Source organism: Phalacrocorax carbo, chromosome 3 (genome assembly GCF_963921805.1).
Source record: "Phalacrocorax carbo chromosome 3, bPhaCar2.1, whole genome shotgun sequence".
Taxonomy (NCBI): domain Eukaryota; kingdom Metazoa; phylum Chordata; class Aves; order Suliformes; family Phalacrocoracidae; genus Phalacrocorax; species Phalacrocorax carbo.
The window spans coordinates 41,587,265-41,731,443 of record NC_087515.1 but is presented as its reverse complement, the minus strand read 5'-3'; the positions used below and the strand labels follow the sequence as shown (position 1 = coordinate 41,731,443).

At 43.1% G+C, this 144,179-nt stretch overlaps 4 protein-coding genes across 6 annotated transcripts in view; 2 read left to right on the top strand and 2 right to left on the bottom strand.

Annotated features, from left to right (window-relative positions):
* Positions 1-3,561, bottom strand: part of WDPCP (WD repeat containing planar cell polarity effector) — a 156,857-nt gene extending 153,296 nt beyond the window's left edge. For all 3 annotated transcript variants that reach the window (XR_010372112.1, XM_064446682.1, XM_064446683.1), the window contains exons 1-2: positions 3,366-3,561; positions 563-644 (exon numbers count right to left, since the gene is read on the bottom strand). The gene's annotated coding sequence lies outside the window, so the exon portion shown is untranslated. The remainder of the gene's footprint in view (positions 1-562; positions 645-3,365) is intronic.
* A 353-nt stretch (positions 3,562-3,914) lies between these two features.
* Positions 3,915-15,592, top strand: MDH1 (malate dehydrogenase 1). Its single transcript, XM_064446681.1, has 9 exons — positions 3,915-4,026; positions 9,115-9,213; positions 9,535-9,631; positions 10,613-10,788; positions 12,143-12,265; positions 12,398-12,574; positions 14,169-14,282; positions 14,498-14,587; positions 14,955-15,592. Exons 1-9 carry the CDS (start codon positions 4,024-4,026, stop codon positions 15,078-15,080), a joined length of 1,005 nt encoding a protein of 334 aa, XP_064302751.1. The 5' UTR covers positions 3,915-4,023; the 3' UTR covers positions 15,081-15,592.
* Positions 15,593-61,150: 45,558 nt separating this feature from the next.
* UGP2 (UDP-glucose pyrophosphorylase 2) lies at positions 61,151-87,102 on the top strand. The gene is made up of 10 exons (XM_064446680.1): positions 61,151-61,459; positions 67,023-67,150; positions 67,697-67,804; positions 80,087-80,272; positions 81,710-81,843; positions 82,472-82,769; positions 83,832-84,029; positions 84,216-84,458; positions 84,911-85,015; positions 85,995-87,102. The coding sequence occupies exons 1-10, from the start codon at positions 61,441-61,443 to the stop codon at positions 86,100-86,102; spliced, it is 1,527 nt and encodes a 508-aa protein (XP_064302750.1). The 5' UTR covers positions 61,151-61,440; the 3' UTR covers positions 86,103-87,102.
* Positions 87,103-87,772: 670 nt separating this feature from the next.
* On the bottom strand, positions 87,773-139,332 carry VPS54 (VPS54 subunit of GARP complex). The gene is made up of 24 exons (XM_064446679.1): positions 139,138-139,332; positions 138,570-138,681; positions 128,927-129,088; positions 127,826-128,067; positions 126,315-126,393; positions 123,312-123,346; positions 121,882-122,013; positions 118,841-119,226; positions 114,490-114,616; positions 113,297-113,404; positions 110,140-110,195; positions 108,251-108,347; positions 107,441-107,775; positions 105,435-105,564; positions 104,802-104,983; positions 103,885-103,997; positions 102,560-102,623; positions 100,346-100,451; positions 96,882-96,969; positions 95,099-95,220; positions 94,909-94,989; positions 91,445-91,552; positions 90,424-90,518; positions 87,773-88,380 (listed from the first exon to the last, which is right to left on the bottom strand). The coding sequence occupies exons 3-24, from the start codon at positions 129,060-129,062 to the stop codon at positions 88,275-88,277; spliced, it is 2,928 nt and encodes a 975-aa protein (XP_064302749.1). The 5' UTR covers positions 129,063-129,088; positions 138,570-138,681; positions 139,138-139,332; the 3' UTR covers positions 87,773-88,274.
* Positions 139,333-144,179: the final 4,847 nt, after the last annotated feature.

The window sequence follows — 144,179 nt, the reverse complement described above, 5'->3', positions numbered from 1 at the left end:
CTATGCAGTAGCACATAACTGTAGTTTAGAAATGAACAGTGAAAACTTAGTTTTGGACATTAACACTAGGAATACAAACAATAACTTATGTATTAAAAATGAATTCTTAATGAAAATATATCTTTTAATTTTCTAAACATTTTAATTGTTCTTGCTTATATCTATGTAGTTATAATTTTTAAACTCTTACAGATTTCTCACATACCTTTAAAAATAGCTTTTGATCCTGTCAATCCCATTTCATTTCCTTAATCCTTTATTTTATTTCTAAAAAATCCCTTATTATTATTCCCTTGGATCATAACCCAGAAGAGGCTTCCACAACTGCTTCAGTTCTACTGTTATTTCTAATATTGAAACCAGCCATTATATAGTTAATTTTTTTAACATGGTCTTAAACATTTTAAAGTTTAATTATATCACACAGACTTAGCTACAAGAGACATGTTTTTGTATTAAAAATTGAAAGTAAATGCATAAGATAAAAGAAAAACTGTATTATACATGGAGACGATAAAAAGATAGCTTCACAAATGATTGAAAAATAAGTGTGAAAACTTACCTAAAAAAATTCATCAATTTCTATAGATGGCAATGAAGAAAAAGAAAATCCCATCCAAAACACAGTTAAAGAACACAGCCAGCTGTTAACAGAGAATAATTCATTTTAAAATATATAAAAAATTGAGAGAATCCTGGCAGACTACCCCTCAAAACTGCTAGTTAACTTGAAAAATAATACTTTATCCTTGCAAATGAAGATTAAAACTTATTGAGTATTGTCTCATTTAATTACACAAATTTCCAAGTAATTCAGTATCTTTTGAGTGCAAAAACTGTAAAATCTATTTCAAGAATTAGCTGAGAGCCCAATTCACATGCACAGTAAATACACTAATGGGTATTTACTTCTTTTGCATGTAATACATTTCCATTTATGCAGCTCTTTGGCTTAAAGCACTACACAAAAGATACATACTAATAAAACATGGGGGAAACATTAAAGAATATGAAAAAAATCACACCAACACCTTATGATCTCAAAGACATAAAATTGGCAAGTAAATCATTAGACAAGTAACTAGATGAAATCCAAAGACTGTGACAAAGCTGACAGGAAGAACAGCACTGAATTTAGAATGAAAATATCCAAATTTTGAAAAGGTGGTAAGACTAATAAATAATCAAAAAAGAGTCAAATCCACCACACTTCCTGAAGATAAAAAGCACAAATTTGGAACACAGGGTTGCAGAAACTTGAAACCTGTATGTTGATAGATTCCTACAGCAACACAACGGTCTGACAACAGTGTCATGATTTAACAGCACAAGAAACACTACCAAGAACCAACACCAGAAAGGTGTTGTAGGAAGGTCCAGAAGCAAAGGATGTATTTTTTTTAAACGAATAAACACTAGGAGAAGGAGTTGTAAAAACCAGATGGGGAGACAAAAGCATCTCTAATTTAGTTTTGTACATTTACATTTTGCTTGGAAGATATTAAAGCTTAGCAAGTAGAAACAAAATCTAAGCTATGTAAGGAGGAAATAGTAGAATTGTTAAGTCTCACTAACTTCAAAAATTCCACCACAATCATAAAAGGCTAAACTTTAAGGTATCTTTAGTTAAATCAGCACAAAACAGTGCAGACAGTCTAAAACCAAATTAACTCTATCTCAGACTAATTATACTAGGAACAGATTTAAAATAAACTGATATACATGCCCCTGAGAAACAAAAGCATTTACACATGGCTTTGCACCATATTAATTACAAATCACTTTCACAACAAGACATGTTGTTGAAGATAACAACAAATAATACAAGCCAACATTGCTTTAGCTGAAAATTGGTAAGGAATCAATTTAAACTGAACCAATTATGCTAAGTGGAAATTACATTTTGCAGGTCCATATCAGGTTTTGTGTACATTTAAATCTTAAATAATCTTAAATAGTGTTAATTAAGTCTGTGCAACATCTCGGTGAGAAGGTTAGGGTCACTAGGACTCTAAGCATCTTAGGACACTTTGGAATAATCTGACCGGAAAACAAGCTCCCTTGTACTTACCAAGCTTCTCTACATTTCACAGCAAGCCAGACCTCAGCTTTGCTTACAGCTATTTGGCTTTCCAATGCATCCCCAGAAGGGAACTTAGGTACAATCTTCATTCATATTAAAAATGTATGGCTATTAACTGATATAAATCACTGTAGTTTGACATTTAAAATAAACTAAGTATGACTGTACCTTTTCAACTCTGACACTGCAGTTTTCTGTACTGCAGAAGCTGTCACAGGTTCAGCTAAAGACTTGTTCAAACCACAGGAAGTTTTGAGTTGTGGCATGAGCATGATTAGCAACAGGACTCGCTAAAATGAGAACACTTTGCATGACAAGCATAAATATTTACATTTTATACCCACTACCCTAAAGGAGTAACTTCTGATTTCTGTCTGAGGACTGAAGAAGAAATTGTGGACGTGTACATGCTGTTTAGATTGTTGAATAAAAAAATATTATTGACTATAGGGACTAGAGTAAGATTTAAAGCTAATCCTGCAGAAAAATATTCAGACAAATGAGACTTCACTAAAGGCTTAACTAAATTACAGAATCTGTCCAATAAGCAAACCCGTCAGGATCTGAGGGGAAAAATAATCAACTGTGCCATCCAAGAGTCTCTTTCATGGCATAACAACACGGTTTAAGAATCTGCTTTTTTTTGCTGATGCATTTATGCCAATATCAGTCTCACTTTAGGTACAGACCAAAGGAGTTTTCTTCCGTCAAAAACCCAAAATACAACTAAATGAGTAGTTTTATTTTTGTAAAGCAGTTTAGTCACGCTGTTTTAACAGCGGACTAGGAGACGTAAGCTCTCGGTTTTCCCCACTATAATAAAAGGAAACGGCCAAGCGCAAGATGACAGGATTTTGTGAGGTTTAAGTGTAGCCATGCACCTTCTCCCGAAGAGCCGCTAGAAGAGTGCCACGGGCAGAAGAGAGAGAGGAAGCGAGGAGAGAAACCCGGAGCTTGCGTGGCAGCGCCCGAGGGCCGGGGTTTGGGGTCCCGAGGCGAGCCCCTTTCCTGAGGAAAGGTGGGAAGAGGCTGCGCCACGGGAAGGCAAAGGGAAGGCTCTACCCGCCCTCACCGTGTCCATGCTTGGCGTGAGGAGACCAGCTCCCTGCCTGCACGCCCCCCCCCGCCCCGCCAGTCTCGCTGAGGCGACATGCGCCGCCCAAGGGCCACGCACTGCCGGTGGGGCGGGGACCTGTGGGGAGAGACCGGAACGGCCCGGCCCGGCCACGCCGAGATGCCCACCCCAGGGAAGGGCACGGCCAGGCCGCACACCCGAACCCACCGAGCGCTCCAAGGAGACGGGGCGGGTGGTTCGGAGCGGGGCGGGGAGCACCGCCAGCACCGGGCTCTCGCCCTCCCGCGCCGCTCCTCCGCCACCGTCACCTAGCAACCACGGAGGCACGGCCACCTGCGCACGCGTAGTAGCCACAGCCTCTCGCGCGCTCAACGTCCTCCGCCGGCGCCTCCTCCCGCGCGCATGCGCCTCCCCGCCCGCACATGACGACGCGCAACACCGACCCTCCGCACGGCGCCTGCGTCAACCGAGACGCCCGCGCTGCCGCAAACCCTTGGTCTTCACCTCCCACCGGCGCATGCGCAACCACGGGAGCCACCGGCTGCCCCCTAGCGGCTCTAGGTAGAGCTGCTCGTGGGCTGCCGTTCTGCGCTTCAATGAATGGGGCGGGGGGGGCGGGTAACCGCTGCCATGCTGCCAATCGCGTCTGGGGGCGAGGCGCGCGCACCCTGAGGCACGCTGGGAGCTGTAGTTCTCTCCGAGGCCTCCATCGCGCGGGGCGGCGGGAGCCGCGACTACAGACCCCAGGCGGCCGCGCGGCCGGGCGCGCCCCGCCCGCCGCCGTACCTTAGCGCAGCGCCGCGGTAGCCCCGGTCGCGCTGTAGAGGTGACCTCGAGGCTGCGGGACCCGCCGCTTCCCTCAGCCATGGTCAGTACTGCTTTCTGGGCCGGGGGGCGCTGCCTTTCGGCGGCGGGTGAGGCGGGGTGGCGGCGGGCTGCGTCCCCTGAGCCGGGGCGGTTGGGGCGGGGGGCTCCCGTCAGGCGGAGGTGGCCGCGAAATGGCGCCGGCTCTCCCTCGCCGCCACCGCCTCCTCGCCGGGCGGCCCCTGTTGCCGGGTACCCGGCTGGAAGCGGACCTGGCGGCGGCCCAGGACTCGCCTTGGCACCCGCGGCGGCCGCACCGCGGTGACCTTCTCCCAGCCCGGGGACGTGAGGGTCGGTGTCGGCCACCACGATGCCGGCCGAGCATCGCCTCTGCACCGGCGGTGTCACCGCGCCTTTCCCCGAGGCCGGCGTCTCGCCGAGCCCCTTGGTTGGCAGCAGTGCCTTCGGGAAGATGGGAATGCCTGCTCCTTAAGTCCGTGAGGCGTTAAAGGTTTTGGGTGTAATTCTGCGTTAGCTTAAGGGGAAATGCCTGTAAAATGTTTTCCTCGCTTTTTTCATCCCTGCTTGCTGTCAGAAGTCCAGATATTTATGTAGGTTCTCCAATGTGTCAAGGAGTCCTTCTAGTTCTTGTCCCAAGGTTGCATAGCTGACCTGGAGTGCTTTTATTTTCTCTCTCTATATATATGTGCACACACAAACTTGCATGGAGACCTTGCTTTCCTTTATAATTGTGAAAAATCTCCATGTTTTTCTAGGGTTTACCCTGTTATTCAAACTTTTCTTTTGGTACTTGGCTATAGATAAGATGTTTATGTGCTCTGAAATGTGGCATATTATTTTACCTATATGCTAAAAAATACTGACATCTGTAAATCTTATCAACCCTAATTCTCCCGTTACATCTAGTCAAAATATGAATTCTTAAGAGTGACCACAAGATAGCAAGTTTTGGTTTGTACTTGAATTTTCAAAACATTAGCTGCTCTGAATTTGCTGGTCTCCAGAACTGCTCTTTGAAACTTACTTTGATGCCAAGACTTCTTAGAATGTCACTGGTTTTTATCTTTCACTACTCTAATTTAGCATTTGGCATTGTGCAAACGCTTTAAACTTCTGAAACAAAATTATGTGTCTAATGGTGCAACTGCTATTAGCTAAATGAAATTGAAAAAGTTTTTAAGGGCATCTGTCTCAAGGTCATTTGTTAAGGAAAGAATTCCCTTGGAATTCAGTTTATTAATCACAGTGCTGCTGGGGTTGCTAAAGTGCATGACTGTCTTGCCGATACTTTCTGCCACACTTCCAAATGCATTTGTTGTCATTGCCACTCTGCTTTAGAGAGGGAAGTGCAAGGGGAAAGTTTGTTAGGCAGGCTTTAGACTTCTGAGGACATAGCATTTAATTTAATGCTTAAAGCATTCTTGCCAAGCAAGCTGGGATAGCTTAGTTGGCTTTCATATTCAGGAATAGCAATAGTTTGATTATATTTTACAGACAGTTAAGTTTATCAGTAATGATGTTTATAGAGGTCTTTTATAACTATAATTAATAGTGCAAAGTCCATCACTTGGATGTGTGATGTGTAGATAGGACATAGATTTTCATGTTCCTAGGTTTGATAGGTTGTGGGTTATTTCATATTAAGCTTTTATTTACCTTTGTAACCCTCTGAATCAGTTTTCCAGTGTACTGCTATTTTCATGTGTGGCACTAATATTTCAGGTCTGCTAGTGTCAGCAGTAATCACAGATAATTTAGGCACTAAATTCTTCAGCCAAAGTGTGTGTGGCAGGAGGGCATGAAGACCACAGCTTACTCATTTGATATTGGAAGCTTTACTTTTATCTGTGATAAGTTAGGCAGGAGGAATCCTACATGTTTGCGGAATTAGAGAAGGGTATCCGGAATGCAATGTTCGCTTTTTTTCTTCCTTTTCATCATTACCTTTACCACTCTTTCAGTTTCTTAAAACTTTTTAACTATACATCGGCTGTATGTGAAGTGGGGAGGGCTTTGAAACTAGATAGTTTGGGTAGATGTCATTTCATTTTTCCTCTAGCTCTTGTATGCCTGACAGTGAGTAAAGGTCACCTCTGTAGTTACCACAGCTTCTTGTCAAAGCTCAGTGCAGGAGCCAAGTCATAGATTAAAGTGCCTGAACATGAATGTGTGGAGCCTACAACTTCCATAGTGCAGCTACCCATTTCTCTAAACATCTATCCTCCAAAAGTAGCCTCAGATGCTTAACGATACTGATTTTTATATGTGATGTAAGTTTTCCAGGGAGAGTTAACTACATTTTGTAAGAAGCACAGCATTTTTAGCTTGTTAATCTAGCTCCTGGAATCAAGAGAGAGCATGAAAATTTCTTTGATACTAATTGCTCACAATTGGTGCAGGGCAAGGGACTTCAGGGAAAGCTTGTATGTGAATCCAGTGTACTGAAGGCTTGGAGAGAAAAAAAAAAACAAGTAGGCTGAACTCCTTACTTTATTTTAGCTTATGTTTCTTCTTCCCTCCTCCAGCCCAAAATGGGGAGAGAACAGGAAAGATGGTAGTAAGCAAACATAACTTTTTTGAGAGGGTGAAGCTGAGTCATGACTGAAGGACTTTTTTTTTTTTTTTTTTTTTTAGCAAGGCTAGATGTTAAATCTTAGTTAAAAAACAATAGTCCTACCTCTTGCCTTTTTATATTCCAGTCCTTCCCTCTCCTGTTGTTATGCTAAATACTCACCATAATGCTAGTGGATAGATTGACATTTTTTATGTTTAAATCAGGTTATTAGTATATAATGGAAAAAAATTCTTTTCACTTTCCCCGTTTTGTAACACTACTTTAGATTGCCTCACAGGTTGCAAAGGAGAAAGAGCCTAACTTCTGAAAATCTTTGTTCCATTCACTGGAAATCCAGAAATCAGTTCACAATTGATTTCAGATATGTAATTTAACGCAAATGTGTTCTGCCTTTATCTGTGTGAGTTCTGGAGTAGCATGCTTAGCACGGAATCATTTTTTTATATGCTGATGTATGATTTTGCCAGGCCAAGGTAATTTTCAAGTACTTATTTTCCGAACTAATTGAATAGCTGCCTTAAAGGAGTGTTCATTGTTGCCTTTATGTAAGTAAAATATAGGTTTTTCCTTAAAAACATGCTGAAATTTTGGCTTTAAAATCTGATATGTGTCTTAAATCTATGCTGCCCATCATCATCTGGACAGTATAACTTCTCTACTCAAGAATAGTGTATCAGAACTAGTTTTGAGATTTAAGCCAGCAGTAATTGCTAGCCTGTTCTCCTTCCCCTGATGGAGAGGTTTGAGGGATGAGACTCGCAGTAGGACAGGTTGAAAAAAAATAATGCAGTTGAACTAAGTTCTCATTTTATCTAGTGTGTGGTAAAATGGGGTAGGTAGCCTCATTTTTGTGGTTATCTAATGCTAGCTTGATGCAGCTGTGCTTGGCTGGTCACTTCTGCAGAGAGAATACACTCAAATCCCAAAATGGTTTTCCTATAAATATTAAAGCAGGGATTTTGGTTGGAAAGGATCTCTAGAGGTCTTCCAGTCTGACCTCTTTCTTGCTCTGAGCCTCGAGGTTGTCCAGTCCAGCCTGATAGCAAGGCTTTTGCTGCTGCTAAATCAGATTATATGGGGTTTTTTTATCTGGGTCTTGAAAACCACCAAGGATGAAGGGTGCACAGACTTTCTGGGTACTCTGTTCCAGTGCAGCAGTAGCACCGTAATCGAGAATTTTTCTCTCAATTTATAGCCATTGTCCCATGTGCCACTACTAGAGGTGTTTGGCAGTGTTATTTTTGTAACTTTTCTTGAAGTAGTAGTAGGCTGCTGTTAGATCACTCCTTGTCCTCTACCTTTCTTATGCCCAGCTGTCTCAGCTTCATTTTATAGGACATGAACTCTTGACTGCAACCATCTGAGAAATGCTTGCCTGGTCCCTCCTTAGTTCTTCCAAATCCCTCTAAAGCCCATGGTCCCAAAAATGGACTCAGTATTCTAGCTGCAACCACCAGCACTAAGTAAAAGGCCTGTCTTTGCTCTGCAAGCTACACTTTTCGTAATGTAGCCCAGTATGCAATTAAATCACTTCAGGCATAATTGAATGTGGAAGATATTTTGTCTGTAATTCAAATTATCATCTTTTAATTACTTGGAAAACTGGGCATGGGATTCCAGCAGGCTGTTTGGAGCCTGCTCATTCCTGTCCCAGCACGATCTGCCTCAGCCCTATTGCCTCTAGGGAGAAGGGGAGATACAAAAAACAGGCTTGCAAAATATTGGGTTATGAATGTCCTCTGGCATGTTTTCCCTTTTCAATATTAAATAACCTCTGGAGTTCCCCAAATCCTGGTTCTGCTTAACAAAATGGACTTTTGCTCTTTGTATGGATATATTAAAAATTACTTTGGTAAGCCATTTTTTTCCCTCTTTGCAGAATAGCAAGATGTTGGCAATCTTCTCCCAGTCTTCTGGAGTTTGGGGTCAGTTTGACAATGGAGAGCTGTATTATGGATTTCGGTGTCTGTATTTGCCCATAATGTAGCTTTTGTCTGTGGATTTGTTAAATTGCTGCATAACAGTTTAGGCAGTAGTTTTAAGTCCACTAGATTCCTTGGTTTCTGGCATTCAAAGTCTTTGGTTGCAAGTAAGTGTTCAAAATACTTAATGGAAACAGCCTTCCAAATTGAAAGAATCTGAAAACTGGTGAAGTTTGGCAGCTTGTAAAGCTTCTGTAGTAAGTATGAATGGGTAATCTAATGAGTGGGTACATATTGTAACACCTTATGCTAAAAAGGCAGCATTGTTAAAAGGAATACAAATTTTTTCAGATTGCCATTCCTTGCATTTTGGATGCTTTTCCAGGAACAATTCCTAGGGACACTTTTGCAAGCGTGGTCTGTTTGTGTAAAAGCAAATAGAGGAATTGCTGGTGGTTCTAGCAGAACAGAAGTATGATCCCAGGAGTTGTCCCTGATCCACATTTAGGCACATGCTTTGATCCAGGTTAAATAATCATAACGTTATTTCTGTAGTGACTTAATTTTTACTGCTCTCTGATGCCATGAGCCTGCACTGTGTAGCTGTAGGTAAGTCTCCATAACTTTCTTGCAGGGTGAACCTATCAGAGTCCTGGTGACCGGAGCTGCCGGGCAGATTGCTTACTCACTGCTCTACAGCATTGCCAAGGGGGATGTCTTTGGCAAAGAACAGGTAACTCTTACACTGAATTATTGCTTGTCTCTACTGCACAGTAATGAATATGATAATGTCAGAACTGCAGTTGCTAAGACTTGTTTTCTTCTAGACACTCAGAATGGTTTACCAATATGCAAGTAATTTATTCTTTGGGTGGTAAAAATGGAGTCCTGCTCTTGTCATGCAAGCTTTCAGTTGTTGGTTGTGCTGAAGTTTTTCAGTTTTCTGTAAATGGGTTTTAAGTCTTGCACAAGATAGTTTCTAGCAGATAGCAAGCAAATTCATTTGCAAAATGGAGTACATGCAACTTGCACTAAACCATTTCTTTCTTTACAGCCTCTTGTTCTTGTGCTGCTGGATATCACCCCCATGATGACTGTATTGGAAGGTGTAGTAATGGAGCTGCAGGACTGTGCTCTACCACTGCTGAGAGGTGCCCAAAAGAAATTTTTCTTATACCTACAAGATGTTCTAGTACAACTATTGAATTTATGAGTTCCTGTAGCTGGCAGGAAGTTAAGCAGAAAAAAATATTAATGATCCTTTCTTAGTTTTTATATTTTGTGAAAGATAAGTTAATTTAACTTAGGCTGTAAGCTAGGAAGAATGTCATCAAATGAGGTTTGTGTAAAGAGTTGACTATGCAGATTACCTGGGTTTTGGTTTCTATCATCTAATCCTGGGTTGTCAGCATGTGCAACAAATTCAGGTACTTGTGTATTTATTCATTGCATGCTGGTCTAGTGGTAAAATAACAATGAATCTTTAGATATGCTTACATGCCTGTACTAAGCAAAAAAAGTCTAGTCTTTAGACATATCTTCTGCATAAAGACACAAACTGAAAAATCACTCATCAAGTCATGTAAAAAAGTTCAGTTCTGATAAATCTAAACAGTCAGAAGAGAGACAGTAGATGCTATTGTAATTATTATGGTACTTTAAAAATGTGTAGCTACCAGCTCTTGTACTTGTACAAATCAAACTTTCTTCACTTTGAATTGTTAAAGGGAGAGGACAACTTCATTTGTGTTGATACTTGCCACTAAGATTTTTTTTTTGTAAAAGTAAAGAATATCGTCTCTGCATACATGTGTATAACGTGTATATGCCTATGTATATGTATTAGAGAGAGGTAAATGAAAGGTATCTGTTGACATAGATTTCTCCTGTGTTTTCAGAATTTACATCTAAAGCTTTTGATAAATATTTGTGTATAAATACTTGCCAGAAAACAGTTTCTAATCTGTGGAGTTAGGGCCAAATGACTATACTTGTATTTTTTGAAGCAGAAGGTGGTAATCTGTCAGATCAGATTATATACTATTTATGAACCAAAGAATATTCCTACTAACACTTTGCCATGAATATTTATCTTACTTAGACTTTTTTATTTTCCCATTTCCTGTTTTTAGAGGTCATTCCAACAGACAAGGAGGAAGTTGCATTCAAAGACCTTGACATAGCAATTCTGGTTGGCTCCATGCCAAGGAGAGAGGGCATGGAGAGGAAGGATTTACTCAAAGCAAATGTGAAAATTTTCAAGTCTCAGGGTGCAGCCTTGGACAAGTACGCCAAAAAGACTGTCAAGGTAAATATAGCAACTGAATTAAAAAAGTTAACTCTGAGTTATGTAGAGATCTAAATACATTGTAGAATGTTATTGCACAAACAGGAGCCTATTCAGCGCTGGCCTTCCTTAAGCCCTAGAAAATACACCACAGTTAAGGTTAGATGAGATATAGTATGTTAAATAGGTAGACGGTTTAATCCTTAATTCATTTTCTGAGAAAGGTAAGTCTTACATTGAATTGCTGTAGTCCATACATACTTTGAACTGGTTACCAGCAATCTGTGTTTAAAAAAAAAAAAAAAAAAAGGCAGTCTTCTGCTTGTTATCTCTCTTTCTGGGAGAACTGAATTACCTACATGCAGCTGCCTACTTCATATCCATCTGCGGCTTTAACATAATGATCCTTAACTTCAATATCAATGTGAAATTACAGTTGCACAAAGAATCAGCTTTATTTAGGTTGTTTGCTTCATCTTTGGAGCATTGGAAGCTTTTAATTGTTCTCTCTCGGATTCCTTCAGCACAGTTAATGGGATCATGTGGCCGCTCTCCTACTGCTTTTGATCTCAGACCCAGGCTCTGACTGTGCTTTGTAACTGACTTTTTAATGTCTACTTCCTCTGCTGATGAACTTCCTACTGCTTCTAAAGACTTGTTTGCTTCTTTGTACAGTGGAATAAAAACTACCAATATAACTATTGCAAAGTAATGGAAAATTTACTGGATTCAATTTCAAAAGGGGAAATACAAAGGGAAGTTTACAGATTAACATGTGTGATTAAGAGTATGTGGAGCTTGATGTTAATCATTTGAGGCACATTAGTAGATGAAGGATGAATAAAAATAAGTTTTCCATAGTAATACATTGATCTAAGTTCAGGCAATATTTTTCTTCTAACTGCCTGTGAACTTTGAGATAAGTAAGTGTTCTGGCTTTCTTTTATAATAAAGCAATTATATAAAGCAGTAGCAGCCAGTTTAGGGACTGTTTAAAAGGTGATAGTGAATTCACTGTGGGCCAGCCAGTGTGTCTGTATTGTGCTTTCCCTGTATCTATTAGTATGGGGGTTTGAAGCCAGGCTTTGTTTCAGTGTGCAGATCTCCCTAGAGGTCTTGTTCTTTTCCATGTTTGAATGTGAAATTATAGAGAAGATGGCCAGTTAGAAAATACTTTTCTGTACAGTTATAAAAGACTCTGTGACTATGAACAAAACATATACAAAATAATCTTGTTGAAGACAACCAAGAGATTTAGAAAGCTTAACTTTTTTATAGTTTCTTTGAAAGAAAAGTCACGTATTTCACTTGAGGGAGCTGTTCTGCAGAAATAACTTCATCGTTCCACATCCCCCTTCCCCTTTTTCATTTTTAGGTTGTGGTAGTTGGGAATCCAGCAAATACTAACTGCCTGATTGCATCAAAGTCAGCCCCATCAATACCAAAGGAGAACTTCAGCTGTTTAACTCGTTTGGATCACAACAGAGCTAAATCTCAGGTAAAAAGGGCCTGTTCAAGGTAGAATGCTTTCTGTTGTCTCTGCTAAATACAAATACGGCAATACTTTCAAAGAAGCCTGTGAATTGAGAGGCTGAAGTTAATACAATGGACATCTTTAATTTCCGGTTAGATTGCTCTGAAACTTGGAGTGACTGCTAATGATGTGAAGAATGTCATCATCTGGGGGAACCACTCATCCACTCAATATCCAGATGTTAACCATGCAAAGGTAAACGTGAAAGGAAAGGAAGTTGGAGTTTATGAAGCTATAAAAGATGACAGCTGGCTGAAGGGAGACTTTATCCTGGTAAGATCTTGGGGCTTTTTAAAAGGGTCATTCTCTGCTTCTGCTTTCTCCTAACCTCATATGAAATTATGAACTATGTAAATGACTGACTGAGTGAAGTAGCTCTTCCTACCACTAGAACAAGTCATCTTCAGATAGCTTGTCTCTATTAGTTATTTGCTTTTGAAAATTTAAGGCATTATTAAACTTGTGTAAATACTACTGGAAAAAAGCCATTTGGAGTGCTAAAATGAATCAACAAAAGTAATTTTGATCATAGCTTAGGTGCAACTCATCTAGCACACAGGCACCATTGACAGTGTGACCTTTGGTGACTTTTTTGGGCAGCTTTGTAGATGAAGTAGGATGATCTTCCATTTGCTGCTCCCCATGCACCAAAAAAAGCCCCCCAGCCCTCTCTCCCTGCACATGCATGCACATGCACACACACGCACACGCTTTCCAAATCTAAATCTGTGGCCTTGTCAGCAGCATTTCTGAAAAGGAATCTGAAAAATCTGGTAGACACCTGCAAATGCTTCATGTAGGGTAGTAATAAATAATCAGGTTGGGTAGTAAAACAAAATAATGGTATTAATTGATCAAGAGCACAGGCTACCTAAATGCAGTATAAAGTGAAAAAAGGATTACTAAAGCCCTTGATGAACGTGGCTCCAAGTAGCTGTACTTTGCTTGGTATTGCAATGTAGTACCTGGCTATTAGCATGCCAGTAATATCTTAGCAAAAGCACCTTCAGTTTGGGACTGAAGATGTGTTTTGTCATATGACCATGCTCTGTCCTATCTTGATTTTGATTCCAGTTCATCCTTGTTGCTACAGAATAAATGACTGCATGCTAGCACCTGAAGTTCATGAGCCAGAGTGTAAGAAAGAAACCTGTCCTTTTCCTTGATCCTGCTGTATCTTATGAGGTCAAGGCAGGATACTGGTTTGGTCTTCTAGGTGCATTGTAATGCTGGTCTAAGCTAGAACGCTTTGCCTAAGATAAGGAGATTTCATAATACCAGCTTTCTACTGGGGTCTGGTTGGCATACAGCCTTACCAAAAGTTATTAAAAGAAAAAAAATACAGTGTTAAGAAGCTATTCTAATTCCAAGAAGTGCAATTCTTAAGTACAAAATTTTTAAATACAAATTTGAGTATAGGTTCAGCTATCTTCAGGTGTTAAATTAATTTTATGCATTAAATATTGTAGGATTGAGACCAGCAAGTAGTTCATGTTGGTATTCAGCAAAGAAAATTTGAAAGAAAATCTGAGACATCTGTTACTGTTGGCGTACATCAAATCTCTTGGTGGTAAAAGCTTGAAACATCTGATTGGTATGAAAGAAGTTAGCGGGCTGCTAGCTGTAAAGCAGGTACTGAGAAATGAGCCAGCCTCTGAAATATTCCATTATGTTCTTGTCTTGGCAAAACTCTTCTAGACTCTGTTTCTGGATTGTATGCCATGTTTATTTAGTGACAGAACTGTATCTTGGCTGATGAAATTAAATGATGTTTGTAAGGGGTCTTTCCTTATGGTGTCTATTGACAGCGTTTAGACCAAGCCAAGATTTTGCTGCTTTACAGTTTAGGATTTTTTCTTAATTGCAGACTGTTCAGCAACGTGGAGCAGCAGTTATTAAGGCTAGGAAGCTGTCCAGTGCGATGTCAGCTGCCAAAGCTATCTGTGATCATGTGAGGGACATCTGGTTTGGCACTCCAGCGGTAAGATGTTGCTCTTGAGTAAGTGCTTGTTTGCCTTATGCTATGATTACATGCCAGTGTATTTGACCTAAGGTGTGTATGTGTGTTGATGGGGGGAAGAATCTGTCTTTTTCTGGAATAAAGTGTGTCACAGGAGATGCAGTATATTGGAAATTAAGATTGTGCTTGTTTCTAACAGTGAAAAATGTATTTGTCCCTTCCTCTGCTGTTTTCAGGGGGAATTTGTTTCCATGGGAGTAATTTCTGATGGCAATTCTTATGGTGTTCCTGAAGACTTGTTATATTCATTCCCTGTTGTGATCAAGGTAACTAGACTGTATTTAAATCTTAAGTATCTTCTCCAAGACCTGGTTGAACTATTGTATGAGCTAGTTGACAGCTGTGCTTTCACTATGGGACTGCAGTTGCTGGGACTCAGGGGTTTTAAGTGTCTTTCACAGACAGGATCATTATTTGCTGTTTTGTAGTAGTTGTCACATAAGTACTGACAGAAGAGTAGAATCTTGCATGACTAGCTGGTGCTGGTTGTATTCTTTATCTGAAAAAATTAACTTCTGCCTAATGTGTTTTTTAAGGCCATAAATTTTGTTTCTTATGCGGCAAAGTTTCTTTTCTGCAGACTGGATGAAGTCTGTTCTCATATGGAGGGGCTTTTTGTTTGTTTTCAAACAGGACAAGACCTGGAAGTTTGTTGAGGGTCTTCCTATCAATGATTTTTCTCGTGAGAAGATGGATCTGACTGCTAAGGAGTTAGCTGAAGAGAAGGAGACTGCTGTGGAATTCCTCTCCAGTGCATGACTAGGTGACAAGGAAATACAAAATAATTTAAGAGTGGAAGAATCCAAAAGTCGTCTCTAAGTCTGCTACCAAACACAATTACTGTATTAAAGTCAACTGTCTGTGGCAATTGTGCATTTTAAAGTTCATATGCTTTTACTGGTACTGTTGTGCCTATTGAGTTGTTAGCAAAAAGATTATTAAAGAAGTGAAACTAGTTTGTTGACCAAACTTTCTGTTCAATACTAGTTGCTTTCTGTGTATGATACAGAATAATCGTTTGCCTTGGCTTCTAACGCACAATCTGAGTTTTGATTAGAATTTGGCACTATTGGAACGCATCCTAGTCTGTGATCACTTCAGCATCCTGTGGTTCAACTGAAAATGAAATTAGAATCCCAATAGTTCTTGTTGAACCAGTAGTTCAGTGACTTAAGTCTATTGCTGGACAGACTCCCAAGTATATACTGTTCACTCTGGTTATGCTTACAGTGTTTGTCAACAGAAATATTAAAAGATGCTTAATCACATAATGGCTAAGAGTAGTCTGTTGCACTTTATTTGCATGTTTTAGTTTTGTATTATAAAATTCTGCTAGTTACATCATAAAAAAAAAAACCCTGAAGACCCGTTTTATAAAACCGAGGGAAACTAGTTTTCAGAAGCTTTATTGATGACTAGCAGTTCCATTTGTCTTTCACAGGCAAAAATTGCTTTATGCTAACAGCAGACACAAAAGCCTTAAGGCAGATTTGTACTCCATCACTCTAGTTCAAAAGCAGCATTGGTACTGTAGCTCAATACTAATTGTTTAAGACCAAGTGACATTAATACACTTGCTTGAGAATTTTTCTAGTGCAGCCTACAAACACTTTAACTTCAGGAAGGTTCAAATATATTGTACTGTAATTATTCTTTTGCAAACACACAGGTGAATGTTGCTGTAAATCTTCTCCTAGACTCCTGCTTTGCCCCTGCTCTAGTAACCCACCTTACGTAGACTTAAGGGATTTAGACTAGGTTTGTTTTTCTGGGGACTTCTTAGACGTACTACCTGTTCTGTTTGTTTTCTAAGCACCTTAAATACTTCCTGCCCTGGTTGCAGAGTGCAAGCTTGTGTACAGTGTCAGTTGTTGTCTGTCCTGTTCCAATGTAAGCATTTCTGTCTTCAACTAAAGTAAAACTTAGGTCTGTCATGTCTGGATTCATCACATTTCCCTTTTTTTGTTTGTTGTCTTTAAATGAGGATTCAAGAATTAGAACTGTTTTCATGAAGAAAAAAACCCCCAGCTTAAACTGAATTCTGCGCAAACTGAATGGGTTCTTTGAGGATTTATCAACTAGAATATAAAATAAATCAGCAAACATCAATAAGCTTATCCTTAAAATAAGTCTGCTTTCAGAACATTGCTGTAGCTATTAAGTACAGTGACAGTAATGCAGCAAAGACTTACTTATACATAAATGGCTGAAAGGGAAAACAAGCATTTCAGAAAATGGGAATGTCTGCTGCAGCACAGGCCAGCTGGAGACAGGGCATGGTAAGTGAATTCCTTGAATGTTTATGAAGCAGCTGTTGCAAGAACTTGTGCATTCTTGCAGTCTTAGGAATAGGCAAGAAGTATATATAGTGTATTGTCTCACTGTTTTTCTCGTTCCTCTAAACCCCTTGCAGTTTAGCTGTGGAGAAATGATAAGAAAATTTAATACGTCTGTCTTTTCGTGACAGTTTGGGAACTTCTGCAGAAATTAGGGAGGTAAGGAAAGCTGCCAGTGTGATGACTGCCTTCTGGTGTTCCATACAAAGTCAGTAAAATCTCTTTTCAGCATGAACCCAGGGACCAAAGGAATTTATTCCAGTAATTACCATGCTACAGCTTATTTTAAGACAATGTGTTTTACAGTGAATGTTAGAGGGGATAGCTACAATGCATGCTGTTGCTCAGTTTAAAAAGGCTACAGGCTAAGTAACGGGATGACTACACATCTGTGCCTGAAAACGATAAATAACATAATTCCTGCGGATGTGCAGTATGTTTGGTGCCATACCTACAGAAACATCACAATGTAGGTGAGAAGCTTTTTAAAAAAATCATAATCTGGAAGATCTGGCTCTTCAGGGTTTTTTTGATGTTTGTTTTAAAGTAGCTTTCTCCAGGAGACAACTCACTACTTGTGAAGTGATGCTTTTAACACTTGGTGTATCATAACAATTGTGCTTGGCAGGCAGTCTCATGATATATTTACCTCCAAGTTAACACTTGAATCTACATTTGGCTCCTCATGTTATGTGTTTTAAGCACAGTCTGTATTTCCTCCAGTGTGAAGCAATTCAACAGGAAATCTCTCATCTGCTCATTGACCACATTCTTTACTACCCCACTACTTACAAACTCCCAAACTAGCAAGGGGTGGATATTCTTTGTATTCATGTTTCTGAACTGTTTTGCCCTTTGTTCTACTTTCTCCAGGTTTTCTCTATATTTCGGGGAGATTCCCTCCTGCTGCTGTTAGCCATCTTTTACTGTGGCTTGTGTTACCTTGTACAGCCCACACTGGTTTTGCAGGGTGCTTTGCTCTTCTCTTAGCAGTTGGCATATGAAAATATGCACATGAAAGCAAAAAAAAGTGGCCATCCGCTTTTCCTTCCATCTTTGACTGTTATAATTTTCTAGTGCAAGAGGAAGCTTGCATTGTTATTCCAAACTTACAGTATTAAGTACTTTGCTCTTCATTGAAATGTTTCAATTCTGTGATTTTTTTTTTTTTTTTTTGAGTGTTAATGGGCTGGAGGACATTATGTACTAGATGAGGCTCAGGGAGCTGGGTTTCTTCATCCTGGAGCAGGAAGTGCTTAGAGGACATAATCTTGTCAATGCTTGGAGGACATAATCTTGTCCATCAAAGGCTCAGTGGCACATAGTGGAAGGTCAAGAAACAACGGACACAAGTTGGAACACCAGAAACTGATTTATCACATCTGAGTGATACTTGCTGAGTACATACTTGCTGTGCAGGAAGGAATTTTTCATCCACTTTTTACTTGCTGTTTACTTCCCCAAGAGAACAAAAGTTAGGATTTCCAACAGCAACTCCTGAATGACTACATACAAGCATTCTTTGAAAAATGAAGCAGGGGGAAAGTAAGATTTGCATTGTCAGACCCACTTCTGGAAGGTTTCTAGATGGAGCAGCTGAGAATATTAGGGCTCCTGGCTGAGTCTGTGTGTCACCAGAAAGGCTCCCAGGGAAGACTGGAAACTGTTCAGTGTGGCTAGCACACTTCGTTATGGGGTGCCTGGAAAACGTGGATCCCAAATCCTCCCTTTGTGCTAGTGAAAACTGTACAAGGCAGGCTGCTAAGCTGACCTCTGTGATTTCTTGACAGCTTTCCATTCCCAGCAAGAATTCTTACGAGGGGAGAGAAGAAACAAAGCTTTTCCCAAAATGAACAAAAAATTGATTTCAAGTTTGTCTTGCACTGTCCTACAGCAGCTGTTCCCACTATTTTTTACAGTGACTGCAGGTGAAGCTGGAAACTCTAGCTCTTACAAAAGACTCTAAATCAGCATTATCCTGATGTTCACTACAGACATTTGCACCCTGGGCATATCTATAAGGCATCATGTCATATCAAATCAACAGGATTTGAATCTCACTTTGAACAAAGCAAGACAAGATAACTTCTCTGGCAAGTAAAATGGATGTGGTGTGTTTTCAAAGCACCAGAATTCCAAAACAGAGGAAATTTGTCCAGGAAGAGTTTATTAGGATTGTGTCTTTTTTTTTTTTTCTTCTGTTTTTTTTCCCACCCATTCCCTGTGGTTTGGGAACTTTTTTTTTAAATTTATAGACACATTTGCATTCCAAATAGAAAATACTAGAAGATTACATACATCTTTCACTTCAACTGAGCTGTAGTTAATATAACTATTTGCATCTGAAAATGCTGATATTTTGTGTTCAAATACCAAGGGATTTTTTAAAAAGCATTCCAACAACTTCGTAAGTGGCAGTGTTGCAGAGGAGTGTGACAAATGCTATTGTATCAGAACAGAGGCTGAACAGTCAGCTGCTTAAAATACTGTAACTGCAGGTAAATAATTTTAGAGATGCAGCCTTCAGCTGAGCCAGAAATAAGCTTTGGTTTTACAAAATCTTTTATCATGCATATTAATTTATTACTAAAAATTTAATTGCACAGATGCTTTCTTTTTCCAGGTCTGCTCACCGCAATCATCAAAGGGCTAGCACAGAGGCCTTTGCCTGCTTTCTCTCAAAAAACATAGTTGTCGTACACCCAGGAGTGATTTATTGCTTAAATGCATTAAAAGCTCAGCTCAAGCCAACTCGTATTTGAGGCTTTGAGCATTTGTCAACTTCTGATGAAATACACTGCGTGAACAAGACTGTGGCCACTCGGGACTTAGTCATGTTGGCTTCACACCATAACCACTCCCTTTCTCCTTGTGGCCGAAAGTCCCAAATTCAGGCTATCCTGCTTCCACAGTACCTGCTCCCCCTCTTTACCTTCCATATCACAGCTGAAGAGCAAAGCCAGGACCGAGCAGCTTAACAGACGGAAGAGTTGGCCATTGCCTTCCTGGTAGATGGCACTAATACATTGTGTGCATCTGTATGCACACGTGCTCCCTATATCAGACCATGATGGAAAAACCTTTCTGGAGTTCAAAGGAGCCACCTGGCTGTCCTTACAAGCCTAGACCTTCATGGTTATCATTAAACCGCTCAGATCAACTGTGCAAGATTTTATTGTAGCAGGCAAGTAATAATACTTGGGATGAAAGTGAGCTTTCATTTGTTATCAGCAGTATTGGAGCCAGGACATACCTGAGCGGGTAATTCCAGCCCAGCAGCTCAGGTTGGCTTCACTGAGCTGCTACCCAGTGGCTGAGTTGTGCATCCTTTAGCATTGGGGTGCTCAGCAGCAGCAATGCACACACACACCTTGGCAAAGGCAAAATACCAAAGCTAAGTCAAAGGCTGAGAAAATACAAATTTCAGTTCGCTGATTTTTGGGCTCCATTTTTTAAACCAAATCAGCATTTGTAAAGCCACAGAGTTGTGCTTTCCAGAGATCCAGTGTACCCTTCTGTTGTGAAATTTTCTCTGATTACATACATACATTCAGTTTTGCTTTCTCATTTACAAGTGTTACTGAACAAACACAGGCAGCTTGAGTCATTTTAAAATGAGACCAGCAATACACCTTGCTGATGTGACCCTAATAATAATAATAAAAGAGTATTATATGATTATTTCCTAAGTTAGTGGGAACAGAATCCTTTCAAAGCTCAAGATGGAAGATTTAGGAAGCCACTAATTAACCAGCGTGGGAGTTATTCAGAAGCAGTTTGAACCCCTGCTGAAAGTCCACTGATGGAGACAACAGTCTGGCTGAAAACTGGTTTTATAAGAAACTGAATACAGTAGCAGAAGTGGATGGTTTTTGGGAAAAACAAAAAGCTGCAAGTTTTTAGTGCCACAGTAAACATTGCCTCACGTGGCAAACCCAGCAAGGTCTCTCCTGTAGACAGTGGTGTTTCTCCTCGTTGGGAAGGTGGCAACAGGAAGCTCTGCCCATACTTTTGCACTTGCACACTCCTAGGAGGGGAAAAAAGACAACATTTGGGCTTTCTGCTTGAAGGAAAGAGTAATAAGTATTTTTAGCTAAATCTCTCCTGCATGCTGAGCTAACAGATGTGCTTTTAATATGTGAGGATGGCTGACTGAGGAGAGCAGTGTGAGCCGCTTACACCAGCAGGCTTGAACCACAAGACCCAGAGGTAAGCTTGCTGTTCAGCAGGGTTTTAAACAGAGGAGGTGCTACTCCCTCAGCACCACGAGCATGGGCACATGGTGCTAATTCCCACTCACACCTCCAGTTCGGGGGAAAACCCCAGTTTCTTGAAGGCAGGTTCTTTGTAGAAGAGCTCCCTGAAGCTAAACTCAGATGGAGTCCAAAAAGGTGAAGAGCCAAGGAAGATAGGGAAGAATGAGATTTATTCCTCAGTGAAGAGGTCATAGGAGATAATTAACACCTCAAAGGATATCTCTGTTTTCTAAGGTAAAAAACCTCCAACTTCCTAAAAGGCAATGTTAACATTTCTTTCTGATATTAAGAGGTAGATAGACTCCAAAGTAAACATAAGCCATGATGGGCATGGCTGTGTTGTGCACATATCCCACAGGGACATGGGGATGTGTTTTAGCAATGCCCATCACTCCCAGCCAGATCAAGGATGGAGAAGGGCAGTACACATTAAACAAGTGAAAGTACAGAGGTCTGCTGGGGCTAAAGCACAGGGAATACAGCTCAGGTGGAAGCAATAGGTGAGTGTCTGCAAAGTTCTACTTCATTCATCAGAAGGTGCTCATGTCACAGATACACTCTTGTTCCAGTGATTCCTGTGGACTTGAGGTGAGGGTCCCAGGAAGGGAGCATGTCTTTGGGCTGATAACTTTCATATCAGCTGTACGAGGAAGTGGCAGCTCCAGCATGACCCAAGCAGCAACCAGCTTTGGCATCAAGCTGAAAGCCCAAGTCCCACGAGTAGGGGCAGGAGGTCAGCAGGGGATGGATTGCAGTTAGCTTTGGAACAAGGGTCAGGTAGCCACAGAGAGGTGCCACTCCTTGTTAAATGCCATAATTGTGACATTATAGCGAAAGATCACAGAAGCACAGAATCACAGGGGTTGGAAGGGACCTCTGGAGATCATCTTGTCCAACCCTGCTGCTTGAGCAGGCACACCTAGAGCAGAGGGCACAGGAACGCATCCAGGCAGGTTTTGAATGTCTCCAGGGAAGGAGACTCCACAGCCTCCCTGGGCAGCCTGTTCCACTGCTCTGTCACCCTACAGTAAAGAAATTTTTTCTCATATTGAGGTGTAACTTCCTGTGTTCCAACTTGAGCCCATTGCCCCTTGTCCTGTCATTGGCCACTATCAAAATGAGCTTAGTCCCATCATCTTGACACCCACCCTTTAGATATTTATCAGTATTTATGAAATCTCCCCTCAGTCTTCTCTCCTCCAGGCTAAACATACCCAAGTCTCTCAGCCTTTCCTCATATGGGAGATGCTCCAGTCCCCTGATCATCTTCATAGCCCTCCGCTGGACTCGCTCAAGGAGTTCCACATCCTTCTTAAACTGGGGGCCCCAAAACTGGGCAGAATACTCCAAATGTGGTCTCACCAGGGCAGAGCAGAGGGGGATAAGGAAGGCAGGTTTGGACAATTTCAAGATGGGATTTTGCCGCATCCAGTTTTTGGCATTGGTCCTTTCATGCATTTCATGACTGAAAAAGGGCAGACTGCTTCCTAAAATAGTTAAAACTAACAGGCATGTCACCACCCAGCTGTTTGCAGACTCAGAGTTCAAGAGCAGCAGCTTGATTTGACAAGAGCTTCCAGTATGGGCTTGTTATCAGTTAGAGGAGGAAAAAATAGACACTGCATGGACATCAGGCAAGATGACATCTGACTTTGAAGCACCCTGGGTACCTTAAATATCACTCTGTTGCTGCTCTAGCTGGGTAGTCACATCCAGCTTTTGGGATAATTATCTAATTAAAATTTGTTCTTCCTTATCAGGAAGTCTCTTCCTAATTCTCTCTTTGTACCCCTCTCCCTGGACCATCACCAACCAAGAGTCACGATGTATCTTAAGCCTGCAAATGATATTGCTAATGTCAAGGTAGTTTTACCTGGGATGTCTGTTAGTGGAGAAGCAATTGCAGCTTCCTGGGATGGCTGTCTCTCCAGCAGAGGCAGAGAGGGAGCAAAGAGTGGGAAGTACAACTCCAGGGGCTGCAGGTCATTGTGCACATAGTTCCCTAAGCAGGAAAACCTTGGAGGAAGGGAGACCTTGGAGAGGCTTCATGTCCTGCTCTCCTCTGGTCTGGCATGCCCCTTTCCTCCACACCTAGTTACTATTAGACTTGTGGAGCAAGCAGCTTTGGAGAGGCTTTTTTCACCTTGAGAACACCAGGATTGTCCTACGTAACTCCTCCTTTAGAAGAGGTCAGTGTATGTATCTCTGATGGGGCTTTTTTACGATAAGAATAATCTGAAATGCTGGTCTTTATCCCAGGATACTGTCAAGTGAAATACTTTTTACATGGATTCTTGAACTGAATGGTAAATAATGCTTCTGGGTCTGCTTAGCAGGTCAGACAGAAGCAGAGACAGCTTTCTGCACCCACAGGTGCCACTGCCTCGATGCTTTTTGGCATTAGTGTTTTTTCAATGCCAAGACAGCCTTAAATCCTAAATAAATAAATAAATAAAATTTTACTATGCAAGTTGTTTTGGAGCCTCCAGATGGAGCTAGTAGAGAAGGAGTCACACTGGGAGGGTTTTTTTTCCCCTCAACCTGTGAGTCTGGGGAATTTAAATACTTGACCAAGACAAAACAGACAAATCTTCTTCCAATTCTGCAGTTGCAAGGCTGGGGGCCCAGGAAACTCTTGGACACGAGAGGGAAGGTATTGGTTAGCCCTTGTCCCCACCGGGGTGGACACCTGCCTCCATCCAGTGGAGGACATTTCTACACAAAAGGTAGCTTCTCCTTGGCAAGGAGAATAAACTCCACGCACAGGTTGTGTTAGCCATTTGGCGCTACCCCTGCCTGTGACTCTCTCTTCCATTCCCAAGCAGGAATAGCACTTGAGATCAAGTTATAAATTCAGGAAACAAGTTCTGCTGCTGGCTCTGCAGGAGACATCCTGGCCAACATCAGCCAGATAACCTATCTTTGTGCCTCAGCTTCTTTTAGCTGATATTTGCAAAACGTGTTGAAAGCGCCATCTGGAGGATACTATTAAGGCCATGGTCAGAGTTTCCTTCCAAGCACTTTGGAGAAGACAGGGTGGCTGCACACCAGGAGACACTGGCATGAGAGGCAAGTGGAGCAGGAAAGCTCAGACACCTCTTAATCAACAAGTAAACCACAAAAAAAAGTAATCCTAACCTATCAACTTCTCCCCTCCTAGCCAGGGAAGTTAAATACAGGGGAGGATGGCTATGCTACTTTTGTGGGCTTTTAAGGTGAAAACGTAAAGATTAGCAATGCTCCTCATTGTGAAATACCTTATCAGGAGAAACCCAAATGCTGTTGATAACATTTCTTTAGTGTGGACCAGTGGTGCTGGTGTTGATCCCTGCAGAGCAGAGCACCCCGCTCCATGATAAACACCTGCCTGCCCTGAGACACAGCGAGAGCCTCCCTTGAAGCTCTGCCTTCCTGTGGGAGATGGAGAAGACAAGCTAGTGGAGGCTGGCCAGAGGCCACTTTTGCGGATTTTGGGGTTGTTGACATCGCCAAATGTAAATACCTGGAGGATGGGGGCAGCTGGCCAGAGGGTTACCAGCCGGTTCCATTTCTCTCTGCAAAGCCACAAAAGATGAGGTTGGCTTTTTTGGCAAGTGCAGGGTGATTCATCTGCATGTTGCACAAATAGAGAAATAATTAATACAGGCTCCATGTAAGCTATACTCCTATCTAGCTGCATTGCTGCAAAACTGGACGTGGGATAAATTAAGTTTCTCTTTAGTGCTCAGGCTGGTAACAGTAAAATCTGAGGAGGCATTTGGTCTGAGTTGCTACAAACCAACTCCCGTAACTGAATCCGACAGCACTTCCCTAGTACCATCCCAGCCTCCCCTGCGGGGCTGGACTGGTATAATGGGAATTAAATTAATTAAACCCCCCCTGGCCAGCAGGAGGGGACAGTGGCCAAATGCTGCTGTTTAAAGGCATGGTGGAGCACCTGAAAGTTTTGGCGTTTCTAACTCAGCCACTTAAAGTTTCTCTAGGAAGGGTTCCGTCATGTATACATCCTGTATTTCTTCTGATTTAACTCCCATATCTGATCATAGAATATCTCAGGTTGGAAGGGACCGATAGGCATCATTAAGTCCAACTCCCTGCTCCTCGCAGGACTAACTGTAACTAAACCATATGACTAAAACCAGAGACACTTTAGAGAGCTCTTCCTCCTGCACAGCCTCATGGCATTGGCTTTCATGTAAAACCTCTTCAAAGGTCCACTAACACTGCCTCTGCGAAGATTTTCTATCACTCAGAAAACATGGATCGCCTTGACTCAGGACTTGGAGTTAGCAGATGAGACTGTGGGCCATCTTCAAGGAACTGCATCTTTAAACAGGGATGAGTCTGATGCTGCTGTATCTGGGATAGGTATTCACCTTTGCATTTCCATGCAGGATACAGCTTTTATGGGACCTTGTGTGACACCACTGTTAACAGAAAAGGGTCACACATGCTCTTCTGGCCTTGCAATACCATCTTTTAAGTTGGCATAATAAAAATAGTTCAAGGGCTGAGAGCAAAAATGTAGCTGTGAATTAAGTATGCATTAGACCTGTGTGTGGTGTTGAGACTTGTCTATACCAAATGATCCCAGTCACTGTCTTTACATCTCCCAAGTGATGGCTGTGAGAAAACTGCTGACAGGGAACTGCTGACTCCTGACCTAAGCCCAGATATTGCCTGTGACAATGCTAGCCAGTCCCAGACAAAACCATGACAGTGACTGTTCTAGTAATGCTTAGTAAAGATAACTCAATTACATAGACCAAGAGTGTTTCTTGGGCCAGGTTCTGCAGGTATAGATGGAGCCAAAGGCTCTGAGCACTTCAATCCTATGATCTGGTGCCTGTATCCACAGCACTGACCTGGGCTCTTCCTCATTAAGCTCCAGATGTCTTCTGCTTTCCTGCTGACAACCACTCTCCCAGAGGAAAACTGGAAAATCACTGGAGGTAGATCAACCCCACAACAGAGAGCACGCTCAGGGTCTAATCACTGTGGTTAACTAACCATGCAAACAGCTCTTCCTGACAACACTGTTCAGTATTTCACCAGGTGCCAATGACACGGGGATATACGTGCAAGCTCTAGTTCTACCTGCCTCTGCAAAACTTGCAGAAGAGCAGATGGTGGTGATAGAGTTGACACTGTCACCCTCGCCATTGCTGAACATCTCCATCACCTGAACCACCACCCCCACACCTGCATGCTCCTCTGGGGCCATGGTTCTGGCTCATCCGTATTCCTGGAGAAGAATCATTGCTTTTGGAGGAATGTAAAACTGGCTGGTGGGATGTAGGAGGTGATAGTCTCATCCTCCTTGGTCCAGTAGGGGCCTGTTCAAGGGGAGGGCAGAAAACTGTCCAGTACCAGCAGCTCCAAAGCCCCTAGACACCACAGAACCACAGAATCACAGAATGGATTGGGTTGGAAGGGACCTCTGGAAGTCATCCTGTCCAACCCCCTGCTTGAGCAGGCACACCCAGAGCAGGGGGCACAGCACCGTGTCTAGGTGGGGTTTAAATATCTCCAGGGAAGGGACTCCACAGCCTCCCTGGGCAGCCTGTGCCACTGCTCTGGCACCTGCACAGCGAAGGAGTTTTTTTCACATATTGAGGTGGAATTTCCTGTGTTCCAACTTGTGCCTGTTGCCCCTTGTCCTGTCATTGGGCACTATTGAAAAGAATCTAGTTCCATTGTGCTGACACCCGCCCTTTAGATATTTATCGGTATTGATGAAATCTCCCCTCAGTCTTCCCATATTGCCTTTGGCAACACTACCAGCTAAACCTGGGTCACCTGCCAGAAGCCTTTGGTGGGATCCTGACCCTGTTACCTGGACCTATGACCCAAGGATGAAGAAAGGAGGGAAAACAGAGATCCTACATGGTCACTTTCCTCATTTTACTACTTGGGGCTTTTGAGGGCAGGGGGAGGCAGTTTTTGTGATATAGATGCATCATTGATTTATACAGTGGCATACAAACATTGTGTGACTATATTTTTTCCATTAAAGGGTTTTGAGATGTCTGTGCAGAATCCAGCTGAAATTTATGCACTCCCTACACCAAATCCATGTGAATACCTAAAAATAAAAATAATATTAGGATCTTATTCTGCTGGATTATCACAAGTTTCCTGAAGGGGAAAGAGCTTTGTAGCAAAATTTCCCAATTTTTGCATGAGCTTTCTATTACAAAAATACAAGACTTTGTAATCTTTGTCAGCAGCCAGTTGTTTGCTCAAATGCGTAATCATAGCATTTTGTTTCTATTTCTGTTTCTCCATCTCTGTCCAGCACATCATATGTGGATACCTTCCCAGCACTACTGCAGTTGTGTGCTGTGCTGTGAAGAGGATGTTGTCCTTTTGTAGAGCAGAACCAATGTCTGCCTCTGTCATCTTTCCACATACAGCGAGAAGTTTACAAAATGCCATCCCTTCCTCCCTTTTTTATATCCCCTTCTTCCATGGTGGAGCAAAAGAAGGAAGCCTAGTTCACCATCTCCCAGGCACACATGTCCTTCACTGAAGCCAAATCAGCTGAACTGCTCCAGTTTATGCCTGGCAGCAGAATTTAGGCAAGCCTATTGCCAGGACTGCAGGGACACCGATGCTTAAAGGTCTCCGAGGTTTTGATAGCTGATCTATGAGTAAATGGCCCACATCATACATCTCCTGGAGACCAGCATCATACTGGGCAGAAAGAGTGAGGGTTAAATGGAGGTATGAGGTCCAAAACATGGGATGGTGGGGCTGGATGGTACCTGAGGGTGTTTCGCTGCTGCTTCTGCTCTTGCCCTGCCAATCTGCCTGCTCAGAGCAGGGGAAGGCAACTGAGGTCCTTGGCAAAGCCCTGCTGTGACTAGTCCCATCTGACAGAGCAAAGCATGCCCTAGTAAAACATAAAATAATAAAAAATTAATATATTAAAAATATAAAATAATTTTAAAAGTTGCTAACAAAACATTAAAAACCAAAATGCTCTTCCTAGCCTGCTTAATGTGTTAGTTAACAAGCCTGAGATGGGCCAGATGTCCAATTAGGGTGACACCCAGTGGCTGCGCCTTGCCATTGTTGGGTTCTCACCCAACCCTAGGCTAGCGCCTAGGCCAGACTGGTGGACTAAGCTTTGCCAATTCAGATCTTATCCCTGCCTCTTTAATCTGTTTTCTGCTTGTGCTGGAGCTTCCCACTCCTGTTGTCCACTTGGCCAATTAAGGCAGGTTTGCACTAAAACGCAGACTGTGAACTGCAGTGGCTGACCTGTAAATGGAGCTGGCAGCTCTTGGAGGAGGTGGGGAGCAGACAGCGAAAGCCTCCAGAGCTGCCCAGGCTTAGCTGTCAGTGCTCAGAGAGTTTTGGCTGTACAGCGATTGCTGAATAATTAATTACCTGCTCGTTTCTTCCTCCCACTCATGCTCCTGGGGCTGCCTCCCAGCACACTGATGAGGTTGTGTAAGCACATAAGCAGACGGGTACATGTGTGTGTATGTGTATCTGCGTATCGAATGATTTTTGGCAGCATCCAAGCAAAATCATCATTGTAAGTCCTGTTTGATGGAGCTGGTTCGTGGTAGTCTGAATGAACATTAGACCTTCTTCTGCTGAGAAGAAATCCTCTTTAGTTTCAGGCCCTGGGGAAAGCAGCACATCAAGATGGCTTTTTCAAGGCTTTCTTCTTCTCCCCTCCCAGCCTCCCATCCCTTTGCTCTCAATCAGATTCCCAAGGTCTCACTCTCAGAACTTAGTTTTCTTCAATAGCAGGGTGCTGCTTGTTTGTTTGTCTTTCAGTCATCCCACACACTGCTGCCTCTGTTTCTATACTGCTTACTACATGCGTGGGTCTGGCACTCAGGTCTTCTGCATTACATGCCAGTGGAGTTATGTGAGTCAACAAGCACGAAGTTTTTCCCCCTAGATCCTTTCTGGCTGGATCACTTGGGTGGTGTCACTCCTTGCTCCCTGCTTTGGAATTATCCTGGGGGCTTTGCCACTTGAAAGGGGCATTGCTTTGGCTAATGTACCTGGATCTGGGCCCTTCCACATTTCTTCCACTTTATTAGGTGCCAAAGCAAGCCAGCAGCACTGGCAGGCACAAAAAGACTACCTGTGGGGAGGTGGGATCAGAAGAATAACCTGCAACCCTCATTTTGTTCTTCTCTCCCTCTTCAGTTTCCCTCCTTCCAGCTGGTGAGCAGTAGATCATAAGAAATCATGTCCTCTAGTAATCCCATGGAGGTTTTCTAGCTTGCTGGTAACTTGTGGCAACTTTTCAGGGCTGCAAGGGGCCCTAAAGGTCTGCAGGACATGGGAGGTGTAGGAGAAGTAGCTCGTGGTTTCCAGCTGCATGTCTGCACTGATGTGGTGCATGCATCTCTCCGTTCGAATGTGCATGGAAATAGTCATGCAAGCACCTTGATGATTTATTTAACTAATCTAGAAGTGCTCGAAGTTTATTTGAGTGGAGAGGACACTGTCAGATTGAATGTGATAGATAAAGCCTTGAAATCTATGAGCTTTAGCTGCATCATGCTGTTGACCTTGAGGTCCCCACACTGCCTGTACCTGTACTGCAAAAACATCGTGCTAATGGCAAAAGTTGAAAAGCCTGTTTGCTTAAAGAGTTTCTAGGCACAAAACAGAAGGAGAATGGGAAAGGTTGAGCCGCCAGTGCCTCCCACTCTGGTGTGTGTGGGGAGTGAGGAACCCCATGGTCCAGCCATGGTGAAACACCTGCCCTATCTGCAGTGGTGATACCCCAATGTGGGTGTGTTGCCACCTGGTCTTTGCACCGAACACAGTGCAGACCAGTCCTGCTGTCATGCCCGTGGTGAGAGAAAGTGAAAAAAACTAAGGGTAACATGGGAGGGTGGTGAGGGTCAAGGTGCAGACAAGCTTCTTGTCCTATTGCTTTCACTAGATATCTGTTGGATGTTGCCTTCATTGAGCAGAAAAGACACATGTTACTTTACAAGCATGGGAGGGAAGCTAGTCCTCATCGCACCCTGCTTTTGCCTTTTCTGAGCCTTTCTTTCCATGAGGCCACCTGGTCACCTTGGTGAGGAGATAATTTCTGGATGTTCTTGTACAAGCACTCAAATTATTTATGCATTACAAACATGTGTAAGAACCAAACTAAAGAATGACAAAAATAGTTGCTGTTTTTCTATTTGGATGTTGTGTGTCCAGGAAGTATCAGCCTGATACAGACTTAGAAGTCTGTAGGCAAAGCAAAATCCGCAGGGAGGGATAATGTCTTTTATTATACCCACTGATGCATTTGGGAAAATCAGACTCTGCTAGGCACACAGGTCTTTACATAAAGAAGAAATCCTTGGTTTTTTCCAAACAAATCACTTGGTTTAATTACAAGAAAAAAAAAAAAAAAGTAAATCTTTGAGGAAGAAACAACAAAAACAGAAGGAACTTGAGGCCATGCAGAGAGAGGGAAAGCAGTCTTCCCTGCAAAGGCTGGGTTTACACATATATCACCTGTCTGGGTCACCTCCCTGACTAGCACTGATGCTCTTGATGTGTAGAATATATCAACTGCAGATGTGTGGGAGGACTGCTCTGGTCCCCACCATCAGAAGGTTAGTTTATAAGCATGACAGTTCCTTAATTCCTTGGATGATCACAGAATGCACTTCTGGATGATTCAGGCCAAGGTCTGTCAGACAGCTGGGACCTGCCTTGGACCCGTCTGTCCTCTCTGAAGCCAGTAGGAAGCCTCACACTGCACCTAACTTGATCATGCAATGTTATGCCTATGAGAAAAATGCCTGTGGAGGCTTTGCAATTGAAGAGGTCTTGTGCAGGTAGCAGAGACATCTCATAAAAACAATGCATGATTCCAGATGATTAGTCTTTCTCATGCTAAAGGGAGCAGTGAGAAGAGTTCGGACAGATGGGCTTTCTACTAGGGGGCCAGCATGACAAATGCACCAGAAATTAATAGCATGTCACCTCTCTCCATATAAACAGGTTTCTTTTCCTGTACATCATCCCAACCATTTCTTCCTACTCAGCGTGACAACAGTGAGTCTTTCACAGGTCTTCATCCTGATTGTATCATACCCCTGCCCACAGCCAGCCAGTAACAAACACGCCATTGCTATTGGGTATTTTACAAAGACAGGACGTGACTGCAGAACATGGCTCCTGTTGCTGCTACCATCTTAGGAAAGCGTGAGTCTGCTGTTAGGAGCAAGACCTTTCTGTGTTAGAGGCCAGCCTTTATCACAAACACATGGCAGGTACAGCTCCAAGAGAGGAAAAATATCTATAGACATGCACACACATCAGTGGTGCCAGATGGGCTAGTGCCTCCTGTAAATCTCTGAAGAAAGGGAATGCATTTTGCAGCAAGAACACCGAGGGTTGTTCTTCCAGAGGGACAAAATGAGTACCGGGATAGATTCAAGCTGGGCAGGAGCCTTAAACAGATGCAGCAAGGGAAAAAGAAAGCAAAAATAACATCTTCCCCTCAGTGCATAATAGACAGGTATTGGAATAATTAAGTTCATTCTCAAGTTTCCATCAGTGAAGAGCCCATGTCCTGGTCTGGTTTTGATTCTCTCTGGCCTAATTGATTCTCTCTGGCCCATTTCTTAAAGCTGTGTGTTATAAAGCCTCAGAAATTTGAAAATAATTATTACTATCCTTATTACCCAGCTGTATTATCCAGCACTGGGCCCATTTGCCAAGTAGCTGTAGAATCAGCCATGTTAGAAGGGACCTCAGGAGTCCCTTGTCTAACCCCTGCTCAGAGCAAGGCTGCCAGCAAGATCAGACCAGGTTGCTCAGGGCTTTATCCTGTCAGGTCTTGAAACCAAGGATGGACACTGGACAGTTTTTCTGGGCAACATGCTCTGGTACTTCCTTAACCTCATTGTGATATATTTTCCTGTAATACCTAGTAAGAAAATTCCGTCTTTCAATTCATGTCTGTAATCTCTCATCTGCTGTGCACCAGTGTGAAGAGCCTGGCTCTGTCTTCTTAGCAACCTCCTTGTAGGTGTTGGAAGACCACATTCCGGTTCCCCTGAAGCCTCCTCTTTTCCAAGCTGAACAAACTTCAGTCACTCAGCCTCTCCTCATATACCATCTTTGTGGTTTTCTCTGAGCTCTCTCCAGTTTATTGACATCCCTGTCGTACTGGGGCCCCCAAAACTAGAGGCAGTATCTAGATGTGGGCTAATGAGTGCCTAGTACAGGAAACCCATCACTTCCTCAATCTCCTGGCTGTTGTTTTGATCTAAAAGTGATGAATATTCAGGGAGAGTAAATCTCCCATGCAACTTTTTGGGTTTTGTCTGAAATGAGCACTAGCTGCTAAAAAAATGATTAAGAGACGAGTGAGTATTTAGTAGAAATTACAGATTAGACTTGTCCCCTTTAGTTCCACCTCCAAATTTGACATCATGTTTCACCTCCCAGATGGCACACTGGCAGTTAAAATATTTTGCACAGATGGCAGTGCAATGAAGGGGTGCCATTTCCCTGAAGCCAACCACCAGCACCCAAACCAAAGGTACCACTTGAACCACGAGGTGTCCCCACAGGGCAGCTGCACGGGCTTGGCAAGGACTCAGAGGGAAGCCACTGAAGTCACAAACTTGTAGTGCTGGACATGAAGATCTGCCTTTTGTTATTTCATACTTCTTTTATTTTTTTTTTTTAAATGGTGAATGTTTATTTTTTGGCTTATGGTAGAAACAGTGCTTCCCTTTCATTTGGAGAGAAAAAGACCCAAACTTTCCCCGTCTCCCTTGGATTCCTTACTGGAGTAGGTGCAAGGTAGGTGCAGGAGAAAACAGAAGTGCCATTTACCTTGCCCTCCCCTATTCCCACTACCCTGTTGTCTCAGGGTGCCTGCCAGGTGGAGGCAGAGGAGTGATCTAAAGAAGTGATGCTTCTTGGCCAAAAAGTAACTTCACAAAAAGTGATCATTTTGGTGCACAAAGTTTCCGTCCTAGTTCCTGGTCTTTTGAGCCACAGTGACTTAAGTCTACTTAATTCTCCATGGAGATGCAAATGGGTCTTGAGGGTATCAGTTCCTGCTGCTTATTTCTACAAGGTGAGATTAGGAGCAGTTCCCTTTATGTCCCAAAATATGCAGGAGTCTGCATTTTCCTGAGCAGCTCAAATCCTCTCAGGCAAAGAGGTCAGCAGAAGCAATAGGTCTTTGTGAAGCTCTGAGCTACTTGATAGACACAACTGAAACCACGACTGTGATGTGAAACTAACCTTTCCTTTCTTTTCCTTTTTCACCTGAGCTTAGAAACAAAATCCTTCATTTTGGTTCACAGAGAAACCTTTGATGATTGAAGAAAATCCCAGAGATTTAATTTCTTTTTGGTGAGTGGGGGGAAAAAAGGTGGTTCGGAGTTTCTGCATTTACATTTCTACACTCCTATACTTTGCTATCAGGCTTTCCATCCTTACTGCTATTAATTGAACGTGGCTGTTGTTCTAAAATATAATGCAGGGTTTGGCTGATTTTGGTGCTCTTCATCACTGACTGTTTTCCCTTCCAGACTAAAGAAGTCAACAGAAAGAAAGACCTGACTGAAAAATATCTGCTGAAGGGTCTCTCCAAACCTGCAAGCTAGCTGCTTTGACACATGGCTCACAGTAACCTGCACTGAAAGTCCTTGGTCTTCCAACCAGGTCTTTTAACCTGTATAAAAACCTTGGTCATGTGATGAGTGGGGAGTAACCTCTTATCTTGGCTTTTGGCATGGAAATTGCTGGTTATGTGTTCAGTGAATGCAGGGAGCTGGACAGTGTACGCAGAGTAACTGCCTTCCCATGTTGGCCATAGGGAGGACAGAGGTACTCCACAGTTGAAGGGTCACTGCAGCTCCTCTTCCAGATCCCAGGCTGCCTTGTTACAAGCCACCAAAGATACATCCAAAACCCTGGGAGCTGACATTTGTCCCTTTTATGGCACCCAAACCATATGCTTCATTGACACATTCATCAACACAGATAATCTTGGAAAAACTGCTTGAATTCTGTGGGGGGAAAAAAAAGTCGGAAATATTGCTTACAAAGTTACCTTACCATGTATCTTCATCAAAAATACCAATCATAAAATCCCCAAATACTTAATCAGTGAGAGAAGGGCTGTCACATTGTGGAGCCTTATTGCAAATGCCACAGCCTTTCTTCATGTCATGAGCCATCTGGTTCCTGCTATGTCCACAAAGGAGGTGAAGAGGCCCACACCTACCCTGGGTAAAATTTCTTTTGGCAATGGGAGTGATACCTGAGCAAATAAATGGGCCTCTGACTCACAGTGCTTCCACGTGGTGCTCCTCCACCCGTGACGTGATGTGACGTGGGCAGCACTGCTGGGCTGCAGGGGCAGGAGGGAAAGGTCAGGGAAGTGACTGCAAAAGAGCCATCCATTTACGTATATCCTCAGGCACATGGTTAAACAAACAGAAGAGCAGTAAAAGAAGTAACAAATGATTGCTCAGAGTTTAAGTTGGCTTTTTTTTTTTTTTTTTTTTTTTTATTCCTCTAGAAATTTAGACATTGCGGTATCATGGCCCAAAGGGGCTCCTGGCTCCTGGATATTTTTTTAAGAAGATTGAACTGGAAAAGGTCAAGAAATGCAGTTTGAGTGATCTCAAACTGAAAATCAAAGCCACCGGGATGCAACCTGATCAAAGCTGTCTTGTGGTTTCCCAACCGCCTTTGCTATTGATTTTGACTGGGTTTTGGTTATGGACTTTGATAAAAGCAGGGCCAGGCACTTTAAAAGCAGTGCTGCTTCTCACCCTTATTTTCACTCCATTATATGCTATTGATAGCACCTGGTATTTTTCATCATGACAAGTTTTCATCTTCCCTTGGTTAGTTCACAAGCTCCATCTTAAGATCTCTTTTGCCTGTCCAGTAGATAGGCATTGTACTGTCAGACAACTTACCTGTAATGAGACCCCTCATTTTCAGTTTTACCACCCTTCCATTTCTTTTTGCATCATGTGCCATCATCTGCTGTTTACTCCAGATAAAAGGTCTGTTCTTTCTTTTTCCATTTTAGAATGTGTTGAGAACAAACTTTTTTGTGTGTGCTTAATAAGAAAAAGAGCTTTCCTGTTTTTTTCTCTCAACAGAAGTGTTTTTGACACTAGCACAGGTTAACTTACGTTTTGAAAGTGAAGTGAAGGAAGCTAGTCAGGAATGGTGGTTAACAGTATGAATTTCAAGACACAGGAGAAAACAAGCAGATGAGTCAAAGGAACCAGTAGCCTGAAGCTCACAAAATCAGTGGCTGAACCCCATAGAGAGGGGACACAAAAAGGAAACATGTGGCTGATGGAAAGACAACCTGGACAGGAGGAAGAGGATGTCATCTCAACCTAGGAGGAATGGATTAAGTGGAAATATGAGGAGCAGGAAGAGAGCCAGGCTGGTTAGGACTACCCCAGGAGGGACAGTTGCAAAAGCTGCTAAGTCTGGGAGAAGGGAAATACAGGCAGAAATAAAGAGAATTTAGGGCAATGGAGAAGGAAGGATGGATTAACTTTGTGGAAAGGAGAAAGCAGGTGAGGAGACAGGACAGAAGGTGCCCGTGGGAGGTGGAACCAGGATGGAGAAGAGGATGGCATGTGGAGATGTCAGATGGTATCCATTTTATGACCCGACCTGTGGCTCAGGCAGGTGTGAGACAAGCAGCAGCGCCATCCCACCTGGCACTTCTTTGGAAGTAGCTGGTGGGCCACCAACCTCCAGCAAAGGCTGCAAGACCATGTGGCAGGAGAGGTGTCTGTGCCACAAGGTGCCTCTGCTGTGTTTGCTTTGGTGTTGGCAAGGCAAATGAGATTAACTGGGAAAAAACAGAGTACAGATGGCAGCCCGCATGGCTGAGGGTGGGGGGAGTGTGGGGGTGTGGGGTGTGCAGTTAGCTGTCTTGCGCCACTGGAGTCACAGTGTGGGGGCAGATACAGAGGGAAAAATGTTGCTCAGGCAACTCTGTCACTGCCCTGAAGAAGTCTGGGCAAATGCCAGCAATTGAGGTTGCAGGAAAATCTTAGAAGGAAATCATGTGGGTCAAAAATCAAGAATGAGGCAGCGACAGTCGGCAAGCTTGTGCTTGGAAATGACCCTTGGTGCAGAGCTGGGACAGGGCTTATGAAATAGTCCAAAGATCCCATGAAAAACGATGTTCCTCTCATCACCACTGAGCCAAGTCTTCTGGTTCAGCATGCGAAGTCTCTAAGGCCCCTCTGTAGAGAGCAGGCTTTTGTCCCTGTCCCAACCACAACCACGCCACAGCAGGATCACTCTCTCAACCTAGCAGGAGTCCAGCACAGTTCAAGGTGAGGGCCTAGAGGGGCAGTAATTTCTTCCATTTCTGGGCATAATTTTAACAGTCACCCAGTTGTATTCCAATTTCAGCTGGATGTGCAGTGGCACTGAAGGCAAATGGCAGGCAGCCAGCTCCTTCTCTGAGGAAAGGATGCATGGTGTGTCCGCAGCAACCCCTGAAACTATGGCTTTCTTGGAAATTCAGTCTAACTGCCACCTGCAGCAAAAAGACAATGCAAGGAAAGGCAAGAAGCCAAGCTGGAGAAAACAGCATCGAGCCCACAGGAGCAGCATCCATGCTTCTCACACATTATTTTCTACCAGTGCTTTTCTAAGAGAGCTCATGCCCTTGAACACCAGAGTAACTTGGAGCAATCAGGACATGCTTTAGCTTTTCTTCTGAGTCATATCCTGCTGTGCAATTGGGTATGTGAAAGCAAAAGATTGCAATATTTTTCAAGGCACTGTCATTTAAACAGTTTCATCCGGGCCCATGAGCTGACCTGCCAGAAGTCTGGAAAGCAGGTGGCTCCCAGGGTACCACGTTTCCTGAAAACTCGTGCTCGTTATTTCAAATGGAGGCAGCACTTTGGTACTTAGAATTAAAGGATTTTCTTCCATTTATGCCGCTCTGACGGAATCAATATTATAAAGCTTAATTTTTGGCCAAACTACTGTTTACTTTCCAGACCCCCTGGGGTGAACACATTTGTGTTAGCTGTTGTACACGAGCATGTTTTTTCAGAGATTTATTACATTTATGTGTGTGTGGGGAAAGAAAGTCATTAATCCACACCATACCCACTTCTGCCTAGCTGTGCCACAGAAGATATGATGGATCTGGGAGGTGAGTTTGCACAGTCCTATTCTGTTTGTTCTCTCTCAATATCTATGGGTAGCTGTATAGCTACTTGTGTGGCTGTATAATCGCCACTAAATTTGAGGTCTTGAAGCAGTCAGCAATTTTCAACAGAGCAGAGAAATATAGAGAAGATAGAAAGGCCTTATCTATGATTGCATCCAATATCTGTCAGTGCTGAGTATTGTCAGAAAACCCCTCCCTTTTTAAGTGTTTTTTTTCTCCTCTGTTTTTTTATTACTTGATCCCAAATTTGCTTCATTTGAGAAGTGACTGTCAATTTCTCTCCCTGTATCACAGGAGATTCAAGATTTCTTTGCTACACATAAAAGTATGAGTGATGCTTTAGTGAAGCACATTATAAATACTGTAAGTAAAATCATGCCACCAGTGGAGATATGAATAGTTTGGGTCTATCTGCCTGGAGACTTTCATTCAAAGGCACATAACAACTTTTCCCAAGCAGTCATAGACCAGGCAGAAAAGAAGAACTGTAATTAAAACAAGCATACAAATCAGTCTCAAAGAATTGAATCAGAGCTGGGAGAATAGATTAGGTACTGTTATGTTATTTATGTAGCTATTCACCCTACCCAAAATGGGAATATGGCATCAGCTTAAACGATGGTTTTATTCACTACCGTGCTGAGCATAGTAACTGAGCTCCCATGCCATTCAGCTTGCCATAACCACTGCATTCCTGGGAGAAAGAGCTTGCATTGGACCTAGAACAAAGTGGGTGCACTGCAATAAATGTTAATATTTAATCTCCTGGAGTTTGTCAGCCCTCCAGCACACACAACAGCAGAAACCGGACCCAGGGAGCACGTCCTCCATTCACAGTGTGCACATATTAACCCACTGATACCAAGGACAAAACCTTAAACTTATCAAAGTCCCTTTGATAAGATAAACTGAGTCTACCTAGGAGCTGGTGCCATTAAAAAAGAGAACTTAAAAAAAGCAGTTTTCTTTGCTTTTTCTGCAATAGCCCACTTGATACCAAGCTGGACTCAAAGACAAACCAGGGAATTTCCTGGTTGCAAAGAGCAGAAAACCTACCCATCCTAACCCCCTAATGTATTTCTAAAGCAATATTTAAGCTGCTTTGTATTTATTTCATCTGGCCTTTCACTCTGCAGGGCTGCAGAGTGCTTGACAGACATGGTCATCCATGGCCATCTGGGAAAGGTGGATCAGGAGGAACTGAGCCAGCCTTGGTTTCCAGAGCTGGCATTCACCCAGCCCTCGTCAGCTCTCACCTTCAGAGAAGAGCCACTGAGTCACGGGTCTCATCTGCTGGCACCCTGGCCAAAAATACCAGGCCTGACTTTTGAGGATTTAGAGAAGGAGGGGACAACAGGTGGAAGATGTATTGTTAGAAAAGAGAGGGTTTTTTTTAATAGCTTGTTCCTTTTCCAAGGAAGCTATTGAACCAGCTGGGGTACATTACAGATAAAAAAGAGGAGATTTAAGATGCTTGGATAGCTGCAAGCTAATGAGGTCTGGGTCATGGCAGCTATCACATCCCTATCGGGGCTGCCAAAGTCAGAGTAAGATTCAGTGAAAAGGCATGATGGGTGAAAGTGGCAATGAAGCTTGTGTTTTAGCTTACTGTCCAGGGACAAGCCACTCCACGGAGTGGGACAAGAGCGGTCACAGGATGGGATGTTGCTTTTAGGGGGTTTAGGCTTGTTTTGACAGTTCTTGCTGAGTCAATAGCTACTGGAGTTTCTTATGGGGCTTTTTCAAGAAGACTGTGAAAATCACAAAACCATTTTATCATCCCACTCTCACCTGCAAAGCTCCTGTCTTTTCTCCTCTGACTCTACCAGCATGTAATAATCTTTCAAGGTCTTGGTATCTAACCTGACTCACAGTCACAGCTGCTCCCCCTTATCCCTTTGCTCCATTTGAGACAGTAATGTCAGAAAATGGTTTCTCTTCCAGTGTTACCTCTGGAAACCCACCTTGGCATGGCAGATTTCTGTGCCTGTCTTGCCCAGGAGCCAGCAATCAGCAGGTGTTGTGTTAGAGCTTCTTACATGGGCTCAGCCTCACCGGCTCAGTCCTATTTTTAGCCAGGGCTGAGTTCACTGCCAGGGTTGCAGGGCTGTGCAAAGTGATGGACATACTATGGAGCATCAACCCCTCAGGGGCACAAATCTTTGTGATCCCCCAAAAGACACTAAACTCCATAAGCACAAGCAAATTCAGCCTTAGGACCTTGAATTACTGCTCTTGGCTCTCCCATAAAACCTCCATGCTTTGCCTTAGGTGGTGCCAGGGGATCTTTGGGTTTGGTCCCTGGTGGGTGGAAGGGCTTGTCCAACCCATCTCAGGCTCCTCCATGCAGCCCGGGTGTCCTCACACCTGCACAACAGAGAGGTGGTTGGAGGCAACCACTAGCCCAACTAGGATGGGTGCAAGCAAGGGCAGGTTCAGAGCTGTCAGCATCCAGTGGGATGTTATGTGCACATCCATCCGGGGCATATCTTATTTTGGGTGACGTGGCAAGGCTTGCTGCCGCATCTCCTGGGAGCCAAGTAAAAGTCATGCCAACAAACAAGATTCTATTTTAATCACAGCCCTGACAACTGTCCCTCCTCTATGAGGGTTTAAAATGTCATCTTAAAGACAAGGGGCTTGGTACATGCTGTACAGTTTAATGAAAAAAGTCACATGGAACCTTGTGGATAGAGGTTTGCTGAGTTATACTAGGAAACTCAAACACAAGTCACTCTCCAGCTGGGTTTTGCATCACTACATTGGCCATATTAAATGTTTTTCATGTGATGGTAGCAGAAGGCCAAATTCTGTCTTTGCATATCCAAACATATGTGCTGTCATTGAATTGGAACTGAGGACACCACGGATGGGCTCATTTACCTCTGTGGGAATTGCTGTTCCTCAATAGCAGAACACATTAATACAAGCTGAATGTGCCCCTCTGTGGAGCAGAGTTTGGTTAATGTCCCTTTCAGTTTTCTGTGGATGCTTCTAAATCTGGAAGTGCTTAGCCCCCTAATTTCCCATGAAAATAGCAAATCTCTCAGTGCGTCTCATTGTAGTCTGGATTTATGAGCCAGTCTTGGAAAAAATATTGTATTTAACAGGAAAAATTCCTGGTAGAATTATTGGTAGGAAATGTTCAATTCAGAGAGCACATGAGCAGTTTTATAACTACAGCATTTTAAAACTTAAATTCCCCTTGGTGTTCACAGGTTTCTTCCTTGTGCTGTGCCACATAACGCTTAGATGGCAAATGCTTATGGGTAGAATTAATTATAAAGGATTCACTTCTACAGCAGGACACAGGTTCATTCCAAGCAGTTGCTCATATGAGTAAAGCTGTTTGCTTATAGCCTTGTTCTGAGGATTAGGAAATGAAATCTCTCTAACTGAGTAGCACTTGCTATCTAATTTTCATTACTCAAGTAAGACTTCACAAAAAGTTGACAACAACTGCTGAATATCAAAATAACAATATATGGTAAAAATTAATGACATATATCTAGCATCCCAATAAAGCATTTGGAGAATAGACAACTGGATAAAAAAATGAGGACAGGGACCACATATAAGAATAGCATTTCTTAAGGACTGAGGACAATTGACTCTCTGTCTCCTGTACTAGGAAAATGTACTGGTGTTTTAATGCTGTGTTTATTATTTAGCCACAGGCTGCCTCACAGCCACTGAAAATATTGCACTGAAGTCCTAGCATGCTGCTGAGTCCAACAAGGGCATAATTTTAAGGGGAAAAAACCACAGAATTGTCGTCTTCTCCCCATCTGAAAGGGGTACAAGACCAACATCACTGGAGCCAGCGGGACCAGGATGAGGAACGGCTCAATAACCCTCCCCTGTCTCTCTCTGCAGTGGTGAGTGTTGAAAAGTGCACTCAGCATGTGGTGCCATCAATGCAGGGATTGTAATGCGACTTTCCCTCCCTTTCTGAGGTCTGACTGCAGCAACCTTCCCGGCAAAGAGCTGCCTTTTTAATAGCCCCTGCTATTTTTGGTGCCTTTAACCATTTTGTTGTGTGACCAGCTTGGCCTCAAAATGCCATGGTGGACATGGCCAGGGTCTGCTCCAGGAGAGCAAAATAGGAGCACTGGATCAACCTGGAAGATGTGGAAAGCTGTGTGCAAGGAATTACAAACCTTATTGCATGCTTGAAAAAAAGACAGAGACGTTCAACTAACCAGAGCTCCTGCCAAAACTCTTACGGTAAAGATTTAATGGGAGCAATGCACTGCCAAATTCCTCCTTAGCCAGCATCCCTCCTCTCAGCCCAGTTTTTCTAACAACAGGGCATTAACTTCCCTTCCCACCAAGCATTACTGCCTTGTCCGGCATTTAGCTCTTAAGCATCCCATGCCCCCACAAATGCTGCAGCCCTGTGTGTGCGCCCTGAGCTAATTTATATTTGCTGTTTATGCTGGAACATTAATTTGCCTAGCAACCATAGAGGTTTTTTCCATGCTGTTTTACTATTATTTATGTGCATTCACAGTGGCAGCTCTGCTATATACAGATTTTATTAGGGCAGTGTTTTGCTTGGTTCTCCTCCATGCTGGCTCCCCCACAATGGCTCAGCCGGGTGCTGGTGCACTTGCAGGAGCAGACGCAAACATACAAAACCAAGCCACCTGTAAGCTCAGCAGCTCATTTGCAATAAGAAGCTATTTGGCCCTAAAATATCAGGAAGGCAGGGGGAGTTTGCTGGGCTGCAGATATCTGCTCTAGGCTGTGGCCCAGGTAAAAGGGTTTCTTGGAAGCATTATGCTGCAGTGCCTGGCTGATGGCATCCTACTGGCTCCTGTGCATATGGGATGTGTGACCCAATTTCCCTTGAAGCCCTACCAATGAGCCAGAGAGAAAAATGCCTCTTTTCTCACTTTGCTTCTGCTCCACCTTGGCACTTGCAGATGAGCATTTTTAAAGCCTGTCCATCTCTCTATGGCAATCCTGGTCAGGTCTGCCTTTCTCTTTAGGTACCTCCACCAAAGACTTTTTCTGCATGCAAGATGCCCACTCTGCTTGGACACCTCTTTTCCCACTGCAAAGCTAGAAGAGGTGCTGGGCAATGGTTTGGGACAGGGCTGATTGCCTTGGCCAAAACTGTTGGGGCTGTGCTAATGATTTACCCACAGAGGGGCTAAAGATCCTGTGCTTTGGAATATCATCAGCCACCTATGCAGTGCGCTCACTGGTGTACAATGAGACTGTGAGTCCAGGGTAGAGGTTTTGGACCTTTCCCTCCTGGGATTTTGGGTCCAGACTGGACTGATGGAGCTCCTGCAAACACATTTTCTTGGTGAGGGAGCTGGCAGCCCACGCCTCCTTCCCTTGGGAAACGTGAAGCGGCTGGAATACTTCTGTCACTTTTTCTAAAGGCTTTTGTTAGACACAGCTTTACAATTGTCCTGCCCAAGCTGGGAGCATGCATTTGAGAAGCTTTTTTAGCACTGGGGACCAACTGGCAAATAACAGATTGTATCCACACTCTTAAACTCTCTTACCACCCATCCGTGTCCAAGCTGCCTCTGAGGAAGGTCACCAGCTAAGCCGTGGATTTAGGATGCTCTGAAGGGTTGGGAGGAGGTCATGGGTGGTGTATGTCCTGTACTGCTGGTGTAATTACAGCAGAACTGCAGGATTTACAACAGGGACAAATATAGCCCTGATATTTTACATTCTGCTTCCACATTTTCTGCTTGCTAACTCACATGTTGGCACGTTGCAGAGGCTGGTGTAGCTTCTGTCCTCTGTGTGGTGCAATCCAGCCAGCATGGGGACAACAAAGGACGCTTCTCTGTTCTTCCTCAAAACATTGCACTTCCCAGAGGACTGTAGCTGTGTCAAACACAGAGGCAAGAACTCACAAATTGGTGCAACAGGCCTGGCTTGAAAGCCAAGCACAATGCTGCTCATAAAGCAGAGGAGCAGATCTCCTGAGCTGACGTCCATCTCACTAGTGACAGCCTTCATAGCAAAGCCACAGTATGTATGGAAGTGCCCCACAAGATTTCATGGTCCAGAATGCTCCTCCTGCATCTGGGACAAGGTTCAGGATTTGGGTCCTTCTAGCTCATCCAGAGGAAACAGAGAGGGAAGAGGTGTTGCCGCTGAAAAGGATGGAGCTACCTGGGGGAAACAGAGAAGCAAAGCAGGGGAAAAAACATCATGGCAGAAGACAGTGGTTGGGGAAAAAGCAGCTTAAGAGTAGGAAATCTCTGCAGAAAGAAGTTCTGCAATGAAAAGTGAGGGAAGACTGAGAAAAAGTGGGAAATTACAGGCCACCAAAATGATTGCAGGAAAGTTGGTCGATGTGCTAGTCCTTTGCTCTGCTCTGCCCTTCTGTACCCTGGTGCATCATCTCTTCTGGATCAAATATTCAGACAGGTGAGGGCATCAGGAAGGTTTCAGAACATGAAGAAATTGTTACATCTTTTTATTTGTTTCAATATGGGATTGCAGAGCCATGCAGACATGTTTTTTTTTTTCTTTAAACCAGAAAATGCTTGTATACATACATACATATATCTATTTGTACACAAGCATCTCTCCTCCATGCAGAAACATTTTCTTTCTCAGTTCTTCATCCTGCTTAACCTATAATTTATCCTAAAAGAGCCAGAGCAGCAATCCAAGCTTAGTTTTGTTGACACAGGGATCCATGCTTATTCCACCCTAACCCCTCCACTTACCCACTAGGTGTGGGGCTGCCACTGTGCTATCCCACATTGTTCCCCACCAAAACCTCCCACTGCAGGAGAAAGGTCCTTCCTAAAATCTCTAATCTGCCAATGAGCAAGGGTGACCGCAGATGTTTTTTGCACTCCCCCTGCCTGAAGTGCTGGTGCTGGGGAAGGGCAGGACACCTGGGCTGAAGGAGATGGAGTTCCAGTCTCCACCAGCCAGGGTCGAGCTGTTCTCCCCAGTACCACCAGCTGAGCATGCTGGTTTGGCTAGATTTTCATGGGTTTTTTACGTTCTTTTACATATCACAGGTTACCTTTGAGCAGCAGAAATGCCTCTGCATGAGAGAGCTGATCTGTCCTGGGAAGAGAGTGGGAGGGAACCTGTAGTATTTTGGATTCTTCCCATAAACACCCATGTGCACCCCGATGCTGGTAGCCAGGACCTTGCTGTGCCTACGGTGAATAGAGGTGCTGCTCCTGTGAGTTCAAACACACAAGCTACCTCCCTCTCTCTCTGCCTTGCAGGCTTGGGGAGCTGCTGGGGTTGGATGGAGCACGCTTGCCGGCAGATCACTTTTTCTGAATGTTTGAATGGAGCACGTTTGCCAGCAAAATGCTTTTCCTGAATTATTTTACTTGCAGTGAAACCTAACGCTTGGCTGCACCTATTTGCTGACTCAAAGCTGTGACAGATGATGCTGTAACCCAAATGTCACCGCAGCAGTAACCTTATACCAGCTGACTGGGGTTGTGGGTCTCATGACCGATATCCTATTTTTGGAGCTGTACTTAGCCCAGAGATAAAGCTTGTCTTTACAACTTCCTTTTCCTGCCAAGATTATGGCCATGTGTGCACTGTCCTCTCCCCTGGGACGTGCCACCAGCAGCTTCTGGGAAGGACCCTACGGGTGGGGACGGAGCAGCTCTCTGACTGCTGGGGCTGGCAGGGTCCTCTCTGTTTTGGGGAGGATGGGTCCCTGTTTGGGGTGTGCACTGGCCACCTTGTTCCCCTGTTCCCTTCTCACCTACAGGCCATGATACCATTGTACATCCCTGGTGCTTTCGGTTCAAAAGTTGTTTTGTGGCCAGTGGGCTCATATCTATTGCTTTGAGTTATTTTAAAACACCATGGGAAGCTCTTTTCCTTTCTGTGATTGCTAATATGGGAAAGTTGAGCTCTTCTTTTCAGCTATGTATTTAGTTTTAAATATGCCTAAAGTTTAGGGAGAGTCTATCTGCAGAAGCGCTGGCAGAATAGACCAAGAGGGGAATTTTACTGACTTGTTAAGGTCTTAAGAAACCCCTAGAGGCATCCACAAATGGACTCAGCAAGGTTTTGTTCTGCTTTTATTGGATCGATATCAGTCAGCAATTCAGGTAGCTGCCTTGAATATATTTTTTAAATTTTTATTTGTTGTGAAAGACCTGTCTTTCTGTGACCAGAAAGATGCTTTCATCTCACCTGAGGGAAGATGGGGCCTTTACGCATCCTATCAGACTCGTGGTCTGTGGTGGTCTGTGATGCGTGCTTGTCCCTCCAAACACAGATGGACTCATCCCATTTGCTCTAAGAGGACTTTACATCATCCCAGGGTATATTAAGGCCAGTTCATTGTAAAGTGGCTTTTGCATTAAGGGTATCAGGCCCAGAGATTTTGTAACTCCACTTACTGCAATCCTCATAATCTGTTAGAAGTCTCTAATTAGCTGCTGTAATGACTCAGCCCTATAGACAAAGCTTGAAGGTGAAGGGTGACATACTAGAGTTGCGCTCTCATCTGGGAAAGGCTGAGGTGTACTGTGCCTTTTTTTGTTTGTTTTTTACAGGAGTGCCAAGCAGCTAAGAAATTTACCCTCTTCCCAGGTTTGATTAACAGCATTAAAAAGCCATTTGATATGTTCAAAAGCCGTATCTGCCTCTCTTCTGACCAGATCAGCAGGGTCTCTAAATCAGCTTTAAAAGATCCAGTGGCCGAGTGGTTGGGCTTTCTGAAGGCCACCTGTTATGTCACCCTTTTGGGCACACCAGGTAGATCTCAGTTTGCTGAGGATCGTGGTTTTCCCTGGGGAACTGTGGTGCTTGGTGTCCAGATACAGCCTGCCCAGCTGAATCCAGCTCCAGGCTGGTCCATAGAGAACTGGCTTGGGAAGGAAAATATACCCATCCTGAGCAAATTTAATTACAGCCTGACAAGAGAAAGGGGGAAGTTCTTGACATGGGGATTATGAAATTTGAAGGGGAGCCTGCTTTGCCAGCACTCATTGAGTGAATAGCTGCTGGAGGTTTTTGAGTCCCCATAAATGGCTATAATTTGCTTTTCAACAGCTTCTACTAATGGTTTTGCAGAAGTATCTCATCAAAGTTTACTGGAGCTTCCAGTCTTCTGGCCTCTAAAAAAGGCAGAAGTTACTCCATGTCATCAGCTGAACTCGAGCTGGTCTCACCAAACATCTGCCTCCAGGAAAAAAAGTCCTGTGCATATTTCCTGAAAGCTGCTGTGTTCCCAGCTGTGTGGCTTTGTGTCCCCACCTCCCAGCCATTCGGCTGAAATCTGGTGGCCCACAGGGTTGCAACCAACAGATAGTGATGGGGATGTTGGGAGAGGCTCAGGAGAAAGGCAAGAAGCTGATAAAGTACCATACAATCCTAGAGGTGTTGGCTGCTTGGGTATTTAGCATTTTAACACCTGTTGCAAGGTGCTCCTGCTGGGTCCTATGGTAAAAGAGGATCATCAGCCCCGCAGCACAGACATTGCAGCTTTGGTCCTGCCACACCATGTAAAGCATCCATGGGTGACTGTGCAGGGCTGCAGGGACTTGCAGGGGCTGCATGCTCTCACTTCCCATAAATAACCTGCTCGCTATAATAACTGCAGTCTTCTTGGGAGACCCCTAAAAAAGGTACCCTGGCTAAATAGGGGCACAGGGTGGTGCTCCAGCAGCCTTGGAGGCTTCTTTAACCAGCTTTTGATTTGCCACATTGGCTTTTGGGACCCCTCTCCCTCAGGGACAAGCTCTCTGAAGGATCTGGCATGTGGATCCTTACAGGCTGGGGGATCCTTGCAGCACCATGCTGCGTTCCCATGTGGTCAGAGCTGGCAAAGGATGAGCCACCTGTGAGCAGGGAGCAGCCTGTGAGCAGGCAGTGAAGAGGGAGGGTGGTGGCTCTGCAGCTGGAGGCAGGGTTTGGCCATGCCATGATGCTTCTGGAGCGGATCCAGCTTTGCATTGCCACCCGGACGTAGGGCTAGGAGAACAAGCTGGCACCTGCACTGGGCTGGGAGGAGGTGCCACCAGCTGAGGAGCTGGTGGGATGTGGAGCAGCCCCTGGAGTGCCAGGCTTGGCAGGAGCAGCACCAAGCAAAACCAGCACATCCTCTGAAGAGGCAGCACCTTCCCCTTTAACCTCTTGCATGGCCATGAAACTTTCTGCTCTTCATTTTTTTTCAGTCTGTTTACCTTTAAATGAAAAAATGCCCTTTTTTTACTTCCCAAAGGGGCAGAATGGCAAGCTGTGCCTTAATGCCCACTTTGGCGAGCATGGACAAGAATTGCCAAAGGTCAGGCTAGCTTGGTCATACTATACATATATCCTATATAGAGTCCTTTCAGCTGCTGCCTGGCCCAGCACTGGGTCAGATCTGTGTGGCCAACAAAGACAACAGCATCATCATCTTGCCATTAACACAGGAATGTGGCCCAGCACATTCACCATTGCAGTTAATCAACTTGTTGCTTTCCTTATTTGAGGCTTCCAGCTGGCAAACCCACAAACCCCCATGGTTTTCCCTTCCTAACAAATTGGTTTCCAAGCTTTTTTACTGAAAGCTGCAGGATTTGGCTCCTCCATGCAATTTGCATTCAGTGAGAACCTCTCGCTCCTGCCTGCTCCTTGCTACCCTGCCATGCAGCAGTCCTGTTGCAGTCTCTCTGGAGCCTGAGCCTGGTGGTGTGTGAGGTAATTTCCCACAGCTACAGATAAAGCTCGGGGACCCAGAAGGGAGAAACTGCCCGTGTTGTAAAACTAGTCCTCCACCAGTATAGCCAAACTCCTGTAAAAACTTCTTTGCTCGAGTGGGGAATATTTATTGCTCTTGATAAGCCTGTAAAACATTTCTGGCTGTTTCTGGATTTCTCTGGTGAAGTTATGTAGTAGAAGATTAAACTTGCTCATGTTTCACCACATAGCTTAAGGAAACTAGGCAAAAAAAAGAACGGGCTCTAAGACAGATCAGGTGTGGTTGAGATGGGAAGCCTAGCTTTGAAGCTCCCACTCTCGTATGATCAGGACTCAACCGCAGAAGAGCAAATGCTGTTGGCTTTTAGCAGCTGTTAATGGGGCAAAATACTGCTCTTGGAGCACATCACATTACATGCTCCCTGTAATAAATATAGCCCAAGGCAGCAGAGACACCCCAGGTCTCCTATCCTTCAGTAGCTCTGGCTCTCTCTGATGCCTGGCGTGAGGCTGTTTGCTCAGGCTTCTCACTGGCCCCACACTGTCCAGAAGTCACACATTCAGAGACCTGATTTCCAATCATGCCCTCTCTTTCTGAGGTGCTGTGCGATGATCCTTAGCAATCATTGATTGTGCTCCCCTTGATAAGGGGGTTTGTGTGACAAATAGTAATTCTTCTGGGCTTGTTTTGTGCCTGTACCAGGGAAGGTTTAGATTGGATATTAGGAAAAATTTCTTCACTGAAAGGGTTATCAAGCAGTGAAAGAGGCTGCCCAGGGAAGTGGTTGAGTCACCATGCCTGGATGTATTTACCAGGTGTGTAGATGTAGTGCTTAGGGACATGGTTTAGTGGTGGATTTGGCAGTGTTAGGTTAACAGTTGGACTTGATGATCTTAAGGGTCTTTTCCAAATGATTCTACCCCAATAGCAACTTGATCAGGATTGAAAATTTTAGAAGCCTCCATGAAAACGTACCAGGGACAGAAAGGTCTGGCTTTATGTTTGTGATGTTTCATTCTTTACAGCTGCAGTCAAAGCACAATTTCACTGCTGGGTAAGAAGCTTAGTCAGGACCTCGGGATTTAGCCCTCATTGCTACCCCTGCAAATACAGCCTCCAGAAGGACCTCCCCATGGACACCCACTCCTGAATTTGGGCCACAGAGCTGTGGGTGACTTTAGAGAGGTTGCTTGTGATGCCTCCTACAAGCTGCCAGAGATCTGCTGCGGCCAGATGAGGAAGATCTGCCTGTCAAGGAGGATGCAGAGTGGAGCACAAACCCAATGTGCACCTGGCTGTGCTTTAGTGCCTCTTTCTTACATGCTATGTGAGGCAGCAAATCACTCAGGAGTGCTGCAGAAAACCAAAACATCTGCACCACGGCCATCCACTTATGCTGAAGAAAACATTGCTGTGTGGAAAACTACTAATGGGAAAAATATCACACTGCTCCCTTCCAAGCCTCCTCCAGCAGCACTGCCACCCTCCCAGGGTCCCCTTCCTTGCTGCCGTCGTGGTTTAGCGGCAGCTCAGCCCCACACAGCCACTCGCTGACTCCCCAATCGGTAGATGGGGGAGAGAATCAGAAGGGTAACGCTCGTGGGTTCGGATAAGAACAGTTTAATCATAAAAATTAAAAGAAACAACAACAGAAATGCAATGTAAAGGAGAACAACGAGAGGCACAAAGCCCCGGGGGAGGGGGGAAGGGGGGGAACGAACCACCAAAACAAACCACACACACCGCAGCCACCCGACGCCGCGCCGCTCCTGAGCTGCAACTGCCCCCCCTCAATATACCGGTCATGGAGTCACATGGTATGGAACGAACCTGTCATTGGCCAGTCGGGGTCAGCCGCCCCCACCACAGCCCTGCCCCTCCCAGCGCCCCCCGCCACGCGCGGCAGAGCGCGGGAAGCTGGAAAGGTAGGCGACCCCCCACAGTGAGGAGAATTAACCCCTTCTCAGCCAAAACCAGCACAGCTGCCCAGCATGCAGGCAGCCCAGACAAGCATGGGAGGGACTCACAAGCCTTTGAGTCATTATTTCTGATCAAGAAATGGAAAATCCCTTCTCTGGTGAGATGTCTTCTCAAGATGTTTTGAGGTGCAACCATGACTTGGTCTCACCCGCTTTTGCTGGAGACCTCTTATATGGCTTTGGTTTGCAGAAGAGACTCTCTCCGTGGTGTGAGGCTGCTTGCTGGCCCCTCTGCAGTCCTTTTCTCTGCTGGCCCACCAGGCGGAACTATGATTGCCCTCAGGAAGGCTCCAGGACTTCACCAAAGGCATGGGTTGTACTTTGGTAAGCATCTCCTTCAAAACTGCTAAAACACAGCAAATGTGATTTATAATCAACAGACAGATTTATGACCCAACAGATTTATCATCCAAGATTTAAAGAGTACTGTGGGCAAATTTTAACCCCCTCCACCCCGAGCTTGGGTGGAAAGGACAGTGGCTGATGGTGCTCCGAGATTATTTGTGCCACCAGCAAAGCCTGAGCAGCTGTGACATGTTGTCCAAACTCATCTGAGAGTCCACCTTTGCTACCGAAATGAGATTACAGTGGCAATATGTGGTGTAGGCACTAGAAAGAAATTGTTTGCTGATTTTTCATCTGGCGTCTCCATGGCTATTTAGTACCATGAAGAAAACATTGTAGCAGGGGTTCCAGATGAAGTCTTTTGTGCCTCTGTAACTAAGGAAGGAATGCGAACGTGGCCTTAATTAAAATTATTTACTAAGCACTATTTCTAGGGACAGTCTGTTTAACATAATTGTTTCAGTGGAATCAGAGCAGCAAAGTTGGGAGAGCAGGAGAGAACTAAAAGGATGAGACCCACTGATTTCCATTGGAGAAGGGGGAAAAGAGCAGTGCAGACTTTGTGGGGAGTCACTGTCCCATCACAAAAATCCTTATAAGCATGTCACAGGGGCTCCAGGGAGCTTTCCTAGCATGGACAACTTGGCTAAAAATGCAAGACATGGAAGAGATGAGAAACATCCTCATTTGTAGCAAGAAATATACAATCTTCTCCTTTCTATTATAGATTCAACTTGCAGAGAATGCACCCAAAATGAGCAGATCTAAAATTAAAACAAAATGAAAGCAGTAAGTCAACAACAATAATGCTATTACTTGAAATGGGTTAGCTGCTGGCATTTCTTGCCTTCCTCCTATATCTCCTTAAATATAAGCACCCAAAGGATCATTAGGGGCCCAAAGGGACCTTTGGGACCCAAAGGGACCGCATGTTCTTTGCAAATTTCTCTCAGGGGCAGGACATCCTCATCGAGCCATGGCTCCAGGCTTGAGGCTGTCCTGACTTTTCGTCCAGCAAGAGCCTGTCAAGTCCCTGTGAGGATGCCTCATTCCTCTGCTGTGAAACTACTGCAACGTGACCTCATGAAGGTGGTATTTACACCATGTGTTATGTCTATGAGAAGCAGCTGTGGAGAGGTGTTTGGCTGTTTAGAAGCCTCATGTTGCTGATAAAGTTTTAGGATACAGTAGTTTTGGACATGTCTTTCTGTTGGCTCTTCCCGATCCTGTCACCCAACCTGTAGCCCACTGATACAAAGCAAACCAGTGGGTTCAGGGTTTCTCAGCTGGCTCCCCCAAAGGCAGCACTGAGGACATGACACAGCTAAAAACCTGGAGCTCACCACTGGCCCTTCGGGCTGCTCCATCCCCTGGGTCCTTGGCACCACCACCACCATGGGATACATTTCCTTCAGTTGAACTACAGGGGCCCAGAAAATATCAGGTCATCTGGGGAATTTACTTTATTCTTGAGAATGGTTATAGTTGGTTCCTTACCCCAACAGTGGTATATATACTCCTGCACATGCCAGGGAAGGAGGATGGTGATCTGTCAGAAAGGTACTGGCTTGGCACAACCATCACAAGAAATAAAATGCAAATGGATTTATTTTATGCATTTCAGGGGGGAAAAAGGTCACTTGGACATACTGGGATTGGCCTTCTGGTTGGTTTTGTGGCACTGCAGGACTAGGAGCTGGCTGAAGAGCACCACTCCCTCTCTGGGACAATCTCCACTGTGCTGTTGTGCATGGTCTCATGAGCACAGGCTTTGTTTTCCCTCAGAAACTAGCTGCTTGGATAACCATGAATAAAAAAATTGTGCAGATTTGGAAAAAAAGGTCACCTCTCTAGAAGGGACTGTTGGTGGGAAGCCAGTTGTGCAGAGCTGGGGCTGGTGCAGAAGCCCAGGGCACAGTCCCCAGTACACTGGAGGGCAGGGCTGCTGCACAGGTTTGGGCTGCTAGACAAACACGGTGTTAAACAATGTGAGTAGGTCTTTCCTGTGTATTTCTTTTCCTTATTTAAGTTGAGGATTATTGTGTGTGTTATAAAACCTGGCAGCAGTTAGAAGGAAGCTAAGATCTTGTTTTGTTCTGGTTTTTCCCATTTAAATTTGACAGCATGTGGTTAATACAGTATCACAGTGTGCTGGTTTTGGCTGAGAAGGGGTTAATTCTCCTCACTGTGGGGGGTCGCCTACCTTTCCAGCTTCCCGCGCTCTGCCGCGTGGCGGGGGGCGCTGGGAGGGGCAGGGCCATGGTGGGGGCGGCTGACCCCGACTGGCCAATGGCAGGTTCATTCCATACCATGTGACACCATGACCAATATATTGAGGTGGGGGCAGTTGCAGCGTCAGCGCGGAGGCGGCGCGGCGTCGGGTCGGCGGGCGGCGCGCGGCTGCGGCGCGGGCAGTGTGTTCCGGCGGTTCGTTCCCCCTCTGCCCTCCCTTCCCCCCACCCGGGGCTTTGCGCCTCTCGTTGTTCTCCTTTACATTGCATTTCTACTGTTGTTTTCTTTTAATTTTAATTATTAAACTGTTCTTATCCCAACCCACGAGCGTTACCCTCCTGATTCTCTCCCCCATCTACCGGTGGGGAGTGAGCGAGCGGCTGTGTGGGGCTGAGCTGCCGCTAAACCACGACACACAGGTAGAAGAAATAGATACAGAGGTGGTTGCTTAGTAAGTATACAGCCAGATCATTTTTTTGTGATGGTTGGGGATAGGAGATGGTTGTTTTTAGCATAGATAAATTTGCCATTCTAATTTGTGCTTAAATTTCCCTATAATTAAGGACTGTCATTCTCTTTCACCTTAAACCTCCACTTCTGTCCAACTCCATGAGAATATTGTGTATTCCCCTTCTCATTCACACTCTAATGTTACCTTAAATTAAACTTACCTTTAAAATAAATACTAAAATTCTGTGCAACTCATTGCATGAAGCATAAACTACTGTATTTATGCATATATCTCTTACTACTTGAAGGCATTCCCTTTTGTCATAATCTGGTATTTTGTATTAAAATGTGTCAGTAGTTTCAGCACCTCCTGCATGAACGAGAATAGGAGCTGTCCAGAGAGGAGATCAGATGACTTTAGCCCTAGAAATGGTCTGGCAGGAACTTCATGAAGCCCAGCAAAGGCAAATGCCATAGAAGAGATGGAGACGGAGCCAGGGTCCTCTCAGAGTTTGCACAGGGGAAGGATGAGAGGCAATGGACACAAGGTGGAAGATGAGAAATGCCAGTTGGATATTAGGAAAAAAAGTGTTCTCCATGAGGGTGATCCCACACTGGAGCCCAGCAAGTCTGTGGGATCTCTGCCCTGGCACATGCAAACCTTGGCCCTCAGCCATCTGATCTAGCAGGATCTGGAGGATGAACCTTTAGAGTTGCCATCTCCAGAGGCTCCAGTCTCTGTTCTTCTGCAATTTATGACTCATCAGGAAAACCCCATGATCTATTGGTGGAGAGACTAGAGAAGTTATAATCATACAATCACTCCTTTAGTCTTAACCAATGTGTTTGTTTCTTCATTGCCAGGCTCACCATGCCCCACTGCATGCCCTTCCTTTCTGCAGGTCCAACATTTAAGACGTAATTACTTGCCAGTCAAACATCTCTTCATGCTCCGCTTGGGCAGGTGCAGCAAGAGAGGACTGGGTAACCCTCTCTCTCCTCTCACCTCCAGCTGCTGGTCAGTCACCAAAACCCTCCTGAGATGTATCACCAAAGCCACAGAAGCAATCACCAGCAGGGCTAGTCCTAGTCCTCTGGGCTAGGACTTCAACCAAAGTTTCTGTGCTGACCTGATTGAGCCAATGGGCCCAAATGGGGCCCTGGATGGTTCATCATTAGAAAGGATGAGCTGTATGTTGTGTCGATGGGCTACCAGGGCTGATAAAATAATTCATTATGTAGGGGACCCATGAGGCCACCATGACCCCACAGACACAGTTGCGTTAGTCCACAGGGTGTCATGCCCCAGCTTGGGCTGGGTCATCCACCTGGGGCTACAGGTCAAACTGTGCTTGGTGGCACAGCTGTGTAATTTGCCATCCTGGATGATTGCTGAGGTTTGTGCTTCTTGCTGTACCTGACCCTGGAGCAGGTCGCTGGTGTGGAGGAAGAAACTACAGCCATCAAGTGTAGACACAGGGCAAGGAGGTGGCTGCCTCCTTCACTCCTCCGTGTCCTGATGCTTGAAAAGTTCATTTGTGACATCTCTGTTTTTCTTCCCTGACTGTTGAATCTCTCTTGCTGGCATGAAAATACCAACAGCCCAGCCTTGGTGCTTCTTGACATAGCCTCCTTGCCCACTTGGCTCCACCAACAACCCCAGAGCAGGATGTTTCAGTGTTAGCATCACCAGTCAACGTCATTGGGGCAGCCAGGGATCATTGGAAGAACTCACCATCCAGTGGCTCAGCCCCATCCCTTGCAGATACGAAGTGTTATTCTCACCTCCAGACCCATGTCAGACCCCACAGCACCAGCATGATGTCCTAATGCCAAGGTCCACCGTGCCCCTGGTTGCTGGGGACCTGCCTGACTGTAGGCACAGACACCAGGAGGTGGGTGAGCCAGGCACGGCACTGTGAGGCTCTCCCCACCTGGGATTTCTGGGTGCGCACACAGATGTCCAAGCACAGCCACGTTGTCTGAGCTAGGTCCTGGGTCCAGCCTTGTGTATGCGAGGAAAATGGGGAAGGCTCTCACCCCACCATGGCTATAACAAGCTGTTTTCCTCCCATCTCTCCAGTGCTTGGCTTCCAGCCCCAAAAGGAAGAGCACCGTGCCAAGAATTTCTACGGCTGTCCAACAGAGTGAGCTAACACCTGATTGGCCCTTAGTTACAGCTGTAGGAATAACCCCGGGGCAAGTGTGAAAGGGTGATGATGAAAGGGTGGTGATAAGGACAAACTCTTATTTGCCATAAGGGCTTGTCTCGAGGACTTTACTTCAAATGAAAAATCAGCAGAAAGACCTTGAGTATGCACAGAAGCAGCTCATGGGACAGGATGTATAGAAACCCTGCTCTTCCCCTGTGCCACGCCAACATCCCCAGACAAAAAAGGTCTGGAGACCCCTCACAGCCTTGCATTGGGAGTGATGTGCATGCTGATGTGCCACAAGGCACCAGGCGATGTGAAGTTACTGCAAGAAGAGAGTTAAAAATAGACACTGATTTATTCCAGAGCTTTTGTCCAGCCTTTCTGTGGACAAAATAACCCCCATTACCTTCTGACCCCTGAGCAGCTCCAGCCACTCCCATCACCATCACCAAACCCTGCCTCAAACCAGGAGATCCTGCCCCTGCTCTGTCTGTTGTGTTCCCAGGTTGCTACGTTACAAAAACACTATTAAAGAGTGCCGTAGCTCCAAGCAGGAGCACCGGAAACCTTAGAACCATCCCTGCTGAGGTTGTTAACGGGGTTTTTTAGGTGTGATTGGGCTCGCTGCTGATCACTGGATTTAAGCTCTTGCCCCAAAGGTGTGCTGCACTTTCTTGCGTTAAACATGTAAAAGAAGAGAAAGCCATAGAATTTTTAAAAAATTATTTATTTTATTTTACTGTAATTTAAGTTTAAAAATTGGGAGAGGAGAAGCCCATACAACGATCAGCTGAAGCACCTAAACAGTTTGCCTGGGATGCTCAGCCCTGCTTACAGGGTCTCCCTGCCTGCACCCTGCTCGCACAGCCCTCACGCAATGCCACCTGGTTCGATGCTGGAGTAGGCTTATGCTGCTGGCCATAAATAATGGATTTTTATACTTTTTTAAACCCTTGGGAAAGATTTCGGAAGAAGGTAGTTGCAGGTTTCTGCACCCCAAGTTGGAGTCCTGGGGTATCATGGACCGATGCCCGAGAGGGTTATTTTTTAATTATGCGATTTGAGAACTTAGATCTCTTTGGGGCTATTAAATTTGTAATGCAATGCTTTATGTCCTCCCGTGCTTACACCTGAGCATGTATTGTTTTAACTCGGCTGCTCCCCAGCCAACAGAGGCAGTTTGAAGGGGAAACTGAAGTGGGACCGATGGTGCTAGCTGATGAGCCTCTTCTCATTATGAAATATTGTGACTGGGTGTTGGACACAGGAAACGAGCCTCCAAAGCAAGCCAGGAATCCGTCAGGTGGGTGTTTGTGCTTGCTGGGCAAACAGGTGGTGGCAGAACTCAGGCAGATCCTGCCTCACGCACCCTAGCCAAGGGGGCCAAGAGGTTGATTTTTACTGTTTCGCAAACTAGCTGTCTCTTCCTGCCAAACCCCTTATACACATATATCTTTTACAGTATATAGGAATATGTAGGATGTATGATATATACTTTTATATACACATACACATCCATATCCAGGAATATTAAATAGTGCTATTACTAACAGCAAGACTCAGGGGAAACAAAACTGATGGTAGATCATTTCAGAGGAAGGGCAGACCTATAAAATCAGGAAAAATATTAAATGCTCTAACCTTCATCCCTCTTTTCTCAGTTTCAGGTCCACAGCAGGCCCTGCCAGGGCAGCCAGGACTTTCTCTTGCCCAAGCCAAGCCCTCACGCTGCTTCTGCTCTACCCTTGGGCCACAAATTAGGCTTAAGACCCTGCTCTGAAATGGCCTCTGGGGGGGTTCCTCGGGAGAAGGCGTGTGATGGAGAAGGGGTGTCCGCCTGCCCAGCCCAATGGGGCTGAGGATGCTGCTTTACCATGCAGGGAAAAAACAAACTTAGCTGGGACATCATCTCTCACCTTAACGGACAAATGGCTGTAAAACATCTGCACTACTATTTATATTATTTGGAGAACAAAGAAAAAAAGTTTATTATTTCCTAGTCAGTGTCATACACTCTTCCTGGATTATTATCTGCAGCATGACTGATTCTGTTTGTTAATGCGCTTCACTGACAAGGTGCCAGTTGGTTAACGTATACTACATTTTGTTAAGTTTTCCACTGTCCTTAAGCAAGGTGCTTTAACCCATATAGTAAGCCCAATACATAATCAGTCAGAAATTGGTAGAGGGAGATACATGAAATTGGGGGAAGGGGAATACGACCTGTTCGGTGGTCCAGCAGTCTGTGGCAAGGTCAAAGGTGGTAGGGGTCTCAGGCCAGCTGAGAGGGATCTCCACCGAGTTGCTCCCATTCTCTGATTTTAAGGCTGGTGTGAAGCCCTGAGTCCTCATATATCTTTGTAGCCAGAGTCTTAATTGCCACAGCACACCCTGCTACGACTCTTGAAGCTGAACAGGGGCTGTCTGGGTAGATAAATGAGGGGAAAAAGGAAGACAGGCCTCATGGTTCAGCGAAAATGTTCACACTTTTATAATTTCCAAGTGCCTCCTGGCCACATTTCCCTGGCATTTGGGCTGTGTCTTTTCCCCCATAAACACCCAGATTTCCTTTATGTGCAGATCCTGCTCAGCTCGAGCAAGGCAGTTAATTGGCAATAAATGAAGCGGCTGAAAAACAGACAGAGGATGGAGGGAAAATAAATGTCCTTGGTGGGAAACTTAATAGGGAGAGCTAAGGAAGAAATAAATGAGAGGGAGATGAAGGGATGATGCTGGCTACCCAAAAGGGCTTTTCCACCACTGTTTCCCATCATGCCAGAAAGGAGCCCATCTGAAAGGTGACTGTCCCAGCCAAAACCCGCCAGTGTGGAGCCGAAACTGGGATGGAGAAAAGGGCTGGAGTAAGGAAAGGACAGGACCAACTCTTTTGGCAGCATCTTGCATTGGTGTTGGCTTCTACGTTGATGAAACCCAAGGTATTATATTTATTTATTTTATTTATGAGGTGTATTTACAAAGCATTTTATTTGTGAGGCATAAAAGCCAGGCTGTAGCTTCTTCCTACGTTTGCGATGCAGTCCAGCTTGATGTTCCTGGAAGATGCTGAACCCCCTGGGTGAGACGGTGGCATCAGGCATGGTGGGATCAAAAGCTTAGCTTTTAATTCAGGCCTTCTCCACCTCCTGTTGTCGGCACATCTATGGCTTACTTACTTAACCCAAAATGTTGGCACTGACAGACAGGCTGCCGACAGGTCGCTCCCTGCACATCCCCGGCTGGTGTTTTTGGGACCAGTTGTGTTTGGAGGCTGTATGCAACAACTTGCATGTGTCCTGTAAGAAAACCCTTTCTCTCTCATTTTAACCTAGCTCCTGGGCAATTAGTTTTTTTAAAATAAGGCCAAGGATGTGCTGCGCAGCCTCTCCTCCACCCACCTTTCAGCTGACGCCTGCCAAAGGAATCAGGAGGAATTGCTGGGGGCAGACAGACAGACAGACCCTATCAGCCCTATCAGCTCCATTTCCTTAATCTTCCTGAAAAGATGCTGTCAGAGCACTGGGTACCTGGAGTTTTACCACAATTTGCCAGTTTTGGATGGGCTGATTCTGGTTACCTCCACCCCAAGTGATGTGGTGACCTGACCGACACCATCAGTGCTCAGCCTTGATTTTTCCCTTACTTCCATAAAACTCAGTGAAGGAGGTGAAGGAGGGAGGGCTTCCTCCTCATTCCACCACAGTGAGACAGGTCACTGAAATTAGTTGTATTGGTAGCAGATAAAAAGTTATCCCTGTTTGTTACCCTGTAAGTTACGCCTGTAATTATCCCGTGGGTATGGCTGTAAAATTTGTTTTGGAACTATCTGGAGATCATCTAGCTTGTATTTTTGGCTTGCAGGTGTTGGATGTGGGATCGTAGCAGCGCTGCGCTGTAGGAATGGAGTGCCAGCTTTAAAGCAAAGTGTTTTAATTAATAGTGCAAGCACAGGAGTGAGGCTGCTCCTGCATTTAAGGTAACAGCAAGCTCCCATCAATGTCCAGAGAGAAAGATCAGGACTTTGCTGAAGTCCTGGAGTGAATCCAGGACTTTTCTGCTGGTGGATCTGGGGCAGAAGAGGAGCATCTTCCTCAATGCGACAGCAGCATGCAGAGCTACTGCACCCGTCTGGTGGCACAAAGTGCAAAGGGATACTCCCAGGTAAAGTGGATCAGGATATAAAAATCATGGAATGCTTTAGGTCTTTGCATTTTTTGTTTTCTTTAAAGAAGAGAGGCAGAAACGGGCCAATCCAGATGGGATTCCAAAATTAACTGACTGGCTTTTCCTGGGGGTTGCCTGTTCTTCCCTGCTCTACAAGAAGCCTCAAGCACCTGGCTAAGCCTTGGTGCCTGCAGCCAGGAGGTATGAAGCCCAACCCATCTGTCCCAGGCAAGGCTGCCTGTGTCTCTTGACATACATCCATCTCTTGAAAATGGGGTTCATCAGTGCCCCAGCAATTCCCATGCCCCTCTCCTCATGGAAGTAGGGCGCTGGTCCTGTTTGCAGTTGAACTCAGTGTGGATATAAGGAGCAGTTTGGGTACATTTTGGTGTCATTATTGGTGTAAAGGCACTGAATGATTCAATCATATATTACATACATTTTTATACACAAGCATATATATGTAAAAGCCCATATGGAGCTGGTCAGAGGGAAGGGGCACCCCTGCCTCCCTAAAACATGGCAAAGCCAGGTGCACCGACCCGCGCCACCACTGAAGGTGGGCTTGGGCCAATGCGTTGGTCTGCAGAGGGGCATCACAGGCATTTCCTTTCTGCAGGTGCCCGCTGTGGGCGATGCTGTGCTGCAACCCAGCCAGGCCCTATTGTGCCTTAACCCCTGCTGGCAAAGCTGCCAACCCTGGTGTTGGCTGCAGCCCAATTTTTCTTTCTTGAGTTTAGAAAGAGTCTGTATCTGCTCCCAGCCCTTCTGGGCTAGTGTCCCACCAGTACGGGACTCTGTGCTGTCAGCTCTTGGCCACCCATTAAAAAAAGGATGCTGCTATTTACCTGCAGGGTACTGGGGAGTATTTGTGGTAGGCAGAAGCACAGGCTTGCCTACCACAATTGGGTGTTGACATCTTAAAAGAGGAAGCCCAGCCACTGCTGGGAATTGTGTTTAAGCAAAAATGGGGAAAATATTAGAAGAGGGAAATTACAGCTGAGTTCAGAAGTGATGCTCTGCCGTCGGCACTCCTTGCTCGCTGCAGGCACTCCACCGGTGTGGCACCTCCCAGGCACACAATGTGGCAGGGCCTCAGGACTGAAAGGCCTTTCTGCCATGGGTGGGGGTGCTTAAATTCACGATAAACCCGATACGTCAGAAATATTACGGGCATTTTGTACGGAACTGCCTCTGATCTTGGCTTCGAGGCCCGTTTTCGAAGCTCCTACCCTCGGACGGCCGCCGCCGCAAGAGGACAGCAACCGCGCTCTATTTCCACGCGTCTCCGTGGGGCCGAGGCACCTCGGACGACCAGCGGGGTGAAGAGCGAACGGCTTTTGTGGCGAGGTCCCCCGCTCTCAGCCCCGCTGCAAACTCCCGGAGTAGCGCCCGCGGCGAAGCACCTCACGCAGCCGCGCACCACCCCCCGGGACAGACGGGTGCTCGCCGGCGCCCGGCCCTACGCTGGCCGCCCCGCCCGAAGTACCCAGCTCCCCCAGGGGAAACCGCCGTCGCACCCCTCCCTCCAGCCAGTGGTGGGGCGGGACGTAGCGCCCGGCCCCACCCACTTCCGCCGCGGCCGCGAGGGCCCGCCGGGAAAGCGGCGGCGCCCCGCCCATCGCCGGAGAGGTGGAGGGGGAGTGAGGAGGGGCGGGGGCACGCGCGCGGCACACGGGTCCCCGCGCCGCCGCCCCGCCCCTCCCCGCTCCCCGCCCCTCGCCGCCCGCGGTGCCGGCAGCGACGAGGTGGGTACGGCGGAACCGCCGCCCCCCCCTCCCCCCCTCCCCCCCCCTCCCCTCGAGGCGGTGTGAGGGGGTGGCCGCGGCGGCGGGGAGGCCCCTCGCGGCCCCCCCGCCGCCTGAGGGAGAGGCGGGATCGCCCTCAGGCCTAACGGCCGCGCGGGACGCGCGGAGCGGCGGGCACCCGTCCCGTCCCGTCCCGTCCGGTCTGGTCCCGGAGCGGGGAGGAGCCGTGGGGGGGCCCCAAGGAGGCGGGCGGCCCAGCCCGGCGGGGAGGGAGGGCTGGGGGTGGCGAAACCCGGGGCGCGGCGGGTCCGCCTCTCTCATTGATGAAATTTAAATTGCTCGGGGTTTGCCTCCCGCCCGCCGGCCCGGGAGGGAGTGCTCGGCTGAGGGGCCAGCGCGGCGGGCGGGCGGGCCGCGCCCAGCACCGGGGCCGGGGCCGCCGTCTCTCTCTCTCTCCTCGCCGCTTCCCCGCCGCGCAGCTCCTTGACCGCCGGCGGCCAGCCTCCGCAGGGGCCAGCTTCGGGGCAGAAATAAACCAACCCCAAACCCCATTCAGTCTGTATTTATAAGAGCAGAGTGTTTATTTTATTAAAGAGCAAAAATGTCGTCTTTCGCGAAAGGTAAGCTTACGTGCTTTGTAAATTTTTTTGACTCTTTGGCTGCGTATACATAGATCTCTGCTTTTTTTTTTTTTTTTCTTTCCAGCAGCCCAGGAGAGTACAGGCAGCGGTAGGTGTAGCAGCCCGATCAGCAGCTGAGTTGCGACGTGCAAGGGCTTCCGCAAAGTGTTACTCGTTATTTGCCAGCAGGGCCTCTGCCGTTTCTGCTCTGCTCGGTTCCCCTACCCCGGTGATGCGAGGCTCTCTCGGGCAGTTGTAGCGGTGGGGCTTCTATCGGCGGCTCTTGCACAGGCAGGATCTGGAGCGTGCAGGGGGATCCTGCAAGTGCAAATCTCCCACCTTCACTAAGAGGCCTGATAAAGTTGGGGGAAAAGGAGCACTGAGGTCGAGCGTCTGCACTTTTTTTCAGAGGATTGAGTGTATTTTGGTGTTTTCTGATCCCGATAGGCTCTTGCCCTCTCCTTTACTCTCTGCATGTGTGAGCGTGTGTACGTGGTCTGAGTTTCAGATTCCTTTATTGCGAAATAGCAAACCAGCCCACAAGAGGTCATTTTGGGAAGAAAAATGACTTTGGTGCATTGCTGTGGCAGTTCTCTTTCCCTCCTTGCTGATATTCCTAGCTTGTGTGCTTTTTGTAATGAAACCCATGCCTGTAGGTTTCCTTAAAATAAATCTATGCAGCTGTCTATTAACAAACGTAACACTGCCTATAGGAAGAACATGAGAAGGTTTTTTACTGTATGAACTTGGATGTTGCAGGAAACAGAGGGCCTTCACAGGCTTTGGGAAATCACTGTTGCTCACTCAGTGGGTGTCTAGGACTCTGCAATACTTGCTGGGGAAATGCATTGAGTGTCTGCAAATGTCCTGTGGCACCTGGGCAAAGCGCGGAGAGCTGAAGGGGGAGAAGTGTTACAGTCTCGTGGCTCAGCCAGCCTCTCTGAAAGTTATCACGATAAGCCCCTTGCTGTGAAATATGTTAAAAAAATACGTTCTGTATTTTTTTAAATGGAATTGGCTTATCTCAGGCTACTGTTGAAGGTAGCCATCTTGCAGGCAAGTGGTATTATTTATGAAATGGAAAGATGGAGAAACCCAAGTGAAGATCACAACCAGTTTTTAAAATACAACCAAGGATTTGAGAATCTTAAAAGCTTTTTTAGAAATAGTGTCCACCATTTAAGTGCTCTTTTATCAAGCCAATAGTACTAAAACATGTTGCCAATGCCAAGTGATATTTTTAGCATGAGGATCAGCTGCTAGACTGAGAAACCCAGCTGCGTCTGACCATAACACCTAAACCCTTGGTGTGTGTAGCCAGCAGGAACGGCTTCCTAGGTTGCAAACTTCTGAGTTAGCTCAGGCTAACCTGCTCATCTGTTCAGGAGAGAAAGAGAGAGAGAGTGTATAGGTTTCACTTCATGTATGGTTCAGTCCAACATATGTTGACAAATTTTCCCTCCAGTAGTAGGAAAAGAAAAACATTTGTAAAGGCTGAGTGGGTATGTTCAGTTGTAAAAATCAAATGAAGTAATATTTACTAGCATTGCGCATTACAGTATATTTAAAGAGATTTTTATCCTTGTCAGGGATAAAAATTGCCTTTAACTTTCAGCGGAGTTGGTGGAAGTTGAGGCATTCACTCTACCTGCAGCACAATGTTCAGGGATAGAGCATTTGAAGTTCAGCTGCGTGTTGTAACTTACTGGCCACCCTTCTTGATTTTTATGCAAGTAGTCTGGCTCCAAGGAGACCTAAATAATTTTCTGCTGCAGGTCTTTCTGTGTGCATTTTTGGATTGCAAAAGTAATTACAATTCCTAACCCTCAGCCCAAAAGTTCCCCAGTTTCTTCACAAGTGGGGGACTTCTTGCTTGACTTGTCCCACAACTCTCCTGTGCTGGGTCCTTGTATACTGGGTGCCAAGGCAGTGAAATTCTCTTCTGAGTGAATTAATGAACAAAACTAATCAATCTTCATGCCCTCTTCACTTTCAGTGTAGAGTACAGAGAGGGAAGGCAGAAAGGAAATACATACAAACCCTTAAGTAAGGGGTCACCGCTGTTCTGTGCTTGTGCAGTTTTTCTGAGGACATCTGTTGCTTATATTGTTTCTGATAGTGTACAAAGACCTCCTTTTTCTTAGGTTGATCTGATGTATCATATTTTGTTTTTTCATACATCAGTTATAAAGTTATGTATCATAAACCTGCAAATACTCTGCCATATGCTGTAGTTCATGCTGTGAGGGCAGGGGGCAGGTTAGTAGTGACAGCAGAGCACAAAAGCATGCTAGAAATATCCATGGGCACAGGAGCATTTGAGTGAAACTCTCCATGGTTCAGACACCACCATGAACTTGATTAAAGAACTCTCCCTACTACTTAAGGAAGTACTTTTTACTGAAGACATTAAAATAAGGTATTCTGGGTGGTCATTTTTACAAAGCTCAGTGTTTTCTGAAGCCTCAGCGATTTAGTCATGCTCTTCTGTGCTAATTTCCTGTGTGGGCTGGTCCCCTGAGCCTCTTCCACTACCTTGGCCCACCCTGTTCTTCTTTCAGATGAGTGTTTAAAAATACTGATCCCATAAAAGTGGGCTTAGCCTGAAATCTGAGGCGTTGGTTGCAAAATGACTTGGAAGGGGCATTTCTTTTTAAAAATAATTTGGGAGTTCATGGCCACATGTACCCTTGGGAATCTCTTCCTGTAATTATCCAACACCCCTGGCTCCCATTTGATTTTTAGAGGCGCAGTAACTACTTTCCATTGTAGCCTTAGGAAATTTTACGTGCCTGTAGGGAATAGCTGATTTTAGATATGCAGTTGCATGGCTTTTCTACTTCCTCATTGCTGCTAGGGTGAAAAGGGAAATCAACCTTCACCTGGGCTGTTAAATTTAACAGGAGCTCATGTTAAAGCACTGCAGTTGTCTTTCAACTAGTGGTAGGCAGGGATGCATAAATATCAGCTTCTTCCCCAAAACTGAGGGGGCAGCCACACAGGAACAACTAGTGAGGAGATAATTTCTGTTTGGAGTGGATGCACTGATGCTGCTGTTGCAGTTGTGCTTTGGGGAGCCTTTAGAAAGTGCCTTAGATCCCCATCCAGTCTAAATCCTGGTGGACATATCTTAAGAAAAAAGCTTAAAAGCCTCTGCCTTACAATGGCATGTTAAAAGCAGAAAAACTTTGAGTTACGGTATTCAAGTTCTCGTGTATGCAGAATGGATAGTTTTCCTGCATCAAGGCAAATGCATGTTTTTATGGACTCCAGTCATGTCCTTCCTCTCTCTTTCCCCAAAATAATAATAGTACTAATAGCACTAATAATGCTTTCCCTGAGCAACTGTGCCCTGGCATGTTGAATCTGGATGAAACTGAGTGGTTGCAGTAGTCATTAAATGGTCAACATAAAGCCTAAATATTATCTGTTGCCAAAGAAGGGTGCAGCCATCAGGGCTGATAGCTTTGGCAGCCTGGATTTTGGTGAGAAATACCCCATCTAGCTGGCTGGTCTGCATGCTTGATGCTTGGTGTTTGGAAAAAGCAACAGGTTTGCCTTGCTTCTCTGTGAGGATGTTGGTGATCAAACGCATTTAGGATTTGCTTATTAAGTTGTGGAGAATTTATAGTATTATAAAAAAGCAACAAACTAGGACATTATCACACATTTACTCTTATGATAGCTTTTTCTTTTGATTTGTTTGCGATGTTATTTAATCTCTGAGTGCTTTTATCTGGCAGATACAAGTCTTTTGGCTAATATGAGCAAAAAAGTTTTCCTACTTACATGGCAGCCTGGGAAAGTTGCTAGCTTGGCTCTGCCTTGCTTAGCCTCAGTGTGTTTAACAGCACAGATGACTGTCTGTGTTGAATACTTGATATTTGCAGAGTTTATTTGGAGATGCGTTGCATCATATTGGGAGGTTCACATGTTTTACAGGCTGATGAACTGTGAGAAATGGCCACTGTTCCTGCTGTAAGAGAAGTCATGCACTACAGCACGTTGCAGGGAGGATTACAAACGTCTGAAAGTATCTCCTAGCAGTTGTTTCTCTGGAAGTTTAAACAGTGTTTGAGTACACATCGATTTGAAATGTGTGAATGAAAGGACAGGACATGTAGCAGTTCAGTATGAAGGCATTAAGCTGGTCTAGACTTCCTTGTTTTACTGTAGGAGGAGGTGCTTCCTAATGAAGAGCTGTGCGTGTTTTTACATATTTGACCTGGAAAGATATGCCTAACAGGCTTTCAACTATTACCTGTTTTTACTACTAAGTGAAGCATTTGATTAAAAAAAACCAACCTATTATTCATAGTACAGATTAAGATGAGCGTTTCCCCTGTGTTGCACCACACACAGTATGTGTACTGCAGCATTATCTGTCTGGTTTTTTTGTCCTTTTTTTTCCCTCCCCTACCTGCAAAACAGTGCAGTCAGGAAAATGGCTTCTGTGGACTTCAAAGCGAGGATGAGATAATGTCACTGAGTCTGAGATACACCTTCTTTAAAAAAAACCCACACAAAATAAAAACTGTATTAAAATGAACTGCTTCTGGCTTTCTTAGACATTCTCAATAGAATAGCCTTTTAATACATGTTCTAAATAAGTGAACTTTAAACACAGGTTCCTCTTCTAACAATATTTTCTGGCAGTATCACTCTGTTCGCTTGTAAAGTTTCCTCCTGTCCCTTTTTGCACTACTATTCAGGGTGTTTCTAAAATCCAGCTATATTTGGCAATACATCACTGTCTGCATTACAGAGAAGTGATTACTTAAGGGATTTGGCAGAAATTAAATTAACTGAGGTCTTTAGAGAACATACTCAGAATGTCTTTTGAGAACACACTTGCTTCAAATGCTTTCTGTTGGAAAATAAAGTCATGTTATCTCCTGTTTCTTTCTGCAACGTGGACTGTATAGAACATTTGTGGATTTACTCTTTTTCACGTTTAGGGAGCTTATCGCTTTCAAAAGCAAAACAAATGCTAAAGTGATAGACAGGCTAATTTTCTAGGTTGCTTAGTAACTGAAACGCATGCTGTAGTGTGAAAATACTCACGGTAAAGTAAGGGAATATTTACTGGAACAAACTGAAGATTGTGTGAAAGGGCAGTCTATAAATAATTAAAGCATATGTTTTTATTTACTTGTGTGAACAGAAGGATACCCTCAATAACAACGTTCTACATAAAAATTTTTTTAGTGAAAAGCTTTTTCACACTTCTACTTGCTAAAGTATGTTGATGCGGATGTGAATTCTTTGGCTCTGTAGCAAAAAAAAGTGTACCATTGTGGATCTTTGGACGCTTCTTGAGATGGATCATTGATCTTTTGGGACTTTTTTGAGTTTTGAGAGAAGGGGGGGTTGGTCTGTGGCCCCAATTTAAGGTCTGTTCTCCAAGTTACTAACAACAAAAACTCCAGATTCCTGGAGTGCTAGCACAGTGATAAAATGAGACTAGATTATGTGAGTTTATTTTTAAAAGAAAATGGAAGACTATTTGCCATCTAAGTTAGTTTTCTTTTCCTTTAACTAATTTTTTAAATTTTTATTTAAGATTTCAGCAAAGCAATGTCTCAGGCTGGCACTTCACAGTTTCAGGAAGTCATTCGCCAAGAGCTGGAGTATTCCATGAAAGTAGAACTTGATAAGATACTTGCAACCGCACCGTCAAATGAGCTAGAGGTAAGGATCATGATGTGGACTCAACTCAGAGCATGGGAAATTAGATGCAGAAAATTGAGGCAAATTTTCTACAGGCAGACAAATCACAGAATACCACGATCCTTATTTTTGAGATGTACTCTGATCCTGTATGGAAGAGTAGCCTGGATACAATGTCAGTAGGAGACTTTCAGTTCCTTATGAGCTGGGTGACAGAGTTAAGTGCGTAATCATCTTTAGTTATTAAAGCTGCTATGTAATCTTAAATGGATTACAGAAGGGGAGGGTAAAGCTGTTATCCTAAAGGTTGGGCCAAATTCTAATGGTTATGATTTTGACTAAAGACTTGTCTTTTAGGTATCCTACTTGGTTTTGTACCTTCAGTTTTAGTGGAAATTAGCTTTTAGTGCTTTTTAGAATTTTACTGAAATTTTAGCATGTCTCTATTTCAGTGCTGATAAAATTACTCCTGTGAATAGGTTGTACTTCAAGTTTGTAGAAATGCTTCTGTGATTGAATAGGTATGCATTAACTACCACCATTAACTAATGCATTTCTTCTTTGTAGCACACTAAAAAGGACCTAGAAGGATTTAAGAAGCTATTTCATAGATTCCTACAAGAAAAGGGACCATCTGTGGACTGGGGGAAGATTCAGAGACCACCAGAAGATTCTGTAAGTTGTGATGAAGTGACAGTCTGTAGGGAACATAGAACTGATAATTGCTGCTTGTGGCAGATGTAGTCGCCCATAGAACTGCCATGGGTCTGTAAAATCATGTAGGACAACACTTTTGGGTTCTAACTGAAAAATAATTATTTATTGATATATGTAGTATGTGTTCCTGAACATCAGGTCCTGCTTAACGTATGTGTCAATTTCTTTGGTGTTATTTTGTTAGCTCTTCTTTGAGCAGGAGAACAAAATGGGGCAGATGCCATCTTACCATTTGGTACCTTTTTTGGAGTAAATGGTAACTTATGTTAGAGGGGAAGTAGGGAGGACCCTTGTTCCCCTTTCCCTCCTGCCTGTGAAAGAAGGTTGTGCATCTCAGATGAGACTGTTTCCAGCAATCTATTCTGCTAAATAATTTGAAAGGGACATATGGCAAGTGGGCTGGGTTATATAGCTCATTTAGCAACTTCTGTAGACTACAGCAACTCAGTAAAAGCGAGGAATCCAAAACAAGTAGTCAGCTGGAGGGTTTGAGTGTAATTTTCTAATGTCAGCTATGTTGTTATAAGTTATAACCTGCCACTTGAGCTGCTGCTGAAAAAGCATTAAATTTTTTTCAGTACTGTTTGGTAGTGAAATAAACACTTCCTATTAAACCTAACCTCATTTTATTGATTCATCTGTGGCCCTAGGCTGTCTTTTGACTCCTGTGTAACTAAAGGTGTAGTTGTGCTATGAATTCTTGCTTTTCCCAGTGTATAGTGGTCTTGGCATATTGTGGGACTTCTGTGTCCTCACACATTTGTGGTTTCTCTTAGCCTCTCTGTGGTGATTCAATCGAGGCTCTGTTCCCAGCTGAAAGGCAGGCTGTCCAGTTACTTCCAGAACAGACGCAGTGCTGCTCTCTGAAGCGTTGGAAGAATGATGCTGTTTTAGAGCAAGTCTAGGGTTTTTCCAAGGTTGAGCTTTAACAAGTTTTACCCTTTAACAAGGTTTTCTTTTAGCCTCAGAAAACTGTGATGTCTTTCTCTTGTGTACTATAGCACTGAATGAAGTGTTGCTTTGGAGAGAAAAATCCACCATCAATAAAGAGGCCAAGGTGAGAAACTGAAGTTTTAGGTAGTGTGACTTACAAGGAAGGCTGAAGAAAAGGGGGTTGCTTTTAGTCTAGAGGGGTGAGACTCTGGGGAGTGATAAGTCTTTCAAATATGTAAAAAGGTAGTTGCAACAAGGAAAGGAATAAACTGTTCTCTGTGTCAAGAAAAGGCCTGGGATTAAATGACAGCAATTTGATGCGAGTGAATGGGCTGCTTTGTAGCGAGGGAGAGCTATTATCTATTTTTAAAGTTTTCACACCTTCAGCAGAAAAACTTTCAAGTTCTGTAAAGGACTGAAAATTACTTGGTAGGACATTGGGAGCAAATGTCAGACAGGAGGGTTGTAAGACACTGAAATAGACTGATGGGAAATTCCCAGGCAAGGCAAGCTCTAAAAAATAGAAGTTAGACAACAGTCTAACTTAAGGTCACAGAGGGCTGGAAGGAGGGCAGGATTAGAAAGAGTATCTCTTTTCCTTACGGCCTGTACTGGCTTATTCTCATCTCTGTCCCTTAGCTATGTACCAACTTTTGACCAAAAAGGGGGGGGGGGGGGGGGGGGGGAACCCCAAAATGGTAAGGCTCCTGCAAAATTGGATCACTTTGGCTTAGGTAACATGGATGCATGATCTTGGAGGAAATTTTGCTTCCTAGCATGAACTCCAAATCAAATGATCGTACTTGATAGATGTCACAGAAGAAAGCTAGGGAAGAATACCCACAAATGTCCTGCTGTCCCTCCTTAGCTTCATATTAAATATCTCTTGCTCTAGGATTCCTTGGTTAAGATGATACTTAGACTTCCTGATCTGACAGGAGGTGGGTTGAATGCTCTCAAAAATTGAGCAAACTCAATTTTCTTGAGTATTTTTATTCTTTTCTTGTTTTCCTGACTGTAAGAGTTCTGTTTTCCTGCCAAAGTCAAAGCCTGCTTGTGTTTATTCTGCCTCCACCCTCTTTTAAGTCATATAGGGGACCTACCACGGAGAGTGAAATGTGTCTTACGTGAAACATTTTTCAGGTGACCTGCAGTATAACTTCTCCCAAATTATTCTTTGCTGAGGGGTATGAGTTGTGGAATAATGAGATAAAAATTGATTTATTGAACACCAGAATTCTGGAATTATCAGTGTAATTAGTATAGGTAAGAACAGTAGGAGCTTTTAGAAGGGGTAAAGAGTGATAATTTTAGAAGGGCTTCAGAATAAATACTGCGGTACTGAGTTCTTTGGGACCTGTATCCATCTGTGAATAAATGCAGGTTTTCTCTGAGTGCTTTTGTTTAGCTCTAGTTGAGTTTTTTCTTTTCCTAGCTATAAAAACTCATAGTGTACTCTCCTCCTGGTCCTGTTAGAACAGCACAGAGGATGGTACACACAAGACTCGTTTAGGAAATTGGTTGGTAATCTTGAAAGCATTGTCTTGTTCGGACAACCTTCTTTTACAAGGTGGTGCTGTTCTCAGCTGCTTTTGAGAATCTTGCACTGCAAGTAGCATGGCCTAGAAAGCAACAACCTACTCTCCCTAATATGAATGTATTTGCCAGTGATTGTTTTGGAGGATTGGTTTGCTGCTTAGTCAGTCCAAAGTGCTGAGAATTGTGGCATGTGTAATCTTTAGCTCATATCTAGTAGAGCTAAAAGTATGTGTTTACGTATATAAGTATATGTGTGTGTGTATATGCATACGTACAAGTGTCCGTATATCTATAAAAAAAGTAAAAGCATCCAAAAATGTGACAAAATGTGGGGTTGTTGGGTTTTTTGTTTATTTTTAACAGATTTTAAAAGTTCCTGAATAGTTTATTGCATTTATAGGCTTTGTCTTTTAATTTTCTATTTTACATAATCTGCTCCTGACTTTTGGATTAGGGGTCAGAAAGGTGTTTCAGGCTTTTGCCCAATGTCATGGGACTGTGCTATGCAGGAGCAGAATCTCTGATTAGACTTCCGTGGGTCATATGATGTGTTATCCATTGTACTTTTTCTTTGAATGTAGTTTTCTATTCTTTCTTGAAGCCTCTACTGACAAGAAAAGGCTCCTGTCAGTCAATTGAAATAGAAATTATTGTCTTCTAATATTCCTCCATTTTTTACTCTGCAATGGGAAATTTCATCACAGACCTCCATGGTATCATGGTAACAGCTAATACCAATGGGCAGGCAAATTGTACCCATTTCACATTACACTGGTAGATTTTTTTTTTTTTCCTTCCAGAAGCTTTGCTTCCATGTGTCCAAAGGCTCACAGTGATAGCTGGCATAGTTAGGACTCATTACTGTTACAGTCTTCATAGAAGAAAGTGTACTTAGAGTGCTGGTTAACAAGGAGATGAGGTAAAGAATGTGGACATGGCAAGTGTAATTAACACTGTTGATGTAGTTTGCAGTGATCTGTTTGAGTTGGAAGCAATAGCAAAGTCCTGCTGGAAGGCCTCCAAGGGAACTGCAGTGATCAAGTTAACCTCAGAGTAGCGATGCAAAACCTCATCTAGGATGTAAAGAGCGCATGTGAAGCAATGTGAGTGTGAAAGGAGCTTGTCTATTGGAGGTTTTGTTTCCCTGGTGGTCAGATTCTTGTTTGCAGCTCAAGTTGTCATCTCAGTGAACCATATTATGAAGGAAAGGAATGAACGTCATGCTCTTACTCAAAAGCAACACGTCTTCCTAATCTTAAACTCTGGAAACAAGCTTTAAGGGTTCACTTGGTGCTATTTCTAAAACTGTCCCTTGGCGCTGAGTAAATATGTCTTTGTCCTTCTCTAAGTACGTATTGACTAATACGGGTGTATGTATCCCTTTCCAGTCTACCCATGATGACAGCCCTGATACTCATTTTGTCTGTCTCTGACAAATTCAGAAACAAATTTCAGCAGAAGTATGCTGGAATCTGTTAGTCAAACTCCATTGTTGCCTTGTGCAAACTGTTCTGAAAATCACTTCAGTGACATCATCTGCAAAACCAAAAGAAGCTAGATATGTCATCCCAGAACAATCCCAAACCGCAGTTTTGAGACATGTCTCAAATGAGTAACACTGTAGTCATGCATCTGTAAGCCATGCCATCCCTACCCGTTTTTGTTCCTGAAATATTTCCCCATCAGCGCTTAATTGTCAAGTCCGCTGTTCCAAACCCTTAGAGCAAGAATTTATTTTTATTACTGTGGAGCACTTCTTATGCTTCTGTATATGCTTAGAGCTGCATATTAGTGCCTACATGTGACTGGAACTGCTAGATGATGGCACTGGCATCCGGCAGTCCTGATGCTGCAAGGATCCTGCTTGAATTTGAGTCCCTGACATTTGTTATTCTCTGAATTAAAGGCCCTTCAAGAGCCAGGGCTTCATTGGCAAGTTGTCATTTCCAATGCCTATGCCAAAAGAAATTGAAATATTCAGCGAGGCTGAGTTACAAAATTTGTGTTGTAGCCAATGCAACATCCAGTGAACTAAATCCTTGACGGAGGGCCTGGATGGTTTTTACTCTGAGCTGCATAAGCTAGTCTCAGACATGATAGTGAAGGCATAAAAGGATGGTTGGCACTTTAGCAAAAGCAGATGATTTTGAGGCAGTCTGGCCCTGAACTGAGTGGCAGACTTGCTTCTTTTTGGAGAGCTATATTGTGAGTGATGCAAGAAGAACTTGGTGAGACTTGAAAGTTGAAATAATTTCTTTGGCTGTTCAGAGGGTGTCTGAACATTGTGGGTGTGACTCGCATCCCACCCAACTAAAGCTCAAACCTAAATGTTTTAAATCCATTTCCAGTGTAATACGGAGTGGTATTGACCTTAGAGCGGACAGGAAATGATGGCAGGGAGTAAGGATCTAGTCACATTTCTCTCCCGAATTTATCCAGCACCAAGTATAAATTGCTCTAGATCTTGTTGGATAGTGAATTGTTAGCTAAGCTTTCTGAAACACCTTCAGTACATTAAAATCAGTGTTTACCATCTCTTTGTTAATGAGAAGAATGGTTGTTTTTAAGGGTGTCTACCCAGCATGAACACAATCTTTGTTGTACACGAAACACAGTGAGATTGTGCTTTTTGCACACTTCTGTTCCTGAGAAGTTCTAGGAACTTTGGAATGAAGTTCCTGCGTTTGTTCTCAGAAATGGTAGCACTGTGTGGGGTTTTTTTGGGGAGCAATCTTACATTGACAATATGTAGCTACCCTGACCCTTGAGTAACTAATATCAGTATTGACCTTTGGGAGGGTCTGAGGGTAAGGGGATGGTAAGGATCAGTGTAGTTACAGAGTGAAAACAGTGTTTAGCAAAAGCACTTTGTAAAAAAGTGGTTGCTCTTACAGAGTTGCTTACTCTGTAAGTAGGGTGACAGTCTTTTTAGATAAGAACTGAGAGGATGTGTGCATGTGTGTTAATTCTTCTCAGTGTGTGCTTGGAATTGGATATCTGCCGTTGGTTCCTACATTCATGACCCCTTGTGCTGTATCAGCTGTCCTTGCCTTTCTGACAAATCCACGTTGGCAACTTTCAGAATCTTTTACCTTCAATAGTTTGTTCAGATGTATCCTGCAATGCTGAAGTGCTGTATCCGTGTCCTGCCTCCCTCATTTATTCTCCGTGTTTCCTTTTGAAAATACAGCAGAATAAATGAGCTGTGGATAGAATAAACTAACTATGAACAGATGGTATTCCTGAACGGATATGCATTTGGAATAAGAGAGGGATTGCACTAGATCAAAAAGCTCCAGTTTGGTTTGATTTTTGCATATTAACATTCTGCAAACCTGCTTATATCGAAGATCCTTCCATATATCTAGAAGATTGCTAAAGGACTTTCTTGTATGTAGTCTTAATTTTAATGGAAAGGAAGGGTAAAAGGAAGGGAAGTGATGCATGAGATGCAAAGGACTTTGAGTTCTCCTGCATGAAAACAATTTTACCTCAGCCTTATAGAATGTGCCTCCATTATTCTTGTCTAGCACAGCCATAGCTGTTGGAAGGTAGTGCCTAAGGTGTAAATTCTCTTTGATAGCTTGGCGTGCCTGGTGAAAAAGGTGCAGTTTCCAGTTGGAGCTGGAATAGTGCAATTCTTTGTATCCTTCCTTTCTCCATCCTCCCCCAGCTTCCACTTAGCAATAAATCTGAAATGGAAAAAATCCTGTTCTGTTTAAAGGTTCCTTTGACTTGTTCTATCCTCTAGATCTGCAATGACTAGACGACCAGATCTGACTTGCAAACCTGTTGCTACATCTTGGCTTGAAGCTGTGGTTTTGATCCAGGTGTTCCTGGCCTCTGTGGCCTTCAGATTCTGTCCCTTGCACCTGTTTCATTCTTAATAGCCTCAGAAAATGTTCGTGGTGGTGTAATGCCAATGCAGCAGCCATCCTGCTCTGGACTGCCTGAAGCAGTGAGCTGTGGGAACAGATGAAGTTGTCTTGTTTGCCACACAGTCCTGTTAGGGATTGCTGAAGTCTTCACGCAGAACATGTGGTGGATGCTGTTAATAGGTGACTTTCTGATAGATGCGGACAGTGCTGCTGTTACTTCAGTTGTGCTGATGTGCTCTGTTGCATGAACAGAGACGTCTGGGGATGCTAAGGCATTGCTGATGCAAGATCAGTCTAGCGTGTGCCTCTCTTTGGTTACAGAACTGCTTGCTGATAACTAATTGCTAGACCTGTTGTTACTGCTATCATTGTGCAGTGCTTCACTTAGGTCAGTTGCTTCTGTTTATGGAGGGTGTGCCATGCAGCAACTTTGGGTTTACTGGTGACAAGCTCCATAAACTGCCGGTGTTTTCAGGTCAGCTGTAGCTGATTGGCAATCCCTTGAGGCAGGATTATGTGAGTGATAAAGTTTTTATTTGTTGTGAAGATTGCCATACAAGCTTCCCTTTGAGTAGACTTTATAGTCTGGCCGCCTTGTCCAATTAAGGAAAGGTACTGCATGTATAATCTGTTTCCCACTTCCTCATACCTGAAGCAGCTGACTCTTCTAGTCCTTATTTACTATCATCTCTGAATATTTTCAAGAGCCTTCTCTAGTTCAGAATATGCTTGTGTGTGTACACACAGCATATGCGTATATGTTCTGTTTGCTTTCTTTTTTTCCTAAATATTAGTCTTCTAGTTCTCTGCATCTCACTTCCTGGAAAGAATGAGCTTCTCAGCTAAGTTATAAATAAAACAACTCTGCAGACTTGAAAGCTTTCTCTGTCTTAATTTAGCTGAATAACTCTATTGCCGGTCATAAGTTTCCTAATGAAGGGCCGTAGTGTTCCTCTGTAACATAAAGTGCTTGTGTGGGCAATCTGAAAAGGTCCTTTTTGAAATCAGCAGATATGAGTATTTAGGAAGTGGCTTCAACACGATGTTTATCTAGGTTGCCACAGCTGCCCCAACTAAGTAACCTTCTCATCCTGTTATTCTTTCAACATTGTTTATGCATGTGGCAGAATTATATTGGAAACCAGGATAGATGCAAGTGACAAGTATTAGTAGCTTAGTAACCTTTGGCTGATGTGAACACAACTCAGGGCCTCCACTTGGGGAGGAGGAACAACAGTATTTAAGGATGCCTAGAGAAACGTAGGCTCCTGCCATCGCTGAATGGAGAAGAGCCAGGAGGGATATTTCCTTCAGACCTCACAGGTGGATAGGTCGTTTCTCACCTTACAGCTAGTGTTCCTTATTAAGCTGCTGTTGTTGATCTGACTTTTCCAATACTACACCTCCCACCACTTCTGGTGTGGGGGAAGGAAGCGTACAAGCCCTGTAGAAATAGTTCAGCTATTAGTAGGTTGGGCGTGCTTCTGTTCATCTTCCCCCTTTAAGGAGCAGGAATCATCAAGGCTGGTGTGTTGTGCATCTTTGATGTGAGAATATGCAACTTCAAAACCAAGCAAACAAACCTACTGGTTTGTTTCAAGATATTTTACATCTTCTCCATTTAACATTACAATTTCATATAAGTGCAGATGTTGCTGTTTATTTACCAAAGGTCTGTGTAGACTTAAACTTCTTAAAAATATTTTGTGGGTTGTTTAGATGTTATGAATGAATCTTCTGTATTAAAAGAGGCGCATTAAAAGGTTGCTGCCTAAAACCCAAAGTAACTCATTTTGGACATCTCCTAGGATGCTGAGTTCCCAACTTTGCAGGCAGAAACCTCCCTGCCCTAATCCCCACCCCCCCCACCCCCCAAAAAAAAGGAAAAAAAGATAAACCAAACAGAAAACCCCAAAGCAAAATCTGTGAAGAGCCTTACCTCAGGGAGACCTAAGGGCAGATACTGCTGGAGGAACTTGTGGTTAGGAACTGGTGCCTGCTCCCCAGGGTGGAACACTGCAGTGCAGGGCAGAGCAGGCTTGGCATGGGGCAGAGCCGGGATCCCACGAGTCCTGGGAGCTGCTGCCAGGCTGTTCCCCTCTGGGAAGACCAGGCATTTGGGCTGCACCATGATGTGTCTTTTATCCCAGTGCTCAGTCATACCTGAACTGCTGTGGAGCCATGTTTGGCTGCTCCCAGTTTTGCTTATCCCGGATTACGCATCTTTCAAGCCTTTGCTGAAGCAGGACTGTGGAGATGTGTCCAAAATAACTGCTGTTACATTTAAAATCCGGAGAGGAATGATATGATAAGAGGTACTGATTTGACTTTTATGTTACGGGGCATCACTGTTATCTTCTGTGAAGTCTCATGCCTGAGCCCGGTGGTAGAGTTTTGTACTGGAAAACTGACGGTTTGGTGTTTTATTTCCTGCTATTTGAGGTCTGGTTTAGGGTCTTTTGCCCCTCTTCCCAGGGACTCCATTCATTTCTAGCTGTCACCTTATTTTCCACCTTCTGTCTTATAAACTTCAGCTGTCTTTTCCTTACTTATTTCAACCTCCTGTCATCTTTGGATTATGCAACTGCGTAGAATTTATAACCTGGAGGCATGAAGCTGTGCCAGGGTTTGGGGTAGGGAAGGGGGAATGGGAAAAGGCTGCAGTTGGCCAGACATCGTAACCAGCAAATCTGGGGGAGGCCTTGGAGAGAAAAAAACCAAAGCAAAAGGGGATTAATATTTCCCTTCTGATCACAATATTTCATATCTTGTCTGTTTTTCTTGGAATCATACATGGCACAATCCTGTTATCTCTAGGCACTGTGTGACTAATTGTGAAGATGTGTTTGTGATTAAAACAGTTGTTTAATTTCTTGATACTGCTAGATAAAGAACCTTTTTGCCTGAAATGAATGCTGTCACACCCTCACATGAGAAAGCTGGAATGGGAAGACTTTACCATATTGCTTCCCTAGCAGTGGTCCAACTAAGATACCTTTAAGTAACATATTTGCTCTATAATAGGAATTTGCATAAATTATTCATAATGAGTTGTGAAGTTATCAGTTAAACCACACATTTAAAGCTGTCAGCCTTTTTAACGAAGGGATCTTGGAGAGCTGTTTTTAACCAGCTAGTTAACAAGGAAGGAGATGTTTTTTAATTCTCAGTTCAAGGTAGCAGAAATCCAGCACAGCCCTTTTGATTATTTTTTAAGCATTGTGTTTTATTTCATAATATTGTGATACAATACAAACCTGAGATGCTATCAAACCTGCTGGGACCCCCCAAAAACCTTGTTTGAAAACTGTCTCTTAGATTTGTGAAACAAATTGTGATGATGTAGGTAAATTTCTAGGGATCAAAATTCTGGTTTTCCACTCCCTTGGGCTTTATTGATCCATGCAGATTTTACTGATAAATCGGTGTGCTTCTAAATGACTAAAATGGTGTGTTGTTTCTATCGCCAGCATTCTCTGCAGATTAAGTGGGAAATAGCATGCCAACATCACCTGCTTTGTTTAATAAGTTAATTTCTTTCTCTAAGGAGAGCCTATTACTAGCAGAAGACTGCAGCAGGGATTGTGTTACTGCTTGCTGCCTGAGCCACAGTAAATCCATGTCTACCTTCTAGCCTGCTGAAAGAGTGAATAAAAACTGTTTAACTACCAAGTCTGTGACTGTGACTTAGCTGGAAAGTGGTAGCTTAAATAGATAAGATTTTCCTTTTTACTCTTACACTTACAAGCTAAATTGTTTACCTTGAGTGCAACAATAACTTTACACTTAGGATAGTCTGTGCGTTGCTCCTAAAGCCCCTTACCTCCATACAGTTTTGGCATAGGGAATCTCTACTGCTTTTGAAACATGGAGAAGTACAGTTGAGACTGAACTGGTAGATAGGAATGCAAGAACTTGTTAAGAGCACATAGATGGAAACATTTCTATCTTTAATGTGTTGGTTAAATCTTAGTATAGGGTAATGAGCGAGTCTGGATGTTGCCTTTTTTCCTGGGAACAGCATAGCCTGGGGCTACCCACGTTCCCAGTACCTGCTTGAAACAAGCAGCAAAGTTCCTGGCGTTTGTGCAGAATGTAGCTTTAAAAATTGCATTAAAAGAAAGTAATTACTAGGCTTGCTCACGAAGCCTCAGCATTTTAGTTGCATATCTTTGTTTTGATGGGTACATATCACAAAGCTATCAAAATTTGTCGTCTTCCCCAGTAACACTGCCCACTGAGCCAAAAATCAAGTCACAACATTGACATAATTTTTAATGTTCAACAGATAATGTTTCAACAAGGAATCTGGTGCTATTCTTACATTTAATGTTTTCATACTAGTTTAAAATATGTTAGTGAGAAATTAGGGCTTTCACGTTAAGTGAATTGCTTGCTTTTTGGAGTACATATCTTACACATTGGGAAATTTTTTGAAATGGAATGAGTTCAAGTAGTTGCATTGAGATGCTCCTCCTGGGCCAGTTTCCACTGTTTGAGTAATAAGAGTTTAGTCATTATGCTGTAACTTGTGGAGCGATCTTATCTTTAAATATATACTGTAAGCCTTCCAGATCCTGTGTAGGGCAGAATTTCCTTTATGTGAGGGATCTGCTCTCATCTGCTGCCTGTGGTGTACTGAAATGCTGGAATTGCACCAACTCTGCTCTCTACCCCCACACATCCAAGTAAGAATGACTCTATCCTCTCATCCGAGACGAACATGACTCTTGTTCCAGTGCAATGTGAATTTCCATTTGAACTTGAGCCTGGCTTGCCCAAAGCAAACACTGTTCTGAAAACTACTCTGTATGTATTTGTTTTTGGAAATCAGCTGTGGATATTACACACCCCTTATCAGAACTAAAATAATTTTCTTGTTGCGAGAATACACACAGCACTGAAACACCAAGGCTTTTCTTCAAAGGAAAGTCTCTAGAAGGGCAGGCTAAAGGATCAATTATATTGATTTTGTTCTAACAGTTTTGGCATCATACTTGTTGCATTGTTACCTTTGTTTCTTTGACTTCAGCGCTTTGGATTAGGAGGCAAGTAATGCCTAATGTAAGGTGCACTGCCATTACAAGTCTGATTTTCCTCTCCATCATTAGCCCCAAATGTAGCCCACAGTCCATTTTTAAACCTGTAGGATATAGCTGTCAGCAAGGTAGAAGACTTTCTGCAAGGTGTAATGTGAGCTGGATGAACACATCCTGAAAACAGCAAGATAAGAACTGGGAACTATTGCACTTTGTAGCATGCTATTGGGAGAGATGAATCATTACATTGGACTAGTAGTTGGAAGAAAAATTGGTTTCAGCTGACTCAAAGAACCAACCTTTTGCCAAGAATGTTGTGTCTGACAACCTCAGAGCAAAGTATCAAAGAAAAAATGCAAGTTTAAGCTGCTTGGGGAAGAAAAGTTTTGTCCTGCATGCAGAGCCTGTGTTCTTAAATTGTGGTCTGGTTGAAGGGGGACATCTTACTGGGGAAGTGAGTTAGATGGCTCACACAGAGACCCCCTCTTCTGCAAGGCAAGAGGAGGGTGGTAAGTGGCATGGCTGGAGTCAGGCCAGTAATACTATTGAGTAAATTTCCTCTACCTGGAAGAACAGAGACATTTTTTTCATCTGGATGAAGCTGATAGTGACTAGTGTCACAAAGTCTATAGAACTTCTCAAGAGAAGATGTTATAGTGATAAATCGGGTTGTTTGTAATGTAACAGATCAGCTCATTGTAGACTCATTTTGCAAATGTTCTTTAGTGTCATAAATCATATAAACAATTGTGGGTATTATTGCCAAATTTTAAGTTTTGAAAGGTTTTAGGAGAAAGCAATTTCCTTCTAAATATCTGACTGCTGATTGGTTGGCTGGTTTGTTTTTACAGATCCAGCCCTATGAGAAGATAAAGGCCAGAGGACTGCCTGATAACATTGCTTCTGTCTTAAACAAGCTGGTGGTCGTGAAACTAAATGGCGGCTTGGGCACAAGCATGGGTTGTAAAGGCCCCAAAAGTCTTATCGGGGTGCGGAACGAGAACACCTTCTTGGATCTGACAGTTCAGCAGATTGAGGTAACTTCTGATGGGCTTTTCTTTCTATGTTGGAGGAAGCAAGACACACTGAGTTTCTGCTGTATGACTGTTTAAGAGACATCACAGTGGAGGCTTGTCAAAAGGAAGAGCAGAGGGAAATAAGGTCTGGTCACAGTGCTAGTGGAGAATTGCTTTGGAAAGAATAGGCATGAAAGGGACAGAGCAATTGGCAACTGAACTCTGTCTACTCTGCACGTGCTAGCACAAGTGTAATTCAGCCTGTGCACACCAACCCAGACGGTGATTGCGTCCAGAAACACAAGCAATCAAATTGTGGACCTAGCCTGGCAAGGCTAACTCCTGGGCTTGTTTCCGACTCCTCCAGCTGCAAATTTAAGTTCAGCTTTTTAAAAGCGTTGTTTTTTTTTAATGTGCATTAGAACAAAGCCCTTCACAGCAGCTCCAAGTTCCTTGTCGAATTAAAACTCTCATGCTGGAAGCAATTGCTGGCATTTTCCTCTGAAGAAAGAAAAGAAAATAACAGCTGCTGATGTTGAGAGAGGACATTTCAGATTGTTTTTAATGCAGAACGTTCCTTTTACAGCAGATAATTCTTAAGGTGGTCATTACAGTAGGAAATTGGGCGTGCCTGCTCCACAGATTCTGGAGCTCCAACAATTTTTGCTTCAGTGTGGTGTTTGTGTGGAGTGACTCTCCCATGTATGTTACAGTTCTAGAGCAGACTTAAATGTCCTAATCCTTTGGTGTTGTGGGCGCTTTCTCAAACGGGTCATTGTGGAAGTCTCTGACTCCACCAGAGGGTAATGATCGTGAACATTCCCCAGCAGACGAGGGCAATCTGATACACAAAACTTAAAACTCGCTGAAGTATTTTCTTTTTTCTTCTGCGCGCTTTATTTTTGGTGGAATGTGGTCAGGTTTTCTGATTTTTGCCTTTGCTGTGCTGTGCACATGGAAATGTGCTTGTGTATTTCAGCTCCGTTCTATAGATTCCCAAATAATTAACGTGGTGACATTTTGTTCATTATGTAGTCTTGATACTACTGTCCATCTCATAGCCTGCCAAGAGGGCTCAAAAGTGTTTACTGTGCAGAGGTTTTGAAACTTCACCCTGACAGACTAATAATTTGAGGGTAAAAATGCTGCTTGTAATCAACAGTAGCCTAATATTTAAAATAATATTTTTGTGGCATCGTGCTTTTCAAATTTTAAATCTTGATGCAGATTTAAGAACAAAGATTATTTATACATTATTGTGGGCCTTGCCTTTACTACTTAGAAGAATCTGTTGTCCTTCACCTGACTTATTACACTTTCTGTCATCATAAGCACACCTCTCTTACCTCATGTGTTTTGTTATTTCCAGTCTGTTTGATCAAATTCTCCCAAAATCTTAGGTGTCAGGAGTTAAATTGAATTGAACATGTTGAATTTACCATTTCTTTCCCATCTCAGCATTTAAACAAATCCTACAACACCGATGTTCCTCTTGTTCTGATGAATTCCTTCAACACTGATGATGACACAAAGAAGATCTTGCAGAAATACAGTCACAGCCGTGTGAAGATATATACTTTTAATCAAAGCAGGTATCAAAAAAACTTTTCCACTTGGGGTGAAAGGAAAAACCAGCTTGCATTTCTCCATATCCCAAATGGTGTGGGTTTTTAGTTTGAGATGCTGAGGCAGCAACAGTGTCTTCGTACCCATGTTCAGTCTCTATTTTGGGCCTCTCTGAAAGACTGAAACATGAGGGTGTTAAGAAGAGACAAAGGCAATGTATTAAAACTAGGGAGAGGGGTGTGTTGGGGGGGACGGTTTTGAAGAAGCCTGTGAAAGTGTACTGGACGCTGGCCACTTGATTCCTGAATTTGCTTTTAGGAGGCATTTGCTTTAGAGAAGAACAATCTCTAAAGTGGCTGATGTCAGAGGTATGCTTGGCGTGCTCTGAGCTTGCATGTTGGAGGAAAGTTGTTTTACAGCATGGCCGGAAAACCGGCTTTAAATCCTTGAATGAGAGATTGCATTCTGCAGTGCTTCAGTGATAGCGCAGTATTTGGGCGGGTCTTTCAATTCAGGGTATTTACACTAACCTAGAAAGCACGTCTTCAAAAGCTGTATGAAAAAGCCCATGTAGTTACACCTTTACTGTTGTATTTTGGTTTTCTCCATGGTAGTCTGACGTTGGTGACAACTTAAAACCCATTGTCTTCCCAGGTATCCTAGAATTAACAAGGAAACTCTGCTGCCAATAGCCAAGGATGTGTCTTACTCAGGAGAGAATACAGAGTGCTGGTATCCCCCAGGCCATGGAGATATCTATGCCAGTTTCTATAACTCTGGTCTGCTGGATAACCTTATCGCAGAAGGGAAGGAATATATTTTTGTATCCAATATAGATAACTTGGGTGCCACTGTGGACCTTTACATTCTTAACCATCTTATGAACCCACCCAATGGAAAACGCTGTGAATTTGTCATGGAAGTCACAAACAAAACCAGGGCGGATGTGAAGGTAACAGGAAATAGTTGTGCAAGTCTGTCTGGATGCCTGGCATGTTGGTGAAAATCTGAGCCTCTTGTCTCTTCTGGATGCATGAATTCAGACTACATTAAATCTTCTTATAGCTATTTCAGGCACCATTTAACACATCAGCTGTGATCTAATTTGAGATGCACAAAATCAGCAAGTTTATAAAGTTCTAATTCATGGAACAAATTGGATCTAGGTTCTGGGCAACAGCAGGCAAGGACAGCCTGGACTTGACTGATGGATTCACACAAGGGATTTCTGTAGGGTGCAGGTCACAGCCTCCATACCTTCTCCAGACTGTCATAGAGGGGAGAAGTTTGGGGGTGGTGGATTAGAGCACTGAAGGCTGGGGTACAGCAGTTGTACCTCTGCTGACTGAAAACTGCCTAAGCTACTCACCCAGCCATCAAGGCGTGCGTTGCACAACGCAGCTTGGCGTAGCTGCCAATCTGCTCCTGCACTAACCGCTTGACTTTGACAAGTTGTCAGATCTGGACTTTGTACAATGTTTGTGGCCATGTATCAAATACTTCCAGCATGCAGTAATTGGTGCCGTAACTGTACTTTGCCTCTATCCTTTTAAATATGAGGAGAGGGAGGAAACATTATTTCCTCTGTATTCCTTACATATTCTAAGAAAGCTCTGACGTAGTCCTATAAAACCACAGAAATGCACTGTAACAATACAGTCAGGTCACTGAAATAAGTGCCACAAATACAGAATGATTAGATTTAATTTAGATTTTGCTCTGTAATCTACCAAAGTACTGCTGAAGGTGATTTTTGACAACTTGCAAAATATTCTCAACAATTTTCATGACAAGAATTAACTGTTTTGGAGTGCTGAAACATGATCATTTGACAGAACTGACTGTGCTTTAACATACTCTATAATTAGTAACCTGGTAGATGAACACAGGCAACATGTTTTCACTGAGGTTCATCTTTAAATGCCAACAAAACAGTGTGTCTGTTTGGGGTGAGGGGAGGGTTCCTCTGGCATCTCACGAACAGGACTTAAAGCTGCTGCTTTGACCCTTGCAGGGTGGCACACTTACGCAATATGAAAACAAGCTGAGGCTGGTGGAGATAGCTCAGGTCCCAAAAGCACACGTGGATGAATTCAAGTCTGTGTCAAAATTCAAAATATTCAATACCAACAATTTGTGGATTGCTCTGTCTGCGATTAAAAGGCTGCAAGAGAAAAACGCTATTGACATGGAGATCATTGTTAACCCAAAGGTAATCAGCTAGGAGAACTTTAGAGGAAACGGACTCAAAAGAACTGTTCGTTTCTAGGTAACTAAACGGACTGCTGCCTTCAAAAAGGAGCTGGTCTGTTGGTAAATGCAGAGCTCTGCCTTAGGCTGTCTCTAGTTCTGAGTGCCATTACCTGCTGGTTGTGTTTACGTGAGTTTTCTCTTCCAGACTCTGGATGGAGGCTTGAATGTTATCCAGCTGGAGACTGCAGTTGGTGCTGCTATTAAGAGTTTTGAGAACTCTCTCGGGATAAATGTACCTCGTAGTCGTTTTCTGCCTGTTAAGACCACATCAGATCTCTTGCTTGTGATGTCAAATTTGTATAGCCTTAATGCTGGGTCTCTAACAATGAGTGAGAAGCGTGAATTTCCAACAGTACCTCTTGTCAAACTGGGAAGCTCTTTCACAAAGGTAAACTCCTAAAATTATACTTTGTTTTAATCTTTGAATAAAAATAGTCCATAGCAATAAGTTAAAAGGGAGGTTTACTTTCTACCTACCTCTGCTCATTTGGGCATTCCCTTTGTCCTTTGTAAAGAATTGTTAGGCTGTTAGAATACAAACAGCTTAACATGTGTGCATAATGTCATCCTGCTGTTCAGGGCTCCTTCACCCTGTCAGCTGATGAAAGAGAAGGGTGAATTGGTTTGTGTGTAGTCTCTAGGGTTTGTCCAACTTTGGGATGCTGCCCTCACTGCTTCTCATAGCAATCGCTGGCAGCAATGACAATACTGTGTTGCTTTCAAAGTAGCAACTTTTTTATTATAGTAGAGGCAGATTCCAGAGAGATCCCCAAAGGATCCTGCACTTGTCTTAATCCACAGATGGATTTAAACTGTCTCTATTCTTTCTGTTCTCCAAAGGTTCAGGATTACCTGCGGAGGTTTGAAAGTATTCCAGATATGCTAGAGCTGGATCATCTTACAGTTTCAGGTGATGTTACATTTGGGAAGAATGTTTCATTAAAGGTGAGTGTGTAATTGGGACGATCCTGCAATAAACACGTCTGATCTCTGCTCCTTGGTAACAGATCCTGCCTAAGTCAGTGCCTTTACACACAGTCCACAGAGGCACTTGCAGGAATTAAGTAACCAGCCCAAGGACTGCAGAGGCTGAGACTGAATGCTGACCCTTACAACTTGAGTGCAGGGTGTTACTGGTGTAGCTGCTTCTCTGTACAGTCCCAGGGAGAGCTGAGGTTTGTCTATGAACCTGTAAAACACCACAGACCTCATGACTCTGTGTTCAAAACACTGCTTATGTCTTTGTCCTTTATCTCTACATGGCATGCACCACGTCACCTCTGGACCTGTCTTTATAGCCACAGGCCCCACCTTATCAGTTCAGGGTTCTAGACTTAGTAAACGTTGGAGCTGACCAAGTTAGTTTATCATCCTACCAATTCTTCCTTAGGATCTGCCAGTCATGGCAGAACATTGTCATGGTCCTGTAGCAGTCAGGGCTAGCATAGCTGCTGACACAGATGGGTGCAAGGTGGGACTGCAGCCAACAGCATGTGAACTGGCTTAGGCTATAGTCAGGCTGCATGGTCACACATGTGACTGTTCCCAGCTGTGGGGATCTGCCTTACAGTAGTAATGGTGAGCTGCGCCATCACATACCGAGGTGGGTAACATTGCTGCACCTAAAAGCAAGCAAATGTGATAAGAGCACTTAGAACAGGGGTGTATCTTCAAAGAAGGCATCAGGTCTGCATGTAAGCTGACAGTATCTGGTATGCTGGTAATCAGTGTGCCCAATATGGCTTGTTTAAAATCTCTGGGGGTGGGGGGAAGTCTATTCTGAAGCAATTAACTAAATGCATCCAGGAGCTGGCTGTGTTACAGCTGATGCCTATCTAGTCCTCTGAGCAACCCTGCTCTAGCATATTCCAAGTCAAGAGGTAACAAAGTTTCTAATCACTTGCTTTCTCTTCTGTAAACTCAGGGAACAGTCATCATCATTGCAAATCATGGTGACAGAATTGACATCCCAGCTGGAGCCGTGCTAGAGAACAAAATTGTGTCTGGCAACCTTCGGATCCTGGACCACTGAGTCAGTGAACAGGCGTGGCAGGTTCTGCGCACTGCTGTGCTAAACCAGCCTCGTTAATGGGAAGAACCTCTTAGGCATTAGAAATATAAGTACACAGAGGGCCTACGCTTTGTCATCGTCACAGTACCCTGCAGTATTAATTTAAAATTAATTTCTCTTGCTTATCTTTTTAAGCAGACACATAGTGCAGTGGATGTGTGTAATGCTTCAGTCAGTCCTTAAAGAGATTCTGTAACTCAGTTAATATAACCTTGAAGTGCAATACTGTTTGTCTTGAGGTAAGATGGACAGATCTTTGATAAGAAGTTAAGAGGCTTGCCTCTGACCCTTAGTAGTTTTGAATTGCTTGCAACTGCAGAAATAAAGCTGTGAAGCAATACATGTGGGACAACATGGTTAGCTACGCATGTGACTTACTTACTTATGAAGTATAAGTGGCAGGCAGAGTTGAAAATAAATGTTTCACTACTGCTAACTGGGCTGTTAAACCCCCTGTATTTCATGTGCTCACAAACACCCCACTCTACAGCCCTCTTTAACCCCACAAACTACACCAGGATGTTCTGCCCAAGTTGTGTGTCAAGATCCTGGGGTAAGGCTGTCAATACCTCCATTTCTGCATCATGAGAGACGGAATTGTCAGTGTTCCAAACTTGCCCAAAGAATCTAATGCTCGAGAGAAATGCCTCAGTATCTGTGTGTGGTGGTTGCTTTTTCACACCCCATTTAAGACTGGATCTCCTGTTAATATCTGAATCCTTGAGCTGCCCTCTCTTTTTCAATAAATGGATCATGCTGACCACACCCATGTTCCTGCTGCCACAGCCATGTATGTTAATTTATCTTTTCTTGAGTCATTTCTGAATTTGTACAGGAATCAAAAGCCCTGTCCTGATCACTATTGATTTCTTTCTCTTGTATTCACATGCAGACAACTTTATTTTATAAGCTTAGTATAACACTGGTATGTATCATTAAAGAAGTTGGTCTTTAAAAACAATTGTGATTTGATAGCTTTATTTTGACTGACAATGAATGACATCTGTTACACTAACAGATAAGCATGCGTGTCTGAAGACACCATAGGCACACACGCACTGCAGACCATTCTGTTGTACATAGTTGTCACAGGGTTAGGCACTCAGACTAGGGTTAGGTAAAGAGGTGAGGTGAAAGACACAGGCACTTTTTACTTAGTTACTGGCAGCATCCAGTCTTAAAAGGTAGTATTAAAAACTCTTCAATAAATTAATTTCAGTTGTACCTTCCTTAATGGTGCAACCTTTTATAAGCAGCCTAAAAACTTTAAAATTTGTCCTGCACTGTTTTCTGTGCCCTCCTTGTGTTGTACACACCACTCTGTACCCTTAGAGCTACGGAGTGACTGGCAGAGTCCTAAACCACTCCCTGTCCATGGCACTGCCTGGTCCGTGGCTGGGTGGCTGCAGGAAGCCATCCCACAGCAGCCTGTTTGCCTGCTACTGTCCCATTCCACCAGAAGGCCCCTGTTTGGCTGTCACTGCTAAGAGTTATTTCACAACTGTATCCTGTAGGTTGTGGCTTCAGCAACTGACACTTGATTAGAAAATCCTATCTTCAGCTGGCAGTAGAGCCCAGCTGTGAGAAATCCCCTGAAACAGGACTGCTCCCTAACACATCTGAATCCTATATGCAAGCAGAAGACATTTATTTATATAAAGTTCTGTAAAAAAATAAATTTTAGAACAGCATGGTTTCATAGAGAAAAACATTTTCTACAGAGTTCCAACTGCAAGATTTTTATATTGTACCATCATTAAATAAGGTGGGACACCATGTGAATTTCATTGCACTAGAAGAAATGCAAAGCATCTTTTTAATATAAAGATATACAGAGCATTCTAGACAACTACAGCTGTGTTACAGCTATGTGTTCTTTTGGATTTGGTCCAAAGAAACCTGAGTCTGTTTCCAGAGAGAATGAAAAAACATTGCACAGACAGCTGATCACTTGTTTCTTGCTGAAGGACACCAAAACGATCGCGCCCTGCAGCTCACTCTAAGTCTAGTTTCCCCAGCTAGCAACAGTGTCCGTTCTTGGACTCTGGTCTTAAGTAGTCACCTCCCAGTCGTCACACTGCTTCAAAGAAAGTCAGTCTGTTGTCGGAGCCAAGTGACTGCCCCAGTGGATTATCACCTCTTCTGCTCCCAAATTTCGGCCATGTTTAGGTCTAGGTTGTTAAGGCCTTTCAGAGCTTGAAGGTTTCCAGTGTAAAAAGCTACATCTGAAGTCACGAGTCTGCAGTGAAAGATACAACAAGGTCAGCACCGGCAGGGATCACACCTGGCCGGAGTATTCAGAGAAACAGCTGGGGTTTGTTTAGGAATTGGGCACACAACAATAATAATCCATGTTCAAATACTATGCCTGGATTAGATGTTTTAGATATCAGTTCAAAACTCAGTGCTCTGGAGGTGGTGTATTTTACAGGAGCGGTCATATATCACATGATTACTGCTAGGTGTAAAACTAGTTCCAGGGAAGGGAGATAAAACAACAAGTTCAGAAAACTCAGCAGGAGTTGGGCATCTAAAACTTTTATTCTCTTGCTGTAATCCCAGGCTTATCTAGACTTAAGCCTCTGGTTCCATTGCAACTTAGAATATTAATTACTGCAACATTAACTTCTATGACTAAGAAGGTAAATATAAGAGCAATGGAACAGCAGAACAGCTGTAAGAGTTTATACAGCGCCAAAATCCCTCATACAGTGTTGAAACCTACCAGGGGATGACAAACATAACCATGGTGTTGCCGGTTAAGAAAGCAGCAAGATGCCAGCATAAAAGTTGTAATTTCATAGTAAAAAGTTAACCAGGATTCACAGAACTGAATTTTTACTATTATTACACAAACAGGCAGTTTAAAATAAGATGAGGATCAGAAAAACGTGTTCAAAACTAGGTCAATGAAGACTGCTGAACAGCAGCAAGGGAAATACAGGATTTGATGTTTCTCTTCTCAAAAGGCCCCAATGACATGCTCCCAGAGAGCTGTGTTCTCGATCAAGCAACTGCTGCCATGAAAGCAAGAGGCTCAGGGAACCACTGTTACTGATTCCAGCTGCAGACAGGAGACCTGTCTGACAGCAAGGACAGCTGTACTGGAAAGTAACACTGCCAGTACATCACCAGGAACATCCCCTATCAAAAAGGGATCCATTTACACTGTCCAGCCACAAGCATGAAAGAAAAAAAGGAAAGGAGCAGCACAAGGTGAGCCCAGCACACCATTCAGGGCCGCGCTAGAAACCCCGGTGCGACATGCTCGCAAATGCATGCCGGGTGCTCTCATTTCAGCTGGGGCTGCTGCAGCCCCGCACCTGTTCGGAAAGCTCGGTGGCCTACAGATACTTCAGCAAGTACCAAAGGCAACTGGATGTTATCTTGTGAAGACACCATGAGCACAGAAAACCATTTCAGAGAAACTCTTTCACAGAGTACAAGGATGGATAAGCTTAAGCAGGACAAGTAAGAACCAACTGGATGGAAACAACACTTTTCATTCCAGCAACATTTGAAATGTTTATAAATTTTCTTCTCTGGCTTCTCCAACCTAAGATGATGCTTTCTTGCATGTGGGTAGGTTGACTGAATTTCACCCCTGCTGCACTGCAAATAAACACCCCAGGTCAATAAGAACCATTATAAACCCCACCATTTTCAGGGGACAATCCAACTTTCAACAGGAGTCAGCCTGCAAGAGGCCATACGCTATCTGGGGGGTGTGAGAAGCCAGGCACAGCCAGCCACACCCTCTCCGGAGAGGAACCACTGACCTGTTTTGGTGCTGGAGGGTAGGGCTGGGACAGGAAAGGGGAAAAGCTTTGTGAGCATAATCTCCATTTCAAATGTAGTTCTGCTGTAAAAACAATTTCTGTATAGCAGCTGCCCATTGCACAGATGAAATACCATTTTTTCCTCTTTTCTTTGCTAGCGCCATGAGTCATCATCTGCATTTCAAAACTGCTTCATGAATCATGCAACGCTTGCAAATTAAACTGTGGCTACTGCTGTCACACAAAAGAAGAAAAAGCAATCCACAACCAAGGAAACCCACAGCAGGTTTCCAGTACGATGACACCCAACTCCCAATCTATTACCATGCCAACTGCATTCCTAGTTTCTGTGAAAAGGCACAAGTCATGTCCTTTACTGTAAGAAAGTTCCAAATGGGACATACTAAAACACAGAGTGTGGCTGCATTCTGCAATCGCAACTTTCCTGCAGAAGACAAAGCCTGTTTGTTTAAATTAAGCAGTAAAAAAGTGCACAAACGTACCCATTCAGAGGTCCTCCATCATTGACTACGTTTAGGTGGGCCAGCTGCCTCTTCAGATGAAGTTTGTAGCTTGCGTTAATTCTTAAAAACAACATCTAGGAGAAGCCACAGAACAAGAGTAAGGAACCATCCCTCGCTTGCATCACAGCGAGGAAGTACACTGCAAACACCTTGAATCACTAACCTTCGGTTTCATTTTTGTAATTCATGTGATTTTTCCCTTCTGCCAGTCCCTTTGCCTCCTCATCTTTCTGGCCACATACAACATGTTCAATACAGGACCGTACGCACCTTCACTTATTTGTTACATGTTGCACTTAGAGGGGACTTTGCAGCACAAATTTTTCTTCCCTGTTGCCTGGATGCATCTAGCAACATGTATTAAGGCTAGAAGATAATAAATCTCCTTCCTGTACTACAACCACTTAAGAGTCTTTTTTTCCAAAAGAAAGCGTGAAAAACAGTTCGAAGGGACCATTTAATTTAGTGCACAAGAGAAACTACAACTTCGTGTATTCAGTGAGTGGATCAGTCCTTCCTCTCCTTAGATTTACAAATCTGCAGTAGCAATAACTGCAGCAAAACACTGAAAAAAAAGCACATCTGGTATAATTTGGCTGCATAAAACATTTAGGGGCCTTCAGAAGCCACCAAGTTTGAACAGCGCTACAGAATTCCCTAAAAGGGCTGTACTTGAGCCCAAAAGCATTGCCATTTGTGCAGAATTTCAGCGCTAATTCCTAAATTGAAGAACCACCTCACCAGACATTAAAGTGCAGCTCAAAATGCTGGAATCGGTCAGTTCTTTTTCTGTGTCTCATCGTTCTCCCTGTGCATCCAAACACTTACTTCGTTTCAGACCGAGCTGTCTGCGTGACTGCTGCCAACCCCTTTACAGTACGAGTTCTCCTCAAGAAAGAATTTCCCCCCACCCCCAGATAAAGCAGAAGTCTCTCTTGTTACCAAGTTCATGTGCATTTGCAAGGGAGGTAGTCACATGAATCTCAGAAATGACATTCACCTGAGTTTGCTCCTCAGGAAGCAGATCATATATAGCTTCATGCATCTTCGCCATTTGCTTGCAGATATTCCTGAAGCATGCTGAAGGAACAGGAGCTTTCACTTCATACTGGAAATAAAAACAAAACCAGTTACTCCTTTCTGCCACCTTAAAAGAGTTTATAGAGGAGAATTTCCAACAACCCTTTGAATTCCAGATGCAGAGAGAATAATCACTGCGTGGCCTGCTAGCTGGCCCTCTCCTTCAGATTTGTGCGAGTCAATGACAGATGAGCAATTCCACCTCTGTTGAGTGTGCCCCTCAAGTACTTTGTGAGAAAAAACTACTTAAGATCACATCCATCCAAATTTCTGAAGAAATAAGGAAAGGAAAGCATAAAGAAATGGATACTCCTGAAAACTCAGTGTTGGCCATAAAAAGCAACAACAGACAACAAACAAAAAACCACCACCACACACACCCACACCCACGTCCCCCCATAATGTTGCAGAAATACCTTGGAAAACAAAGTAGAAAACATCCCTTTGCCCAGTGACTGAGATCAAGAAACAAGAAACTGGAAACTACCAGATGGCAGGAGACTTTCTACAAAGGGAACAAAATTCTGATGTCCCCACCCTGGATAGGGAAGATCTGAATGCAATTTCAGAAGCACTTTGAAAAACTGTCCCAGGAACAGTGAAGCGAGATCTTCAGTTCCTGGTGGAGAGGCCGTGCTAGCACAGGCCTGGGTTAAACACTGGTAAGGCGCCTTTGGTAGGGTGGTACTTCCCCACAGAGCCTTGCACAATTCAGTGGAAGAGCTGAATTATTGTAACTAAATTATTTACAAACACATTGGAGGAGATGCTCTCTCTTATGCTAGCCTGAATTGTGAAAGAGAACAAAGCTTGCCTGAGTGTGAGAGAAAAAAAAGAAATGGGGAGTTTTGAGAAAGTCTTTACAGAAAAGCCAAACCAATGACCTAATTTTGACAAAAGTAGCAGAAAGATCATGCTTGGTGCTCCAGGAGCCCTGCTCCCTGCATGGGACAACCACAGAGTGTACAGGATTGTGCCTCAGGACGTGAGAGTTAGGCAACAAATGATTGACAATTTACCAGCATGCTGTAAAGCCAAAGGGAACTGGCAAGCTGCAGCAATGGCTCTTGCATGACTACAGACAAATCAAACTCTTCATCGTAATGAGGGAAAAGCAACAGCACCAGAAAGAAACATGAGCTCCAGCCCTGAGAGGTGCTGGCCATTTTTATCTCCAGAGAAGGTCAACAGTGTGTAATACCATGACGGATCAGCCAAAAATTTACTGCTCTTCTGTCCAAAGAGTCACAAGACAACAAGTTCCAAGAGAAGCTAAGAACTCACACTGGACTTTTTTATTCCTTTTAAAAAACCTATGTCTTTTTCACTTGTTAATTACAGCTGTTACATACCCCTGTTCCTGTTTATTCTCCCTGCCAAAGTCAATAGATGCTGTGAGCTGCCATGCTGTTGTGAAATGCCCCACTGAGCATGCGGCCTCACCACGGTGGCACTGTGTGAAGGCAGCTCCTGTTCCACAGAGCTCCCGGGGGAAGCAGAGCCTGAAAATGCAAAGTGACTTGTCCATGTTACCCAAGTGCCAGGTTGATGTCCTTTCCACTGGACCAAACTGTTTCCTACAAAGCCGGTTTCTAGACAGTGCGATATTTGTTTTTAAAGCATGCTGGACATGCACTGCTATGAAACTTGCTTGCTTACTCCTTCAGATTCACACAGTTTAAAGCAGGTGACCACTTTATCCACAAGGTCTGAAATATTTAGACTCTCACAATAACACATAAAAACACACTGACATGGTTGCACTGGACATGCCCATTTGCAGATTTCCTGGTTTTATGTTCTTCACAGCCTTCAGTGCCAAGATTTCATTATTTCAGGAACAAGATGAGCCAAATTATAGGCTATGTTAGGAATGGAGGCAAATCAACACATGGTCTCCTTTTTCTCCTATACCCTGTGGGTTGCACTCAGTGAGCCAGGCACTCTCACTCAAGCCTTTGAGAGCTCTAAAGAACAAGAATATTCTCAGTTTGTACCTCGTGCCAGCTCACAAGAGCAGAACAGGCTGTAAGATGCAAGGACAGAGTAAGGGATGGATACTTACTAACTACCATCAAGAACAAACTGTTACTGGTTTGTTGTGGGCTAACTTGTTTAGCATCAGTAATCTAAATTCTTGCATTTGTCTCTTATTTTCAAGAGATAAAGTGACCGAAAAGCCATGCTACTTTATAGAACAGGTATTTTTCTGTGGGGGAAAGAAAAACCCTAAAAAACCCCAGCAGACCACTATTTGGATCTTTAGAAAAGGGCATAAACATGTTCTAGAAAGTGTAAGCACAACAGGGGATGGGGAATCCTAATTTAAAAGCTTTGGGTTTTTCTCCCCCTAAGTTTAGGTAACACTGAGAGCCCAAAGAAACAGATGAAAAGAGAATGCACAATATAAAATAAACAATAAAATAATAGAAACAGCAAGGAAGACAGAAATGCTGCCTGTTCTACATGCCTCACTGCAGCCCCCATCAGCCTGTCCCCAACCTGTGCTCCACCAGGGAGATTCTGTGCTTCTCATAAGCTCCTACAAGGAAGAGGTTGGCCCAGACCAAATCAATCTGGTCAGTAAAGAATTATTTTTCTCTGATGAAACAGCTTCATTTTTAAGAGCACAAGACCCAGAGCAAAACACCAAGCTTTAAAAGCTCATGTACTTCATTCATCAGATCTGTGGGCCCAGCAGGTCCCATCCCAGGGCAGTCTCTCTCAGTGTATTCCACCTCGAGATGAGTCAGAGTGACTGGATCCAGCCCAGGAGCAACCCATGCCACTGACAAGCATTCAAAAACCAAAACACACTAAGAGCACTTCATGGGACAGCTATTAGTGCTGCTACACAGCAGGAACTGCTAAGCAGAGACCTCTAGCCCCCAGGCCTGCAGCCCAATAGAACAGCCGGTCCTTCCCCTTCCAAAACTTCCTCCTCAGCAGTTTTTTGCCATTTCCTCAAGTTACATGCTCCCCACTTCCAAAGGTTGGGAAGGGCAGGAAACAGGAACAGGCTGAGCCTGACTGCAGACAAGAGCTGTCAGTGGATAAAAACTGCTGGGGCTAGGGTAGGAGAGTGCTTCAGTTTCTAAACACCAGAGCATCTGTGCCAGCCAAAGCATTTCTGTTACTGCTGAAGGTGTAAATGAACAAATTCTTTTGTGGGGGGTGAAGGCAAATGACACCTGGGTGGCAAATATTAAGATAAAACACATTCACAAGTACAGCCCAGAGCTTTGTGTTTATACACTTTAAAGAAGTCCAAACTTTCCTAATCAGGAATTGCATAAGACTCCATTTGAAACATCTAGACTGCATATACAATGAGACCTCCAACTGCAGTTTAGAGAGTGTATAATTATTTCCATAAATCATTACCTTGGATAATAGTTTGTCAAATAAGCTATCCATTATGGCAACGAGCTTTGCTGAAATTTCAGCTATGTGGTCGTGATAATCCTGTAATGGAAGAAAGCCATTTTTATTTACTATCTAATGGCACTCATTTTTCAGAGCACAGTCAAAAAGCAGAACTTTGTGTTTAATTAGGAAATGCCAAAAGAATTACCTTCATAATGTGGTCAAAATGCCTGAGCATGCTAAACTGCTTTGGCTGCAGTCGAGCTTCAAAATGAGCCCTGATAATAGGAATGTAGTGTACGATTAGCTGTAGGCAACGTGAAGAAAGGGCTGTAAATCCAGAAGCAAGAGAGGGAAAGAAAAATAACAGTTGTTACACAGGAGGAGTAATTTTGTATAGACTGTATCTCCTTTAACGTAAATAACAGATCTGACACAATCTAACATGATTTTTAAAACAACAACAACAAAAAAACAAAAACAAACAAACAAAACCAAACCACAAAAAGCCCAACCAACCAAAACAACCACCAAACAAAAAGCATTTGTTTCCACTGGGAAACCCCACCCAGCAAAGATGCCAGGCTAGTACCTGGCTATTGACAGCCAGCTTCTGTAAGATACAGGCAGGGACTAATTTTACAAGAGGCCTTAAGTGTCTACTTGACGATTTGAGCCCTGACCACACACAAACATCGGAGATCTCAAAAGACCCAACTCATCAGTTACCTAACCTTGACAGCCACATTCTCAAGACATCAATATTTCTTCTGCGGGAGGTGTACATACACACTCTGTCCTGCCCAGAGCCAGCTCCTGACTGTGGTGCTGGCAGGATTCCCAGACCTGAGCTTTTCCTGTGACCACCAGGGCCTGACCCAGCCCGACACACAGTGGTGCCAGAGTGGTCACCACATTGGTCAAGCCTTCTGGAGCAAAGACCTGACCCAGTTTTTCTTTGCTCACTTGTGCCTGCTTCAACACTATGCCCCATGGCCCCTTGGGGGGAAGCCTCTCAACCCATCCTCCTCAAGCTATTCCCTTTTTTAAAAGGGAAATGCAGAATGGTAATCAGAACACCCTGAAACATAGGAACTGCAAGTTCAAACACCTGCTTCAATCTATCAACCAAAGGCTCATAATTTCAAGAGACAGTTTAAAACCTGGGGTCTTGAGTAGTGTGTCAGACTTTTCTGTAGCATGGAACTGGGCACCTAGTTGTCCCCAGCTTTTCTGGGCAGCTAAAGCAGTCCAGGTGGGTAACTTGGGGCTGGCAATTCAGCTAAATAGCTGCACACTGAAAATGAGAAACTCTAAAGCCCAAATCATAGTTTGGATTCAGCCCACAGACACAGAGCCCTAAGTTACCTAACTGTGCCAGGACACTCAGCCACATGAAGACTAACTATTCAATTCAGAGCCATCCACAGAAATAATTTCACGCATTACTGACATGTGGTAATAGCCGCAGGAGCTGGATGTGGACACTGCGTTACAGAATACAGCACCACAGGGCAGATGGGACAGCACAGCTCAGTGAAATGCACGGGGAGACAGGGGTTTGGCTGCATTCCTCTACTTGTGTACCTCCGATCTCCAGATCTTAAGACCAAGCAGCTCCCAGGCATGCCAAAGTCACTGCTGGAAAAGTAACTACACCTTCCCACAGCCAAAACATTTTCATGGAAAACTTGCTAGCCTATATATTTGTTATATTTTCTTCATGTAAAACAGTGAAGCTTTATATTTAAAGTGATCCGGTAGACAGTAAAGGAATTTGATGGTTTTAGTGCACCCCTTAATCAGACAATTCACAAGCTTTTATACATGTTTTACCTCCTAACCAGCAAGGTCTTAACACCCTGTGTTCCATGCACGGCACCACAACACAAACATAGCTTATCATAAATGTTCAGGATTTTTTTTACATTTGTTTTTTTTTAAACAGGCAGGAGAACGAGCTTTGACATTTTAAATACAGAAATCCATACCTAGGTTTTTTGTAGTGATTGTTTTCAAACCAACAACTTGTAATGCACCAGCTCCAAGCACTAGTTGGCAACTTCTAGAGTTAAAATACTGTGAGAAAGAAAAAGATAGTGAAAATGCATGCTGACTCTTTAACAGCTACACATAACCACAGTTTAGAAATACCATCAATAGAATTTTGCAAGATTAAATAGAGTATTAAGGCCAGTACCAGAGTTTCACATACTCCTTACTACAGAGGAATCTGCAACTGTTAACTAGCAAGACAAAAGGAACTTTTTCACCACTCTCAGTAGTCACTGGCCCATAGTATTTTTTGACTCAGCTTATGCTAAAGTACTCAAGGCAGTGTTTCAGCAAAGGGAAGCGGAAATACTGTTATTAAAAAAAAAAACTGTTAGCTACTCAGTGATTCAGGGATTAATTTCTGCTTCTCTATGAGACTTTTGGGTGAGGCTTCTCTCAGTATTAAAAAGAAAAGCAGGAATTCAGACTTGCTGCAGACTAGCTACCTTCAACCTTACTTTGAAAGCCATACACAATATCAGCTTTGTACTAGAAATCTATAAAACATACTTCTCAAACCAGGACCTTGGATGGAGTGAAGGGTAAGGATCTCACTAGTTTTGCTAAGTGGAGTAGACAAGTGTAAGCTCAGAATGAAAAATATCAAAAGAACAAGTTTCTGCTCTAGCTCTAGACCTTCCCCAATGCTGATGTTAAAGAAAATATGAAAGCACTGAAACCCACTGCTGCTGAGGTGTCTGAATCTGTGTTTGTAACACTATAAAATACTGAGATTAAAAAATGATGCTCAGAAGATGTTAAGCCATGTCAAAAAACAGTTCTGTAAGAATTCCAGATATAGTGGATGACCCATGACTTGATCTTCCTAACTCAGTTCCTGGAGAAAAGAAGGTATTAAATGCACACAGGCCAGCAAAATTTCTGGGCAATAAGACAGCTCCTGTTAGCATATTCTGTCTTACTTTGGAATTCTGCTCCATCACCCAGCCTGAGACTCCAGATATTCTAGACTGCCTCGGGTGATGCAGTAAGAGATGGAAGAGCTGTTGCTGTTGTCCCCAATTCCTGCACTGAACGGAGAGCAGAAGTCCCAGGGCTCAGGTTTGAACAGAACTGTCCTGTTGACACTGGGATGGAAACTGGGAAACAAAACCTAGAGAGACCTTGCCCTTCCTCATGCACCCGAAGAAAGACTCACAAGAAATTGTGACAAAGTTGCCCTGCAGCTTGTGTCTGCAACACAGAGGATTTCCCTCACATACAGCTCCTTTTTTGGGGGGGCCACAATCCTGCTTCACAGGTCTTGCTTCACGATAATGCAAAAAGCAAACCCAAAATTTCAACCCTTCTTGAGTAAAAAGGGGAAACAATTTTTCTGGCTATTTCCTGGAGTCAGTCACAAAACTCAGGACTAGAGAGGATATTCTGTGAACACCACACACCCGCTCTGGGCTGCTAGAGTGGTGCGTCCAGGGCCAGAGAAGCAACCCAGACCTAGTGCCACAACTGAACCTGTGCTATGGGTGGCCCCTGACCTGAGAGAAGTGTAATCTGCTCTGCTCCCAGACAAAATTCAGGATCTGAAACTGTGACATTCACTTCATCTCCGCCTCCTCCTGAAAAGCAAGACCTTTTCTTATGCCTCCTCGTGGACTTCAGCAGTAGATCCACTGAGCCAAAGACAGATATATGCTACACAGCCTAAGCTCCTCTGAGGTATTTAGCTCAGGTTAACGCCAACTCATTGACTGCGCGGCAGACCATTAAAAACATGCTCTATAAAGGGTGATGGACGCTCGACTCTCTCCCCTGCCTTTTGTAGATATTACTGTTACCGGATGGCCTGTTGCAGACAAAGCAGCAAGAAGTAGCACATCTGAAACATCAAAAGAGCAATACCCCCTCCTTGTGACTGCATGGAGGAAAGCACCTCTGCATTCCAGCACCGTGGCTGCCAACCTTCTCTTGACTGCACCAGCTAAACAACTCCAGTAATTATGATTGTGGTTTTGTTCATACACAGGTGTTACTCCACTCTGGTTGCAGCCGAAGTCCAAAGTGGCCTGGAATTTCATTACCTGGGAACACTTTGCAGCTTCCATCACAATAAAGACTAGCTCTCGCTATGTTCAAAGCTTGCTAGCTCTGACAGCTATCAAACAGAGTGTAGTGACTTGCAAGGACACCCTGAGTGGCTCTTATTTTGTTCAAAGTGTAATAAATGAGCTTTTGTTTTTTGCTAGCTGCTCTTGTCATCTCTCCAGCTGATGGCACCTCCCTGCCAGATAGGAAATACAATAATGAAACTGCGTATGATATTTGAATATCAAGAATAAAACACAAATGACAGAGCTAGAACAAGATACGGTAGGGAGAGAGAAGTAACACAGAGATGCAAATCTGGACAAGTTCGAGGCATCTGCTGCTATTCTGCCTGCCTGCCTGCACAAAGGTGCTAGCGAGACTTGAGTGAAGCAGCAGCAGGAGAACGAGAGGCGAAGAGGGGCATCCCCAGTCCCAGACTGACTGATTTGCCTTGCATAGTGCTTTCAAAGTGGAAGGTTTGTGGATGAATCTGAATGACGACTGCAGGGAGGAGTGTTCCTGCATCTGGTTGTTCAGATAAGAACTACCAACAGGAAGATGATTTAAAAGTCCACCTCCTAGGGTGTGCTTCCCCTCCCCTGTCCCCCACCTCATGTAAAATATGCTTTTGGAGAGGAGACTCTGTCTTTCATCGATTATGCTTATGTTCAGAACTCTAATACCTGACATAACCTTTGTGGGCAAAGACACAAGTGAACACCTTGAAATAAATTACCTACTCGGCTTTAGAGCCTATATGACAGTTTTAAGGTGTATTCATGTGCTCCATTTATTATTGTTTACTTATCTGTGCTTTACCAGCTCTCCTATTCTCTAGTGAGAAATAAATGACAAAAAGGTCTTGGTCTTTCATCATTGTTACATTTTACAAGAGAAGCTTCATCCCATGTTATTTTTCACGCTTTTACTGACTATACCCTTACTGGCTATACCTCTACTGACTTGTAAAAACCAAGGGACTCATTTCCTTCCTGAATATATCTATACCTGTGTGGCATCTGGTATCAAATTGCTTTTTCTTCAGCAGCATTAATTCTACTCCCATCCTGAAGGTCAGGCAGCTGTGACAAACACTACTAGATGAGATTTCCAATATTCCAGGTGAACAAGGGGAAAGACAGCCTTCCTGAAGTTAATTCACACAAAAATTTGCATCTTTAATGCCCTTAGGTTAAAAGGCTACCATACGGCACAGTAGCAAATGCAATGAGTTCTAGACAATTTATATCATTTATATGAAATCATAAAAGCACATTAAAAATTACAGAGAGTAAGACACGTTCTCCGTCCTGAGTATCCCTGATTAGCACAGGCAGTACATTTGGAGCCATACCTTCAGTAAATCAGACAGGCGGGTAAGCATGTCAGTGGTGATGGAAGGAATGTTATCCACACACTGGCAGTACTCAAGGATTATTCTTATTAACAGCAATACTGTCCTACAAGAGAGGAAACAGCCAGATATGTCATCTCTGTGCACAGAAGATGTTGAAAAAAAAAAAATCAAGCACAGGCCATTCTTGTTGATAGAAAGCTACCTAATGCTTGAGTTTGCAGCATTAAATAAACCTACTAACTGATCTGAAATAGAAGTAAAACATAAAAGAATATATACATAAAGATGGTTATAAAGAATATCCATGCCTCAGGGTGGCACATGGAAAAAGTACTTAATATATAAGAGTTCATCTAAGGTTCACTGGTATAACTTTTTAATCTCAAAAAAAGTAGAAGTCTCTATGTAGATGTTGGCAGGGGACAAAAAACCCAAAGCTCCTTTCTTATACGACTCTATCATTCTGGCCAACTTTGAGCAAGTATAAAAATCTGCAGAATGCAGACAACAACCACCATTGAAAAGGATGTAATGAATGCTAAGGAATAACAAACAGAAAAGGCAAATATTAAAATATGCTCAACACCTGTAATTTCCCCTGAATTCAGCAGGCGCTAGAGAACTGGGGAGCTACTGGATGGGCAGCTCCCCAAAGAGCAGGTACACTCCTTTGAATTCAGATACACAGAAGGCAGGAAAACTAAGGCAAAATCAAATGTTCAGTGTAGGTATTCTAACACTTCAAAAAGTTAAATCTCTTTCTTCCATTAGGTAGTAGGGTGCAGAAAGTTGATGAACAATCAACTGAAAATAAATACCTTGAGAATTTTTTGGGTACATCTAAGCTTTTTTTTGCGAATGCATTTTACTTGATTAAACACAATGAAACTGTATGTAGAAGTGTGTAGAACCAAAACAAGTATTTGCACCAACATGAAGCTGACAATTGCTTCACAGAGCTAAATATAACAAGTTTCAAATGAACAGAGATGGGTTATCAAACACATCATCTATTAAGTAAATTTTATCCTTTAAAGCATGTTCAAATGCTCCTACTTGACCTGAAATGCTTTTTTTGCAGTGATATCAGTTGGCTGGCACGGAAGTTCTGAGCCATCAGCTTCTGTTTCTAATTGAACAATGACGTATCATTATGAAGCAACTAATAAAATGACAGCTGGTCAAAGACATTATGTAAATCAGAACTTTTAAGTTTGGGGTAAATTGATGTTAGGACTCTAGGGAGTGAGATCTTCCAGGTTTTACTCCCTCCACAAAAACACTCCCATGCATATTTAATGCCTACGCCTCACAGTCTTTCAAAACGCAGCATGCTTTTAAATTAAAGAAGTATGTGAGTACCATGTATTTTAAAATGTCTTTGATATAACCAGCTTCAAGAAGCTACTTTCCAACCCAAAGCAGTCGGGATACCAAGAAATAGCGTATGCAGTTTCTGAGATAACTCGTATCTTATTCCTTATTCTGAATAAGATAAGCAATCATCCAGTAGTAGACTTGGGGATTTTGGGATTGTGCAGCCTGGAGAAGAGAAGGCTCCCGGGAGACCTTATTGCAGCCTTTCAGTACTTGAAGGGGCCTTATAAGAAAGATGGGGACAGACTTTTTAGCAGGGCCTGTTGCGATAGGACAAGGGATAGTGGTTTTAAACTAAAAGAGGATAGATTTAGGGTGGTGAAACACTGGAACAGGTTGCCCAGAGAGGTGGTAGATGCCCCATCCCTGGAAACATTCAGTGTCAGGTTGGACAGGGCTCTGAGCAACCTGATCTAGCTGAAGATGTCCCTGCTCACTGCAGGGGGGTTGTATGAGGTGACCTCTAAAGGTTCCTTCCAACCAAAACTATTCTATGATTTTGCCAGAAATAATCTATATTGCATGAAATAACAAGTGTGCTCTGAAGACAAACCTGTATTTTCATGACTAGGTTTTCATGAAATAATTGGGAAAAAAATCATATTCAAATGAAACCATAAATTTCAGCCTAGTCATTCAGAGAAGAAACAGCATTTTAACATATGGAAGAGCTTGTAATGCTTTATAACTGTTGAGGAACTAAAGAGAAACTGGTCCGTGGAAGGAGAGAGGTTTTTTTATTTACATAAGACTGCTAGAGCTGTTAGTATTCATCACAGTTCTACTCAAAAGTTCTTGCCAACTAATCCACTGCTAAGAGAGAGTGCATCTTACCCAACTGTTGCATATTTTTGTCCTTCAACAATAAGGAATTCAGTTGGCTTTCTTTCTTCAGTAGCTAGGCATTTTAACAAGAAAGGAAAAGGGATGAGTTGAACTAAAAACAAGTAGTTTCTAAAAATTTAATGTTCACTTCCTAGGCTTGAAAAAACCACAATCAATCTTTGGTGCACTGCTCTCTCTTACAATATTTATTATACAGTTGGCTACGCACCATAACATTACAACCCATAAAGTTACTTTATTATCTGCTGCGGTTTTACATCAAAAATCCCCAAAAGTCCCATAATCATAGACTTAGAAACTTCAAATACAACAGGTTACGAATAGAAGTAGAAAAGCAGAAAAAGTCACTAGGTTTTCTACTAGACAGTCTCAAATTATTTGCTGCGTATATTAATATTTTAGCTCCAAACCACATCTTCCTCAGGCTTCACAGTAGAACCTTACCGATGCAGTTTTTCATGGTGCACTTGATGCCACCAGTTTCCTATCTTCTTGAAGGAAGCTACAAGAGCTTATTTTAAGACCAATGGTTGATGAGCGTATTGTGGTGTCATGTTCCATAATTGGAGTGATTATTGCCTAACGTATTCTCTGTATCTGCTACATTCCTTTTGAGTGGGTGGGGTTTCTCCACCATGACACTACGTCTATTGCCATTTCCTTCCCCTCTAAGTAGGTTTTCTTCCTTTGTGGCTGTTCACACACATTCATCGCTGCAATACTGGATGAGTATCCCCACACACCACAAATTCCCATTCTGCACACAGGGATATGGGGCACAAGGAGGAAAAAAGTGACTTTTCTCAGGTCAAATGAGGTTTCTGTGGCAAGGTAAATAATTCAATGTACATGAATTTTCACTTCAATGCGCAGCCACATAGCATACTGCCTTTCATTTGAAAACCTGGCAGATGAAGTAGCGGGACAAAGCAAGCTTTGTTTAACATGCGGGCTGAACACACACATGCTCCTCAGTCCCTTGCAACACTTGGTGGTGGTATGTTCTGGGGAAAGACTGGATTTGTGCAAAAACTGTAAGCCTCTGCACTGGGAATACTTGTATAAAAAATTAGCTCACTCCCTGTGCTAACACTTAAATGGATTTTCAAAAAATAAGTAAATGATCTTTTAAGGTCAGCACAAGAAGTTTCAACACCAGTAACAGAAAAAGAGGTATCAACTTCCTTCTGATCCCCCCAGAAGAGAGCGAGCAAACACAGATCAGAAGTGACATTGTAACATGTCCATCAACATTCAATAGCAGCATTTGCTGATAATAAATTAAGTTAACAGTAGGACTGAAAGATACACACCTGCTGGTTTTTTTTCAGGGAGAGAAATTCTGCCATCTGACACTGAATCGACAAGATCCTGAAACTCAGCAGGAACTTCAGCTTGCTTCCAGCGCTCATTGTCCAAAAGTAGGCTAGTTATAAACACAAAAGAGAGGAGGCTGAAAAAATTAAATGCTTTTTCTTGATTCTTCTCCTGCCTGTAATGCTGTGGAATCAAAGCTACGGTAATTTTAAAAAAGCTGGTGGCCCAAAATGTTATATTATTTATCTTCACTAGAAAGAGGTGCCCAGCAATTGGCAGTAGCAAAACAGAAGAACACCGTGTTGCCCTAGAGATCTCACAATTGGTTTGTTCAATCTATCACAGAGGAAAAAGACTACACTAGACAATAAAGATCCTTACGAGATCACTGCCACTGAAGTAATGGGTAAATACTGGAATTTTAAGAGCTTTTGATGGATGAGAGCAAAAAGACTTGATGTATGTTACTGGGAAGGCTGTTCCCCAAGCAGTTGATTGGGTTTTTTGTAATTATTGTTTTTGTTGGAGGCTTTTTAGGTTGGGTGGGGGATTGACTTGTTTGTTTTTAAAAACAAACAAACAAAACAGCTGGAAGTGAATTATCCTGAAGTTACTTAAGCCCTGAGTCAGAGCAACCCTGCCCTTCAATGTCAGTCTTGAGTATTTCCTGTAGCTATTACTGTCCTCATTTAGGTAACTGCAGAGCAATCCAGTTTGAAGAAATTAAGTTATGAAAACAGTAAAAGTCTAAACCAATTGAAAATAATTGGGTTTTAACACAGTTTTTTGACCCCCTGTTCTTAAGTACAACTGGCTTACTAGTGTTCTAAGCAACAAAAGATTTGTGTTTGTCTGGCATATGACTGATAAAATTATTCAGGTAAGAACACAAAGATCTTCTACCCGGAGATACCTTAGTTTTGTCTTCCTCTCCTCATGGAATCTATTCACAAATCTATTGGCTTGACTCTGAAGTGCTCCTCGCAAGGACATACTCTTTCTGCCACAGATCTGCTCGGTATCTAAGATAAAGCTTTCCATCAAGTGAGAAAGAGCAACAAACTCGTTGGAATTCAGCTTCTCTAAGAAGCCATCCTATATGCAAAGAAAACCATTGTAAGGTGACGTAACACCACAAAAATTCAGAGATGTTAAAAAAAATAACTAGCCAGCATGTCTGAGGGCTACTAATATTTTAAGAGGCACATTATTTAACCCTACATGAGACAGAGAAAGCAGACTGCAGTACAAGCAGCTACCTTGTTATAGATATGCATTCTCTGCATGGAGGTTCAAAGACAGCAAGTCAGGACATTAAAAAGGAAAAAAAAAAAAGTAGCAGAAACCCACATTGCCTTACAATGACATGATACGTTAGTACTTGTGTGCTCTGGGCGTTAACATCAAGTGCCTGTGGCAGCAAGAACAGTTACTTAATTTCAGTTGAGAATGCCATTTCAGAACTCTCCCTCGTTAAACCAGTAACCTGAGAGTAAATTCTCATTATGGATGAGACAGCGACAGCAGTCTGACCCAAGCTCCTTACCTTTGCTCTTGCCATGAGGAACTTGACTGAACGATCATGGCAGATATCAGAGGCATTATAAAGTAACTCTTGAATATTGTTTGCCAGCCTGACCAGCTCCAGGTCAGTCAGCTTCATGTCATCACTGATCCTACAAATGACAGAATCAGTTTGTTGAGCATCAATTTATAAAAAAATCAGTATTTCTGCTCACAGGTTGAAGGAGGAAAGAGCCTTGCAGTAACTGTCAAATGTAGACAGTCAATCACCAAAGTCACTTTGTACAGATGGGATCTTCTAAGCTGCTGTCAATGTCATGTCAGTCCCTGTAACAAGGCAATGCACAACTGCACATCCTTATATTTTGTTTTAAGTCCACATTCTAATTGCTATTAATGGTCTTAGAGAAAACACAATATAGCCATTACTAATACAATAAATATTAATATTTACTGAGCTAAGATTTACCCAGTTCCTGTAACACTTGAGCATCACAAGCGTATGACAGTAAAACACAGCTTTTTTTCTTCCAACGCAAGTGTAAAGCCTAAAATAGATACTTTGCGCTACCTGCCACCTCAATCTATAGGCTGTCATTCTATTAGCTCTTTAGAATTCAGGCTCCTAAGTTGGTGCTTTTTAAAACCTTTTGTGATTTGTCTCTGTTTTGCAGCTAGCCCGTAACACAGCTCTGCCATTCATGTAATTAGTTAAGATAACAATGTCTTGGTCCAGTGTGGCTGCTCAAGGAACAGTATGAGAGGAGAGAGAAAACCTGGGATGCTACAGAGCAGCAACTGGGCTAGCATTGCTGTAGCTATGTAATTTTATTAGCCTGCTCCAAACACAGAGTAGAGATGCAAAGAAAACCAGAAGAGGGATGAAGCAAGTTCATTTTAGAACAAAATTATGCAACCAGCCTTGGGAACAACTTTATTGCTCGAGATCTCTAGCTGGGTGGTATGTTTTTAGCAAAATTGGCAAAGGGCTCCAGACCAGTTCAGATCCTGCTCCCTTCTACTTCCATGCTCCTCACTGTAACCCTGGACTCCTCTTCACATTGCATTTCTCTTCCACCATACGATGGATGTTTGGACATACAGAGGCCTGAATTTGTTTTATGCACAGCATATTTATTTTACGTCTATCTCCTTCAGCCAGCATAGTGATCTGATAGGGGGAAGGTCTCTATCAAAACCGACAGTTGCTTTAACACACAAGTATAGACGTTTGAGTACCAACTGGCTAGAGCACGCAGGCCACTGGGTTTATTTCAGCAGGGTAACAAAGTGGTATTTCAATTTTGCTTCATAGAGCTCTGTATCCAGACATGCTGGCTTTTGAAGTGGCTCATGCCCGTGTCCCATACACACTATGCTTTTTTTTTTTTAAAAAAAAAAAGGTAGCTCTGACTTCCAGCCATAGATAAGGTATGCATAAAAGGATGCCAAAAATGTTACAACTCTGGAGTCTGGTGCACCACAGAGCAGCACTGCCTATGTTACCAAAGCACTGAGATGGATTTATTTAACCATGCGAGTCAAATAGTTAAGAGTGAAAAACTGATTTTTTTTCTCTAGAATTTATCAAAGTGTATTCCATGAAGGCAGCTTTAAAAAAAAAAAAGCCATAGGGAACAGAGATGCTTCTGCCTACTAAAGGCACAACAAACAATCTGTCTTTCACATAGGCTAGACTTGCATCTCTCCTGCTCTCTACAGAAGCAGGCTCCCCAGCAGAAGAGATGGAGAAAGGGTCCGTTTCTGTAAGTGGTGACATAATCAGTACCCATACCACCACACACAGAGGTGGGAGCAAGGCAAATAAATGAAACAAAGGTGAGCTGGGGACAGGAGACTGATAGCAGTCTCTATGGGCAACGGTGGAGAGCCATTCCACCTCACTGACCTAGAAAAGCACATGCCTCCAAAGTAATTTTTCTACTGTAGCATCAGAATCAACCACCTTCGCATAACACCTTGTTTCTGACATGCTGCAAAGTTGAGACAGGCAGCACATTTACTTACATCATCTCTACTCCCCCTGGAGTAACAGAAGATGCTTGCTCTTTGCTGGATGAGGAATCGGTAGTGCACTCTGGTTCAGAAACTGAATCACTGCTACAGGGCTCACTGTTTGGGGAAGTGTTCCTTTGAGAGGTAGTGTCAGCTGCTACAGGCGGGAGGTCCCCTTCGCCGAATGCATCACTTATAAACATGCCTTCATGAGTCAGGTAAGCCACTTCTGTGTCCACCGTGCTGTCTTTAGCAGAGCTCTTTTGTAAGGTGTCCTCCAGGTCTCTGGTTTTTTGGTTCTTGTCTAGAACCAAGAAAACCACGCTACGGATAGTATTTAATGTTGCCTGGAATCAAATATAACTTTTATTACAAAAAAACCAAAACCCTCTGCCACAGGCTTGCACTACAGATTTTCTTTCACCCACAAAATTAAACTAAATCCCGGCTTTATTTTCAATTGTGTAATTAGCATTCGGAGGCAGACTCGTCTGTCTTTGACAGTAACCAATATCAGACATTTCTAAGAATGCTGAAAGAAAGCTCATTTGGAGCAATCTAACATGTACAAAAGTTCTGTCCTAATCCCTAGCAGCCTGAAATGGATGTAATCACGCAATGAGAGGTATTATCTCCTTCCCACTGCTCTCTTTGTTAGCAATGAACATTTTTGCCCTGGATGCCAATATTCACATATCCTTCTTTCAATCAGAAGTTTGAATTCTATAATCAAAACCAATACCTTAAGACTTCAAATGGAAAGTAACTTCATTCCATTTCATGTCTGAACTATGTGAAGCTCTTGGTAAATGAATGTCTTACCTTTATTCTCTTGAGGAAGATGGTAAGCTTAGAAAAAATATTCTTCAGTAAATCAAACCACTGAGGAAAATTCATCATCCTCATCTGGTCTGCAAGCCTAAAAAAAGCAGAGCAGATGTTTACAGCAGATGTTTACTGGCCATGATGCCTACTGGCACATAAAGAAAAAACCCCATGCTTTAAATGGAATTGTAAATATACGGAACACTGCGTAGACTTTTATCTGGCAAGACAACAGACATCACCTGAAAAACAGTCATGATCAATACAATGTATGCAAGTGGAATGGAGAAGGAGGTGTATAAAAATAGATCATATTAAAAAAAATCAAAATGTCACAAGTTTCCATTTAGTTTTTCCAGGGCATAATGTTCTTTTCCCCAGGGTAAGTATACGATACCAGCAAGGAAAGGGGGTTAGTAACTTTTTCACACATTATGTGAAAGAAATGAGATTACAAAAAAAATAATTTGCAAGTGTTACAAAAGCCATGCTGTTAAGCCCATATTCTTGCATTGCAGTGAGACCACTTCTGCTATTAAAGTGCAAGTCAGCTATTTGTGGCAAAAAGCAGAAAAGTCATTGACAGAACAAAAGTTAAACCCTGCAATACACATCTAGGACCCAACTGCAGAACAGTAAACACTGGAGAATGGCGAACAATACCCAACGTTTAAACATGAGCCTGTGTCCAGTCTTCTCCCAGTCTGGGTGTGAATCTCATGCAGATTCTGCCGCTCACTTTGCTTTATCAGCTGGTCTGGTTTTATTATCTTGGGGTAACCCTTTACTGACCCAAACGAATCACAGAGCTACAGAAACACAGATGCTGGCAGAGGGGCTTCTGGAGCTGGGACCTCTGGAGGTGCCTTGTCCAATGCCTGCTCAATGCAGGTCCAACTGGATTGGGTTGCTTGGGGCCCTGCCCAGTCAAAGCTTGAATATGTCCCAGGACGGAGATCCCACAGCCTCTCAGGGCCGCTGTTCCCAAGTTTGCCCATCCTTATAGGGAACACATTTTTCCTAAGATTCAACTAGTGTTTCTCAGCTTCCACCTTATGCCCATTGCCCCTCGTCCTTCCCCTGCACACCTCTGAGAGGAGCCTGGCTCTGTCTACAGCTCCACTATAACCCTCCCATGGGGTAGCTGTGGGCAGTTCTCCCCTCACTGGCGGGGGACCCAGCTCCCTTGACTGCTCCTCCTACACTCCATGCTTCAGCCCCCAACCAGCCCAGTGGCTTCCACTGGATCTCAATGTCGTCTTGTTCCTCAACCTGCTGGCCATGCTAACACGGCCCAGGCTGTGGCTGCAAGGACACACTGCTGGTCCATGGCCGATTAGTTCTCCATGGACCCACTGGTCCTGCCTGGCAAAGCTGCTTTGAACCAGCCAGCTGCTGCCTCTCCTCTTGCAAACGGTTGCTCCTTCCAAGACACAGAACTTGACATTTGCTTTTGTTGGGCTTTATAATGCTCCTGCCCACCCATTTCTTGGGTCTGAAGTTGTCTGATCACCTCTCTGGATAGCTCCTATTCTCATTCATGTGGGACGTACCAGATTATAACTACTTGAAAGCATTTCCTGTTGTCAAGAGATCTATGCCTAAATACAGTAGTTTATACTTCATGCATTGAGATGCACAGAATTTCAGTTTTTATTTTAAAGCTAAGTTTAATTTTAGGTAACATTAGAATATGAGCAAAAAGGGGAATATGCAACACACAGATGCAGACAAAAGCAGAGGCTTAAGGTGAAACAGAAGGATAATTCTTAATTACAGGGAAATTTAAGCACAAATTAGAATGGTAAATTTATCTATGCTAAAAAATGTCCATCTCCTATCCCCACCCACTGCCACCACAAAAAAAAATCCAGCTGTATACTTACTTAACAACCACTTCTGTATCTATTTCTTCTATCTGCGATACCGTATTAACCACACACTGTCAAATTTAAAGGGGAAAAAACAAAACAAGATCTTAGCTTCCTTCTAACCGCTGCCAGGTTTCATAGCACACACAATAATCCTCAAGTTAAATCAGAAAAAGTAAAACAAAGGAAATACATTATTTGTTTAACAACTTGTTTCTCTAAAAACAAATAAACCAAAATCCTAAAAGAACCCCTCCCAAACATCTGTTTACAAAATACAGATGACCAAAATGTTCCCAACTTGTACTAAGCTCTGGAGGGCACACTGGCTCCATCTCAAAGGGACCTGAGCATGGTTCTGAGCACAGATGTTAAGCACCATTTAAAAAATGTCTCTCAGGTCAGGTACTTAAGAATAAAAGCCTTATTCTTCCCCTTTCCAAAGTGACCGACTTTGAAAAATGTTGGTTGACTTCCTTTTCAACCTCAAATACAGGGCTTAGAACCTAACCTAAATGGAAAGGAACAACACCAGGGAAGCATGGAAGCACATACCTACAGTCCTGTGCTTTCAACTGTTAAGGCAGACCCAGTTTCATGCACACATCGTGTTTGCTGTCTGTCCTCTTCACCTCCAGGGCACTGCCTGCCTCTATCCCTAGATTCCTCCACATCTTTATTGCTATGCTGTGGCCTTTCCTCAAAGGATATTTGCTCTTCAACCGGTACATACAAAACTGGCCAGTTTCTTTAAGTCTCCAGAACAACTGATTTTCATTCCAAACATATCTATTGTTTTACAGCAGTTTGTTCACTGATCTCTTTCCACACTACTTGTAAGCCCTAGGTACAAGTCAACTCCATTTAGACTGAATTAGGGGTTTTCTCCCAAATGTCGATCAATAACCTGACCAAATGAGTCAGTAGTGTATGAACTCATCTTGCCTTTAACTGAATAAGTACAATCCAAATGGTGACTGATGGCCGCCATATCAAGCTACATGGATTTTACCCGCATTTTGAATAAGGTGGTCGGTACAGAAGCTTCTTAAAAGCAGACCTTGTTCTTGAACTATGCAGTGTGTTCAGTGCTTACAACCCTCTGCTTTTTCACCTGCCTGGCAATAAAGAGCTACTAAAGTACTAACCAAAACCGCCCAGCAATGAATTTGGACAGGAAGCACATTTGAGACGTGGGAAAGAAATAGTTTCCTTTATTAAGGAAAAATATGTCCAAGAGTTGAGACAATAGGCCACAATGCAAATGTGTTGCGCAAACCACTTAGAAATATACCAATCCTGTCTATTTTCATTATTCAGTAGAAACTTACACTGGAAGTTGATTAAATTTCATCTATTACTGAGCAGAGGTGACACCTGAAAAATCCAACAAAAAGACAAATATGCCCAGCAGAATGGGAGAAGGACTTTATGATCAAGAATGAGTAGCAAAACAGGGTGAGTAGCAAAACAGGGAGCACTACTTGCCTATTCTCCAACTAAACAGAGAATTTGAAGGAAAAAGCGATTCCTTATGACTGCAAGTGAAAAGCCAATGAAGACTGATGGGCAGATGAGCAGTTTCATCCTGGTGGTGTGCGTCGGGGTTTTGTGTGCATCGGGGTTTTTTTTTTTTTTTGTATTACACATGTGAAGGCCCAGAGCAACTGCACATAGCTGTATGCTCTTGTTTTTCCAGGCTTACAGTAATACAGCATGACTAGAAACCAGTGCTCACTCCCACCTTCTGCTGGTCTTTCAGGGAGCAGGGCAGTGACCCACCCCAGCATCCCTCCGCTTTCAGGTGGGGAGAGAATAAGCAGCAGGGGTGCTTAATCAGGGTGCTGAACCCAATTTAAATTGCATAGGGGTCAAGTGAAAAAGAGCTCACATCATTGCCAAGTCCTTACAAGAAGTACAGCTGCACAAACCACTGTCTTCTAATTCTGCCACAGTATTTACTAGCAACATCAGCCTGTTGCTGACCCATCCTGCACAACTGGATCAACAGAAGGTGGGCTGCATTGTGAAGTGGATTGTGGGAGCAAATCTGGCTTTAAACCAAAATTATAATAATGATGACTATGATGATGATCCTCCTCCTCCTCCAAAAGCTGGGTTCCCAACATGGTTCACAACCCAGCTCTGAACAGCATGCCATACTACGAGGACAGGAGAGACTGTCCTCATCTGCTGGCAAACCACCACCTAACTATCTCCCAGCCTTTGAGGTACAAATCAGAGGTAGCTTGTAACCCATCAGAACATGACTCCTGAAATAATCACGTATCTCTAGGGAAGAAAAATACCTCTTACACAATATTCTCAAATACGCACACAAACAAACAAGATGAATAAAATTAAAAGTTCAGTCTAGAGTTTTTTTTGTTTGCAAACAAAGGCCATCACGTAACTATCAAAAATATTCCACGCATTTTTCCCCAAAGAAGTAATCTAAATGTTATTCATTTGTTGGTTTTAGCTGGTTTTATCTAACAAAGATTTTTGGTTTGAAAAGGCAGATACACTACCCTAAGTGGCAAACCACAGCAACATGGATATCTTAAAAATAATTTTTACAGGCAAGCACTTCTACCTTCTTCATCACTTCACCTGGCTCTCTTAAAAAAAGGCAAGGAATGTGTTCCAACATGTGCCTACGCTAGGTCTGTGTGAACACTCAGGCAAGCAATATTTTCTGTAGCAGTTGTTGGAAATTCAGTTGTTTCAGCTAGCAAGTTTTTTGATTCTCTTTTACGTATTTACACCAAGAACTTGGAGGGGTTGTTTTGGCAGGGGGCTTTTTAGTGTGGTTTGGGGTTTTGTTTTGTTCTGTTCTGAAACAGTGTTATGACACAACTATGTTATTTGGTAAAGCCATGTATTAACAGAAAGAAAAAAACTTAAGCTACCATCGGGGAACTCAGAACAACAGTAATTATGCAGAAAAGGCTGTGATCTGCTGTACTTGTGCTACCCGCTCCTTCCAGGAGGCCTTTTCTGCAAACAGACCTCTGTGCTTCAGGGAGTCCTTGGTGTCTGCAAGACCAGCTTCTCTAAATGAGAGACCATCAGCCACCAAAACACTTCATCAGAGCTGTTCTTAACTAAAATAATAATTTTTAACAGGTTGAGGCAACCTTGTCAGATATGCTAGAAGTGTTTGGCTTACCTGTTTAATTATGTTCTTTGCAGTAATCATCATTTCATCTCCATATATTTCATAAAAATTTAGCTTTCTTTGTTTTAGAAGTCCAAATACTAGCGATACAAGTCTCTCCTGTCAAGAAGAAAAAAGAAAATAAAAAACTACACTAAAAATATCAAGGTGAGGACAAGAAACAATTCTAAGAAACTGCACAGAAGTAAGAAAGTTCATGTATCAAACACATGGTGAACAGGATTTAGATCAGTCCAGTGTGCTGAGACTAATGCCACGATTTAACTATACAAACTTCCCTGTGGCAATACCAGCTAATGGAGTCCCTTCCTCCCAGCCCCCTTCATGCCTGTTCCTCAGTTGTGTTCATTCACTTGTGCTTAAAAACATGGATATTTCTAAAGATTAGTGAGTCTCCTTACCCTGAGCAAGAATGACACTAAATACAATAGCACCAGCACAAGCGAGAGACTATCACATTGCAGCACGGAGGCAGGAAGAAGCTATAGGGCAGAAATGGGAATATTTTAAGTGCTATTGCCATTCACTGTATTTCATGAAACCCATAGACGAAACACGACTAAACAGTTAATAGGGTCTAGCAGTTACTGAAGAATAGTACAAGCGAAATCCAGAAAAATCTTTTCCTGTCTAGAAAGCAATCACAATAGCTTAATCTTCAGATGTTTATGATCTTCAGCTGAGTGAGGAATATATATATATTGCAGAGTGTGTGTGTATTGCAGAGTGAGTGTGTGTGTATATATATATACTGCAAATGAAGCATATATTCAGGGAAACCATATGCTTTATATATGCACCTATAAAGGCAGAGGGAGACAGGATGAGAACAACATGAAACTATCAGCTTTCATGGCAGAACTGAAATTTTAACAGTGCAGTAGATATGAGAGTCTGTTCCACTTACACGCTGAGGTTCATGAAGTGAAAATCAGAGAAAAGAAAACTTACTATTTTGGAAAAATAAAGTAGGACTGGATTGAAGTTCCATGAGTTTAGTTACAACTATTTAATTTTACCAAGCACATAAAAAAAAGGGAGGCGAAAGGAGGTTTGGATGAGAAGAGAAATAGTATAAAATTATAATGTTGCTACTAGGGAGCTGAGTGAATTAGTTGGTGCTATTAAGTATGTTAAAGATGCAAACGTATTCATCAGACAGTTTATTTCAATAACAGACATACCTCTTCTAGAATTTGGCAATCATCTTCTAGGGGTCTATTTAAATCATTGTGAGCATAAGTTGAAAACTCTGCAATCATCATTTTATCTATCAGCTTTTCCAGTTCACAAAGCTGTGAGCCAAGATGCCTAAAAAAACCAACCATTGAGATATGAGATAAATAATCAACCTGAAAATGAATCATTAGTTCACAGTAGAAGAAAATAACCACCCAGCAGGTAATTTCCATGCAATCAACACTGACTTAATGGGAGGCTGAAATCTTTCACTTCTTAGAGCATTTTTCAGAGGCACCGTCACCTTGCAGCAAAACATATGGACTTGAATATTGATAGAGTGTAAAAATTGGATATAGGGGCTTTTTTTTTTCTTTTTTGGAAGGTGCTAAGTACCTCTCTGCCCAATGAAGTGAACCAGAACCAAAAATACACAGTGCTTTTAAGTATATAGGTGTTAAAAAGGAGGAATACTACTTTGCTGATCCAGTTCCTCAGCTCATCAGTCCGCAAGTTCTTCCACTTCAAACATTTGAGCTTTTGATGTGGTCACAGATTTAATTCACGTGACTGAGATACAGTAATAGCTTTACATTATTGGATGGCCTTCTCAAAACTCCTCTGTGTTCTCTGATTTGCCATTTTTATGCTACTCAATCAAAAACACTTTTTCCACATATTTCCATGATTTAAAACCATATTTTGCAGACAGTCATCATACAGAACCACAACAAAATTTCTCATGTCAGAAACATTGGCCAGTCTTGAAAAGTTGTTCAATTAGGGAAACTTTTAGCAGAGTAAAATTAAAAGTGGGAATTTCAGAGATGCCAAACACTCCAGGCTTTCCAACTTCCACTGACACCTGAGAATACCAGTATCTATAAAAATCAGCTGTTGTTTCAGGGAGAGAATGGCACTTTGCCAATAAGAATTAACAGGAGCTGTGATATTTTAGATAAACCTGGACACAAAACTGGGAGGATGAACCTGCATGGCTCACTGGCTTTAATACAGTGCTGGTGTAGTAGGACCGTTAGCTTGTGTAGAGCAACAAAAATGCCTTAGCACCCCCTGAGAGGAGCACTGCTGTACCAGTGCGAAGCCCACAGGATCTGGCCTCGCAGCCCATGTAGGGCCAAGTCAGCACCAGGGTCTGAGGAAGCACAATGCCAGAGTAGCTCCTCTCTGCAGAAGCCCACACAGTGAGCTCTGAGCTGAACTGAATGAATCTTGCTGGATCCAAGTTAAGCACTTTTTTTTTTATTTTAAGATGACCAGGAACGTGTCTGCTTTTGAAATTGTTGGTCAATAACTGATTGGAATAGACGAAGTGGACAAATTTCAAATACCTAATTTAAGCAAAAATGGCCTATAGAAAATCCAAGCCAGTTGCATCATGGACATTTCAAAACAAACCCAACAGAAAAAAATTAAAGATTATTATTTGCAGTGTAATGACAAGTTGCAAAACTTACTGCAGGACTAATACCCATAACACAAAGGCTCTTAGGTAAGCGCAAAGATGCTCTTCAGTAAATTATTTCTGTAACTGCTTACGTACACTGTAACCTAACCTCTCAAAACTCAGGTATGGACATGTCCAACAAAGGTTCCCAGCACTTGCTGCCACCACTTCACCTGAGACGTTCTAGTCCCTAACAATAACAACATCACTCTACCCTAAAACACACAGGACTAAGTCAAACCTTAATTCATCCTCCAGCAAAACACCGTGGCGATGATCTCTTAAGAGGTACCAGTCATACAACAGGTCCTTTCAATGATTAAACTACAATTCTCTTCTGTAAAATTATGAATGCAGGGTAAAAATTCTTTTAAAATACACAGATGAGAACTATTTTACCAGGTGCTTGTGGTTTGTCAGCATACCTGTGCAAAAAATAAAAATCACCAATCTCCATCACCCCATCAAGAATTATGAAAACAATATAAAACCTGGCAGCACAGATCTGTAATTTGGTTAACACTTAAGGATTTTTTTTCTTATTAAAAAGATGAACTTGAAAAGGTTAAAGAGCTCTAAAACTTTAACGCTATCCTCCAGCAGTAGAAAGAGGTAACCATACAGTTATGACTGATACATATAATCACTGGGGATATTAACTTGGACTAAAGACACCAATCTATTACTTCGCAGCACCATTAAGGTGGTTTCATTTTTTGCTATAACTAGAATAAAATTTTTTTTCTGCATATAGCATGACAAGAGGAGAATAATTGTTGTATATGGATGATGTCAATAGTTTTCTTGCTGCTTTACACTGAATGATTCTGTGACATGATTCAATTTGAAGCTGTCTGTTCAAAAGCAAATTCTACTAGCTGCCATGCACAACACTAAAGCAACAAGTTTTTTAAAAAATAAGATACAAATTATTTAGGAAAAAAGGAGATACTAATTGTTTAGAAAAATGAGACACTAAAGTTAATCTCTTAAATGAATTAGGTATTTATCTCACTTGACAACTGCAGCATTCTTAGAACAAAGCAAGAACATCTGTTTGGTATTTCTTGAAAAAAGCTAAAGTATTTGTATACGCCATCAATTCAGATTTTTAAAATTTTATCTATTTTTAAAAACGCAACATTCTACTGAGAAGTTTTATCAACATGTCCATCTTCCCATGCACATTATTGCTCCAGTCACGCTAACACACAGGCCACTGCGAGACTTGGGAACAACTGTGCTAGGCTTCTCAACTTGTATCTCTGGTGAGGGTGATGACTTAGGTTGAATCTAACTCACCTTTCTGAACTTTAATTTCCAAGGCAGAGGGGACATTTCCCACTCCCATCACTATTTTTAACTCTACCAAATGAACCAACTGAGCATATTCAGAGAAATCACTTTTCACAGACAAGATGAGTATTTACCTGCAAATATGTTCCATATCTGAGTGTATTTTTAAAATAATGGCACATTCTTGGGACATCACGTATACTAATCACAATGACAACAGAATTGCACTCTGCTGACAGAGCACAGAGGTTACTTGATTGCAAAACACAACTAATTCTGATTGATGTTGTCACAGGGTAGAAGTACACTCATTATCATGAAGGTAAATAAAGATGTGACTCAGTCAAGGGCTGTGCACCATAATCAAGTGGTTGAGGGTAGGAACACTAAAGAGGAAAGAAACTGCACTGAGATGTCTGAAGATGGACTACCTAAGCTAAAAGAAAAAGACTAACAGCTTTAGACAACTTTCCTCCTAATAGCTTATTAGCTCTTAAAAAAATTAAATATAATTTTATTTTAAAATACTTTTTCCAAGATCTTTCCTACATAAAGTATGACTTCTTTTCTGAACCAACTAGAAGGAGTGTTAGAAGAGGAGCTCATCTGAACAGACGGACAAGAATAGTAACTGCAGAAGTTCTGAACATTCATGTTACAGTTATTGAGCAACAACCGTGTTTTTATTATGCAAGCTGGGAACCACCAGGTTGCAGAAACCACAATCCCTAAACAAAACAAAACTTCTGTTAACAGAAGCAGTCAGCACGAGACCTTGCACTTACTAATTCCCGTAACTGTAAAAAACACAGCAGCAACAGCAGCTTGAGCAGCACCTTCCCACTGCTTCCTCCCTTCCCAACTTCAGCAGCTCACAGAGCTGGATTTCTCAGTCGGATGGAGCAAGGGGAAGCACCCCCAGCCAGCATAAATACAGCTCCCCACAAGAGCAGACATGGCTGAACACGTCCCATCTGACCAGCTGTCAACCTCAGACCTCAGCCATGGTTTGATAGCTTTGCACTAGGTTTTGCTTGCAAAGCTTCTTCCAGCACAGGCACAGGCTGGAGGCCAACCCGCTAAACAGACGGTCTGTGCATATTCCTGTAACACCACAAGTCTAGGCCAGTTACTAAAGCCAGTGGCCCAGAGTGGAGCTGCATAGCAAGAACTGTATCTCTGAGGTGCTGCATGCATGAGGACTGCAGACCAGCACTTGGAAACCACCTCTCAGCTGTGGGCTACAAGCCCTGCAAAATGACGATCCTAGAGGTCTTTGTCAACCTTAATGATTCTATGAAGGTCCAGCCGCTGCTTGGCTCTCATTGCTGCACCCCCTAAATCACCTGTAGAAAAGAGTGGAGTACAAAGCATCTAGATATGAAAACTTCACCACCACCACCCCCAAAAAAAAAAATTCTCTCTGACACATGCATTACTTACACGCCTTATACCACACTTCCATTTTGTACCTTTTGTACTATGTCCTCCAGGAATGAACAAAGGTAAAACAAATCCCTTCAGCCAACTTAATGTGCCTAACACGTTCTAGCTCTTATTGTGTTTTATTAATTTCCTAGATGGTTACCTACCGGAAACTGTGAATGCCTTGAAGCTCTTGCTGTAACACCTCCTGTGTTGTTGCTATTAAGTCCAAAGCTCCAACAAACTCAGAAGTAGATAGCAGCAGCTGTACTGTTGGCTGTGTTTGGTGTACAGTAGCCATCAATTTCAGCTTATTGTATGCTTTTATACAGTTATTTCTGGTGAGTGACAGTCTTAAAACTCGAAGCGATCCTTCACACATTACTTGATCAATTTTGGAGATTTTCTCTCTAAGCAATTTTACGGCCTGGGAGGTTTTCCTGAGGTAGTCCTGCAATTCATGCTGAGAGGTCATTGCATGAAAAAATGCTTCTGAGCGCAGAGAAATCTGATGAGCAATATTGACCTCCACAATGTCCAGATAATGGCTCAGCTAGAAAGAGGAGGAAAAACAAACAATTTGTTAGGACTTGGCAACTTTATCACCATGCAAATCTACTTTCAGGGTATTTGTCTTATTGCATCATGAGGAAATTTTGCTAACAAAAATTAAAACCCTTTGTCAGATTAGCAAGCAAATAACTACCAATTGTAGTTTGATTTTTAAAATGAGCTCAAAATCACTTTGGGAAGGCTGACTTGATGCCTCTCCTGCTCAAAAATTACAAGGTAGAAAAGCAAATAATTTTCAAATATCTAAGCTTTTGTACTACATGTTTGCACGCTGGCACTGTTACCATAGAGCCATTAACCAGGAAGACAGCTTTGGATGCTGGCTCGCAAGTAAGAACAGTATACACATGCAAATATGCTATGTACTTCTGGTCACTTATGTTGCTAAAGATGCAGCCCGCCTATACTTTTGGCATGGCTTTTGAATGGCTCTGTTCATTTGAAAGGCTGTAGCATCTTTTTTGTACAAAAATCCTCAGGATATCTCTGGCTGCAGTTGTTTTTTACCAACCAGCTGGCGTTCCTGTTAAATGTATTTCATGTGCGCTGGCACTGTGGATTTCCCAGAGACAGAGTATGCCTACATGTTTAGAACCTGAGATTCAATTCTCTATGCCGAACAGTTACCAGACCACTGGGATGGCCTGGTTATTTGAGCTGTAAAAGCTCTGTGTTCTGGCTTATGCTGAATATGCAAACTCAAAGGACTGAGGCATTAGGATGCTTATCTGAATGCTAATACTCAGATGACCTGGTTTCTAAGAGGTGCCAAGCACTCAAACCTCATGCTAAATTTCAAAAGGCCCATCCAGAGATGGAAAGGAAGTCAGCTGGAGAATGTTTCCTTCTTATAGTTATTTTTATCCTTCAAGTATTTAACACTGGGGATTTATACAATACGTAAACCCATCTTTTTTATAATACTTTTAATAAAAAACATCCTCCAAACAGCTGTGACACAGCTAGCCCAGAGGAAAAGCTGAGACAGTGACACAGGGATCAGAGAAAGGGTTATTATGATCATTTATTTTGGTGAATGTACCAACTAGGTGTCCTAGGTCCCTTCACTATGCTAATAAGCAAGGTAGAACAAACAGAACAAAATGATAGTACCTGCCTCAAAGAGCTTACAGTTCCAGTGCAGGGTAAGACATGGAAGGAGGTAGGGAGGAAAGAAATCTCAGCAGGAAATTGTTCAAGTAAATCAGCAGCAGTCCAAAAGCACTAACAGCCTAATTACATGTGCTTAAGGCAGATTTTTCCAAATCCTGTTGAAAAAATAGTGCCTGGAGCTAAGTATAATTATGGCAGCAGGGTGCCTATTTACATATGGTAAGTGTAAACCTCGTGCAGTTCAGAGCCTTTAGAAAGTAAAACAAAAAATTTGGACCCATTTCGGTAACATGAAGCAGTGTAATAATTTGTTTATCAGGCGCGTGGCTTTGGAGGCAACGGAACTGTTTTATACTCTTTAGGTGTTTGTACCACCTCTCCAAAGAAGCGTGGCTTATGGCTACTCAAAGCCTTATTTTCACTCCACTGCATCAGAGGGGGCTCTAGGTCTCCTTCATTCAAAGCCAATGCTGAGTGTCCATCCTGCTGCTGCCAGGCTCACTTCGCGAGATGAAAGCATACGCCAGACACTGCTTTTTCATCTTCAGACACCAACTGCCACATGAAAGTCCAAAAGAGTATTCCTCCAACTTCAGGTGTGGAGGACGACCCAATGAACCCAAGTTAGCCTCCAGCAGAGCCTGTCTCTTCCTCCTGACATGGAGGGAGAGCAGGAAGACTAACTCCTGGAAATCTGGTAACATCTTCCAGAAGATCTCATGTTATTTTTCCTCAAGGCACCTCACTACTTCCCCACCCTCCCACCCCTCAGCTCCCAGAAGCTTTAGTAGGATAAACAGGAGGGAAAATTAAAGTTAGAAAACAGACACCAAAATTATGTAGATTTTCTAAGCGCATGTTGTGGGTATTCGTACCATAAAAAAATATTCACTATGGGATTTTCTACACTATGACTACGTAACTAACAACAACAAAAAAGACCTAACAAGATGACTTCTGTTTCCAGTATGAAAGAAACAGTTCTGCTTTCATGCTCTCACTCAAGTCCTTTGTGAAAAGCAAAAATGGATCAGTGCAGATGACATGAGAAAAAGGTAGGAGGAATCTCCTGCATACAAAACCTTAGGATATCGTATTTCTTTTAGCAGAGAAATCACAGTGCCTTGAATCTGGATTTTCCTGAGAAAGCAGTAGTTTTAAACAGTGTACAACCTCTAACTTTCCCTTCTCATGGAATTGCTGTCTCCCTAACAAACAGTTCCACATCTCTGAAGTTCTCAATATGTACCTGCTTCACTAAGTTTTAGTGATCATAAAGAGCCAATTATTATGCCATATACAGGTTCTTTTTTCTAGATTAAATAGATATATTTATTTAACAGAGGAAAGTGCCAGTGCTTCCCACATTGTTTACTAACAATCTGCAGCCTGACATGAAACGAGAGATAACAAAGCCCACAACTGCAATGTCTTAACAAACAGTACAGAACAGCAGCAGCGGAGTTCCTCTCTAGTAAGTAACAGCTGTTACGGATAACAACATCTTATACTGAAGTTGTACCTTTTCTTGAAGTAACCTGGAGGAAGCTGCATCACGATTTCCTTTTCCACCAGCAGTACTAAAATGAGACCATGGTAAAACGGCATTAAATGTTAAGGAATCTTCCAAGGCAAAATCTGGTTTCATAAAAATCTGAAACAGAAAAAAAAGAAATAAATGCATATCTCTCACCCTTACATTTCCTCCCCAGTTTAACACACCTCCTGTTTCACGAAGCTAACAGGGATCTTATTTGTTGATTTTTCAAAACCCAAATTTTCATTTATCCAGGCAAATTAATTCCAGACCTCATAACCAATTTACTTTACATCTTAAAAGCTTGTGTGATCTGACAAGGTCTTATCTTCCTAAAAGTGTGAGTCACAGCCCCAAAATTACATAGGCTATCAAGCACCCAAGATGATCTAAACATTCTGAGCATGAAAAATGTAGGCAGCACTAAACTGCAGGTGGGTCCTCTAAAGGATGAGAGCAAAACTTCAACAGCAGGGGCATCCTACTGCTGATATGCTTATTTCTGGGGCTATAGCTTCTACCAGACTGAGAATCCAGCCAGCTGTCAGGGTGCAGTAAGTGCTGCCTGGGAAGGAACAGAGCCTCAAAGGAGGTCAGCTTAGCACAGTGCAGCAAATGTGCTGGTCACAGAAGGAATCAGTAGCATGTAACATTAACTCTACACATCCCAAAGAACTATTAATCTCAAATTGTCTCTGATAACATTTTTACTTGACAAAAAACTGGCACTAACCTTGAGCTTCCAGGCAAGAGTAGTGCCCTTTTGCCTGTATATATGAAGTGTAATTTTAAAAGGTTCAACATAGACTATAGCATCACACTACACTCAAACATTTTTATTTCCTGGACTTTAAACACTGCAGTGACAGCTGTTCAAGTAACAGCCTACATGACTGGCACAATGATGCTGATCCATATTAACACTCTGATTTCTTAATGTACCTTAGAAATGGAATCTGGAGTTGTCTCTTTTGCCAACCTGCCACAAAATCCCACATCATATATGCTGCAAGCATATAGGCAAGAGGGCTTTGCTCAAGATTTCAACCTAATGCTAGGTTGTACACTATGCAATATTCAAGCTTCTATCAAACCTTTCCGTTTCCTTTTCCTCCTAGAACACAGAGTGGCTAATTTTGCCCAGCTCTGAGGTTTTAACTCTTAAAGATGAAAGAGTTAATGGCATTTTGTATTCTACTTTAAGTAAGAGAAAAATCAAGACCACAGGAAACAACAACAAAAAAAGAAAAAGCAGACTGTTTGTAGTTGTAAATTCCGAGCACTGCAGATCCTCTTGAGAATCAGCTCAAGTAATCAGTTTGAACAAAATGTCTACAAAGAAGAGAGTACATTCATATATTCCAGACTACATGTGAGAAATCCTTATAAAAGCTAAGACTGCACAGGAACCATACCTTAGGTACTTGTTCCAGATCTGTCCTGGATTTATCTAAAATTAAGCAAAATACAAGAGAGTAGTTATTCATGAGCAAACAATGGAAAACAATTACCTTGAACACTATGAAACCCTATGAGGAAGTTTTCAAGACAATGGTGCAAGGTTCCTCACAGGGGCAGATAGGCAACAGGGGTTATAAATTGAAAGGAAAGGTTCTGACTGAACACAAGGAAAGCCTTTTTCACCATGAGGACAATCAAGCATTGCAGCAGGCTGCCCAGACAGGCTAGACACTCTCCATCCTTGGAGGTCTTCAAGGCTTGTCTGGATAAAGCCCTAAACAGCTTGTCCTGACCTCACAGCTGAACTGGCTTTGAGATGGCAGTTGGAGTAAAGACATTCTGAAGTCTCTTCTAACATGAAACATTCTGATTCTTTGAAACACTCTGTTGTCCTTTGTAGTTTAGGTCTCATGCTCAGAGTATTCAAAGGTGCTCACTCTTGGCTGCTTTGACAGCAAAAATGTCAGTCATACAAAGCAATCTACTTAGCCTTTCACATTCCTTCAATCAATTGCCATGGGGCAGTAAAAGATCCCTCTAACATCACCCCAATTCTAATGCTCCATTAAAGATTTTTGCTTTTTGATTGAAAGTTTGATTGAAGCTGCCCGTATAATGACTTCTTGCCCATATAATCACAGCACTTGGAGGATGGACGCACAAAGGCTGGCAAGAAGAATGAATGAGGATTCGGACAGAGTCCCAAGCACGCTGTGCAAGTAGCACAGAAGTAGCCCTTCCCTTGCTGACCTGGCAATCACAGAGGGTAAGACATAGTTGAGCTGGGAAAAAGAGGTGCATCGTTGTACCCCAGCAGAACTTGAAGAAAAAGCAAATTCAAATTTCTGAGGCTCAGCCAAAATCCCCCTTTCCTCCCCTAATCATTTACTTAGTGTGCATCAGGAAGAGGGGGCACATTGGAGGCCAAAAAAGGTGAGGAATTTAAAAACAACAAGCCCATACCTCAGCTGGACAACCCTGACAAACATGGTAAATGCTGCATCAGCATTATCTCCCACATTTCTCTCACCTCTTTGGCTCTTACTTTGTTTTACTTGTATTGAAATACAAAAGGCATCCTAGGAATCATCCTGCTGTCCTCAGTCTTTGGACAGACCAACTCTTATGGAAGTGAAAGGCCAAGTCTTGTGAGCTGGAGTTAGAGGAAGACAGGCAATGCTAACAAAAGAAACTATAGAAAATACAGAGTTTCAGTTTACCAAATGATGGTGCTGCCAGGAACTGTTCATCTACCTGAGAAGCTCCCAGTTACTTTGGGGACACAGTAACTTTCACTTTTTAAAAAACAAAAGCCTCCTTCAAAATGGATTAAGCTAAGCCTGAAGAAGAAACTTTTATTTTGCAGTATGCGCCACAGACTCATTCAGGAACAGCTGTTCCAAAATAACACCAAGTACAGAGAAACCCTACAGAAGGGCTTCCTTTTGCATGGAAAAGGAGGAATAAGCCAACTGAAAGAACTTCATCAAAAGAGGTAAACTACTGAATGCTTCTTGTTGCATTTCCTGTAGACATTGATATAGACAAACCTGATCAAACAGCGACTAGGAAATGCGCGCTTTTAGGCTAACATTTTTGAGAAAATAAATTAGACCAAATTAAATATTAAAAGTTTGCTCCAGGTTACGAGTGTTTCTTCCTTTTGCTTGCCTTTTTTGTTTCATTTTGCTCCCACCTTCCTTTGCCGAGTTTCATATTTGCTGAACTACTTCAATAAAATCTTGAAATTCAGCCTTGCTACAGCTGCAGACACCAAAAAAAGTTTGCCAAGTAGTCTTTGCTAACAGCAATAATCAGAGAAACACCAGCCAGAGAACTGGCCAGGGTGGAAATACACAAAGTTCAACACAGGAAAAGGCAAAGTCCTGCACCTGGGGAGGAATAACCCCAAGCACCAGTACACACTAGGGCCAGAAAGCACCTCTGCAGAGAGGGACTGGGGCTCTGGCAGACAACAAACTGACCACGAGCCAGCAGTGCACTCTTGTGGCAAAGCATCCTGGGCTGCATTAGGCAGAGAACTGCCAGCAGGTTTAGGACATGTGATCCTCCCTCTCCACTCTGCACTGGTGAGAGATCTGGAGCAGTGTGCCTGGTTCTGAGCTCCCCAGTACATGACACATCTAGGCATAATGCAGCGAGTCCAGTGAAGGACCACAAATATGATTAAGAGTCCAGGGCATTTGTCATAGGAGGAGAGGCTGAGAGAGCTGAGACTGTTTAACCTGGGGGGAATCTTATCAGTGTTTTCAAATATCTGATGAGAGGGTGTAAAGATGACAGAGCAAGCTCTTCTCAGTTGTGCCCAGTGACAGGACAAGAGGCAATGGGCAGAAAGTGATACATGAAAAATACCATCTGAACATAATAAAACGTTTTTACTGTGAGAGTGGGTCAAAAACTGACACAGGTTGCCCAGAGAGGTTGTATAATCTCCATCCATGGATAAATTCAAAACCCAACCAGACACTGTCCTCCCATAGGTGACCCTGCTTGAGGGGGTGGATTGGACTAGACCATCTTGAGATGTCACCTCCCACCTTAGCTATTCCATGATCTTCATGGCAGAGACAGGAATGGCCCAGCACTGCTATTCTTCATTGCAAAATCAATAGCTACTAGAAATGTGATGTAACCGTTTCAAAAGACCTTAAATAAAAGGAAGTTAAAGAAAATGTTGCCAGTGACATCATGACTGCCATAAATGCAGACATGCCAAGGAAAAGTTTAAGAGCAGGTATCACAAGCATTTTGACCTATAAAATATCAGCAGTGGTCATGAATACTTCTAGTCAACCATGTCTGGATTTTCAATACTGTTCAGCAGCAGCTGTTTTGCCCATGAAGCCCTTGAGCAAGTAAAGGAGATGATCAATATGTTATAGTAGTCATTAAAGAATTTGCTTTTTAGCAACTAAGGAAGGCTTTGACTGTACCATGGGTGTGTAATAAAGTCCTGTCGAAGGTATCTTTAGGAGTACAAATATTCTTGCATCTTTCATGAACCCTCTCTCTCTGTAAAAGAGAAAACATATTAAAGCATTACTTTGAGGCTTTAAAAATATTTTTTTCTTTGAAACAGAACATTCATAACATTTTCATTGAAACATACTGCATTATACCAAATAATTCTGACAAGTTCTGAATAATATTTTTTCCCTTTTAAAAGCTCAGATGATGTTTGTCCAGGTGAAAGGTATCATAGGTTGTTTTCTCAGTATCTTTACATCTCAAGAGAAAGTGAACTCAAAAATTATTGAAAAGGTCTAACAACCTCACTACATAATGAGATATAACCATAGAGCAATTGTAATTACATATCCAAACATTTATTTGCTGTCTAATCCAGAAATCACACTACCACACAATGAATCCTTCTTCACTGCTAAATTAAACTGGATCAAAGTTAGAAACTGCTTCCACATCAGCACCTTGCTGAAACCACGTATTTTGTTTCATCATGCAGAGCTTCAAATTTTATCCACATGTGTAAACACCAGAAACCATAGTGGTGAGAAATTACATTTCTGAAAAACAACTATGTTACCTAAATCTCTGCTAGAAGCTACATCCCGGGTCAGTTCCCTCTTAATAAAACCTTCTTTCGTTTCGCTGTCACTGCATTACACAAACAGATGAGCTCTTCAACACTCAAAACGTTTAATGTGTGAACTAATGGCAAGAGTTAAGTTACAGACAATTCCCTTCCACATACTTTAACTATGATTTATGTAAGTAACACTTCCTGCAGCTAATTCTGTAAGAGCAAAAAAATGAGAACGTTACAAACCAAGGAAGCAGAAAACAGTGGGAGACTTCTACATGTGTTCTTTCAGTTAAAAAAAAGAAAGAATACTACATACTTACTGACACCTGTATTTTAAGAGTTTGTAGAAGTCTCCTACTGGTCCTGGTGCCCTTAGATGTAGCTTAAACTTCCCTGTTACAAAAGAAATCATCAAGATAATAGGCCTATTTATAGTTTCAAGAACTTGATGTATAAATGTTTATATTAGAGACTCTCAAAAAGTATCTCCAAGCCTTGCAGCACATAGTCACGTTTTATATTTGATTTAAAGGTCTGAAAATGCTAATGCTAGATTGCACTGCAGAGCCCAATCATTAAACAATCCTTACAGAAAAAGAATAATAGGAAACAACAAATAGGAACTGTAAGCCCTGGTACAGAGCACAGTATTCAGAAATACAAGTGAGAGAAAAAAGAAAAAAATTGCCTAGAGAGAATTTAGACAGCTTTTTCCACACTACGAATACTGAGATTATCAACCTAGAAATGCCTAACGAAGAGTCAACAAGCACTGAAGAGCAAATTAATTATCAGCTAACTGTATGATGACTACTAACAGGGGCAATCTCTAATTAGAAGAAGGATCTCAGATCTCTTTCTGGCCCCTAGTACTATGTACAACTAATTTTGTGTTCTTACCGGAGTGATTTCCTGTTGGTATAATGTAAAGTGTTCCTTGGTGATCTGTGGGAGGTAGAATGAAGGCGTGACTTCAGTGTCCACAAAGTCCACTCCCCATGTTTTTGTAAAGAAATCAGATTCCCTTTTTGCTAACCTAGGATCATTTAGGGCTGCTGGGATATTGACTTTGGAATGATAAATAGTCCATCTGTGCTGATCCACAACTAGAGATGGGCTGTCACATAAATTACTGGGATCGCCTGCAGCACAAAAGACAAGACAGTTTGTTAGGTTGAGAAACTGAAAGTTTTATTTTTGCTAAAATGTGGTTCTTAAGCAAGCCATGTTTCAACAATTACATACTGGATCAGAATTATCTACGCAGAACACACACGATATGCTCCTTCTGCAACACTTTAACTTGCATTTCTTGTATCAGATTAACCAACACAAGTTTTGAACACAGTGGTGTATTCACACTCGTTAAATACATTTAGCTCAACATTAGCTTCTACTGAAGAGAAAAAAAAATCCAACCACAAACATATTTTTAATAATCTGAACTCAATCAGAATGACAGCTGAAATTTGTTAGTATTATATTTCATAATTCTTAAGATCCCACCCCACCTACTCCTTTTTATAAACTAAGCTTTAGTATACCACAGCAGCTATAACTGTGACCAAAACCTGGTTTTACCATAACACTAGCGACTTATAACAGTGCTAGAGACAGGTCCTAGTCTCTTGCCTTCCACTGCAAGAGGACTGGGGTGTTTCACAGAAGTAACGCTGCCAAACTCCAAGCACACTAGACAGGTCTGTTACAGGCTCTAACAGAATATACTCTCTTCTTGCATGTAGTATGGATCATAGCTACAATGTGATGTGACATCAACCAAGCAAGATCCCATCTATAATGTGGACATCTAAAAACAAACTGCAAATAGGAAGGCTCTCATTGCTCCAAATGAGTGGTATAAAGCTGAATTACAGCATACCTTGAAATAAGGCTGCAGCTTAGTATGTGACACCCAGTATACAAGAAAATTTGGCTGAACAATTGTAAATGGATTAGCAAATTTAACTGCATTTTCACTCTCCTTGACACCGACATTACCTGTAGGCTCCTTGGGACACACATCAGGCAGTGACTGCACAGGTCGAAAACGTTTTGGGGCATCCATTTCCTTTTTAAGGAAAGCATCGCTGCTGTTTGACTGAGGCACTGGTGAAGAACTGTGGCTTGATGCCATTGCATAAAATCACCACTTGATAAAAGCTAAATAAGAAACAATAAATATCACAGCTTTAATAAACTTCTGGTTATGGATTGTATCAAAACAATGACACTCCATCAGCTATACAGTGGTTTTTTTAACTGCAACGCTAACTGACACATTTAAACAGCAACGGGGAAAATTCATTTTAAACACAAAAATAAAAGGCAGAATGTAACTTCATAGTCTCTTTCCCCACACCTCTAGGTTTGGAGGATAGCTTGTTCTTGCACACAGCACCAATAAAATCGTAAGTTTAAAAAACCACAAAAAACAGACTTTCACACACTTCTGCCATAACTATCACAGTCACAGTGCACACATTCACAGTGGAACTTCCTCACAGATATGAGGAAGCTTGGGCAGACAAACATATAGCCCTCCACCTCCTCTTCACTCCTACCTACCCTACTATCCTCAGTGACTGCGGGGAGCAGACCACCTTTCACATCTGCAGAGGCATGCCATACTCAGGTTTAACCACAGTGCATCACATGCTGTAGTGAAAAAGGGAATGGGTGCAGGTGAGATATTCTGTGCCCTCACTTTGTTGCACTCTTAATGTCACAACTGCAGCAAAAGGAGGTGCACCATTTTTTCCAAAGGAGGAGGTCTGCAGCATGTGTTCGTGGTTCAGCCAAGCCTAGCAACAGCTACCCACAGATACAATGTATCATTAATTATTTATAGTAATTGAAATAATTATTACATTTCAGACAAATCAGGATCTGAAGAATACAAGTGTACCATGTATATCAGAAAAGCAGGAGCACATACTATGCATAGAACATAGACATCTTTTGTCACTTGAATCAGGAAAACTGGCAATTCAATTTTTCATGGCTGTCTAGTAAAGTAAACTATAGTTTCTTTCAAAGTAAAAAGCATCTGCAGAGAGAAGACAATTAAAACACAGATCAAAAAGCTCTGCAGTAAGGAAAATCCCTCTAATTTTCAGTTGAATTTTAAGCTCGCAATTTGAAAATAAACAGCCTTAAAAATTTTACACCAGGGCCGAACAACGTAATATGTCTTCCCACCTGTACACAAGGCTGCAGTTCCATCAAAGTATGGGTTGAGTCAGTAGTAAACTGCAGAACTGTTGGAGATTTGAGAGTTTATTGAAATATACCCATAATGTACAGCTCAAAAAGTGCCCAAAGGGACCAATCTGAACCCTCACCTTTAAGGAGAAATAAACACATCTAGCAAGATCTTAGCATTTAACTACCAACCCTTAAGGGGCACCTAAATTACTTACTATGCTGTGAAGGAGCACGAAAAGATAAAAGACCTATTTTATCTTCAATCGCTGAAGCAGGCACCAAGGGATGACTGTACGTCACTGTGTCAACTTCTAAGAGCATCACATATATTACAGCAAATCTCATTTGGAAAAGAAAAAAAAAGTGCCACTTTCTAAACGAGGTTGGAAGTGTCCTACAAAACAATTCTAAAGACAAGTTAAGATATGTACAACTGTAATACAGCATCCCAACGAACAGGCCCATAATGACTAACAAACACGTACTCTGACCAGGGGATTCCCTTCACAGTTCTGTATTTGCAGTTTTTCTCCTGAAAAAGCCTCTGTAATATGACAGTCTGCTCTATCCAGATGTATGAGCAACTAAGGCAATTTGTATAAAGCACTGAAATCTTGTCCTCTTGCTAGCAAGTCTTTCATTAAGCCTCTCTCCTTTCCCCGTAATGAGGTATTGCCTAGAAGTATGATCTAAGATGTGAATTGTCTCAACTACATAAATCTCAGTAGAGAAAATACTAACTGCACCATACCAGTGTAAGATTTAAAATAACTCTAAGAGACAATTCAACACTCAAGACTGGTTCAATACCTCTTCAAAAAACAAACTATACCTACTCTTACACAGGTGTTTTTATTATTCACCACCAGAAAATACTCACATTGCCTTTGTACACTGACAAATCTTAAAACTGAAAAGAGTACAATAAAATATCAATGCAAGCAGTAACCTTCACACTACTGAGTGGATTTCAACAAGATATAAGGATTCACAGGCAGAGGCCTTCTTAAGTGGCATGCAATATGATGCTATACTAAATTATTCATAGTTAACAGCTATTCTAGTAGCCTCATAAGTCAGGACCTCATGGATAATTAACCTCAATGAACAGCCACATTTGCACAGGAATAAACCCATCTGTACTGCCCAAAATCAGGCACTCCTCAAACTGCAGTCCTTAAATTAGCCAACTACGTAGAGCTTCAGAGAGAGAAAAAAAATGGACAGATCTACCTGAATTAAATTCAGATTACAAAGGAATATGTGACAAGTCTACATGAAGACAAAAGTCCTGCCCTACACCTGAACCCTTCTGTGTACGCTAACCTTGCAGACAACAGAACAATAGTTTCATTTGTTCACCAACAGAACAGCCATTCCTTGTGCTATGCTACTAAACATTTTATAGATAAATTAATCTATAGCCAGCCTTCTGAATGAGCATTTTTAAATATGCAACAATATATGATTGCTGATTTAAACATACTACAAAAATATGAAACTCAGTGTTAAGACAGAACAAAACTGCTGCAGAATACTTTAACTCATTCAACTTTAAAAGCAAGTAAAATGCAAGTAAACGTAGTTATCTGCACAAGCTGTGCAGAATGAATTATGAAATGGTGAGTCCCCTGAGCCTCCTACTTAGAAGAGCGTATATGCAGCAATAAGAATATGCAACTGTGTAACTTAATGACATCAATATTTAAATTATATAAAATTAAAACTGGGTTAGATGAAGTCTGTTCTCTCTAGTAATCACCGTAATTTACTCACATGTTGTCTAGCGATGTGTATTAAACGAACACAAAAAAACCTTTAGGGGTCAGATGTAAGAGTAATGATAGAAATACAGGATTACAGCTACATTTGCAACTTGCCCTCAATATATTAAATCTGTTTTGTACACACCGTATTAATTTCCTTAGTTTAAAAAAATGACATTAAACTATACTGTCACTGTAATGACTTAATATCACTGAAGTTAAAAATTGAAAAAGATTTTTAAAAAACCCAACCATCACAACAATGAAAATAGCTTCAATAATTTGAATTAATGGTATTCTTACAGTCTGAGCACATGAAGATTAATATTTCAAATTCAACAATCTTACAGCTTCATCTTTAAAAAAAAAAAAATCCTTGTTCGATAACATGCTTAGCAACTCTGATAGGACACAGTTGTATGACATACAGCATGGAATAAAATGACCATACAAGGACATTGAGGTGCTGGAACATGTCCAGAGAAGGGCAACAAAGCTGGTGAAGCATCTGGAGAGCAGGTCTTATGATGAGCAGCTGAGGGAACTGGGGTTGTTTAGTCTGGAGAAGAGGAGGCTGAGGGGAGACCTTATTGCTCTCTACAGGTACCTGAAAGGAGGTTGTAGCGAGGTGCAGGTTGGTCTCTTCTCCCAAGTTACTAGCGAAAGGACAAGAGGAAACGGCCTCAAGTTGCATCAGGGGAGGTTTAGATTGGATATTAGGAAAAATTTCTTTACTGAAAGACAGGTCAGGCATTGGAACAGGCTGCCCAGAGAGGTGGTAGAGTCACCATCCCTGGAGGTGTTCAAAAAACGTACAGACATGGCACTTCGGGACATGGCTTAGGAGGCACAGTGGTGTTGGGTTGATGGGTGGACTTGATGATCCTAGAGGTCTCTTCCAACCTTAATGATCTGTGACTGTGATGGCAAATGTAATAACCACATGCTTGGATGCTGTACAGTGGGCAGAGCAAAAGATCGGTGCAGTTATTAATGTATTAGTCACATTAATTTTAATAAGTTATTTCTGTGATGACTACTCTCTGACTCTTGAGTTTCACACCTGAGGTTTCAGCAGTTAGAAGAGCACCACAACAAACAAAGTGTATTACTCAGAAATAATTGCACAGGACTGTTATAACTCTTGAGCATATGGTTGTTTTTCTAAGTATTAAGACTTGCACAAAGTTCTTCAGAAACTGCCTTTCCATATTCTGAAAGTTATTTGCATGCTTTGTTTTTCAGATGGTAAGTCTTCACTACCAAAACATCCAGTATTATCTCTATATAAACATGATACTAGAGAAAGTGCAAACTAAATCTCCCCTACTCATGGGTGTTAACTTTGTATTTCCTCATTTTTTGGCCAGTTTCCCATTAGCATTATTAACTAATTTTCTATTTCGTACTTAAGGTAACAGCTTTACAGGAGTTAATAATTTTTCCTGGGAATTTCCATATGCACACACTTCAGTTTGTAAAGCTGAAGTTTGTATCAACAATACAAATTAGAATTTGTGAAGACAGCACAATCCCTGCAAGGTACCTGAAGTAAGTCTCAATGTATGCAGTAAAGAACCCAGATTTCTCCTTTCTCTGCTCTCTCCCTCCCAAATGAAAATAAATCTACAAGCTACTAGTAATACCTCTAACTTAAATTGATAGTTTTGGTAAGTTAGCTGGTACTACAAGGGGCACCCAGAAACATGGAGCTTATTAGCTCCAGCCCTTCATACATTTCAGAGCATCCGCTCTCCAACCTTAATTTTCACTTCAAAAATAGCGACATTTGAGAAGAGGCGCTAAGAACCCAGGGTTTGCACCTAACCATGCAACACTGAGCAAGTTCTCCTTTAAGTATTCAACATTGTCCACAATAAGCCACATTTGGACATCACTAGGTACTTTTCAAGAGGTACACTCTGCATCCCAAAGGTAAGGTGAGAAGTTTCTCCGTGAACATGAATGGCACGCTGAAGCCCTTGCTGCTTTTCATGGCTTTGTCTGGCAGCAGCAGCAGAGTGAAATCAAAACATTTTCAAGTACTGTTCTGGTTACCCAAGAACCTTCAGAATAGAAAACCATCAGAAGTCACGCTAAAGCAAAACATTTCACCATTTCTAGGAGCAGTGATAAATACCAGAGATAGCTACTAAGGAAAAGGATACCTGAAACACATCTAAAATAGAAAAATGCACAAAGGATTCCTTCCAGGACATCAACAGCCAACAACATTTCTGTTATTGGCCTAATATATTTACACTGTTGTCAAAAGTTTAGGCTTCCCACTCTATTATCATACAGCTCTTTTAGCTACATCAGCAGGATTTAACCCTGTAACAAGGAAACTGTGCTATCAGCGAAGTACCTTTGTAAGGCAATGTGAACCAGCCTGACCTAACACGAGCTTTCAATTTCTTTCAACCAGCTAATTCCTCAGGCTGAAATTTCCGCACTTGCCCCTGTGCCCCAAGACAGACATCCCTCTTTCAACAGGAGAGCCAAGAAGGTTAGCTTTCAGCAGAAAAGTTTAAGCAGTTTCAGAGCATGAGGTTAAGGCTGCGGAAGCTGTTCTGCTAACTCAAGCTCTTTCTGAACACCTATTTCCACCCTGGGGTTTTTAGAGTAGGAAGCAGATTTTTGTCAGGGGCACGATGAAGCTAGAGCCGAAGAACAGCTGTGACTTGTCCCCATGGCAAGCGATCTACATTTGGTGCGCACTCCAACACCAAACCTCCTAACACAACTTGGAGAGAAATCTGTGTCAATCTGGCCTTTCTGAAAGCCTAATAAATATTTATATTTGCGAACGCACATGTATTTCAGTGCGTTCTGCACATCTTTTAATAGTATCCCAAATCACATGTTCCCACACTGAGAGTATACCTTCTCTGCAAGGTCAGCATGAGTTATGACCATCCAGATTAGCCTTGCTGGGATGAAAGCTCCCTGGCAAGGAAGCTATACAGGAGTTATCCGTGTTTCTCATCAGCCCTGCTTAGTCACATGTGCTGTTACAATCCAGCATACTCTAATTCCTTGGATGGTGCTGAGCTGAGCCAGACCGCGCTACTTTCTCAGCAAACTACATAATGGGGACTGTGGAAAAGCAAAAGCACTTGAATAGCTTAAAAAGTAATACCACCACTCTCCCCTTATATTGTGTCTTTCATAATGCCATCTCATAGCACTCTCCTCACACAGAAAAACAGGCAAGGAAAAAGGTAATCTGACTACAAAGAACGAACAGGACAGATGCATTCCCACTGCAAAGCACTGTGGGTCAACTACAAGGCCAGGGTAAAACAGCATCTGACTCATAATTATATTTTGTACCAGTTTCTTCTCCCCTCCCCAGCTGAAGTCACCTGAAGAGTTGATCTAAAAAAAAAAAGCGCTTTAGTTGAGCTTCACTTCATTAAACCCAAGAAGAAGATCCTCTGAAAAAAATTACCCCCAAAAGTCCCATCACTGAGCAACGTATTATTTGAATGCATGTATACACAAATTACTTAGAATAATACACAAGTGTAAACATTTTGTCAAAAATTGAGAAGTTATCTCACTATAGACAAACTACCTTAAAAGTAATATTTCACTTTTATTCAGATACTGAATAACACAATTAAATGAAACATCTGTGATATACCCAGTGTACTGAACACACTTCCTCTCATCCGGAAAGGTAACTTCCCAATGATGAACAGTAATTTGAAATCGGAAGGCAGCTTCTGTGCTGGAGGCAGCTTCCTACAACTATTTAGGTCATTATGTGTTAAGTTCTTCCATGCCAGGGGTAGCAGAATCATTCAGAAATAATTAACAGAGCAGTAAAAATATATGTCAGGAAAGAAAAGGCCTCATGGTTAGTTGCTCACACTATCACACAAGATGAGAGTGAAATCTCTTTGTACTCTTTTTTTAATCAGGCATCAGCATTACAGTGTGCATTATCCCCTTGGAAAATGGTGAAATATGAGCATCTCATAGTTCCGGAGAGGTACATGCAGCTGAACAAAGATCAAGGAGCCGTGGCAGGCATTCCAGCTAGAAGTCTGACAAAGGCAGAGACCACGGAGCAGTGATGTTTGGAGGAAAGGCAGAACTGCACCAGCCAGAGCAAAAATCATAATACTAAGGTCTTGACTTTACAAAAGGGATCTGACAGAAGATGACAGCAGTTTCTGTCAACAGGAAGTTTCCGTGTACAGGCTCTCCACTTGCTATCTTCAGTGGGGTTAGGCTCAATTTGTTAATCTGAAACTAATTTTCTAAAAAATGTGATTTTTTTCTTGAGAATCATGTCTTTCTGATGCCTTACCAAAGCCCTGAACAACTGCAAGTAGCTATGAAAGAGACAAAAATATTTAATAGTTTTGATGTTATGCATAAAGTCGAGACCAGGGATTATCCAAAAGCAGGCAGAGCATATCTCATAGCAAGTCTCATCAAGCAGTCTTGACATAGGATGCCGTTCCACTAGTGGGAGGCAATAAGTCACTCTGTAGGGCAAGTACTCAGCAAACAAGACCATCCAAACTTTATCTTGGTGAGCAACAGAGTGTGCCACCCATGTTTGTTGATGGTTCTTGTGGTGTTAATACCTGCCCAACAGAAGATCAAATGAAACAGATCACCTCTATTTCTTTTCATCCCTCAAATAGCTTCCATTTACAAGAATAAACATAAAAAACAGTATGGTTATGCTACATTTAGAATGCCAAAACATAAATGGAAGTCCTTATATCACTGCTTAAAGTAAGTGTGTAAAACTAACGGGAACTCGCTCCCGTACTGCAAAGCACCAGACATGCTACTCCAACGCTAATAACCTATCTTAAACACACACCCCACATCCAAACTGGCTCCTTTTTTTGCTTTAAGAACCAGATTAATAGTTGAACTACCCCAGCTTTTTCTCTATCCAAAGACAAGTATTTTAGAACATCTGATCTGCAAATCAATCCAACATTTTTGAGTATGAGGGAAATATGTTAAGGATTTACCTTTTGAAAAGAATACTCAGATCTTTTTTTTTAAAAACCTAGGTGAGATGGGCACAAAAAGTTAAAAATATGGAGAAGACAAATCTTATATGTGCTTGTAAATATTGGTTTGGACTTGGTCGTATGAAGCCCCAGAAATAAATATGTAGAACATGCATTCATGCTCCGCCTTTCTCTCTTTATGCTATATTCATAGAACAATACCAGGAATAAACAAAGTGTAAAAAAGAAAGAAAAAAAAAAGAAACAAGGAGAAAACTGAGCCTCCCAACTGGAATGATGATAACATGGCCCTTCACTCTTCTTGAGAAACTTGCAGCTCCTCATTTCCCCAAAAGGCTGAAAAAGGAAAGCAGAAGTGGCTTCTACACAAGAGTTGCTGCCCCAGAAGAAGAAACGATGCCTACATGATTCCATTTCCCAACTTCTTCCCACTCAAACTGCTGAAGAGCAAGTCTGTGGTTTTTCTCTACTCTCTCTAATGGCTCCTGACACTTCTCAGGCAAACAACTCCTGTTCAACCTTGGGAAGGTATGGCCCCCTCTCCTCCCATGAAGTCTGTGCTGTCAACAGGGAGGCAAAATTCCTCCACACACATGCCAGACTCCTACTACAGAGACAGACAGTTCTGAAGACACAGGGACACCTGGGACAGATCCTATTAGTGGCAAATGGGATGGGAGAGGTAGAGCTGCTTCTTCGTGTGCCTTCAGACTTCAGTAGTGAGGCTGCCCACACAATACACAGCAGCTTTTGCTTAGAGAGCCATAGATCTCCTGTCAATTAGTTAATTTTAAGCATTGTTTTCTTACCCAACAGAAGCACCATCCTACGACCAGAGGATTTCAAGGGAACTACAGCTTTTGTCTATCCTATGGTGTGGGAAAAGTCACACTGGCTCTCAGGCTAAAGCAATTACTGCAGCCACTACAACAATTAACATACTGCAGTCAGGTTTTTAGTAAGACCATTTTTTCACAGCGCTGCAAAGCAGCTGTGGTTGCACAGGGCTACAGGTTTGCAGAAGTCCATAAGAATTCTTCTTGCTCAGGACTCCATTGAATAGGGTAAAGTCAATACACCACCTACACTTTAAAACTCTCAAAAACATACAAGTCTGTAACGAACCAAATAGATTTATGTACTTTAAAATATGCGCTTTACATGCTTGGGATCACTCAATGGTCTGTAACAAAAATCCTAAGTACTTAGAAAATATAAAAAAAAACAGGGAAGGAAAGGAGACTCAATAAAACACTAAGGCCAAAACTAGACAAAGAGAGAAAAACAGTTAAATTTTTGTTCAAAGTACAGGAGGTCAGTATTTTACAAACATGTATATGGGTATTTCTCTCAGCAGGACATACTGTGTTTGAAAAAAAATCACAAGGTAAGAAACGATGTTTGACTACACACACAATTTTAGTATTGTCTATAAACCCAGGAACCATCGCAGTCCTAAACGGTTTCTGGAACCAACAAAACCTTTAGCTCTCCACATCTCAGTCCATCCCGCGTGCCAGTAACACGGGTGTCATGTGCCAGCATTACATGTTAAAAAACCCAAATAATTGCTCCAAACGCTACTATCCTGCACCATTGCTGACTGCTTATAAAAGCTGTGCCTGACGAGCACGGCACCACCGTGCGAGGAGCTGGCTGTACCTTAGTGAGAACACGCTGGAGGGATCGCAGGGGAGCCGTCGTCATATCTCTTCCTGTCCCATCATATGGAAAACAGCCCGGCCTCGGAGCTTGGGGACGTCGTGTCGGTGACCTGCAGGAGAGAGCCCACATGAGAGAGGGCCGTGACGGCCGTGCTCAGGGCAGCCCAGGAAAGCCTGGCTTAACGCTGCCACTTCCACACAGGCTCAACGCCCCCCTGCCAGGCACAGGCACCGATTTCAGACACCGCCCGTTTCCCACCGAGGGGTTACCATGGAAATACAAAACGCAGATTTGCGGGAAAAGGGGAGAACGGGGCGGCACCCCCGCGCCCCGAAGTTGGCGCCCCTTCCCTCACGCCCTCCTCTCCTTCACACAGCCCAGGCCGCTCGCCGGCCTTCGCCCCGCGGAGGCCCCAGGCCGCAAAGACAAAGGGCACCAGAGAAAATTCAACTTTCCCGGCCGCTCTCCGGGAGAGCCCCTCGGCCCCGGGCGGAGGCGGGGAGGCACCTGCGCCGGCGGCCTAGCGGCGGGTGGGTGGGCCGGCGGGGAGCTCCCCGCTACCTACCTGCGGCGCCGGACGGGCTGGCGGACAGGTAGCGCGGCCTAGCGCGGCGCCTCCGCGGCGACACGTCGCTCCCCCCCGCGCAGGGCGGCGCAGGAAGCGGCCGGGGCGGCGGCGGCGGCGGCGGGAGGGGCCGAGGCACCGCCTCTCCCCGCCGCCCGGGGGAGGGGCCGCCGCCGCGGCGGGCGGAAGGGGCTGCCCCAGCCCGGCCACGTTGGGGGTTGCGGTTCCGTCCGCTCGGGAGCGAGGCTGGCTCTGGGCCCGGGGCGCATCCTGGGGGAGACTGCAGGGCTGAGGTGCTGCCGTCCTCCCCGGGGCAGGGTGGGACCCGCAGGGCCCTGTCCCTGGGGCGAGAAGCTCCGCAGTGCCCCGCGGCCGAGGCGCTGCCATTTGAGAGGCCCCCCCCAAGTACCCCGCAGCTACAGCGCCGCCATGCTGGGGTGCGAGAGGCCCCATGAGTAACCCACAGCCGAGGCACTGCCATCTGAGAGGTCCCTCGAGTGCCCCATGGCAGAGGTGTCACCATTTGAGACACCCTACAAGAGCCCAACTGCTACAGCACCACTGTCCTGAGGCGTGAGAGCCCCCATGAGTACCCCATGGCCAAGGTGCTGCCATTTGATAGGTCCCATGGACAAGGTGCTCCCTTTTGGGGGTCCCCACAAGTACCCCACTGCTACAGCACTGGCATCCTGGGGTGTGGGAGGCCCCCTGAGTGCTCCATGGCCAAGTCAATGCCATTTGAGAGACCCCACATGTACCGAAAAGCCGAGGCACTGCCATTTGGGAGTCCCCACAACTACTCCATGGCCAAGCCACCACCATTTGAGAGACCCCCACAAATGCCCCACAGCCAAGACACCACCACCTTGGAGTGCAAGGGGTCCCGCAAATGTGCCCCAGCAGTGCCCTTGGCAGGGTTAGGAGGGTCTCCTTGGTGCTATGAAGGCCTCACAGCTTCCCTCTGTGGCAGTGGTGAGCAGGGGAGGGGAGCCACAGCATCCAGGCTCTGTGATGGCAGCTGCTCCTGCACAGGTTTTGGCCACAGCCGCCCTGCTGCACTGCAGTGGGGAAATCGTGCCAGGTGGCCGCAGTCATGCTGAGAGACTTTAATCAGGCATCATACCCAGCAATCCACTAGCTTGTAACTTCTTATTCAGACTTATATTTTAGGCTGTAATTCTTTATCAGGCCACAAAAGATGCTGAAATACAGGGACATGTTAGGTCCTAATTAAGCAATAACAGCCCCATGCCTAATCGTGCCTTAAACACACCTAAATTCTCGGCTCTAATCCTGCAGCTGTCAACAAAAGGTATCAAAACACAGGGAGGCTCTGATTAATTAATAGCAGTAATTCCATTTGCGTTAACAAGCAGAGGCACGTGAGTCATGGCTATGGGCCACATAAATGCACGTATGTGGAAATCCATAGGTTCACACCCTGGCTTGCAGCTCACTAACTCCTTTCTGTGTCTGCCCCTGTGCTGACACCAGACAGACTGGTGTCACCACCAACTGGACTGAATATGTTCTTTTGCTCCTCAGTAGTCAATGTTGACAGACATTTGTTGGGTATAATTTGTTTTGCAGACTCTGGACTCATAAATCCCAAACAGCCGTCACTGGGATCAGGTGCCTGGGAGTCATAGGGACTCTTCGATGGCTTCTTTGAGAGAAGTGTCTGACCTCACCCATGTTCACCCTTTGGCTCGGGACACTCCTTTGTCAGGGAGCGGGCTCCTGTCTTCAGCTTTGCTTGTGTCACTAATGTACAAATGGCAACACAAAGCTGCTGACACCTGTAACAACACCATGCCAGCCGCTGGTGCAGCCGGCTGACCTTTTTGCAAGAGAAGGAATGAGTTGTACATGCAGAAGAGAGAAATGCATACATACCCACAAGATAAATAAATTGCAGGAAGAAAATACAAGGGAATTGTGGAGACACTTTGTTCCCCACACAACCCTGCATTAAAGACATTATTTGCTTTCCAGACACTGTCTTGGGGAGGCTATGTATTGTGGTTGCAGTATCCTATTTCATTCCTCCTGTCAGATTTAGTTTGCAACATGGCAAACAGCTACATCAGGCTAAAGATATGCACCAGCATTGCTACCACAGGGTGTGAAAGGTTTTTGCCAAAGGATAACTAGATTCAGTACATTTAAAGCACTGACCCATCAGCAAGCAAGCTGTTTTATATCCCACAGTAGAGGCTGTGGTTTCAGGTGTGTGGGTGTTGTGCTCGCAGGGCAAATTGCATGCCTCTGTGTCACTTCCAGGCTGTGTTTCACTACTGCTTTGCCTCCAGCAGCAAGACTGACGCAGGTAGTCACATCTGTGTATTGCTGCTGGTATCACACACCTGGGCTGTCATTTCCAATGGGACTACTCTCCCACCTTGCATTAGCATGGACTTGAGCACTAGGCTAAGTCACATCGTTTGGACCCAGACATGGAACCTACTGGGTCATAACTATTTGGGGGCCCTGCTGTCCCACCCAGCATGCGGCTATCTTCCTGTGGGATTGTGGAGCTCGTCAGCTGTTAGCTCTGCAGACCTTAGGGAACTCGAGAAAGGAACACCCAAGAGAAGTAGGTGTGAGGATGTCATTAGCATTTACCCTCAGAGGCCAATGGAAATCTGTGGCTGCAGTTTTCCTGCTTTCACTGCTTGATTTCACTTTCTCAGGCCACCAGACATCTGGATGCACCCATGGGTCCCCAGGTATCAGATTGTGAAATATTGAGTAATGCCATGGAGCACAAATAAGGCTCTTAAGATGCCTATATCTTGCGATTACTTCCCTCTCACTTCCCTATCTGCGCGGCCCCAGATGGCCTGATGCTACAAAGCAAAAGGGCACAGGGAGCACCTTCAACTCCCTTTTATTTACAGTAATAGTACAGCTGTTTTCCAATAAGCAAAACATTCCAACCCTGTTTGGAAGTGGTCATTTCATGCCCAGATGGAGGTTTGCGTGTTTTTATTGTTGCTATTGTTGATTCATGTTAACACTGAAAACTGCTGGTGTGGATCCTAAGCTTTTTGCATGAGAATATTTCTGGCAGTTTTTACAACATCTTTGTGTCTCAACTCACACAGCACTGAAGTTTTCATTGCAGAGCTTATTGAAAGCACAGCTTAACATTCTTCTGTGTGGACTGAAGTGCTGGCTACTCAGCCTGGCCCACTGATTGCCACTCATGTGTGCGTGAGTCTGGGAGACGCTGATGTAGGCTGAAATAGCACCATTTGCTGCTTTGCAGCAATTGCAATGACAGTGAATGCAAGCGAAATTGCAATCAAATCTGATCTCTTGTCTTACCCTGCAAGAGGTAACTGGTTTATACAATAAGTTTAAAGAGCAAAAAATGTGGCACTACCAGAAAGAAATACTACTTTAATATTACTATTACTTCATAACTGTTGGCTTCAGTATCAGTGGTCAGCACTACCACTGCTGTGCTCTCTTTACATCCATAATACCTTTCCTAGATATGCTTTAGAGAATAAAGATGTACCTTCTCATGCTTCAAAATACCATCTTGGCTTTCTGAGGTGCTGGAGTTAATATCTGCTCAGCACAGCTCAAACAGGCTTTTTTTTTTAGAACCCAGAACAGCAAAAGCAGCAAAAACCCCCCCTGTTAAATGTTAAATGCTTGTTAGGAGGCCAATGGGAATTTCCCTCCAGCAACCTGAAAACGTCACTCACAGTATTTTCGTAGCATCTTTTCAACTACCTGGCAGGAATCTCTTTGTCCCTAACAGCCTCAGCCATGTGCCTCAGCCATGTTCAGACTGCAGGCACACATATGACATGCTCCTCATGGGGAAAACATGGTGGTTTGGGTTTTTTGTTGTTGTCGTTGTTTGTTTGGGGTTTGTTGGCTTGGTTTTGGTTTTTTTTTTGCTTGGGGATCACATTAGTTGGAGTCTATCTGTCTTCTAATCCCTAAAACACAGCACAGTTGCAGTAAAGTGAGAGATAGTGAGCATAATGTAAAACTGATCGCAGTATAGAGTTCCAGACCACAGAAAGACTGCGTTTGCAGAATTTACTCACATGGATAAATTCAATGAAGTCAGAGAGGCTGTGGGAGGCACAGAGGCAGCGTTAGCCCTGTCCTCTGTTGTGGTTCTGCTTTGTGTTACTTACTGTTGTCTCAGATGAGTATCGTCAGCCATGTGGGTTGAGGATGGCATTTCTGTCCTGCTGACTCATCATTGCTGCCAGCTGGCGAGGGGTGTCCCCATGACTCCTGGAAGCATTTGCAAGACAGAAGGTTGGGGTTTGCCCAAGTCATGTTAATTGTTTGCTTTCAGTAGTCTGACTTTCTGGAAAGGGAACTGGGAGTATCTATGTAACCATTTTCCACTGTCAGAGACAGATGGGAGGGGATGGGAAGGGAGGGAAAGGCAAAAAGAAAGGGAATCCCCAGCAAAAGAGCAGCTGTGGGTGTTTATTAAGCTACAGCCACTGTTTTTGAAAGGAAAGCCCTTCCGACAGCCTCCGTGGTAAACAAAGTTTCCCCTCTCCAGCCCTATGGGTGAGCCTGAAAGTGAGTGCTGCAGCGTGGATACCATTTTCTATGCCTCCTTTGGACAAATGATGGGCTGATACACTCACTACTGCAATGTGTCTGGTCCTGGCCCACTAATTGAGCTGGAGCCAAGCCCAGCTGTGCAGGACTGACCTCAGCGTTCAGCTGGTGAGGTTCAGATCTGCTATCTTGAAGTATCTTCATCCGAGTCAGGGAGACATCCTGTAAAGTTAATCTCAGTCAATTGCTCAGAGCAGCTTTAAAAAGAAATTTTGCATCACTCAGCATGAAATGACCTTTATGTAGAGCTGGACTTACCCCTCAGTTGACATTTGCCCAGGAAGTACAGATCTGGCTGAAAACCTCAGGTCAGTGTTTCTCTTTCGCCAGAGAGGTACATTCAAATCCACAATGATTAATTGTGCCAGAGACACGGGGGAAAGCCATACCTTCAAAGGGACCTTTTAGCCATGGGCCCTCCCATGACCTTTAAT

What these genes read in the sequence shown, in the direction of transcription:
- MDH1 (XM_064446681.1), top strand. An exon ending in TGAAGGGAGACTTTATCCTG is followed by an intron (nt 12,575 to 14,168) that starts GTAAGATCTTGG and finishes TCTTAATTGCAG; the next exon opens with ACTGTTCAGCAACGTGGAGC. An exon ending in TCTGGTTTGGCACTCCAGCG is followed by an intron (nt 14,283 to 14,497) that starts GTAAGATGTTGC and finishes TGCTGTTTTCAG; the next exon opens with GGGGAATTTGTTTCCATGGG.
- UGP2 (XM_064446680.1), top strand. An exon ending in CACCGTCAAATGAGCTAGAG is followed by an intron (nt 67,151 to 67,696) that starts GTAAGGATCATG and finishes TCTTCTTTGTAG; the next exon opens with CACACTAAAAAGGACCTAGA. An exon ending in TATACTTTTAATCAAAGCAG is followed by an intron (nt 81,844 to 82,471) that starts GTATCAAAAAAA and finishes TTGTCTTCCCAG; the next exon opens with GTATCCTAGAATTAACAAGG.
- VPS54 (XM_064446679.1), bottom strand. Translation starts at nt 129,062, where the DNA reads ATGGCATCAAGCCACAGTTCTTCACCAGTGCCTCAGTCAAACAGCAGC. An exon ending in ACCAACAGGAAATCACTCCG is followed by an intron (nt 126,394 to 127,825) that starts GTAAGAACACAA and finishes TCTCTTTTACAG; the next exon opens with AGAGAGAGGGTTCATGAAAG. An exon ending in CAAAGAACATAATTAAACAG is followed by an intron (nt 110,196 to 113,296) that starts GTAAGCCAAACA and finishes TAAATTTGACAG; the next exon opens with TGTGTGGTTAATACGGTATC.